A 125,729-nucleotide genomic window follows, 5' to 3' on the forward strand; every position below is an offset into this window, starting at 1 on the left:
ACTCTGTCTCAAAAAAAAAAAAAAAAAAAAAAAAAAAAAAACAAAAAAAAAAAAAAAAAAAAGGCCGGGCGCGGTGGCTCAAGCCTGTAATCCCAGCACTTTGGGAGGCCGAGACGGGAGGATCACGAGGTCAGGAGATCGAGACCATCCTGGCTAGCACGGTGAAACCCCGTCTCTACTAAAAAATACAAAAAAAAAAAACTAGCCGGGCGAGGTGGCGGGCGCCTGTAGTCCCAGCTACTCGGGAGGCTGAGACAGGAGAATGGCGTAAACCTGGGAGGCGGAGCTTGCAGTGAGCTGAGATCCGGCCGCTGCACTCCAGCCTGGGTGACAGAGCAAGACTCCGTCTCAAAAAAAAAAAAAAAAAAGAAAAAGAAAAAAGGGTGAGGGGAATTTTTCTGAGGCACAAGATGGGTATGTGGATGTACATATGAGTAGGAAAGTAAGGGCAAGGGGCTTGGATCTAAAGTTGTTTTGCAAAAGCTTTGAAAATGTAGCTCAAGAGGGATAATATTTAGGCAAAATGAAACGATCTACCAGCAAGTCGTATAGGTTGTACCTCTCAAATATATTTTATATCTGAACACTTTTCACCATCTCCACGGTGAGCACTGCCAGCACCTTACCTAAGTGACTACCTTACAGTCACCATAGTGTCTCCTTAGACTCCTGTGTTAGTCTCCTAACTGGTCTCCCTGCTTTCATTCTTGTCCCTTCCTTTACGGCAAAAAGTCAAACTGTTTTTTCTCTACTCAAACTCAACACAGAACACTTCTGGTCACAATGATGTGTGAATTTTTCCCCACCAACAACCAATTCTCCAATACCAGCTGAGTGTCCTACAATTCAGTTCAATTCTGCTGCTAACTGGAGTTAGCGCAGATCTCCAAGTTCATGGCACAAATCCACAAGACTGCCCCCACTTCAGATGCCAATTGCAAATCATAGGTTGCCACTTTCCCCACAACTTCTGCCCAGCTTGGCTGCAAATCAGAGGCTCCCATGACCCCCTTCTTGGGTTCAATAATTTGTAAGAGCAGCTCATAGAACCCAGGAAAACAGCTTACTTACTATTGCCTATTTACGACAAAGGATATTTTAAGGATAAAATGAGCAGCCAGACGAAGACTTACATGGGCAAAGTTCAGAAGCATCCTGGGTGCAGGAGCTTCTGTCCCTGTGGAGCTGGGGTGGGTTCTCGGCAAGTGGATGGGTTCACCCACCTGGAAACTTGCCCAACCTCCTAGTTCAAAGATTTTTATGGAGGATTCATCATGAAGACATGATGGATTATTAACTCAATCTCCATCCCTTCTCCCTTTCCTAGAGTCTGAAGGGTAGGGCTGAAAGTTGCAAGCATCTAATCATGGCTTAGACCTTCCAGTGACCAGCCCTCATGCAGAGGCCACCAAGAGTCACTTCATTAGAACAAAAGACTGTCCTGTTACCCAGGAAATTCCAAGGGATCCAAGGGATTAGGAACTCTGTGTCAGGAAATTACAAGGGTTTTAGAAGCTCTGTGCCAGGAACTGAAAGCACAAAGAGTGTGTGTGTGTGTGTGTGTGTGTGTGTGTGTGCATGTGTGTGTACATATATTGTTATTTATTCTTTCTTGTAGAGCTGAGGTCTTGCTCTGTGGCTCAGGCTGGACTTCTGTGCTCAAGTGATCCTCCCTCTCAGCCTCATGAGTAGCTGGGACTACGGGCATGTGCCACTATGCCTGGATCAAATATATGTATTTTTATTATGTACACTGCCTCTTCCATTTGCCTCATGGTAGACAGAGTGATCTTTTAAAAATGCACTCAGTTCTTGTGGCTTCTTCTCCTTAAAATAAAACCCTAATTCTTTGCTACATAATCTGGCCCTGCCTCACTCCTGGATCTCATCTCTCACTAGCCCCACTCCTGCCTTTTCCCCACACTGTAGTCCCAAGCTCCTTCCTGCTTTAGGGTCTCTGCGTTCTCCGGTCCTTCCTTTGCCTGGAATACTCTGTCCGTGCATCCCCCCACTACCACTCTCAGCTCTTTGCAAGGCTAGCTTCTTCCACCACTCTGGTCTTGATCCAGATACCACTTTTTCCAATTTCCTGACCACCTTGTTTCCTTTCTCCCCACAACTCTCTCCCCGCCACTATCCATCCCACTGGCAGATTTTGTTTTCTTCATAGCACTCATCACTATCTGAAGTTGTCTTTGTTCATTTGCTTGTTTATGAGTTTGCTTACAGTCTTCTCTATTTGACTAAATGGCCTTGTTTGCCTGATTCATGGCTATACCCATCATCTAGAAAAGTTCCCAGATGCATAGATGCTTCATAAATTAAGAATAAGTAATTTAGGCCGGGTGTAGTGGTTCACACCTGTAATGCCAGCACCTTGGGAAGCCAAGGTGGGTGGATCACCTGAGGTCAGGAGTTCGAGACCAGCCTGGCCGACATGGTGAAACCCCATTTCTACTAAAAACAAAATACAAAAATTAACCAGGTGTGGTGGCACATGCCTGTAATCCTAGCTACTCAGGAGGCTGAGGCACGAGAATCACTTGAACCTGGGAGGTGGAGGTTGCAGTGAGTCGAGACCATACCACTGCACTCCAGCCTGGCCCAAAGCCAGAGTCTGTCTGGAGAAAAAAGAAAAAAAGGCCGGGTGTAGTGGCTCATGCTGTAATCCCAGCACTTTGGGAGGCCAAGGCGGGGGGATCACGAGGTCAAGAGACCGAGACCATCCTGGCTAACACAATGAAACCCTGTCTCTACTAAAAATACAAAACATTAGCTGGGCGTGGTGGCAGGCACCTGTATTCCTAGCTACTCAGGAGGCTGAGGCGGAAGAGTTGCTTGAACCCGGAAGGTGGAGGTTGCAGTGAGCCAAGATTGTGCGACCGCACTCCAGCCTGGGCAACAGGAAGATAATCCGTCTCGGAAAAAACAAAAAAAAAAGAAATAGCAATTTACATTTAATTTCCATCAGTAATAGATTTCAAACAGGTTACTTACATGTCCCAGCGGAAAAGAGATAAAGCAGAAAAAATAATTTTATTTACATGTAATTGAATATTGATGCATTCTTTGGATAGTGCGAATAGAATAGTGATATTTGAACATAATTTTGTGAGGTTAATCTACCCCTAGAAAACCTGAAATTACATATGGCTCAAAATAAATTAGTTTTTCATAGAAAATGTAAAACCCAGGAGCCACTATGGATAGGTTCCTATGTTAAAATACTATGAAAATATAAAATTAAATGTTATGAAAATGTAAACTACAATGTTTCTATAATAAAGGACTTATAGTTAGTAAGGGTAGAGAATACAATGTCAAAATCTAGCTCTCTCTCTATATAGATTTATATGTATATAATCATCAAGTATGTATGTATACAATGATAATATACAATTGTATATATGGCATTGTATACATACACACTTACTAGTTTTTTTTTAAAAAACTTAATGGTACAGAGTGTTTATTTGGAGTCCAGTAATATATTAACAATATGTGAGCATTAGTTGCATTTGCTGATTTGTCTTATTTCTGTATTTAATTCAGCATTTTTATATTTTAAGATTCTTAATGGAGGTTCCTCTGGGATATACTCATTTTCTAGTTCACATATGACTAAATGTGGTCATATTTGCTGATTGTGTGAAGAAGTAAATATTAATTCTGACTGGTTTTGAAATAAGAGCCTTGGGGCATCTCTTCTTCTTCCTTCCATTTTTAGATACCTCTGTTAGAGGCTTTAACACTTGGGTGGAAGTGTTTTTAAAGGAGCTTATGAAGATTTGGAAAAGATTTTATTTTTAATATCCCAGATTGCATCCTCTGCATTGGGTTGGTTTTGTTACATGTGCTCCATCTGTCTCAGAGATATGGAAAACTCAGTAGAGGAAAAATGGAAAGGGCAAAATTGTTTCCCTTGTTTTATAAAATTTCTGAAAATTATTTCATATGTAAGCTCTAGTGCATGGATTCCTTCACTTCCAACGTCCACAGCACTACCCAGGTGCCTGTCAACCTGCCAAACGAGATGCATTGGCTCCAGGCGCTTGTGCCTTCCAAAGCAGGGACAGGGGGTATTGCTTAGTTGTTTCCTGGTCGGAAAGTCCACAGGATAGAAAGCCTTTTACCCAGCCACTACTTTGAAAGAGTTCAGTAAGGCTTCTTATCACTGCAGGTGAATTTAATGAAATGCACATATTGGTTCTTTTGTAACGAATTTCCTCAAAGGAGAATATAATCAATTTACTTGCAGGCTACAGTTGATTTGGGATTTATGATCTCTTTCTTCAATGTTTCAAGCTAAGTACTGGATTTTTTAAAATATGAAAAAAAATTTCTTTCCCTATCCCAGCTATACTTGACAGTGAAAAAAATTGAAATTTTGCTTCTCACTACACATTGCATGTAATTTCAACCTCCTATTATGTTTTTTTTTTAAAGTGACCAGAGAACAAAAAACCACTAATGTTTTTTGTTTCTCTGAAAATCAGCTGGTTGTATCTAATTGGAGCATTTCAATGGATCAGGTGTCTGGGAGATTTAAGTGCTTTTTTCCACCCTACTGTTGTTTACCATTATGTTTATGTATTTATTGAGTGTCTTGTAGCCTTGCAATGTGAACTTCTGGAGACTAAAGATCTTCTATGATGTATGCAGCACTAAATAAGATATATGTATTCTTCAGTATTATCTCAAAAGGGACTTTAATCTGGAGCTATAAAATTCACACTTTTTTGGTATGTGTTGAATTGCAGATGATTCTTTGAAGAGAATCAACATTTAACAAGCCTAACTCACAATCTCCAACTTCATGAACCTATCAAACTGAGGTGATGTTACCATCATGGTTTGTTACTTTTAGGAGGATTGCTATTTTAGAATCTTTTCTTTTCTCTTTTTTCACTCTGTCGCTCAGGCTGGAGTCCCGTGGCACAATCTCAGCTCACTGCAACCTCCACCTCCCAGGTTCAAATAATTCTTCTGCCTCAGCCTCTTGAGTAGCTGGGATTACAGGTGACCACCACCAAGCGCAGCTAATTTTTGTATTTTTTAGTAGAGACAGGGTTTCACCATGTTGACCAGGCTGGTCTCGAACTCCTGACCTCAAGTGATCCACCCGCCTTGGCCTCCCAAAGTGCTGTGATTACAGGCATGAGCCACTATGTCCTGCCTAGAATTACTATAAACAGAGTATTTTCAATCAAAAGCAGATTGTTGGAGAAGGTGACATTTAAAGCTGGCGTTACGGTTTGTAGGTTTTACAAATCATGGCTCCAGCTCATAAATGTACACATTAGTGCCTATTCCACATAATATCAAATGTTCTCATGTCCTGTGACTCATCTTAGAGCTCTACTCACTTGTCATCAATATCTCCTATCCTGTTACAAGACCTGGTCATCACCTATAATTGCTTCTCCTCTGAAATCTTGAACTTTGAAATTCCACTCTGTCCTCAACCCCATACCCTTTCCCTCCCCTACACCTTCATCCTACCAACCTTCAGTATTTATTTATTTTTTTTTGAGACAGAGTCTCGCTGTGTTGCCCAGGCTGGAGTGCAGTGATGTGATCTCAGCTCACTGCAACCTCTGCCTCCTGGGTCCAAGCAATTCTCACGCCTCGGCCTCCCAAGTAGCTGGGATTGCAGGTGCCCGCTACCATGCTCAGCTAAATTTTGTATTTTTAGTAGAGACTGGGTTTCTCCATATTGGTCAGGCTGGTCTCGAACTCCTGATCTCAAGTGATCTATCTGCCTCAGCCTCCCAAAGTGCTGGGATTACAAGTGTGAGCTACTGTGCCCGACCAAGCTTCAGTCTTAACAAAGCATCTGACCTTCAGCCTTCCCATTGAATGACCTCCAGAGCTCTTGGCTTGAAGGACACTTGTTTGATTTGCTGGCACAGCCCACCAACAAATCCTCAATCTTGGATCCACCTACCCACCTGTTTTCCTTGGCTCTTTATATTACTGGAAAAAAAAATCAACTACTTATACAGTCAGGTGCTCATATAGATTTTTAATTTCGAACCTCAACTGAACAGCCAAGATCATCTGAAAGTTTTTGATTATCCTTAGTTGGCTTTCTGTACAACTTGCCTGATCTGAAATACGTGGGACTATGAATCACTGACACTTAGGACTGAGCTAACTACCTTCTTAAAAAATATTTTCTCCCTGGATTTCATGTGAACCAGACTGTTCACATTTTTTGGTGTGTGTTTTCCCCCTCTTATTTTTATTTTCTTTTGCAGTTTTCAGGAAGTAAATAGGTTACTTTCTGGGAGGAGAAGTAAAGCATTTAAGGGAATCACAGCTGGGTGCGGTGGCTCATACTTCTAATCCCAGCACTTTGGGAGGTTGAGGTGGGCGGATGGATTGAGCCCAGGAGTTTGAGACCAGCCTGGGCAACATGGTGAAACCACCCCACCCCCGCGCGCTCTCTCTCTATGTATATATAGCCAGACATGGTGGCGTGCCTCCTTGGGAGGCTGAGGTGGGAGGATCACCAGAGCCCAGGGAGGTAGAGGCTGCAGTGAGCCCTGATGGTACCACTGGACTCCAGTCTGGGTGACAGAGTGAGACCCTGTCTCAAAGAAGGAGGAGGAGGAGGAGGAGGAGGAGGAGAAGGAGGACGAAGAGGAGCGAGGAAGAGAGAATCACAAAAGATTTACTACATACCTATGATGTGCCAAGCACTGTTCAGGTGCTAGTGATTCAGCAGTGAGCAAAACAAACAGCTCTGTCCTCATAGTCTATATTTTAGTAACAAGGGATAGATAATGGGCAAATCAATAAGATGTGTGCTATGTTAGAAGGTGATAGGTAAGACTGTAGAGTCCTGGAATGGTGGTGGAGGCTGTGGGGCTGCTGTGGAAAGTGTATGAGATGCTAGCTTAAGCCAGGCTGCCTGGGTTCAAATTCCAGGTCCAACACTTACTACATGTGTGACCCTGGACAAGTCAGCTGGCCTTCTCTATCTATAAAATGATGATTATCCTAACACCAACATCTTAGGGTTGTTATAAGGATTAAATAACTTAATAACATACAAAGCATTTCTCTTGGTAGGTGCTATGTAACTGTCAGCTACCTTATTTTAAGCCGTGATTTCACCGTGGCCAACACATCCATAACTGGTGTCCTAGAGGCAGAGGTGGACTCACTGTGAAGGTAGAGCCCCTCACGTGCCAGGCCCCTTCCAGGTCTCTGACAGGGGCCCTCACACTGTGTTCATGTGGTGCTTTAGTCAAGTTTGCAAAAGTAAGATATTTTAACCACAAATTGTTAAGATGCCATCTGTTCCTTATGTTAGTGGCATTGAGGTGGCCATGGGCGTTTGGGGATCCAGCTAAGAGGAAGTTGAGTTGGAGACACTTAGTTTGGGTTTAGTGTGGGAATGTCCATGTGGTTTGTTCACTTCCCTGCCGATTTCGGCTACAGCTGGTCATGCTGGTGTTGAAACAGCCCCCAGGACTCCCGTGTCCACTGTGCCGCAAGGCAGGACATGGTGATGGTAATGTGTCCCACAGAGCCTCGCAGCAGAGGCATGTGGGTAGACAGGAAAACCAGGCTCAAAATGTAAAGAGCAAGAAGTTAGTCTTTGGAAAACTCTGATAATTCTCTGGTATACAAAATTGTAAGTGGGCTGGGCATGGTGGCTCACTCCTATAATCCCAGTATTTTGGGAGGCCAAGACAGGTGGATTGCTTGAGGTCAGGAATTCAAGACCAGCCTGAGCAACATAGCAAGATCCTGTCTCTACAAAAACATTAAAAATTAGCCAGGCATGGTGGCCTGCACCTACAGTTTTAGCTACTCAGGGACTGCTTGAGCCCGAGAGTTTGAGGATGCAGCGAGCCATTATTGTGCCACTGCATTATAGGCTAGGTGACAGAGTGAGACGCTATAGCTAAAAAAAAAATTGAAAACAAAAAATAATCAATAGGAGGATTTGGCTCTCAGGTCACAGTCAAAGCAGAAGGTCTTTCCCTCTCAGGAACATATTAGAGAAAGCAGAATTATGACTATAAATGCATGATTATGGGATAAATGTTTGTGCTCTTCCCCCAACCCCCGCTTCGTATGTTGAAGCCCGAACCCCCAGTGCGATGGTGTTTGGAGACAAGGCCTTTGGGAGGTGACTCTGTTTAGATGAGGCCATGAGCGATGGGTCCTCATGTGGAAAGAAATCAGGGAGCCTACTCTCTCTCTCCCTTCCATGTGAAGATATAAGCAAGAAGGTGTCTGTCTACAAGCCAGGAATGGGGCCCTCACCAGAACTCCACCCTGATCTTGAACTTTCAAGTCTTTAAAATTGTGGGAAATAAACATCTGTTGCTTAAGCCACCCAGTGTATGGTATTTTGCTGTAGCAGCCTAAGCTAAGACACACATACATTCTTTCTTCCTTTTCTTTTTCCGTTCTTTCTTTCTTTTTTTTTTTTTTTTTTGAGATGGAGTCATGCTCTTGTTGCCCAGGCTAGAGTGCAGTGGCATGATCTGAGCTCACTACAACCTTCTCCGCCTCCCGGGTTCAAGTAATTTTCCTGCCTCAGCCTCATGAGTAGCTGGGATTAGAGGTGCCCGCCACCACGCCCAGCTATTTTTTTGTAGTTTTGGTAGAGACCAGGTTTCACCATGTTGGCCAGGCTGGTCTCGAACTCCTGATCTCAAGTGATCTGCCTGTCTCGGCCTCCCAAAGTGCTGGGATTATAGGTGTGAGCCACCACGCCTGGCCCATTTTTTCTTTCTTAATGGGAATCATGTGAAATAGAATTATAGCATTTCTACAAGCAGCAAGAAGGTCTGTGTGTGAAGTTGCAAGCTGGGACTACAGGTATGTGCTACTATGCCTGGTTAATTTTTAAATTTTTTTGTAGAGGCATCATCTTGCTGTGTTGCCCAGGCTAGTCCTGAGTTCTTGGGCTCAAACAATCTCCTGCCTTGGCCTCCCAAAATGCTGGGATTACAGGTGTGAGCCACCACACCTAGTAGTGATGAACATAAATGATACCTGAAAATATCTGCAACAACTGAAATGTGAGGTGAAAATATGATGTGAAAAATATGTGATTTCTATTGAAGACAAAGTCATAGATATTGCTAACATTACTATAGTCATTTCTTAACATTAGTAATTGAAGAAGATGATAAACTTTAGTAGGAAGGAAATGAAAATAAAGATACAATGCTTTTCCTACACAAGTGTACAGACCCCTGAGCTCTGGCCAGGTGAAGAACACCTGTTTTAAAGTGATCGCTGGCAATCACCTCCCCTTTTCCATTCCTCCTGCCACTGACCTAATTAGAGTCCCATCTCCATGTGGACTCACCACAGCCACCCAAACTGAGTCCTCCCCTTTCTCCTAAGCCTGCTGTTATTCCACTGTTCCCTGTATACCCAAGAGGAGCTGCCGCCACCCACTCATCTACACCAGAAACTGAGCATCAGGCTTCCCTCTTCACATCCTGTTTGGATGGAACCCTGACTCCTCAATGGAGCTCAGGTTTGCCACCCTCTCCACCCACCTCCAGTGCCTGCCTTCTTCGTTATGACTACACCAGCCTCCACACTGCTATCCTTGCCCGGCCTCACCAATCCTTCTTGCAAAGGTACAGACCTATCTAGAACCCAGATTGGATCAGGTTGCATGGCTGTTTTCATCCTCCTGGCTGTCTTCGGGATGAAATTCAGGCTCCTCAGTGTGGCATGGCTTTCCGTCCACCTTTCCAACCCAGCTCCTGCAACTCCGTGTTCCAGCCATCCCTCCTTTCTTAAGTTATCCAAACTGCAGGATGATGGAGGGGTTAAAAGTGGGGGCTCGAGAGCCAGCGTGCCTCAGTTCAAATCCCAGCTCCATCAGTCACTTGATGGCCTTGGTAACGTCCCTCGGCTCCTCTGTGCCTCGGGGACCTCAGCTTCAGCATGGGAGTTATGAGAGCACTGGCCACGCAGGGCTGTGGGGATTCAGTGACATACCACATGAGAACCGTGCAGGGCAGGGCCGTGATGTATAGAAAAGCTCAGCACAGGGGCCTTGCTATGAGTTCCTGTTTCCCTGGAGAAATAGCCTTTTCCTGGTCTCTGCTCACCTAATGAGTCCTTTAAGATGCAGGCATCTCCCCATCCTGAGAACCTTCTCTGACCTGGGCTGGGCTGCTCTGGACTTCATTGCTCACCTGCCCAACTCACTACAGACTCGTCACTTACCTGTGTCCCGAGTTGAACACGTCATCCTCCAGGCAGGGAATGTGGCACCATCATTCATAACCCAGATGCCGCCTAGAGCCAGAAATTTACTTCTCACGGTTTTGGAGATTGGGAAGTCCAAGATCAAGGTTCTGGCAGATGTGCCTGATGAGGGCCCGCTTTCTCATAGATGGAGCTTCTCTCTGTGTCCTCACGGGATGGAAGGGGCCAACGAGCTTCCTCCTGCCTCTTTTATAAGGGCACTAACCCCATTCATGAGGGACCTGATCACCTTCTAATACCATCACCTCTGGGGTTAGGCTTTCAGCATGTGAATTTTGGGGAGATACAAACACTCAGACTATAGCAGAGGCTGAATGGAAAGAAAGAATACAAATCAAAGGACAAAAGTGCTAACAAAAATAAAGAACAACTAGTTCTCTTCCCCTCTCTGGACAATTTGGTTTTCAGAGTATTGTAAATACGTGGACTTATCTTACTGTTTCTCTGAGTGGTCCTGTCTGTAGTGAGTCCTTTCCTGGCCAATTCTTGGGCCTGATAGCATTAGCCTTCTGAAAAAGAGAGGAAAAAAAGTCATGGGGGAGGGGGGATGGGCAGAGGAAGGAAACTCTCAGCTTGCTCCTCAAAAGTAGGTCTTCAGGGACACTATAGCTGCTTCAAACTCTTTTAGCTAAAGGGACCACAGCAGTGGGAGCAAGGACTTATATATATATATATATATACACACACACACACACACACACACACACATACACACACACATACACACACACACACACACACATATATATATTATTTTATCTTATTTTTTGAGACAGAGTCTCACTCTGTTGCCCAGGCTGGAGTGCAGTGGCACGATCTCAGCTCACTGCAACCTCCGTCTCCTGGGTTCAAGCAATTCTCCTGCTTCAGCCTCCCCAGGAACTGGGACTACAGGCGTGTGCCACCATGCGCAGCTAATTTTTTGTATTTTTAGTAGAAATGGAGTTTCACAGTGTTAGCCAGGATGGTCTTGATCTCCTGACCTCCTGATCCACCCGCCTTGGCCTCCCAAAGTGCTGGGATTACAGGTCTGAGCCACCGTGCCCAGCCCAACTTAAGTATATTTTTAAGAACAGAGAAAACCCACTTGCTGTGTCGAGTCCTGGCTGAGGCATGTCCAACATAGCAATGGTCCTGACTTCAGTTAGAGCTGTTCTTTTTCCTTTATTTTTTACATTACAAAATAATTCATTTCTAGCCTGGCATGGTGGCTTACACCTGTAGTCCCAGCTACTGGGGAGGCCAAGGCAGGAGGATCAGTTGAGCCCAGGAATTCTAAGTGACAAAGAGCTATGACTGCACCACTGCACTTCAGCCTGGGCAACAGAGACCCCCATCTTAAAAAAAATAAAAGATACAAAATTAAAGAAATAAATACAATAAATTCATTTCTTGGGAAAAGATTAAACAATACAAAAGGGCCGAAAATAAAAAGCAAAAATGCCTCATTTCCCTGATCCTAGTACCCAGTGATAGTCCCTGTCTCAGTGTGGATTTTAAATACACATATGGAGGGTCAAAGTTACATATCCAGTATGGCATCAGAAACATAAAATTATGCCTAGATTTGTCTAGAGAGTCGAGCTGGATGGAAATGCTACAATAAATGCACATTTCTTTTGTAGTGGAAGAAATAAGCCATCTAGAATATAATACATACAAGTAACTCCTTTGATCAGGAAGGGGCTGAGGTTCAGGAGTGGCTGTGCAGTTTGACTCCTAGCTCTGAGCTTTCTCACTGGCTACTCAACAGGTCAGTGCCAGGTAAAGTGTCCCACACCCAGACAGAGGGGTAACCAACCACCCAATGCAATGGGGCCGCCCCTCCAGGGGGCCCTGGATTGTTTGGTTTTAAAATGCCTAGATTGGAATTGCATGCTGGGATGGGTGGAAGCAAGCTGTCCCAGGGCTGAGCAGGAAGGGCCCAGAAGCCTGCCCGGGAGCTCACCCCTCCCCAGCTCTTCTCTTTAAAGCCACCATCATTCTTCCAACTTGTCAAGCCACACCAAGGCCAAGTGAAGCCCAGCACCTGTAGGCTAGGGCTTTGGAAAGCAGAGGCAACAGCTGTGCGAGGGAAAAGCTCCGGGCGGGAGGGCAGCCCTGGCTGAGTCTAAAAATAAAACCCAGCCTGACAGCCTGACAAAGGGCCTCTTGTCAGGCGCAGCAAGAGGGGCTGTCCTGGCCGCCCTTGTGAGGCTGTTCTGGGGCCACGTGGGGAGTCCCTCCCTTTCTGCCTCTGGGGTGTCATTCTCCAACAGCCTCTTCAGGTGGACCGGCCTGTCCTCAGTGAACAAGCCGCCTCAGCTGGGGTTTAAAGAGGGATCGGCCGCGCCACTGAATTCCAGCCTCAGCGACATAGCGAGACTCCGTCTCAAAAAAAAAAAAAAAAGAAAAAGAAAAAAGAAAAAAAAAAGATGGATCGGCTGAGGTACCTTTGTGTACAGACTGTCCTGTCTGCAGTGAAACTGAAACCGGGTACCCGCCCATCTTGCTCTTCAGAGATGGGCGATCCGCCTGTGCCATACTAGAACAGCAGCTCCAGATAGGCAGGGATGAAACACATCCGTCTTTGGGAAGCACGAAGGAGCGCCGCTCTGTTTCCCCGTTTTACAAAAAGGAGCCCTTAGAACCGATTTGCTCTCACGGTGTTGTCAGCTCCAGGCCAAAGTGGGCTACCCACAAAGGCAGTCCTTTTACCCTCCGCACCGCACAGAGCTCGTTTTCTGAGCCTGTGGGGTGGGAATATCCCGCCTGTGCCCCCCGGGTTTCAACTCGGGCTGGTCAGGAGGAAGTTTCTTAGCTTCAAAATGATCAAATTCCTCAACGGATTGAAAAAAAAAATTGTCAATAGAAAAACCAAAAACATCAGGGAAATTAGAACATGAAGCACTAATGAGGAGCAGGAAACATCTACTAGAAGGAATTCCTCTAGTATTTAATTTTAAAGGTTTTAAAAATGTGTATCTTTTTGGTGTAAATGATTTTAAAGCAGAGCTAGCCGGCATCTCAATCTCTAGATTCAAACTTTCTGGCTCCAAGGTGTCACCATTGTTTGTGCTCCTCATCAGCTCACTGCTGCCCCCGCGTGTCTGATCTAAAAATCACAACACAGAGCTCGTTCTCAATTTTATGCTTTGCAAATAAATGGAGAAAAGTCCCATCTCCCCTCCCCGCCCCCAACCTATTAGCTCCCATGACAACAAACGGTATAGAATGAAAGCAATGTTTTAGCTTGTTAGTAACAGCTGCATAACCCAGGTGAATTTTCAACAAGTCTTTCATTCCAGAAGATATCATTAGATTACTCAATTTTTTTTCTTTCTTTCTTTCTTTTTTTTTTTTTTTTCCAATTCATTGAGCCTTTGGTGAAGGGATAAATTTAATTCTTAGAGGGAGTGGTTATGATTACATTAGTGACGTCTTATTAATGCTATGCTCTTCCTGAGAAACCACATGAGTTACTTATTGACCTGAATTAGAGTTTGTTTTATAACATTAAATAAAAACCCTGTATTTAGGATGAAAGTTTGCTTTCAATCACAAAGAGTCTGTGATGTGAGAGAATTTCTGACACAAGGCTCAAACATTCACCAAAGGGCAGCCTCTTTGTGTTCACCTGGCACCTTTGTCTGTAGTGAGCAGATTGGATCACTGTTTTGATGTGAAACTAGGCTGCCTCTGTGATTTCTACTGAGCACCAATTTTTCCTATTTCTTGCTCATCTATGTAGTTTATCTAAGTCACTTTTTGCTTTATAAAAACTGAGACCACACAGAATATCATGCTGCTCTAGATGGAATTTGGAAAGTGCCTTCCATCCTGGATAGATCGGGGGGCCTGCTCCTTTATGCAGAGATGACACAGTCTCCTCTTCAACATTACCTACATGGAAGAAATGGCCACTTGTTCCCAATACTCACACCAGAATCTTCCTATACTTTAGTGAGACTTCCCAAAGTCATCCACTAAAACCCGAGTGCCATTTATGGATCTTAATGATCTTTCACTGTTCAATCCAGAAATACCTCTGGAAGAGAGGGCTGAGGCTTTATCTCCCACCAAAGCAATCAAACAAGTCTGGTTAAAGTCAGTGCCCACATAGGACCTATGGGGGCAGATTCTCTTAGATCCAACCCCAAGTCTACTCCCAAAGGAAAGCTGTGAAGGGCATGGTCTGAATGGGCAGCCGATATTACTGTAAGAATACCACTTGGTAGAATGTTCATCCTGTCTTGGAATTCTTTCAGTCACCTGTGTGAGGTTCCTGCGAACTAGGTTAAGACCAGCTTTATCACTCTGTGAGGTAAGGCAGAGACTATGGGTCACAGAATGAGATACAGTCCAGTATTTCTTGGCTATTGGCATTGCTCTGACAAAGTGTATTTCTAGTAACATTCCAGGTTCTGCACATCTACAGACATTTAACCCTAAGAGGCAAGGTGCCTGTCAATGTCTGGAAAGGCAGCTGACAACCTTGGCAGCAGAGACTTGAGAATTTCTACATAGGAGGAGTGCTGAGGTGACTGATTGGATGACAGGGCTGGAGAGAGTCCCTTGAGGTTGCATTTGCATTCAAGCACACTCTTTTCAATTGTGTATTTATTACGGGCTGCTCTGAGGGTCGCTATTGGAGCTGCTCATTGGAACTGTCATTGAAGAGAATTCAGTTGGTCATTCTTTCAGTTTTTCAATCAATAGACTCATTCTAAGCATAGAAACATGGTGTGAAGCGTTTATTCAGCCTAGGTTGAAGTCTGTTCAACAGACCAGAGGATCCATGGTTGTGTAACAGTTTTAGAAATCTCAGAGTAGGGAGACGCCTGCAATGCCTGCAAGTTTTCAGGCATGTCAGTTCAGCCTGGAGGGGCCCCCTTCCCTAAGTACTCTCAGGAGGGAAGAAGCAGAGGTCCTGGAGTCCAAGTCTGCCTTAACCTTACGTCTTTGCCTTTGCCACTGACCTCTGCCATGTCCATTCTCCTGACCACCATCCAGTCGGGACCATGCTACTAAATTGCTGTATGTGTGTCTGTAGAGGAGTAGAGGTGAGTGAGGACCTAGTGGGAGTTATTGAAGCTATAGAATAAATATAGCACATCTTGGATTGTTGGTTTTACTCAAAGCTTAGTAACATGTACACTTTTGTTAAAAGAAATGACAATATATCATAGAGTGTGAATTTGTTGGGATTAAATTCAGCTATAAGTAACAGAAAAATCCAAAGTAACAGTGGCTTAAGAAAATGGACATTTCTATTTTTCTCATACTGACAAGTTTGAGAGGGCTGGTGTGGTCATCCACAGGGTCAAAGACACAGCTCCTCTGTCTTATTGTTTTGCATTGAGTAGCTTCCATACTCAAAGATATCTCCTGGGACAAGATAGCTGCCAGAGAAGGAGGCTTTAAATTTGTGTTCCAGACTGCAGGAAGGAGGAAAGGATGTACCTTCAGGGAGACTTCTGAGAAGTCATATATATCACTTCCTTTATGTCACATGGCTACAACTATTTGCAAGAGAGAGTTGGAGAAGTGGCCTTTATTGGAGACAGGTGTTTGCCACCTGAAATTTGATAGTCCTATGGCTGTAAAAGAAGGGAAATGAATGTTGGGGTAATTTAAACAAAGTCTCAGGTGATGCTGATGCAGCTGATCCAAGGACCATACTTTGAGTAGCAAGGGACATGATCTTGCATGATCTGGCTCCTGGCTATATCTGCAACCTTGTCTCCTTTTGCTCCCCCTGTCAGTCCCAATGCTTCAGCCACACCAGCTTTCTTGATGGGTCTTGATTACTTCCAGCTTGTACCCTACCTGGGAGTCCTTGAACTTGCTATTACTTCTGGCTGGAACCCCATTCTTTTTTTCTTTTTCTTTTCTTTTTCTTTTTTTTTTTTTTTGATGGAGTCTAGCTCTTTCTCCCAGGCTGGAGTGCAGTGGCTCAATCTTAGCCCACTGCAACCTCTGTTTCCCGGGTTCAAGCGATTCTCCTGCCTCAGCCTCCTGAGCAGCTGGGATTACAGGCACACCCCACCATGCCCAGCTAATTTTTGTATTTTAGTAGAGACGGGGTTTCATCGTATTGGCCAGAATGGTTTTGATCTCCTGATCTCATGATCCGCCCACCTCGGCCTCCCAAAGTGCTGGGATTATAGGTGCGAGCCACCACATCTGGCTGGAACCCCACTCTTAAGTCTTGCCATTAAGATCTCAGATGAAGTAGTTTCTCTATTATATGATTTGGTTTTGGTAGCACTAATCTGAATTTCTATTATTTATTTATTTGCATCGTTGCTTTTTGTCTCCCCCTCTAAAACATCAGCATAATGAGAGGGGGAAAATTATTTGTCTTGGTCAACTTTGAATCTCCAACACTTAGAAGAGTATTTAGCACATGTGCTCAATATATGTTTGTAGAATAAATGAGCAATAATAAATAGTCTTTCTAATGATAATATTAGTTCCTGAGATCAGGGGCCATGACTTGTCTTTTCCCTTTCCTCTACAAGGCTTCATATGATGGAATATGGACAGCTGGCATTTGATGAATGCTTGCTGAGTGGGGATTGCACAAGAGAAGGACTACCTGTCTAATCTCTAGATGGGTCAGGGGTGGGATGGGGTAGAATCGCACCTTTACACATGACATGATGACTATGCTAAGCACAGAACTTGCCTCTGGGTGGGGGAGGTGAGAACAGGGCAGCAGATCCCAGACCAGGCCAGCTTAGTGCACCTTTCAGCCCTTCCATTTGCCCTGGTTTCTTTCCTGGCATCCCGCAGTTCAGAATTGTATAGGTGCAAACTAGAGAATGCCAGAGTGGCCTATGGAGAATGTATGTGATGGAGTTTCGTGGACTGGCTGCAGTACAGATTGAAGTTTTTCAATTATTTATAAAATATGTATTGAGTACCTGCTTTGTACCACACATTATGCTCCGTGCTGGAGATACACACAGCCCGTATGTGTGAAATTTTGTTCCAAACTTAACAAGCAACACCAAAGACAAAAAGGATTCCTGATTTAGATAGTGCAAGACTATCGAATTGCATGTGAAACACTGTAGCCCTTCTGCTGAAAAATTGTTTAAGTGGTCACCTCGCAAAGCTACCTGACACTCACTTCCGGATTAATGAGCTGATATTTGCTAAGTAACTTGTGATTACCGGGTTGGGAGGACTCCTTTGGGAGTTCCCATCCTCTTTGATACTTAGCAGGCAGGAGAAGGAAGAACATTATCCACCCCCACTCTCACACACTCCTTTGTCTCTTGCTCTGCAAGGAAGGGTATGAGTCTCCTCCTGGTATCAATTTTTAATTGCTTTTGGTAGGCGGTGAAGTAGAACAGGATAACTGCATGGACTCCTAGGTATATTTGTGTATCTATTTGTATTTATTAGTAATTAAACTTCTATATTGGTCTATAAGCCATAATGTTGATGAGTGTCTTTGTAAATGAATGCATGCAAATACGCCCAGGAGCCTGACAAAGAGAGTATCAAATACATTCATTAATAAATAATACCAATACTGTGCATTTGTAGGCTGAAATTTTTTTTAACTTCAAAGAAGAGCTTTCATATCTATGATCTCATCTCACACTACATATGATTATTTTAAAACTCCTCTCTAGGGACAGGTTGTTCCTTGCATGCTAAGCCAGGCCATGTGAAGATAATGAAGTCCCGCCTCGGGCTACCGGACACCATTCGTACCATCAGGCCAGCCTGTCCAAGTCTCCTGGGGTCTTTGCCTGCTTGTTTAAAAACTAAAGGCCAAGATGAAAAAGTACACTAATTTCAAGCTGTGCTGGGAGCACATATACACTCGGACTTGAGCAGGGGAACTGAGGAAATGAAGCTGCTTTCAGGACCATCTTCGGAGATTCTCTAAACGATGAGGAACAGATTAATTCAAACTGATGGCAGGGATTCAGAAAGCCCAGAATTACAGGCCCGTCATCTTTTAGGACTGAAAGCCAGTTCCTGTTTACTTTATCTACAGCTGTGACTTTTTTCCTGTCTTCACAATTTCTTCATGTGCGCTTCTATTAACAGGAAGATATTTTTACATCATCTTGCTGATCTTGTATAATAGCTTCTCCTGTCGAACTTCAATAGGCTAAAAATTGAGTGTCATTATTTATCCTAAGGCTGAAGAACTGCACATCTTGGAAACGCCCTTACTCTGAATTTATTAGAGGGGCATTTAAAAAAATAAGGAGAAGTCAAGAAAATAAATAATCCGTGATTGGGAGCCACTCTCTGCCTCTCTGTCTCCATAATCCTAAACCAGCTGCTGTGTTACCACATCACAAACATTCAGGCTTGTGTCCACTGTAAAGATTGCTTCAGAATTTTCTATCTGGATGTCTGTATATCCAGATATGAGGTGACTGGACACTGTAGGTGGTGGTAAATTCTTCCACCCTGATTACTCATGAAGCAGAAATAATTAGTGCCTACCTAACCTTTGAGTAACTATTTGAATTCTACTATTTTTAAGGGTAAGTGGAAGAACTAGTAACCCAGTTTATAACTACCAGTTGGCATGACCACCTTTGCCTCAAAGACCTGCCCCTTGGGATGCTGTGATAGTTTTAGTTTCTTGCCAAGTACCAGTGCTATTTGATAGTCTCACCTTGCCTGCTCTTTTGTATAAGTGTAGCCCATTCTGTGCATTGCACGCAGTTGGTACTCAATAAATACTGAATGAATGCAGCTTATCACCCATCATTTGGTCTGTTTCAGTCTCAGTTTCCTCTATGTAAAGTGAGATTATTAGCAAATGAAAGCTTATGTGTCTTCTAGCTTTAACATTCTATGGGACTCTCTGGATAGCCATTTTTAATTACCTCCTATCTCCAAGGCTGTTTCTAAGCAACACAATAGTACTTCCCTGGAATCCTTGCCTGACCTCTTCAGCCCACACAGGTGTTTCTCACTGGGCCTTCTTATTATCTGGTGGTACCCCTCAGGTTGTTATTTAGCTTTTCATATATGTAGGTCCTTCCCTTGCAATTAGAGTATAGGCTTCCAAAGCCAGATACTATATAAAATATACAAATAAAGACATATCACCCGAAGGCTTAATCTTAATGTTTTCTAGAGGGAATACTAGGCTTCAGAAAACAGAAGAATCAAGATAAATGTCAAGTTTGTGGTTAGGGAAATTTGGTGTATGATGATTCTGTTCTTCAAGATAGGAAATTCTGCAAGTGGTACAGGTCTGGAGAAAGAAGGAGAGCACAAGACTTTAGTGAAGTGCCACATTCTATACCTTTTTCTGGGAGACTCTCAAAGATCATTAAACAAGAAAAGATTTTGAGATATGAAATCTTGGCCAAATGAACATATTATTACTGTGTTTAGCCCAGAGCTTCCCAAATGATTAAACACAGTGTTGATCTAAAGAAAGAAACTGAGGCAAAATTAATATAGGTGGCGAGTTTATTTGGGCCAAGGTTGAGGAGTGCAGCCTGGGAAACAAAGGAAGTGCAAAGGACGAATAAGGAGAGGGGGCAGTAATAAAAGTTGTTTGCCGGGAATTCTCATTGATTTGTGATTAGCTATACATTGTTGAACTCTAGGGTAGGAGTTACGGTGTCCAGCATGTGGGATTGTTAGGTTAATTTATGGCTACTTGACATCACTCAGTGTAGAGCCCACATAGCAAAAAGAGATTACTTAGCTTAAGGGAGGAGTGAGAGGTGACTGCTGTCACATTTCAATGCCTCACTGGGCCTGATAATTCAAAGGGGCTCACACTTCTCAGATAAAAAGTTTCCTTTATTTCCCAATAGTTTTTAAAATTTTTATTTTTATTTTTTATTGAGACAGAGTCTTGCTCTGACACCCAGGCTGGAGTACAGTGGCATAATCTTGACTCACTGCAACCTCCGCCTCCTGGGTTCTGGCAATTCTCCCACCTCAGCCTCCTGAGTAGCTGGGATTACAGGCATGTGCCACCATGCCTGGCCAATTTTTTTATTTTTAGTAGAGATGGAGTTTTGCCATGTTGACCAGGCTGGTCTTGAACCCCTGACCTCAAGTGATCCGCCTCCTCAGCCTCTGGAAATGCTGGGATTACAGGTGTGAGCCACTGTGCCTGGCCTCTTTCCCAGTGGATTTTGGAAATGCTGGTGTATACAACACAAGAAGAGAAGCAGAGCTAGGAAGGAACCCTGAGAACAGCTAACTTTTGAGGAGTGGCTGGAGGAATTTGGAAAGGAATACCCAGAGTGGTAGGAGGGAGTTGTAACTGCTGGGGTGTAATCCCAGCTCAGTTATTCCATAGACATTAGGAAAACCAAGTCTCATGTCTTACTGTAGAACCGCAAGGACCCTATGAGCCATGTCTAGGAATGTAGAGAGCTCTTTGGAAGAAATAGTGTACCCAATGTACTCAAGCACTTCCAGTTTCGACTGAAAGGGGCCCATGACATTATCACTTTCTCTTCTCAAAGAAACCACTTCTTTAGCTAAAAGGAAACCCATATTAACACTCTCAATTCTAAGCACATGAGAATAATCCAACAGCTTCTCTTGATGCTATAATGAATTGTCTTAAATTAGATCTAATATAGAGGAAGACAATCCAAAACTTTAACAACATAGAAAAATAAATATTCTGAGTGAGTTAGTTACATCATTCTTTCACTATCATCTGGGACTAGACTCAAACTTCCCTTTAATAGTTTATTTCAATCTCAACAATATTAGATTAAAAAAATTCCTACCTGTGCTTGGAAAGCGAGAAAGGGTGAAAAAGGTGTATGATGCTTATGCTGGTGGGATTGTATAATGGGGTAGCCACTTTGGAAAACAATTTGGCAGTTCCTCAAAAAATTAAACATAGAGTTACCTATATGACCTAGCAATTTCACTCCTAGCTGTACAATAAAGAGATATGAAAACATATGTCCACACAAAAACTTGTATGCAAATATTTATAACAGCATTATTTACAATAGACAAAAAGTAGAAACAACCCAAATGTCCATCAACTGATGAGTGGATAAGCACAATGTGGTATATCCATACAAAGGAATATTATTCAGCCACCAAAATGAATGAAGTATCCATTGAGATAGCACATGGATGAACCTTGAAAACATTATACTGAGTTAAAGAAGCCAGACACAAAACGCAACATATTGTTTGATTCATTTATATGAAATGTCCAGAATAGGCAAATATATAGAGCCAGAAAGTACAGTAGTGGTTGCTTAGGGCAGGTGAAGGGAAGAATGGTGAGTGCTAATAGGTATAGGATTTCTTTTGCGGGGGTGGTGATAAAAATGTTCTAAAGTTATTGTAAATAGTAGTGATAGATGCACAACTCTGTGAATATACTAAAATTACTGAGTTGTATACTTTAAAATGGTGAATTTATAGTGTGTGAATTACATGTCTCAATAACGCTTTATTTAAAATAAAAGAAAACATAAGGGCGATGCATACTTTCTTTTCAAGATATCTAGTTCTTCAACACCCAACTGCCTTATTACCAGCAGTTTACATTCACAGCTATGCAGCAGCTGAGAGGTGGTCAGTCTTATTCCCCATTCCCTGTTTTTCCAGAATAATTTTAGGTGGTCAAATTAATCTATCTCCAATCAAGATTTATTTTTCTGCTAGTGCAAATAACATTCAACTGTTGGTTTCTGATGTATTTGTACCATCAGCTTTGTCTTAACATGTATACAACATGACATAGGACATGTTCATTTATACTGTTTATCTGTACATTTCTTAGGTCATTTTTCTAAAATTCAGGTTTGTTGAGGTTATTCAGTTAAATTAACCTGTGAGTTATATGCGTTTTGGTGGATATTTATAGTAACCACCACCACACTTGAGATGTTGACTATTCCCATCACTCTAAAATGTCTCTTCACACCCCTTTGTAGTCAACCTTCTCTCCCCATCTCCAGTCTCTGCCATCCCCTTATCTAATCTGTACCCTTAAGACACTTTTCATTTCCTGTTCTGTGTTCTCATGGTTCATCTGAGATGAATCTCTACCAGCTGGGATCCTGGCTTGTATCCCTACAGTGCCCAATGTGGTACCTAGCACCTAAAAGGTGCTCAGTAAATGAGTGCTGGATAAATGAATGAATATTTTGTTTTTCAGGTTCTATCAAATCATATTGGAGACTTCGTCCTCTGATTTCCAGGATGTGTCATTTGAAAGGGGCTATTTATGTTGGGAAAGGCCTTCTTTTAAAGTCTTATGCAACCTTTCAAAAAATGGGCCATAGTGATTTCCGACTTCAGAGATTTTTGCTGAGCATTTCAAACACATCCTTAGACTTGGGGCTTACAACTTTCTTTGTTCGTCTAGCACGTAGATGGAAATATCCTCTCTCAACCTGAGCAAGTAGATGGAAATAGACCCTGGGACCATGTGCAGCTGTTCTTCTCTCCTCCTACCTCTCCTCCCCATCTTTGATCCCTCCATCTCCACATGGCATGGCCCCAGAGTCGCATTCAGAGCTTCCCTGAACAAGTTCTGTGAGATTCCAGACCAAGCTTATGAAGAACTCCAGGGGTAGAATCGACATCTGCTTGAAGCTTTCTCATCATGCAGGGTGTGGCTCTGTGAAAACCCACCTGTTGCTGGCTCATCAGTCAGGCTTGGATCCTACCGGTCCTTCCTGAGCTAATTCCTCTTCTATCTTGATGTGTGTGAATCAGAAACTGAGCATTCCAGCCAGGTGTGGTGACACAGACCTGTAATCCCAGCACTTCAGGAGGCTGAAGTGGGGGAATTGTTTGAGGCCAGGAGTTTGATAGCCTGGGCAACATAGTGAGATCTCATCTCTATACACACATGTGCCTCCACCCGTGCATGCACACACACACACGCACACACACGTGCGTGCACGCCAGGCATTGTGGTGCATGCTTGTAGTCCCAGCTACTTGGGAGGCTGGAGTGGAAGGATTGTGTGAGCCCAGGAGTTGAAGCAAGTTCAAGTACAGTGAGCTATGATTGCACCACTGTACTCCAGCCTCAGTGACAGGGTAAGACCCTGACAGAAAGAAAGAAAGAAAGAAGGAAAGAAAGAAAGAAAGAAAGAAAGAAAGAAAGAAAGAAAGAAAGAAAGAAAGAAAGAAAGAAAGAAAGAAAGAAAGAAAGGAAGGAAGGAAGGAAGGAAGGAGAGAAAGAAAGAAAGAAAGAGAAAATAAACATTCCCAGAGCAAGTATAAGAGTATAACAGGCAGTGAACAAAATCCCCCTTTGCCCTGACAGTTCCATGAAATGAACTAGTCCTCAAAGAAAACTGCCCTTTCGTGAGAAGCGTAGGTATTTTCCCCCAGACCATCCTACTATCTTCACGCAGATGGGTTTCCATGCACTCTCTGGCGCTGACAGCCCCCTGCTGTGCCCTCTGAACACAGACACTACAAAATCCCATTCCACCTCTTAAGATTTGCACCTTGCCTCCAAGATGAAGCCTTGATGCTGGCATCCGAATGTATCCAAATAAAACCCCATTCTCTTTCTTCCTCCTTTGTTTCCACACGTGCGTGCCGTGGCTTCCCTAGAGCAGCTGTGGTAGACAGTTCCTGCTCCCAGGAGACAGCTGCACATTGTAAACACGCACCAAGATGTAAACCTGTACCAAGGTCAAAGTTTCAAGGTGTGAACTCCTTGGTACAATGGTGAGGTTTTGTTACATGCTGGTACGTAAACAAAATACCAAAAAGGTCTTAATTTTTTGCTACATAGAATAATTGTGTTCATAACCCCACATGGACAGACACATCATTAGTTAAAGGGAGCCAAAGAAATTATTTCTATAGTAAGGGTGACAGGGTGGAGGCTGTGAGGATGTTGGGGGTGGATGGGGAATTGGAGACAGGGAGGCTTCAGAAAAAGAGAAAAAGAAAAAAGTGGGATCTAAGTAGGGGAAAGCTTATAGTCTTCGTGAAAATCAAAAGCTGTGGCTGTCAAACTTTTGTGTTAGTACTATGGTGAAAACATATTTTACTGGGTTGTGCGCGCCTCCCGCCCGCGCGCACACACAGATGTATGATGGAAATCAATCTAAAATAAAATGTTGCATAGCTAGCTATAAGCGTAGGATCGCTCTCTCTCTCTCTCTCTCTCTCTCTCTCTCTGTGTGTGTGTGTGTGTGTGTGTGTGTGTGTGCGTGTGTGTGTGTGTGTGGACGCGAACAGCGGGCGGATCCGGGCGGAGCGCACCCTCGGGCTGCGTCTCCCGCGTCGCACCAGCCGGCCTGACCGCGCGTGGGAGGAGGGCGGGCGCTATGCCGCCGGGGCTGGAAGGTCGCGGGCGGCTGCTCCGGGCTGCAGCTCCCGCGGCGGTGGCGGCGGCTCTGGACACTGCACGGGATGGACGCGCAGGACTGCCAGGCGGCCGCGACGCTCGAGCCGCCCGGGCCCCCAGCCCATGGCTGCGTGGCCGCCTGGTGGGACATGGTCGACCGCAACCTGCGGTGAGTACGCGCCAGGTCCACCTCTGGCCGTGCCCCGACGGCTCGGGCTGCGCGGGAATGGGGCAGGGGGCGAGGGTGCGGCCGAGGCCTAATCCCCTCTGCCGGCCCGGGCCCAAGGCCCGGCACTGTGGCTCCCGGGGGACCTCGGCGGCCACCTGCGAACTCTAGGGCTCTTTGATTGCCCTCAGTATCCTCAGCCTCAGTCCCAGCCTGGACCAGCGACACTCTCAGGTTTGGTATTTCAGGAAGTTATAACTTTTGGAGGCGTCTGAAATACAGATGTCAGGGAGATGGCTGGATTCCTATACCAATCTCTGTTATCTGACCATTTAGCTAACATACAAGATGGATCTGAATGACACTAGTAATAGTGACAATAGTAATATATGTTGTAATCTTGGACGGGGTTCTCTTAGGTCAAGGGCCTATCTGTGTAGGTGGAAAAGGATGAGAAAATCCCTACCTAGTTCCCTGAGTGTGAACTCCCTGGCACGTATTTAAAGAACACACCTCCAGTATGCTAAAGACGTATACAGTGTGTTGAAACCATAACTTGGTATTACCTGTACCAAGTTCTTACGTTGTTTAAATCTGAAATGTATCAGTGGGTGTTTTGGTTTTTGTTTCCGTTTTCTTTCTCTCATGGATCCTCGGTTTAAACAGTAATCTTAAATTACCGGAATCCACCAGCAACATATTGCCAATCTTGTTCGCAATGAAGCCAAGTATTGGCTGGGGATCCTGGACCCAGGATATGTAGGTATTTCATTTAGTTTTGTTGGTGTGGGAAGGTATTGGCATTTTTACTTCCCTCTTTCTATTCCTTTTGTTTAATTTGTGCTGATTATAAAATATCCAAAAATAATATCCAGACACAGGAGACCTCACTTTGGAGTGCCCAGACAGAGTGATGAGGACAAACAGGGATCTTTTCTCTCTCTCTCTCTCTTTTTTTTTTTTTTTTTTTTGAGGGTTTCACTCTGTCGCCCAGGCTGGAGTGCAGTGGCACAATCTTGGCTCATTCCCAGGGCTCAAGCGATCCTCCTAGGTCAGCCTCCCCAGTAGCTGGGACTACAGGTGCCTGCCACCACACCGAGTTAATTTTTGTATTTTTTATAGATATGGGTTTTCACTGCATTGCCCAGGTTGGTCTCAAACTCCTGGAGCTCACAGGTTCCACCTGCCTTGGCACCCCAAAGTGTTGGGATTACAGGTGTGAACCACTGCACCTGGCCTCTTTTCTCTTCTATTCTTTTTTATTCTTGTTGCAGACAACAGAGTGCTGGCAGCTCTGCAGGGGCCCAGTCACCTAGAACCCATGCCTTCCAGCTCTGTGTTGGACCTGAACACCTGGCAGAATGTCCTGATTGCACTTGTCAAACTGCAATTTTTTTTTTTTTTTTTTTTTTTTGAGACGGAGTCTCGCTCTGCCGCCCAGGCTGAAGTGCAGTGGCCAGATCTCAGCTCACTGCAAGCTCCGCCTCCCGGGTTCACGCCATTCTCCTGCCTCAGCCTCCCGAGTAGCTGGGACTACAGGCGCCCGCCATCTCGCCCGGCTAGTTTTTTGTATTTTTTAGTAGAGACGGGGTTTCACCGTGTTCGCCAGGATGGTCTTGATCTCCTGACCTCGTGATCCACCCGTCTCGGCCTCCCAAAGTGCTGGGATTACAGGCTTGAGCCACCGCGCCCGGCCGTCAAACTGCATATTAACAGGACTTCTCTCCCAGAGGTGGGGATTCTGGGAAAGTTGACATCTAATGTTTCTCACTTTGACGATCTCTGTGGAATTGATGGCCGATTATTTAACATTTATTTGGCAGTAAATGGCATTTATTAGGCAGAGAATCAAAGTTGCACTTCACACTCATAGAGAGTAACCCACTTTGTTGATAATGGAGTGGGAGATGGGGAGTTGGGGACTATCTATTACTTGCCTTACTAACTGGTGAAAAAAGTCTCAGAGACACTTCCTGAAAGAATAAAATACTAGCGCATGTCTTCATCTGAGCAGAAGATTATCGGTCTAATGTAAGATGTGCTGAGGCTGAGGCCCACACCCATTTCCACCATCCCAAGTCCTCTTTGATTCTTGGAGCCGGGTTCGTTTAGATGAGCAAACCTTCATGGAGGGCTTGTCATGCCCCTGGCCCTGATCATGGCCCGGGAACTAGTGGGATGTGTTGTGAGACCTAAGAAGAACATTTCGTCATATGATTTTTTCAATGGCCATTTTTTTAATGCCTTGGGAATCTAGTTATTTATATTATAAAAATTTTTATCAAATCCAGTTGCTGCTTAAGGTGGATGGGCCAAGGAGAGTAAGTCTCCACCTTACAACTGGTTTTCTTTAAATTAGAAAAATGGGGCCAGGTGTGGTGGCTCATGCTTGTAATCCCAGAACTTTTGGAGGCCAACGTGGGCGGATCACAAGGTCAGGAGATCGAGACCATCCTGGCTAACACAGGGAAACCCCATCTCTACTAAAAATACAAAAAATTAGCCAGGTGTGGTGGAACACACTTGTAGTCCCAGCTACTCTGGAGGCAGGAGAATTGCTTGAACCTGGGAGGCGGAGGTTGGAGTGAGCCAAGATCATACCACTGCACTCCAGCCTGAGTGACAGAGTGAGATTCCATCTCAAAAAAAAAAAGAAAAAAAAAACAATAATAATAAAAACAAAAGTGGAAAACGTGCTCCAGAAGGAAGCTGGGGGAAACCAAAGGTTTATTTTCCTCCTCATTTCCCCCTATTCCACCCCAAGTCATTACAATCCTAGATAGTGCTCAGGAAATGTCCATGAGTAGGCTGATAAATGTATTCATTCTTTCTACAGGGTTGGTTCTTTACGATCTATTGGACCCTGTTCTAGTCTTGGTCACATAGCAGTAAATAAAACAGACAAAAGTCCTTGCTCTGTGGAGCTTACATTGATTCATTTGCAATTCTAAGTTTAAAAAAAAGAAAATGAAGTCCTTGCTCTTTCCTCCAAAGCTACCAATAAATGTTGCCTCCATTTCCCTGACAAAATAAATGCACTTTCTTTCCATTTTCAACCTATGTGTCAATAAATATTTACTGAGCTCAGCCCTGGGCTGGACAGAGTGAAGTGTAAAAGAAGCATTCTATGCCATGTTGTTCTTGTTGTCTGTGGCCTGATAGAGTGGGGAAGATAGGGCTAATAATGGGAAAGCCATCAGAGAACAATTCAAGGCCAGCCGAGGCCCCGTTATTATTTGTGGGAGGAAAGACAAGAGAGGAGAGGTCACCATACGATGATGTCTCCAGGAGACTTTGACAAGAAAGAGATACTTCCGTGGCCATGAAGGAAGAGGGTATTTGGTTGGGAGGGTGTCTCCTGGTGGTTGGTGACAAACAAATGTCGACTGAATGAATTGGCACATAGGTTGAAGGTACATGTCTTAATATTTGAAATAGTAAATGTAGTTAGATTTGGGCTTCCCAAAGTTGGTTTGAAGAAACCTCTGAGCATGAGTGATTCACCCTGTAGCAGCTCAGACTCCACCAGCTTCCACCAGTAAGAATCATACAGTGAGGTTCTGAGGCCCCTGCGGGATGCTGTGCAGTTACAGCTGCAGCTGATCAAAGGGCAAGCAAAAGAACACCAAAGCACCAAGGTGGCCGTTTGATGTGGCTGGCCGTTAGTGGGGATTGGGCTGAAACTGCATCCTCTGCTCAAATAAGGTCTATTAGCCACTGGTGACTTTTGATCCCCTTCTGATCTAGGGGAAGTCAAATTGACAACCCCTTAGTTAAAAGAAGCTGCTTTGCATTATTGATGCTCGGAGGATCTGGTCACTCTGTTCTCTTCCTGCAGTGCATCTCAGAGAAGTGCCTCGAGCTATTTGAGAGAAGAATTCTGTATGAATTATTCCTTAAAAACAGACACACATTTCCCTCTACTGCCTCTGCTTCCCAAGCAGACTTTCAAAACATAACTTAGCGGGAGACTACCCTGCCTACCTTCAAAAGACAGCTTAGTGGGAGACTAACAGGCAGGGTGGAGGTGAGTGAGGGGAGCTTAGAGGGAAGCCAGCAGGAGCCAGCGGCTGGAAGGAGGCACAGTTCAGCCTCAGGTTCAATTCTGTCCATTTGGGCTTGATCTGTGGCTCAGAGTGGCTTCTCTGGGTTTTGATTTCTTATCTCTAAAATCAGAACAACAATGTCCTCTCCTTCCTGCCGCCTTCATGGCGGGGGTGGTGGGGTGCTATTTTAAGGTATTACGAAACAATCATTTTCATTTCTTTCTTTCTGATTTTATGAGTAGGCAATTGCCTGTGTATGATGTATTTGAAAAATCTATCCTTTACCCTTAGCCCACATACCTTTTCCACTTCTTGCAGAACTGCTGGAAATTCATCAGAGATTCATTATCTTCTCTCTTTGTGTCTCTTCCAAACACATATAAGTGCTCTGATTTTTAATTCATTAACACTTTGGGGGAGTTAAGCTTTTTAGAGGTCTTTCTTTGATGACTTTGTTATCAGAGGGCTCCTGAGAATACAGGAGCAGGAAGGAGGAAAGAAGAAAGGACTGGACCCTGAGAGGGCTAAGGGGCAGAAAGAGATCTTAAAACAAGATTGTCTACCAGCAGAATTTTGCCAGAGGTCAGCCTTGTTCCTGGGGTTCATTTCTGCTTACATGGATGTCACCAGGACTGTGACATCCTGGAGATCCTTACAGGACTATGGGATCAGACAGACTTGGGTATGTGCGGCTCTGCCATTCATTGGCTTGCAACCTTGGAAAGATTAGTTAACTTTCCAGTCTCATTTGCAAAGCAAAGGTAATAATTATCTTCCAAAAATACCTCTGGTCTGGCAGAGAAATCAGGGCAGGGGGAGACAATTTATCAAAAAGTCTTTCTAGCCTCTCGACCTTACCATTTGATTATGTTAAACAGTCTTAACAATGACCTCTCACGACATGGAAAGGGACTTATTTAATGGCTAATGTGGGCAAAAACTGGAAGCAGGAGGTGATGACATTGACCTCCTGTATCCCTCATTTCTCTAAGACCCTCACAAGAGAGGTGGCTTGAGACAGAGGTGTCCTTAGTGACCCCTCATGGACAAATCGTCACTTGTGTGCTGACAGCTCCTGATTGGGTGGTTTGTGTCACAGGGAACAATAGCGTAGGCAAGATGTGCACGCGCCCACCCCACTCCCTGACCAAGCTCCAGCCCTGTGCCTCATGGGTCCCTCTCTTCCAGGGATCTCATCTCAGAAGTGGGGTCTTCTAACACTGGTTCATTTCTCCTAAGATGCAGCCAGAATATAGAGAATCTAAGGATTATTCCCTCACTGCCTGAGACTAATGATAAGAATAGCTAACACATATAGTGCAGAATTGTGATATAATTAAAAACTGTGGCAGCAGTTAAACTGTCTGAATCCTGTTTACTGGTGACTTTGGGGTCCAGCCTCAGCCTTCTATGGGGCTACAGTAAGGGACCAAACCTGGCTGTGGCGCAAACATTTCCCTTCCCCTCCTGTCCCTGCCGTGTCCTGGCTTTTTCAGCTACTGGTTGGGGCCGTGCCTTATTGCTCTTCTTACCTGGTTTCCCCTTAGTCCCAGTCTTGACATGCCCTGTAGATAATTCCATGTCATTGTGTAAAAAGAGTTTGCTTAAATGCCAACTGACCTGGAATTCCCACTGTTAGTCTCTGAAATTTGGGGGCAGATCACCTGAGGTCAGGAGTTCGAGACCAGCCTGGCCAACATGGTGATACCCTGTCTCTACTACCACAATTAGCCAGGCCTGATGGCAGGTGCCTGTAATGCCAGCTACTCGGGAGGCTCAGGCAGGAGAATTGCTTGAACTCGGGAGGCAGAGGTTGCAGTGAGCTGAGATCATGCCATTGCACTCCAGCCTGGGCAACAAGAGCAAAACTCTGTCCAAAAAAAGAAAGAAAAAAAAAAAAAAGAAAGAGAAAGAAAAAGAAAAAAACAAGACAAATGGATTAATTTCGAAAACCTTATGTGTTTCCCAATATCTTGCAGATCTTTTCCACACTCCTGTTCAACGCTCGGACGAAAAATTGCTGCTCTGTATGACAGTTTTACTAGTAAATCCTTAAAAGAACATGTTTTCCCTCCTCTGATAGACATGTTAATTTATTTTAATTTTTGTAAGTATGGACCTTCCATAAATTTGCCTATATATTTTTTTTCCCAAATAAAGACCTCACTATCCTTAAAGTTGTGACGTAGTGAAAAGACATGTCAGCTGTAAAATTGTGGCTAGACTGAAATGGTCTGAAACTTATTTAATATTGACTTTGAAGTCTAGCAGGAATCCCTGCAAACTGTTGGAAGTAAAGAGAGATGCATGGCCTTGTGGGTGAGGGTTCCATTCAAGAGCTGACTTCAAATTAATTCGTTGTTAATATGGATACCTAACTGCTTACTGTATTCTCTGCCTTTCCCCTTCCTCTTCTTATCTGCATCCCTTAAAGATGAGAGAGAGAGAGAATGGTGCTGATGTAAGGAATCTATTTTTCCTGGTTTTTTTTTTTTTTTTTTTTTGCTACTGAGCTATGTGTTAGTCAATTTAACACAGTCCTTCTAGTTCTTACCTGCTTGCCTCCTGGTGTGTGTGAATTCTGGACATTTCTTGCCTGTTGACTGATGACTAGGTTTCACTGAAGTATCAGAATACTTTTTATTTTCTTCTAGGCCTTTTTACCTTCTTAGGGGAATGGTCTCCTCTGCTTTTAGCCAGAGACAAGGATAAGGATTGAATCACTCTGTTTCTGTATTATGAGCTACCACACTGATGCTATTTTAAAATCTAGCTTTTGGGTTTTTGTTTTTTCCCCTCTTCTGCAGGCTAGTCCTAGTTGATAAAGTAAAATACTCTGCTAGGAGTTTAGTGTAGTAGCTTGCAACTTAGAAGCCTGTTAACCTATGTAGGCTAATTCCTTTCTTTGATTGTGATTAAAAGGCATGAAATTTGATTCTTGGAGTTGATAATGATTTTTACTTTCCAGTCAAAGCCCCATTTCTTGTGGATTTAAAGAAACCAGAGTTAAAGATTCCTCACACAGTGAACTTCTACCTGAGAGTTGAACCTGGGGTGATGCTAGGGATCTGGTGAGTGCACGGATGGGACACTGGGTTACTTGATGGGACAGGTTTTCCTGTTAGGACGCAGAGGAGCAGTGCTGTGTTCCCCGCCCATGGAGAGGTCAGTGCTCCTGGAGGTACCTGGAGGCTGTTTTCTATACCTTCCTCTTCTGTTGATTTGCTTGATTTTGCTTTCTAAGAATTTTGCTTTGGAGTATAGACTTTTAAGTGTTGCCTTGGCTCCTGGCCTCACCCACCCCTTCTGCCTTATTCCATACCACCTTTGCCTTCATGCCTTCAAGTCCAGACACACTGCCCTCCCAGGACACACTCTGCCCTCAAGGCTTCCTTCTATTTCTCAGCTCCCTGCCTTCCCTCTTCTTGCCTTGCTGTCTACTCATCTATTGGATCTTACTTCAGTTGGTAATTTTCAGGAAAGCCTTTCCTCACTGCCCATTTTAGGTATGTGCTGCCATGGCCACCCATGCTTGTCCCTTTTGACAATTATTCCCATTGTCATGAAATAAATGTTTGTGTGATGATTTGGTTAATATTTGTCTTCCTTACAAGACTATAACTTCAGCAGGTGATAGACTTTGTTGGTGGGTTTTCATTGCTTAGCACAATGCTTGGCACATAAAGGACATTCAGTAAATATGTCAGATGAGGTCATGAACATTCTATTGTCTTACAATGCTAACCTTAACATTTCTTCCGTTTAGTTGTAATACTCATTCTTGGCTGCCAAGTTTCCAGTGATCTGTCTTCTATTGCATCTCCCTGAGTTCAAACCTTTGATCATAAAATGTTTAGGAACCAACACGTAACTTCTTCCTATTCTGCAGGGTACAGTTCATCCAATAGTGCTGGAATTTAGAAATCTTTTTATTCTTTGCTTTCGCCCCACTGGTCCTTGGTTTGGTGAGTCAGCTATCTCATCAAGATCAGCTCATCCAGCAGGCAGCAGTGCCTGTATTCTGAGTACAGAGGCCCTGGGGATGATGGCAGACTTTCTGCCCTTAAATGATGGAGAGGACAGAAAATTTGTCACCCTTAGCCAGTTCTCCACATCCCATGGTGACATGTCATATGGCAGTGTTCACATTTGCAGCATTTATTGGTTTAACAAAGTGGAGAAAATGGAACTCACGCAGACATTTAAAATCACAAGGTTACTTGGTTTCTGGAGCAAAATGGTTTAGTGTTTTAGTTCTTTTCTCTTACATAAACGGGTTTCTTTTTAAATTATTTCCTACTTGTCTCTTCAGCCAAATTCACGGCAGATGGTAAATATCTATTATCTTTTACTTGTTTCCCTTTTTTAAAAAACAATTTCAATGTACCTAAGAACAGCAGTCTTGGAAAATTAGCAGGTGCAGAAGTCAGAAGAACTAAAACAGTAAGTCATTAAAAGGCGTCTCTGTGCATGGGGACATGGGGTAGGGCAGTAGTGGTTCTCATCATAAGACATTTTGTGGTGTTAGCTTTTTATTTTTACCATGTGCATATATTACTCAGATAAAAAATTAAAATATATGTATATATATCATAAGGAGAGCTTCAGCCTTTGGCAAGGATAGATAATTCCTCTTTCTACATTTGTTTAAACCTCCCTTGCTCTTCAGGCACACAGTCCCCAGCTGCCGGGAGGAGGATGCCAAAGGGAAGGACCGTTGCTGGTACGAAGCAGCCCTTCGCGATGGGAACCCAATCGTTGTTTATCTTCATGGCAGTGCACAACACAGGTCAGTGGCTCTGCTTACGTGTTTTTTTTTCAAGAGATTGAGTGCATTTCAGCCCCACGGGGGAATGAAGAAGGACAGGGCTCTGTTTTTAACTCTGTAGGCATGCCTTCACATATTTCTCTTCCTTTGTTGAAATCTGAGGGTGTTCTGGCAATAAGCTTCGCTTGAAAAGATTATTCTATATATAGAATAATGTGGATCCCTAATTAAGAAGGAGAAAAGAATAACTCTTCCAAAAGTTGGATGTTGATTTGAAAGAAAGTGATGATTCTTTTGCTCCCTAAGAGTGTCTGAAATGATGGATTTAACCCATGAATGATGGGAAAGGGAATAGGCACGCATTATGGGGGAGAGGAAGAGCCATTTCCAGATGAGAGATTTTTCAGAACACTACAGGGGAGAGTCCTTTATTTAACTGTAATGTTACTAGCTGAAAATATGACTCCTTAAGAGAGGTCACATGGAATTCTGACCACAGGTACTGGGGACCGTCTGACTAATTCTAATCTAGAATAGCCATACCTCAGCCCATTCTCTGTAGTCCCAACCTCACTTTGTAATAAAGAACATCTCCCAGGAGTCTGGCTCCCCTTTGATGTGCTGTCAGAGCCCTTCTGGGCCTGTGTAATTATGCTGGGTGATGATCACCTGCTGTGATTGTGCCCCTTCGGCTTGGGGCAGGTGCGATGTGCCTCGGAAACCCACAGATCTCCACATGGGGAGGAGCACCTGCCTGTAACTCCCTTCCTCCTCGTCTTTTTCTGGCAGGTGACTCGCCTTTCTCAAGACTTGCCTTTTCTCAAGAGACTTTCTTGATGTGTACATTTTAGAGCCACATTTACTGAAATTTCCTGTGAAACCCAGAATTCTTTTTTTTTTTTTTTTTTTGAGACAGAGTCTCACTCTGTCACCCAGGCTGGAGTGCAGTGGCGCAATCTTGGCTCATAGCAAGCTCCGCTTCCCGGGTTCACACCATTCTCCTACCTCAGCCTCCTAAGTGGCTGAGACTACGCTGGAGGCGCCTGCCACCATGCTGGGCTAATTTTTTGTATTTTTAGTAGAGATGGGGTTTCACTGTGTTAGCCAGGATGGTCTCGATCTCCTGACCTCGTGATCCGCCCACCTCGGCCTCCCGAAGTGCTGGGATTACAGGTGTGAGTCACTGTGCCAGGCCCGAAACCCAGCATTTTTACATAGTTTAACTTTGTATTGATTTTGTAAACCTGGGCATGATGTTACAACGTATTTATTTAAAGGACCTTGTGGACCACACAGCATGTCTGCCCCTCTGTGTAAATCTATAAGTGCCCTCAATGAGCCCAGATTTCCTGGCTCTGGGATCAGACGCAGCTTGCTTTTGTTCTCTGTCCAAAAGTTCAGCTTTCTATCAGCAGTCCTGAGCTGCAAGTAATGAGTACCAGACAGTACTCTCCTCAAATGGGAGATTACAGGGAACCTGTCGAGGCATCAAAAGCAGTGGCTCTAGACTTGAGATCCGTGGAAGCCCCAGAAGACCCATGAACTCCTCTCCACAATTGTACATAAAATTTGAAGTATGGGTACATTTTTTCCTGGGAAATGAGTTCATAGCCTTAACTAGAAGTTCAAAAGGCTCCATTACATATACATACATATACATACATACATTACATATACATACATATACACACATACATTACATATACATACATATACATATGTTCTATCTTAGAGCCAATGTAATGGCTCAAATGAATGACTTTTAAGAATTCTCTGCCTTTTGATGAGTAGTAGCCAGGGCTTGGCGGGTTAGGGAGGAAGGAATAGGCAGAGCACAGAGGATTTTTAGGGCAGTGGAAATCTTCTGGATGACACTACAATGGTGGATACATGTCGTTATACATTGGTCAAAATCCATAGAATATCCAACACCAAGAGTGAACCCCAATGTAAACTAGGCAATTTGGATGATAATAATGTATCCATGCAGGTTAATTGATTGGAACAAGTGTACCACTGTGGTGCTTCGGATGTTTATAGGGAGAGAAGGTTGTGTGTGAGTGAGGACAGGGGTTATATGGGAACTCTGCATTTTGTGTTCAATTTTGTGGTGAACCTAAAACTGCTTTGAAAATAAATTTTATTAATTTCTAAAAAAAAAAAAAGAAACAGGTCACAAAGACCATCAGGCTTCTTCCGGAAAATACAGGTCCAATCTTATTCTGACAAATGTTACACAGAAATCTCAGTCACAATAAAGATTACAACTACTAACTTCTTATTCACAAACTTAAAATAACATCTACAATACAATTAAATTTAAAAATTCTGGAAAGAACCTTGTACTTCATCATAATAAAATTGAATTTGTGAGCCGGGCATGGTGGCTGATGCCTGTAATCCCAGCACTTTGGGAGGCCGAGGTGGGTGGATTACGAGGTCAGCAGTTCAAGACCAACCTGGCCAAGATGGTGAAACCCCATCTCTACTAAAAATACAGAAATTAGCCGGGCATGGTGGCAGGCACCTGTAATCTCAGCTACTCGGGAGGCTGAGGCAGGAGAATCGCTTGAACCTGGGAGGCAGAGGTTGCAGTGAGCCGAGATCATGCCACTGCACTCCAGCCTGGGTGACAGTGAGACTCTGTCTCAAGAAAATAAAATAAAATAAAATAAATAAAATCGAATTTGTGGTTGCATTAGTATGGCGACATAATAAAAGTCTCTGTCTTTTGAATGATCTTTGACGCTTGCTTATTAATGTGGTTAACATAAAGCAGACCATTTTTGGGGAAAAATAATTTTGGTGCCTACAGGGCTGTGAGCCTCTCCCCTTCACTTCGTCTTGCACTTAAATGGCAGAGTGGACAGGGTATAGGCAAATCTTAGTCTAGTGCAGCCTGACGACGTCATCCCTTGTTCTGAAAGTCACTTTCTGGAAACTATTTTCCTTTAGCTTCTAAGAGTATTCTTAGAAATAAGTTTTACTGTGTAGAAGTGAAAAAAGGTGGATTATCAGCGCTTCATCAAATGCTTGTATTGCGAAGCGCTACAAAGATCTGGCCAGACCTCACCGAGAGGAACGCCGGCCCAGTGGGGAGCCATCGATCATTCACCCTGACACATCTGAGCTGGCTCTGACACCAGAAAGCATTTCCCCTTCTCCTAGTTATTTATTCCTCCAACCTGAAAGAGAAAGGCGTGAGCTCAGATACCAGCAGCAGACAGTGATTGTTATTGAACTTGTCAACATCAATCCTAATTCTTGCTTTTTTAAAAACTTCCTTCACAGGGCAGCTTCTCACAGACTGAAGCTGGTAAAGGTATGTCTGAAGCGGCCTCAAAGCACCTATTTCATAAGTCCTCATGAATGCTGTTCGATAGTCATAAGATTGTCCTCAGGCCCTCCGTGTGGTTGTCTTTTGAGAGGTCTCCAGGGTACTGGTCAGGGTGGGTTGTGGTGTCTGGGGCTCAAAGTCCCACCGGTGGACTTCTGCTCCTACACTGATCAAAACAGAACTGAGCTTCTCTAGGTCCCTAAGTACCTTCGTGAACTTAATAATGTAATTGCCAAATGGAGGCGAAGGCATTTTTATTTGCTTTCTCTGAGGGCTGGGGGATGGGTTGAGAGAGCTTTGTTGTTGTTGCTGTTGTTTTTGAGATTCTGTTGCCCAGGCTGGAGTACAGTGGCGCGATCTCCACTTACTGCAACCTCCGCCTCCCAGGCTCAAGTGATTCTCCTGCCTCAGCCTCCAGAGTAGCTGGGATTACAGGCGCCAACCACCACGCCCGGCTAATTTTGTATTTTTTAGTAGAGACAGGGTTTCACCATGTTGGCCAGGCTGGGCTCGAACTTGTGACCTCAGGTGATCCACCCACCTCGGCCTCCCAAAGTGCTGGGATTATAGGCGTGAGCCACCTCACCCGGCTGACATTTTTATTTGCTTTCTCTGAGGGCTGGGGGATGGGTTGAGAGGGTATTATTAAGGTGCAAAATGGTCACTCCTTTTAAAATAAGCACCTTTTTAGTTTCTAGTGGTTATAGGCTAAAGACAGAGAATGTCTGCTCTTAAAAGTCATTCAAGGCTGGGTGCAGTGGTTCACGCCTGTAATCCCAACACTTTGGGAGGCTGAGACCGGGAGTTGAAGACCAAGGTCTCAACTTCATGAGACCCTGTCTCTACAAAAAAATTTAAAATTCACCGGATGTGGTGGTACTTGCCTGCAATTCCAGCTACTCAGGAGGCTGAGGCGAGAGGATTGCTCGAGACTGGGAGTTTGAGGCTGCAGTAAGCTAGGATTGTGCCACCACACTGCAGCCTGAACGACAGAGTGAGGAGACCCTGACTCAAAAAAAGAAGAAAAAGTCATTGAAACCCTGGCTTCAGCCCATGTAAGGCTTTGTAGAGTAGCATGGTGGCCACACTTGCTCTCCTCACTCCCTGCTGCATGACTCTGGCTTGTTGGGACAGCCCCTGTGTTTCCAGGCATGCAGAAGATGGCAGGCTTTCCACTTAGCCATATCTGCCTCAGAACTGGCTGAGCAAGCTGCCTGTTTATCCTCTTCCACCCTCTGGTTAGGTAATCTCCGCTGCAGGTGACCGGCTGTTGACCACAGGGACTTGGTCTCTCCTCCCACATGCTGGCTCCCATCTCGGAGTTCTTTCCTGGTCAAACAATATTAGTGGGGCCCAGAATCCTGGCAGTACCAGTATCTCCAGTGCTTTCTTCATCCTCCCTCCCCTGTGCAGACAGGAAGCTCCTCTCCTGTCCCCTCCCCTCATCCCCTTGTGGAGCAGCAGGGGGCTGGGTGCAGCGTTAGCCAGGAGGACCATGTTTATTCATTTTTAGTTTTGCTTTCCCCTCTGCACCCTGCCCTTTGCATTCCCCACATGGAACGCGGTAAAGCTGATGCACATGAGAATGTGCATGCTTTTCCCCTCCCACTCAGAGCTGTCTCAATGTTCCCAGAAAGGAGAAGAGCTGTGGGTGTGAAATGCAGACAGGTGATCCTTGTGGTAGTTAGGATGGGTGGGGGAGGAGAACGGCTGGTATGGCAGGACTTTGCCCTCAGGCAGATTGTGGGTAGCAAATGCCACTGTCATCATTCCCCAACAGGACCAAACTTCCTTAGCCCTTCCTTCCCTCCTCTGGAGAGGAGATTTAAAAAAAAATAATAAATTTTCATTATTAAATTTTCATTCATTCATGTATTCATCATGGCAACAGACTAATACAGCTGTTTTCATTTATTTGCATTCCCACCTAGTTTTTATTTCTCTTTATAAAAAGCTTTTGTTACTATGATTATATCTATATGCACTTTTATGTTGTGCTCTTTTACTTCAAACTATTTTGTAGACATTCTTCCGTGTTTTCAGTCATGATAGTTATCCAGTTTAAAGGCTATATCATTCTCAGTTATATTTATAAGCAATTGTTTACTTAACTATTCCACTGCTGTTGTATATAAGATTTTTTTTCTTCCTAACTAGTATTGTTTCAGAAAACTCTAAGCACCTAGCTTTTTCTTCTTTTGCGTCTTTTTCTAGAGATGAATTCTTAGGAGTAGGGTGTGCTGCTGGTATTGTTCTTGGGTTGTGTTGCCTAGTGGTCCTTCAACACGTGCTGCAACACACATGGATATTCCCATTTTCCTGGATGCTTAGCTGCCGTGTGCCTTGGCTAACTTTTTTGGAGGGAATGTAACAGATATGTAAAAGCTACATTTAGCTCCTCATTATTAGTTCAATTTGTGTTTACAAGTTCCTAATGAGGTTTTGCCACCGGATCTAAGATGCAGTAGGAGAAGCACAGTATTTGGACAGAGGAAGACCCAGGAGTGAATCTTGGTTCTAATTCTAGCGAATTGGACGATCTTAAATAAGTTACTTAAACTCCACAAGACACAGTTTATCTGTAAAATGGGGATAATGTCTACTTTACAGTACAGTTGTGAGGATTAAGTAAAGTTTCAAAAGTGTCGGCACAGTAAAATTTTGTCCTTTTTTTATCTCTCTTTTCTTTATCTATCATCGTATTTCTTCTTATTTATTTATTTATTGTTTTTTGAGATGGAGTCTCTGTCGCCCAGGCTGGCATGCAGTGGTGTGATCTTGGTTGCTCACTGCAACCTTAGCCTCCTAGGTTCAAGTGATTCTCCTGCCTCAGCCTCCCTGGTAGCTGGGATTACAGGCCTACACCACCACACCCAACCATCATTGTATTTCATTTCATGACAAATTATGTTTTCATAGTATCACCTTCTTTACCTACTAAAAGCTTGGCAGTGGTCTCATATATTAGAGTGATCTCTTTATTTTTTTTATTGAAATTAACTCTTTTTTCATATTTAATATAAATAGCTTCCACTTTTTGATTGCCTCTACTACAACTCTGTATAGAGTTCTTATTCTCAAGGAATTAAAAAAAAAAGACATTCGTAGACCTAAAGGCGACTATTATTGTTTCTCAGTTTTCAGAACAATATTTACATATGTAAATGTTAAATAACTTGGCCAAGGTCACACAGCAGGTAAGCGGCAGAGCCAGCATGAGACCCTGGGTGTCTGACCCTCCTCAGCCTTCCTGCTCTCCATCTCTCCCACTGAACCTTGGCTTCTCAAGTTGGAAGTCAAACACCAGACTTCAAAAGTACATCTTTCCCCACCTGTTAAACTAGTGTGTATGCTTTGAATGTACAGATACCTAGAGCATCCTAACTTTAGAGAGTTTCTGACAGTGCAACAAACTTTCTTTTTAATCTTCATCTAATATAAAATACTAGCTGTTTCTCTAGGTTCTGCAGTTAAAAAATAAATACTAATGAACAAGTTAAAATTACCTTTGAAAGAGCCCTCCTTGTGATGTGATATGGATGGATATAGGGAGGAGAAGCCTTTTCTGTTTACATCTTCTAATTAAGGTGATAACAGCTCCTTTGTTACCTAGGTGCTGAGTGATGGTGGCTTTCATGTCTTGTCTGTTGACTACAGAGGTATGTGTTAAGAACGGTGTACAAAGATTTTTCAATAAGTGGGGGGCCTCTGATGACCCCTCATTTTGAAGGCAGTGATACTGTGTTTGCCTTTTCTTGCTGCCAGGATTTGGGGACTCTACGGGTAAGCCCACAGAGGAGGGACTGACTACGGATGCCATTCGTGTCTATGAGTGGACCAAGGCAAGAAGTGGCATCACTCCCGTGTGTCTCTGGGGCCACTCTCTGGGTACAGGGTAAGTGAGATCTGCAAATGTGTCCTGAGGCAGGTCCTGGAGGCTTTAGTGTCCTATCAAAGGCAGCAGCCAGTAGTGGAAGGAGCACTGAGCCAGAAGACAGGGACTCTTTGCTGATCACTTTCACACTCTAGAAGTGGCTGAAGATCTTGCCACCTCACCACGCTGTTTGTAAAACAACAGAAGGTCCCTTCAGCTGTATGGTTATCTATTACATTGAAGTCCACGTCTTTCTGAGGGTTTTAAAGAAAAGGATCCTTGGCCAGACGCGGTGGCTCACACCTGTAATTCTAGCACTTTGGGAGGCTGAGGTGGGCCGATCACTTGAGGCCAGGAGTTTGAGACCAGCCTGGCCAACATGGCCAAACCCTGTCTCTACTAAAAGTACCAAGAATTAGCTGGGCTTGATGGTGCATGCCTGTAATCCCAGCTACTCAGGAAGCTGAGGCAGGAGAATCACTTGAGCCCAGCGAGGTGGAGGTTGCAGTGAGCTGAGATTATACTACTTCACTCCAGCCGGGGTGACAGAGTGAGACTGTCTCCTCCCCAAAAAAGAAAGAAGAAAATGACCTTTAATATAGGGCCTGTGGAACCCTTTGACATAGTGTGCAAATTTTGTATCTATATGCATTTTTCTAACCAGAGAGCCCAGAGCTTTTATCAGATGCTCATACCAGAAGTTGCATTTGTACTGTTAAGTTATTGCTTAACATAATGTCCTAATTCTCATTGCTTTACAGAGTTGCAACAAATGCTGCAAAAGTGTTAGAAGAAAAAGGTAATATAAAATGCTTAAGTGGTATAATTTCCTATCTGAAGATGGGAAAGTAAAAACAGTCAAGAGACTATTGTGTACACTTTGAACATACAGACACCAAAAGCATCCCAACTTTAGATGGTTTCTGGCAGTGCAACGGACTTTCTTTTTTATCTCCATTTAATATAAAATAATAGCTGTGTTTTCAGGTTCTGCAGTTAAAAATAAATATGAAGGAACAAGTTAAAATCACCTTTGAAAAGAGTCCTCCTTGGCCAGTGTGGTGGCTCATGCCTGTAATCCCAGAACTTTGGGAGACTGAGGCGGACGGATCACGAGGTCAGGAGATCGAGCCCAGCCTGGCCAAGATGGTGAAACCCTGTCTCTACTAAAAATACAAAAATTTGCTGGGCACAATGGTGGGTGCCTGTTATCCCAGCTACTCGGGAGGTTGAGGCAGGAGAATTGCTTGAACCTAGGAGGCAGAAGTTGCAGTGAGCCGAGATTGCCACTGCATTCTAGCAAGAATCTGTCTCAAAAAAAAAAAAAAAAAAAAAAAAAAAGAGCCCTCCTGGTGATATGATATTAATTTAAATTACAGGATAAAAAATACTGTATCATTAAATGATACACAGAACTGGCTTTCTGCAGTCCTTCTTAGTAATATTTATGTCAAGGTTTCTCAAAGTGATCTAACTGTTTGTATCAGCATCTTCGACCATAGCTGATTTGAAGAATTAGAATCTCTGTGAACAGGGTCAAGTCATTTTTAAAAAATTAAAATTAGAATTTACTCCATATATAGAGATGCTATATAAATGCAAAGATTCATTACCCTAATGCCATACAGTTTAAATATTTACATTACAATTATCTGCTTTTGTGTGTGTGTGTTTTGCTCATCTTTGTATGGCTATTTTTGATTAAGTGCTACACATGGTTTATGGAAAATCATAGAAATGATTTGAGGCTTGAAGTGATATTATCTTCTTCCAGATATAATTTACTCTTCCCCTGAAAAGCAGTTACGGTAGGGACAGATCACCTCAATCTAATTAGAGATTGAGCTGATCTGAAGCTGGTCTTCAGTCTTTATGATGGCAGGTCTATTTCTAGTTCACATTACTCCTAGAGTGTAGTTCTTTGAGATCATAACCAAAAACCTGAGAAATGTACTGAGGTCCTCTTTCTTGTCAGATCCTGAACTCTAATTTCTGTCATTTGGATTTTGTGAGAATGCTGAAAGTTTTGTCTCGTTTCTGATCCTCTCAGCCACAACTATTACTTTCAACTGAGTTGAGGGAAAAGGCAGCTGAAACTCTCTGGACTTCTCTCTTTTGGTATTGGTTCTGCAGTTTCTCACTGACCAGTAACTCTAATATCCATTCAAACATATATGTATACATACCTTAACCAAACATACCTTTTCTAATTGTTCTCAGAGGCAGTGTTGACCAAAACAACCCAGTCAACCTCTGGCACATTCTTAGCAACGGACTGCAGAACACTGTCTTCCTGTAGTACTTTTCTTTCTTTCTTTTCTCTTTCTTTCTTTTCTTTCTTTCCTTCCTTCCCTCCCTCCCTCCCTCTCTTCTTTTCTTTTCTTTTCTTTTCTTCTTTCTTTCTTTTCTTTTCTTTTCCTTTCTTTTCTTTTCTTTTCTTTTCTTTTCTTTTCTTTTCTTTTCTTTCCTTCCTTTTTTTTCTTTCTTCCTTTGACGGAGTCTTGCTCTGTCGCCAGGCTGGAATGCAGTGGCGCAATCTCGGCTCACTGCAACCTCTGCTTCCCAGGTTCAAGCAACTGTCCTGCCTCAGCCTCCTGAGTAGCTGGGACTACAGGTGTGTGCCACCTCGTCCAACTAATTTTTGTATTTTTAGTAGAGATGGGGTTTCATCATGTTGTCCAGGATGGTCTCAATCTCTTGACCTCGTGATCTGCCCGCCTCAGCCTCCCAAAGTGCTGGAATTACAAGCGTTAGCCACCGCGCCGGGCCTTGCTTTCATTAGTTATCCAAGCCACGATGACCTGGTTGTGTTCATAGAAGAAGGTAGTGGTTTTCAATTATCATCATGTGCACAGAAACCTCTTGGGGAGGGGAGGGTGGAGGCATGTTAAAATGCACATTCTCAGCCCTCACCCTGGAGAATCTGACTCATAAATATGAGGTGGGGTCCAGGAATTTGCATTATTAATAACCTTCACAAATAATTTTGGTGCACGTAGCTCATGTACAAGATCTTGAAGACCCCTTATCTAGGAAAGATGGTATTTGAATAGGGGAGGTGCTGATTCCTTTCTTTCTTTCTTTCTTTAATTTTCAAGGATGCCCAGTTGATGCTATTGTCTTGGAAGCTCCATTTACCAACATGTGGGTTGCAAGTATCAATTATCCTTTGTTAAAGGTGAGACTCTGGTTCATCTTTACAAGGGATCAAAGCAGGCTATTTTGATACAGTGTAGGCTATTTCTACATGTCTATGTTTATTAACAGTCTTCCTTTTCTTAAGTAGTTTCATATGTTTTTAAATCATTCTAATCTGAGACAGTTTATTAACCATTTACCACAGAAGGGAACCCATGGCTTTCGGGTTTGATATTTCTTTTATTTTCTTCTAACGATATCTCTTTTATAATTTTGTAGTAGATAGACTTGCCTTAAGTTTATTCTTTATTTTTATTTTCTTCTTAAAAGTGAAAGCAAACATTTCATGCATCATTTTTGAGCCCTTTGAATGTCACTTATATATCTTTCATAACTTTATCGTAAGAAACTTTCTAGAGAATTTAAGGAAGCTGCCAAATACTTTTACACAGTATCCCAGATAAATAAGACAAACTTTCTAAGAAAATAAGTACAAAGGCTGGGCATGGTGGCTCCCGCCTGTAATCCCAGCAATTTGGGAGGTTGAGATGGGCAGATCACAAGGTCAAGAGATCGAGATCATCCTGGCCAACATGGTGAAACCCCATCTCTACTAAAAATACAAGAATTAGCTGGGCATGGTGGTGCGTGCCTGTAGTCCCAGCTGCTCGAGAGGCTGAGGCAGAAGAATCACTTGAACCTGGGAGGCGGAGGTTGCAGTGAGCCCAGATGGTGCCATTGCACTCCAGCCTGGCCACAGAGCGAGACTCCATCTTAAAAAAAAAAAAAAAAAGTACAAAGAATTGGGCCACAAGACACAAGATGCAGTTTAAAAATATCTATTGTTGGCTGGGCGAGGTGGCTCACGCCTGTAATCCCAGCACTTTGGGAGGCTGAGGCGGGCAGATCATGAGGTCAAGAGATTGAGACCATCCTGGACAACATGGTGAAACCCTGTCTCTACTAAAAATACAAAAATTAGCTGGGCGTGGTGGCACACACCTGTAGTCCCAGCTACTCAGGAGGCTGAGGCAGGAGAGTCACTTGAACCCGGGAGGTGGAGGTTGCAGTGAGCCAGGATCACACCACTACACTCCAGCCTGGTGACAGAGTGAGATTTTGTTTCAAAGAAAAAAAAAATCTATTTTGTAGACTACCCTAACTTTATAATCTTATTCTATACCTAATGCTCAATTGTTTATAGTTGTACATCCATATAAATGTTAGCAAATGAGGGGGGTGGAGAGAGAGAGAGAAAGTCTTAGAAGGATACATGGCCTCAATTTAAAAATTATTCTACATTGTTGTTTCATACTGTAAGGCATCTTGGAGTATGTTACTCTAACAACTTTAGGAATTTTTTTGTACAATAAACCATCATAGATAGAATTCCATCGTAGAGAGAATTTCTGAAACTTACTTAACTATTTTCAGGGAAAAGTAGCTCACCACTTCCTAGGACAGTGAGTTCAAATAATCACATACTCTTGAAAATGGCTTTAATATCTAAGTTTAACTAAATATAGGAATCCCCTCTACAATGCAAAATACTGAATGCTGAGTAATTTAAGATATAATAAATAAGATATTTTCAATTGGTTCTAGAAACCGAACATTCATTTTAATACAATATAACCATTATTTGCATATCTATCATATTACTCTAAGTCACTACTAATGAATTCATTAAATTGTAGGTGTGTAACATAAGTCAAATGCAATCTTTTTATTTAGTTTGTTTTTAAAAATGTGTTAATGTTGAAATTTAGCAAAATAAGCAAAATATATGATTTAATGAGCAATTATAAACTGAACACCCATGTAACTATCACCTATGTCAAGAAATGAGCATCACCCACACTCTAGAAGTCCTCTGTATTTTACTTCCTAATCCAGTAAGCCTTATTTTAGATGTAATCCTTAGTCCTTAGATGGAATTCTTAGATGAATTTTATGGTAATCATATCTATGCATTTATTTATAGTGTTACCACCTGTATATGCTGAGCAATATTGTTTTGTCTGTGAACTTCATATAAAAGTAAAATTATATAGGATATATTTTATTTTTTTACCCAACATTATATTTGTGGGATTTTATTCATAATGTGTATAGTATAGCTGTAGGTTGGTCATTTTCATTGCTATATACTATTCCATTGTTTGTACTTACCAAAATTTATTGATCTATTGTGTTGTTTATTATATTTGTATTACTTTCAATTTGGGGAAATTAACAATATTGTTGTTATGAATGTTCTTGAACCTGTATTCTGTAAACATGTACAAGAATTTCACCGGGGTATACCCTAGGAGTGGAATTGTGGGGTAATAAGATATCCATATGGGAGCTTTAATAATTATAGTGCAAGTTTTCCTAAATGACTTTACCACTTTACTCTCTCACCAATCCTGTATGAGAGCTCCAGTTGCTTCAAATCCTTGCCCTCATATTGATATATCAATATGGCTTTAATTTGCATTTCCCTAATAACCAGTGAGGTTGGGCAACTTTTAATATGTTTATTAGCCATTTGGATATCATCTCTTGTGAGGTACTTCCATTTTTCAGGTGGATTGTATTTCTTTTTATTTGTTGAATTTCTTCATAGATGCTAGATATGAGTCATTAGAAAATTATTTGTATTGTAAATATATTCTATTATTTTGTTTTGTCTTTTCACTTTCTTAATGATATGTCACGATAAAGAGTTTTTTTTTTTTTTTTTTTTTAGACGGAGTCTCGCTCTGTTACCCAGGCTGGAGTGCAGTGGTGCAATCTCAGCTCACTGTAAGCTCCGCCTCCCGGGTTATGCCATTCTCCTGCCTCAGTCTCCAGAGTAGCTGGGATTACAGGCGCCCGCCACCTCGCCTGGCTAGTTTTTTGTATTTTTTTAGTAGAGACGGGGTTTAACCTTGTTAGCCAGGATGGTCTCAATCTCCTGACCTCCTGGTCCGCCCGCCTCAGTCTCCCAAAGTGCTGGGATTACAGGCGTGAGCCACCGCGCCTGGCCGATAAAGAGATGTTTCTAAATTTAATGTGGACCAATTTACCAATATTTTTCTTTATGGTAACTTTTGTGTCATTTATAATAAAACTCTGCTTACCCAAAGATTATGAAGATACTCTTCTATGTTGTCTTCTGGAAACTCTATTTTATCTTTTACCTGTAAAGCTATAATCCACAGGTTTAGATTTTTGCATGGAGGCAGGGGTTCTTATGAATGTCTAATTGGTCTAGAGCCATTTATTAAATGAACCTTCCCCACCACTATGCAATGCTAATGTTTGCATATATCAGTGTCTATATACAGAGAGAGAGAGGTCTGGTGGTAGGTTCTCATTTCTCTCCTTTGTCTGTCAATCTTAATCTACTATAGTCTTTTAATTACTATAGCTTTATAATATATCTTGATATCCGGTTGTATAAGTTCCTCAGCTTGGTCTTCTTATTCAAGATTGTCTTGGCTATTCTTAACCCTTTCGGTTTCTGTATACATTTTGAAATACACTTATGTTCTACAGAAAACTTGCTGGGACTTTGGGATTGCATTGGATCTATTTGGGGGACTTGAGATCAATTTGGTGGACTTGGTATCTTTCTAATATTGAGTCTTCAAATTCACGAGTATTGTATTTTATTTATTATTTATTTATTTAATTGTACATTTATTTCTCATTTAGTTTTGTTTAGTTTCAGTTTTAGGTCACATTCTCCTAGAAGCAAAGCCTGAGACAGAGATTTGGCGTGTTTGATTTATTGAGGAAATGTTCTTCAGGAAAAAAATCCCAAAGGGAATGAGGGTAGTAGCACTGGAAAGGGGAAGAGCAGAACAAGGACGTGACCTCAAGCAAAGTCTAGCTTTGGCCTGATTCAGGCGGGGTGCTAAGCTTTGAGGTAAAGGGCCTGCTGTTTCTGCCATCCCCTAGGGTAGGCAGTGGAGAAGGGGCGGGAGGATGGCGTAACCTTTTAGGAGTGATGGCTTCTGTTATCTAAGAATAAGGAGAAGCAGCCAACACTCACAGCAGAAGTTTATTAATTTTGTCAGTCTTTTCAAAGAACCAACTTTGACTTTGTTCATCTTCTGTGTTATGTGATTTCTATATTTTTAATTTCTGGTTTTACCTGTATTATTCCCTTTCTCATATGTTCTTTGGATTTAATTTGTTATTATTTAAAAATTTCTTCAGATAGTACTTAAAACCATCTAATAATTTATTTTTACTATTTTTTTTTTTTTTCTTTGAGACGGAGTCTCGCTCTGTCGCCCAGGCTGGAGTGCAGTGGCCAGATCTCAGCTCACTGCAAGCTCCGACTCCCGGGTTCACGCCATTCTCCTCCCTCAGCCTCCCGAGTAGCTGGGACTACAGGCGCCCGCTACCACGCCCGGCTAATATTTTGTATTTTTTAGTAGAGACGGGGTTTCACCGTGTTAGCCAGGATGGTCTTGATCTCCTGACCTCGTGATCCGCCCATCTCAGCCTCCCAAAGTGCTGGGATTACAGGCTTGAGCCACCGCGCCCGGCCTATTTTTACTATTTTTTTCTAATTTATGCACTAAGGCATACTTCACCTAAACCACACTTCAGCTGCATCCAAATTTTGAAGTGTGTTCTAATTATCATTTAGTTCCAAATACTTTATAATATTATTGTGATTTCCTCCTTGACTATATGGATTATTTAGAAGTATGATTTATAACTTCTATGCATTTGGGCATTTGATTATGTTTTTTAGTGATTTTTACCTTAATTATCTCAAGATCCAAGAATATTCTGTGAATGATTTTAGTCTTTTGAAATTTGTTGAGACTCGCTTTATGTACTAACGTATGGCCAATTTTGGCAAATTTTCCATAGGCCTGAAAAGAATGTGTTCTGCTGTTTTTCTTGCAGTATTCTATGTATGTCGATTAAATCGGGATTATTAATCATGTTCAAATTTTGTCTATTGTTACTGATTTTTTGGACTGCTTGTTTTTTCAGTTACTCAAAGAGGATTATTAAAATACCTCATCTTGATTGTGGAATTGTTTATTCCTATTTTAGTACTGTCAATTTTTGTTTTAGTTTTTTTGAGGTTATGTTGTTAGGTACATATGCCTAATAATATTATGATTTAGTTTAGTTTTTTTTTTTTTTTTGAAACGGAGTTTCACTCTTGTCGCCCAGACTGGAGTGCAGGGACGTGATCTCAGCTCACAGCAACCTCTGTCTCCTGAGTTCAAGCTAGTCTCCTGTCCCAGCCTCCCAAGTAGCTGAGATTATAGGCATGTGCCACCACACCTGGTTAATTTTTTGTATTTTTAGTAGAGACAGGATTTCACCATGTTGGTCAGGCTAGTCTTAAACTCTTGACTCAGGTAATACACCTGCCTCAGCTTCCCAAAGTGCTGGGATTACAGGCAATAACCACCATGCCCAACCTATGATTTAGTTTTCATATCTTCCAGGTGGATTCTCATTTTCATCATAAAATGTTCACCCTTTTTGTGATCAATATTGCTTCTTGACTTAAAGTCGACTTTGTCGAGATATATTTGTATATCTTTGTTTTGATTAGTGTTTGCATGATATATGTTTTTCTATTACTTGATCTCAACTTTTCTAAATTCCTGCATTTAATATATATCTCTTGTAAGTGCCATATAGTAGGGTTTTGATTTCTGACATAATAAACTTTATTAATTGTAGTATTTAGTCTATTTATATTTTATGTAACCATTATATATTGAGGTTCAAATATACTTTCTTATTATGTTCTTTTTTGTATCATCTGTTCTGTGTTCTTTTGCCTCTAGTTTCTTGCTTTACTTTGACTTGGCAGCTCTGTCTCAAAGAGAAATATGGTGTCAGGCTCACTTCTCTGATCACTCCTTCTCTCTAGGATCTAAATGTCTCCAGATCTCACTGCCTTGGTAGCTCTCTGACACCTTCAAGAAGAGTTTTAAAAAAATATTTTGTCCAATTATTCTAGTTGTCTTTAGTGAAAGGTTTAGTCTGTAACAATTCTTCTATTACTAGAAGAGGTAAATTTCCCCATTCTTTCAAGTTTGAGATTTAATTTAAAATGTCATAAACTTTAGTTTAATAGGTACTGTAAGGTCTAGAAGTTTAATAGGTACTCTAACGTCTAGAAGTATAACAGTCCTGTGTATTTCACAGTCTTAAAGAATGATGGCTCTAGTGTCAGACTTGCCAGGTTTGATTTCCAGGATTGTCGTTTAATAGCTGTGTAAACTTACTTTTAATGCTTTGACTACCTCATCCGTAAAATGGGGTAATTATAGTCTATTCAAGATTGCTGTGATAATTAGGTGAATTAATATATGAAACACATCTACAGTTGTGCCTGGCAGAGAGTGAGCCCTCAGTGGATGTCAGCTTTTTTTTTGTTTTTTTTTTAATGCTCAGTAGAATGCCGTAACTGATCATTAGTGAATAAGAAGGTGTAAATGGAGTGAGACATACAGATGTAGTAAAAGGCATGTGTTCTCAACCTCAAGAGGCTTTCTGTTTAGTTGGGGAGACAGGACACAAATAGGAGGTATAAAGTAACAGCAGGGATTTCTATGGGTCTCTTTGGAATCAGTTTTGTTACTCAGAATCGAAAGGCAGTATGATATTGTGGAAAAGAGCGTGGGCTGTGGAGCCACTCAGACTTGGGTTCAAATCTGTCCTTGGCCACATACCCTTTATAACCTTGGTAAGTTGTTTCTCCCTCTCTATGTTTTCCTATTTTTTTTACTAAGGGGTTGACGACGCCTACTGCACAGGGTCATTGTGAAGATTGAATTAAGGAAGATAATGTATGTGAAGTTCCCAGCTGCTAGTAAGCACTAGACAAATACTTGTTCCTTTCCGTCCCCTTTCTGTTACAAATTAGGCTAAGGTGTTATGTATGGCAGGAAAAGGCAGGGAGAATTGAAGATAGGGAGAATTACAGAAGAGAGAGGCTTTGCTCACAGGTGTGGCCAGTGAAGACTTCACAGCGTATTGGACCTAAGCTGCTTTCTTGAAGGTGAGGGAAAGCAGTTAGGAAACAGCGCAAGGAGCAGGTGCATGTGAACGCAGACCCTTGGCAGGAATGGGGCAGTTCTATGTCGTAAATGGCCTGAGAGTTAATAGAGGACTTCCACACAAGCCTTTCACACTCGTTATTCTTTTAAATCCTCACGGCAACTCTGTGAGTTTGTCATCACTGCTTCCACTTAGAGATGAGACAAATGGAGACTTAGAGGCTTGCCTAATTGTCACGTCTTATAAGAAGAAGAAATGAGACTCAAACCTACATCTTCTAATTACAAGCAGATAGACTGGAAGTGAGCAGGGTTTGGAATGAAAGACTGTGACCAGATGTGGATGGGCTTGCAGGTTAGCTGGGAGTTGTTGTTTTCAGTAGATAGTGTGACATGCCCAAAGCTTTGTAACAGAAGATTTAATATAACTGGTAATTTAAGGATGTTTATCTGGTGGTATTACAGATGAGAGAGGAAGGTAGGAAGACTAATTAGGAGAGCCCATTGCCATGGTCTAGGCTGGAGGGGAAGGTATGACCTGTGAGTCTCAAAGGGCACTCCAGGGTGGGAGGGAATGAGGAATAATGAGAGTAGATTGACCTGGGTTTGCTTTCTTCCTACTCTTTCAGAATTTAAGATGAATTGCTGAAGGACTTCTCTTATTGAATTATCCTCAGGGGATTCTTAGTTCAGGGGGTGAGAGTACCAGAAGACAAAAGAGAAAACAAAACAAGAAATCTTGCCCTTGGCATGGAAGAGGAGGGAGAAGAAAGAGAAGGAAAGGCAGCATCAGGAAGTCCAGAGCACACCTGAATGCAGTTCAGTTGCTGTCAGACCAGGCCAAAAAGTTCAGGCCAGACAAATCCCACAGAACCAAGGAGATTCCGGCTGGGTGCGGTGGCTCATGCCTGTAATCCCAGCACTTTGGGAGGCCGAGGCGGATGGATCACCTGAGGTCAGGAGTTCAAGACCAGCCTGGCCAACATGGCAAGACCCTGTCTGTACTAAAAATACAAAAATTAGCTGGGCGTGGTGGCAGGTGCCTGTAATCCCAGCTACTTGGGAGACTGAGGCAGGAGAGTCGCTTGAACCCCGGAGGCGAAGGTTGTGGTAAGCCGAGATCGTGCCATTGCACTCTGGCCTGGGCAACAAGAGCGAAACTCCGTCTCAAAAGAACAAAACAAAACTATACAAAACACCAAGGAGATTTCTGGGGAATAGCAGGCCTAAGTCAAAACTATGAAGCAGAAATTTGTATTTAGTGGTACTGGCTCACCTATTTTATACCCATTTCCTTACCACAGTCCCTAAAATGACATGAATTACTTCCTAAAATCAGAAAAATTGTATTTAAGTTTATTCTATTTAGAAAGTCTCTATTCAATTATTACAGTTCATAGTAGGAGACTATTAACAAATGACATTATAGCCATGGGGCAAGTTTTAATTTCTTTTTCTTTTTAAAAAATTGTGAAGCAGAAGTTTGTATTTATTGGGTTCAACCTCCCTATTCTGTGTGTATTTCCTTCCCTTGGCCATGTCCCATTTACTACCCACTCTACCCCTCCTCTCTCAGGCACAACATGAAAATGTATAATACTTTGCTTATTTTTCCCCTTTGCAAATTTATTGCAAATGTAATCCCAGCACTTTGGGAGGCCGAGGCAGGCAGATCATTTGAGGTCAGGAGTTTGAGACCAGCCTAGCCAATATGGCGAAACACCGTCTCTACTAAAAATATAAAAATTACCTGGGCATGGTGGTGCATACCTGTAGTCCCAGCTACTTGGGTGGCTGAGGCAGGAGAATTGCTTGAACCCAGGAGGCAGAGGTTGCAGGGAGCCAAGATTGCGCCACTGCACTCCAGCCTTGGCAACAGAGTGAGACTCTATCTAAAAAAAAAAAAAAAAGATTTAAAATCTGGGCCAGGCATGGTGGCTCATGTCTGTAATCCCAGCACTTTGGATGGTCAAGACCAGAAGATGATTTTGAGCCCAGGAGTTCAAGATTAGTCTAGGCAACATGGCAAAACCCCTTCTCTACAAAAAATTAGTCAGGTGTGGTGGCACATCCCTGTAGTCCCAGCTACTATGGAGGCTGAGGTGGGAGGATTGCTTGAACCTAGGAGTTCAAGGGCTGCAGTGAGCCATGATTGTGCCACTGCACCCACTCCAGTCTAGGCAGCAGAGTGAGACCCTGTCTCAAAATAAAGAAACAAATAAAATAAATAATACCTGAAGTTCAATCATTCTAACATGACAATGACAGATAATAACAAAGTGTACACCAGGGATATTTGCATAATAGACTCATTTTGTCTTTAGCAAATATTTATCAAGTATCTATTATGTACCAGGAACTTTTCTAGTTTCTGAGAATACCACAGGGAATAAGAGAGTTGTGGTCCATTTGCCTATGAAGTTCATATTGTTGGTGGAGAAATAGATAGAAGATAAATACATTTAAAAGAACCCAATAGTGAGAAGTGCTGTGACAGCATCAAAATAATGTGATGGAGAATGACTGGGTGGTGGGGGCAAGGTTTGATAGCTGGTTATGGAAAACAGCTCTAAAGAAATAGCATCTGAGCTGAGACCTGCCTGAGATGAAGCCAGCTGATAGGAAAATCTAGAGATCTCAGGCTGGGGTAAAAGTAAAGACAAGGGCCTTGAAGTGGGATCAGGCCTGACATGTTCCAGAAGCAGAAGCCAGGAGGTGGACAGGAAGGGCCTTGGTGATAGATGAGGCTGGAGAGGGAGGCAGGCAGCTGCTGGATTCTGCAAGGCTTTGGAGGCCAAGGTGATATGTTCAGGTTTAATCCAATTGCCTTTGGAGGGTGTTAAGCAAAAGAGGACTATGATCTGATTTGCATGTTAAAATAGTCATTCTAGTTTTCCTGTGGGAACTGGATTGTGGTAGGGTGATTGCAGCTTAGTATAAGCAAAAGATGAAGGGTGGCTTAGGCTAAGTAATAGTGGGGATGGGGAGAAATGAATGGGTTTGGGATACAGTTTTGGAGGCAGGATTCAAAGTTTGTGAGAAAGGTGCAATATTGCTCAGGGTTTCTATCCTTTACTCCTTATTTCCAGATGAAATGGATATTTCTGGGGCATATAAACTAACTTACATGTTGACTATGTGAGTCAAAACATTGTGAAAGTGGTTTTAGCTAGCATTCTAGTTCTTGGATTTTGCTATTAAACAACAAATTTAGTATGTCCAGAATAAGCGTTGTTGTATCTGGAATCCTGCAGTCATTGTTAAAACCTAGAATGTCTTTTAAGGCATTGGCAATTTTAAATCATATTTAAAAGTTTATAATGTTCAAATTCTTTCAAATCAATTTGCCATGTATTGTGTATTTTCATCAGAATTTTTGACTAATCAGAATATTCTGTCCACCAACTAAACCAGTTACGTTCACAGTAGAAACAATTTTTAGGTTTTGCATACCATTGCTTCTATATAGAAAAGTAAGAGTTAGTGATGCCATTTGTAGGAAGTGAAAACAAAATGTTGACGGTGATGATCTATGATGGCAGGATTATGTGTTTCTTCTACGTTCCTTTCTTTTTTTCCAAATTCCCGACGTGCATTACTTTTTGAATAGTAGAATTTTTTTGTTAAGTTTATCATATATAGAGAGTCACTACTCTCTGTGTTACCCTGGTTCATAGCGAAAGACTATATAACAAATGGCATAGCTATGGGGCAAATATTATTTTTTTTTCTTTTTTAAAAATAGATTTACCGGAACGTTCCAGGATTTTTACGTACATTTATGGATGCCATGAGAAAAGACAAAATAGTCTTTCCTAACGATGAAAAGTAAGTTAATGATGAAAAGATGTGCATTATTACTGTATCTAAAGGATTCTAGGGGAAGCTATCATGTGACTTACTGGATGGTGACATGAGACATCCTGAATATCATTCTTATTCTTAGAATGTTGTTCTGTGCTTCTTAGATGGGCACTAAGATTTGGGTAAAGTATCTATGAATTTTTAGTTTTTGCTATTTTCCTCATGTCTAGTTCAATGATTTCACCAATTCAGTACTATCTCTGAATTCATACAGGAAGTTGTATATCTATGGCCTATCAAGACCTTTTAAAGGGCTGAGAGTATTAGCGTATGCCTATAATTCCAGCACTCTGGGAGGCTGAGGTGAGAGGATAGCTTGAGCCCAGAAGTTTGAAACCAGCCTGGGCAACATAGGGAGACACCATCTCTACCAAAAAGTTAAAAATTAGCCAGGTGTGGGGGCACATGCCTGTCATCCCAACTACATGTGGGGCTGAAGCAGTAGGATCACTTGAACCTGGGAGGTTGAGGTTGCAGTCAGCTGTGTTGTGCCACTGCACTCCAGCCTGTGTGACACAGTGACATCCTGTAAACAAACCAACATACAACTCCCCCCAAAACAAAACAAAATGAAACAAAACAAAACCAAACAAAACCTTTTAAAGGTCCTCTAGGATCTAGCCTAACATTTCTTGAGGCATCTCTGACTTCTAGGCCCTTTTCCCTATATAACGAAAACTCATCTACCATCTACCTTACTAACGTGACAGCAAATCCAATGACTAGAATTTATCAAGTTAGCCTGTCACAGTTAGAGAATTTAAGAAAGGTTCCAAATAGACAGTTGTTGTCAATACTTTTTTCTATGTCAACATACTTGAGAAAATCCAACATTCTCAGGGGTGTCAGTGAGTCGCTGTGGCAGAGATGGATGGGTATCAGGATTTTGGGGGGACAGGGAAGCATTGTTTGAGCAAGTAAGTGGAGCGGGAGACAAGATATTCTTCATGCCATAGCCCTTTTGAATTAGCAAACTAGGGGGTTGACCAGGAAGCTAATCAGACCTGTTAACTGCGTGTCCATCCTCTACATTTATGGAGAAAAGTAAACAAGTTGCTACAAAGAGGTCTCTGAATCTGTCATAATTTTTGTTTTATTGAGGTTTTGAGTTTCGTTTTCTTTTTTAGTCTTTTAATAAAATATTTCAGATGTTACAAAATAAGGTGGAGTAAAGAAGAATATAAGGTTCTTCTTACACTGTACAAAATCAATCTTTCAGTGTTTTTTTTTTTAAGTATTTCAAAAAATCACGCAGAAGTAAATTAATTAAACAGCCAATTAAATTGCATGAGTAAATGGGAGCGAGGGAAACTTACATGGAGAAAAAAAGCTACTATGTGAAATTTTAAATGTATGATATTGTTATTCTTTGGAAGGAAGGAAAGATATTTCTTGTAATTTAGACAGACCTTGTGTTTTGCTAAAGCTTTAACTTAGAAGAGGAGAAATCTCGATGTATAATTCTTTAACTGAATGCTTTTCTTCTACTTGTCTCTAGTGTTAAATTCCTTTCTTCTCCTCTTCTCATCTTACATGGAGAGGATGACAGGACAGTGCCTTTGGAATATGGGAAAAAGGTAAACTAAGAGCTCAATGCTGACTGAAATATACTATACTTATTTCGTCATTTTTTTCATTCAGCCAAATTTTGATTAGAGCTGAAAGGAGAGTCTCTGACATTACAGGAGATTCTCTACCCCACTAAATAGCCTCCATAGGTTTATACAATGGGCATCAGTGTCCTTGGCTCCTTAGCTCGAAGGAGTGTTTGTGGCAGAGCCTGGCTCCTCATCTGGGTTGTGTGGAGCTGCAGGTGTAGGGTATCCCAGGCTGCTATGGGAACCTCCGTGTTGTCTATTGCAATGGCTCTAAAATGGAAGATGCAGACTTCTTCCTTTTAAACAAACTTCTACTAGAGTGGGTCCATAGGAATTGCTTGTCATTTTGCAGTGGGGTTCAAGCAGGGAAGGATGAGGTTTTATCAGTAGTCTATATTAGCTGAGCAGCATTCAGATCTTTAGCTGTAGAGACAGCCAGTTGGGGATACGGAGAGTTCTTGCATCTCTGACTTAATGGAACAAACTCCCCAAGTTGGCTGTTTCTGTACACTTTTAGGAAAATTGGACTAGAAAATCTACAGCTTTGAATGGCAAGCTTTTGAGTCTCTGTCTTTCTGTCCCTGGCAGCTCTATGAAATTGCACACAATGCATACAGGAACAAAGAGAGGGTCAAGATGGTTATCTTTCCTCCTGGCTTCCAACACAACCTGCTTTGTAAAAGCCCCACACTGTTAATAACTGTGAGGTAAGAGTTGCTTTGCTAAATGTGAGTATGTTGCCCTTCAAGGCAATTAGGGCTGCTCTAGTTTACTTAGGCCACAACACGAAAATGTATAATATTTTGCTTATTTAGGTAGGGAAAGTGTGTGAGCTGATCTGGGTCCTTTTTCTACAGAGATTTCCTGAGCAAGCAGTGGTCATGAGTCTGGGAGGAGTGGAAATCTTCAATGAAGACTTGGTCCAAACACCACCTGTGATGTGTATTGTTTTAAGTAAAATTGTACTGGGCTGGTCGGATGAGCTGAAGCCATTGACTTCTCTACAAATCACTTGCCATTTTAACAACAGAAATCACGAATGTTAGGCAGTATGGAATGTTCTTGTTTATCATAATCTACTTTGTAAAACATGCTGAAATCTCACTGTGGAGAACCAAAATTTGGTAAAATCTAGATCCTATCTAAAAATATGTAGTTATCAAACATCCTATGGATATTTGTGAATAAGGTAGTTGCTATGGTCCGAATGTCTGGGCTTGCCCCCCAAATTATGTTAAAACCTAATCACCAATGTGATGGTTAATAGGAGGTGGGGCTGAGCTCTCATGAATGAGATTAGTGCCCTTATAAATTATGACCAAAAGAGCTCTTCACGCCTCCTACTGTTTGAAGATACAGTGAGAAGGCTTCATCTGTGAACCACAACGTAGCCCTCATCAGACACTGAATTGGCCAGTGCCTTGCTCTTGGATTTTCCAGCCCCCAGAACTGTGAGAAATAAATTTCTATTGTTTATAAGCTACCCAGTTTATGCCATTTTGTTGTAGCAGCCCACAGGGACTAAGACATTGGTCTTTGGTTTGGACTCAGATAGCAGTGTAAGAAAGTTACTTCTATGTAGTTACGTTTTTTGTATTTTAGTTTAGTTCATTTAAATGGCATTTGAAAGTTCTAAGGAGTTTAATAATTTTATGGCTAGTTTTGGGGTAAATCCTAGCAGTAGCAAAGCATCACTAGATTTGCTATAAAATAAGTTTTGGCACTCATGTAGCCTTGGAAATTGATACTTTATTTTTAAGCTCTATTACATATAATTTCCCTCCCCATTCCCAGAGATACTCAACTATTATAGATTATTAGCTAACAAAACAAAAACCAGTGAATGTTGTAAAAATGTTCAAGTTCAGTAAGAAGCTATGTTTTCCAGAGACATTTTAGAATTCAATTTCCATTGACTTTGTTAGATTCATTGGATAGAGAAATCTTTAGATCTGAAGGTTCCACGTTCCAGATGTTCTGGGCATATTCTTTAATTGTTCGATCACTGGAGAATTTCCCAGAGGCAGCTATATTTTTGAGTACCATCGTGTTCCAGGCCTTCGGATTCTGTAAACAACATATGCATGTACAGCTCAGAGTCCCAGTGCCAAGCGAGCTTTATAACAAACATCAGCCAAGCACATCTAAACACATTTCATGAGGAAAAATGACAGGAATAAATTATAGTAAATTATAAATATTCTTGTTTGTTGAGAGGTAGAATAGAATGCACTTTTCTCATATTTAGAGTATTTTTCTCTTAGGAGTGAAAAAAAAGTATTTTTTGCTCTAAGAGAAACCGTGGATATACATTGCCTAGTTGGCAATTCCTGCTATGGTTACAATGTTTTGGCATGTAAGCCGTATTCCCCATGCTTTCTTATGAATGAAGATACTTCCCTTCAAACTATAGGGAAAGAATTCATTGTTTGCTAAATGCCATGTTCAAGAGACTTACCCTGTGGCTCACAGAGTTTGAAAAACACTACTCTAAAATGTTAGCTACAATGCAGGCAAACAATTCAATGAGAGGCTTCATTGACCTACTTAGCTTTTCTTGTTCTTTCGGAAGGTATGCACCCTAGTAGGCTTACAATGAGTCCCAAACACTCCACTGGGGCTTCAAAACAGGGTCAATTGAGGCTTTATCCTTATAAAAATATATCAACATCTCATAAATTTTATATAAAAGTATATTATAAGAAGGAATTTATTTTATAGCCTCTTAATTTTGTAAAGAACTCTAAAAGTGTATGGGAAGTGAACAGAACATTATTCAAAATTGTTATCAATGCATTATAGATGCTTATGAGAAATACTAAAACTACCATCATTCCTTAAGGTACAGCAAAACAGCATCTGAGATTTGTTTATTCAGAGTTTGGAAACTTCCTATAATAAGAGGAGGATAAAAGCTTTCTCTCTTCATTTTCTTTAACTATTTAAATGGATAATGAATAGACTTCCCAGCCATACGGGTCATGTTTACTAAGTCTCAACAATACAATAATTGTTAAGAGTAAAAAGCTGCAATTTGCACTAATGAACAAGAAAGACTGAATCAAATGCTGGGCTTCTAGATGAGCATCCTTTGGATTTGGGCCATAATTTTAACAGAGGAGACATTCACATTTGTCCTTGCCCTTGTTCACATTTTTCTTTCCTCCGCTGTTTTATTGCTGTATTTTGAGGTGGCCATTCTCTTCCCTGTGTCTTTGCATTGTTGGGGCCTGTATGTGGCTTTTCTCTCCAATGTACGGGAGGCAGGTAGTGAACCCCTGAGTTTAGCTCTAGCACTGCCCTGCTTTTTTGTAGCCATTAACTTGAACTTATTCTGGTCTATATGCCATTGGGGGACTGGCTATTATTCTATTAGAAGATAAGGGCCGTAAAGCAACACAGGCCTTGAATGATCCTTTAAAAACCCCAATGGGACATTTAGGATGACTGTAGGAACCACCCTGTTATCTGCCTTGGGAAAGGAATAGAAAGAAATGTTAGTGAAACCCACCCTGGAGTCTTGGCACAGAGCTAGCGCCCTCCTGTATCCATTCCTCTGGGGTATCTGAAATTCACTAAAAGTCTCTCCTATCAGAGATGATCAACCTTTTTACGTATTTACAAAACATAGCTAGAGAGGTGTTTGATAAAGCATATAACTTTGCATGTGGAGGCTTATTCACATGGCTGTACCCATCCCTTTTTACTTTCCTCAGTATAGTATTGTCTTCCTTATTTTTCTCCTTTCTTTTTTTAAAAATTCAAATATGAACCCCTTTCTCTTTCTACTCATTTATATTTTGTTGATGCAGCCCCCTCCATGAGAAATCTAGAAGAGGTACTTATTTTACAACTTTCAAAGAATAGGGGTCAGTCCTTACCTTAATAAACCATGGTTTAGCCTTAGAATCATCATGGCAGGTTTTTCAAATATGGATGGTGACCCCACCCACTACTGGGAAAGAATCTCTCAGTGCGGGGGCTGGCATCTGTACTATGATGAAGCTACCTTGGTGATTCTGATGTGTACCTCTGGTTAAGAACCTCGATGTTCAAACAGGCTCCTTGAGTGAGGGGAGGGAGGGAGAGACCTCGACTTTGCTCATGCTATGTTCTCAGTGCCAGCACAGTGCCTGGCATAAAAAAGACGCCTAATGCCCCTCTGAGGACTGATTTCCTTAGCTTCCAGGACATGCCTGCTACAGAGTGGGTGCTCAATAAATATTGAATTATTTGTGACTTTTAAAAAACTTGGATATTAAAAAATTTACAACTGGCTGGGCATGGTGGCTCACGCCTGTAATCCCAGCACTTTGGGAGGCAGAGATGGGTGAATCACCTGAGGTCAGGAGTTCTAGACCAGCCCAGCCAACAAGGTGAAACCCCATCTCCACTAAAAATACAAAAATTAGCTGTGTGTGGTGGCATGTGCCTGTAATCCCAGCTACTTGGGAGGCTGAGAGGTGAAGGTTGCAGTGAGTCAAGATCACGCCACTGCACTCCCGTCTGGGTGACAGAGCGAGATCTGTCTCAAAAAAAAAAAAAAAAAAAAAAAAAAATTACAATTGCTGCTGAAATGTCAAATCTTAACCTTGGCCTGAACTTGGGAAAAGTCAAGGTTTGTTGTTGTTGTTGTTGTTTTATTATATTTTATTTTATTGTTGTTGTTGTTTGATTGCTTAATGGGGACCTGCTATTTAGATTTAATTTAAAAACACACATTTTAATGAATCATAGTAAATTGGTTTTCTTTATAAATCTTGGCAATTTACTCACCATGTACAGCTGACTCACTTTATCTTGACACTTGACATAGGCTTCATAGTCTGCAAAGACTTTAAACCTTTTATATTGTGATTGGAAGGGAAAAAAAAACAGTCAAAAGCTTCATTAACAGATATTCGCTAAGATTCCATGTAAAATCATCTTTTGCTTGATATCAGCCATGGCTGGTTTACCAAATTCATATTTCTGTTTGTAAGAATTTTAACCAGCCCTCAACCTTCTTATGGTTCTTCTCACATGTGAGAATGTCATCACTTGGATGCATTTGCAAGTTGGGAATATCAGTGGAAGGAGAAAAACAGAACCGGATTTGTGTGTGTCATTCTTAAACCTTACTGGCATCGTCGGTGGGGAATATCTAACTTTTTTCCCAAGCCTAGATTACCTGAGCAGATCATGCTAATCTATGCTAATCTACATGAGTGTGTTTAAGTTGGTTTAAGATTGGTTTAAGATTTTCTTGTTGGTTTTAGAGTTGGTTGGTTTAAGATTTTCTTGTCCCCCTTTCATGATCCAAATAGCACCATCTTCTTATGGGAACTCACCTGTCATGATAAAATAGCATGTTGATGATATCTTTGAAGAGATCAGGCTGCTTGGGAGAAAAAAAGCCATTGTCAATTTGATCGATGACCAGCTTCAGCTCTGGAAGTGCCTCATAATATTCTTTTGCCTCATACCTGTGGGGTAGGGGTGGGTGGGTGATAAGAAAAAGGCTCTGTTATTGTGTATGATTAACAACACACTAGACACTGCGTTCACTGTGAAAAAATGCATTCAGAAATACTAGCATTCAAATAAGTCATTATAGATTTCACCATGAGTATATATAACTTTTAACTAGATCTGTAAGTTTTTCTCTTTGTAAATTTGATTCCTTATAACCAAAGACACTAAGAACAATAGATAATGAAAACTCTAGTCAAAGAGCAACAGTCTAATGTGGTAGAATACAGCAAGGTCCATTTCAAAGCAGACTTTATGGCTCTAAATGAACATTGTATTAAGTGGATCAGTTGCTTTTCGGATCCACAGATTCTCAAAAGTTATTGCTACTGAGTGAAACTGACTTCCAAGGGTCAGGAATTATATTCAACATCCTCCAAATGTTGATTCTTTGGGCAGTACTCTTTATTTTGTGCTTGAACTCAGGTTAATAAACCCATCCAGATATTAAATGAAAATAAATGTTTCCAAGTACTTCCGTACACCCATATCCATTCTCTATCACATTTTAGTCCATTTCTTTGATATCTTAAAGGAGCACTAGATCGTGATTTAAATTATAGGTCACCCTTCCAACTAGAAACTAGTTCATCTTTTGATCAAAGTGAAAATCATACATATGGAGGAAAGAATAGCTCTTTGAGGCCAGCTCTGCAATGGCCAATAACAAATAGCAACTCCTCCGTGTGTCTGTCCTTTTACTTGCTGGGTTTAATAATATGATTCTGTGGCCAGAAGGCTCTCCTGCCTCATCGTGGGAGATGTTCTGCTGCCACCTCGTATGTGATCCAACCTCAATGGGATACCTGTGTGGGCAGGAAGCCCTCTGAGGTCACATACCTTCTTGGGCCGGGGGAGGTGACCAGCAAAGAGAAGCTATTCTCTCACCCTTTCTTGTCCAAAGCAGCCACATCATCTACCCTCATGCCAAAGATGAACAGGTTCTCTTCCCCGGCTTCCTCTGCCATTTCCACGTTGGCCCCATCCATGGTCCCGATGGTTAGGGCCCCATTTAGCATGAACTTCATATTGCCTGTCCCCGAGGCTTCGGTGCCTGCAGTGGAAATCTGCTCTGACAGATCTGTGGCTGGAATGACTGCAAGAAAGGCAAGTTAATATTAGTAATTTTGTCTCTCTAGATCCGCTTATATTGTATTGAAGCATTTATTAAGTTGGGCTGTTTTGATAATTAAAGTAATACATGCACATCAAGATAAACATTCAAATGGTCTAGAAGGCAGATCACACTCTTTCCCTTTGACTCGGGCAACCACTTTTGTCCATTTTATATGTTGATATTTCTTTCTCAAGCTATAAACTTTGAAGAGTATCTACTGACTGCTACAAACATTGATACTACATTCCTCTTCTTTTATTCCTTCCAATTTTTGTTATGGTTTTATTTCTTCTACTTTATAAAATACATCGAAATTTTTCTTTTTTTCTTTCTTTTTTTTTTTTGGTACAGGGTCTCACTCTGTCACCCAGGCTGGAGTGCAGTGGTGTGATTATAGCTCACTGCAGCCTTGACCTCCTAGGCTCAAGCAATCTTCCTGCCCTAGCCTCCCGAGTAGTTGCAACTACAGGCAAGCGCCACCATGTCCAGCTAATTTTTAAAATTTTTTGTAGGTATGGGGTCTCCCTATGTTGCCCAGACTGAACGTCTCTTTCTTGATTCAGAGTGTCTCTCCAGGACTCCTCTTTGGCAACTTGAGGAGATTGGATTGTCTGCATTCCTTCTACTTCTCACTTCCTTCCTTCCACTTTCACTGCGGGGAAATAAGCCACACATAATTGAGGTATGCCTGGGGCTAGACATCAAGCCTCTGACCTTTCAGACTGATTTGAGCTGCCTGAAGCACTTCCTTTGACTACAAAGGTCAGGACCACTTTTCTGCTTTACTCTGAGAGCTTATTTGTGGATTAGATGTATCTTCTTTTGCATCCCTAGGAACCTGGCTCTTTTCTCTTCACGCAGACAGTTCTTAAACAGTAACATCAGAGGACCTAAAAACACCATGAAAAGAAAAAGCTCCCTTTCTACCTTTTCAGTTTGGGAAGTGGGTGAATACACAGTTGGGCATTTGCATGTGGATGGTGCTCTGTGAGCTTGTGACCCAAATAACCAAAGGTCCCAGTGGAAGAGAAAGGGACACTGGCTTCTTGCCCATCTGGCTGTCCCCATGTGGGAGCATCATGCTTGATGCTGGAGTGCCCATGTGAGGCACATCTAAGCCTTGTGCTTTGGCAGCCTGACGTCTGCTCTCATTTATTATTGCTACAAGAGCAAGTGACAGCCCTTCTTCTCACAGGGTGACCAAAGGAATATCTGAGGACTGGGGAATTGGTGTTCTCTTGCAAAACTGGGGCTGGGAACTGAAGACCTTTCCCCTATTTTATAGAGTGGGTTCTGAATGACGTGGAAACCTCAGGGCTGCCTCCCCCAGCACCTAGCTCTCACTGGCTTGGAAGAAAATGTACTTGCAAGTATAATCCTGTGATATTGACTCCAGGACATCAATTTCATTGTGACTTGGGTCACTTTAAAACCTCTTACCTTAGGCCCTTATTCTGCACAAGAGTGACACCTTCTATCCTAAGTTACTAGTTCCTGGAGGTTGGCTTCCCCATCTTTGATACCATGTAATCTCTAGAGTTTGCCCTGGCCCCTGCATGTTTTGCAATGAGGGTAGTACCTTTTTCAGCAAGAGATACTCTGTAGTTCTCTAAGAAGATGACTTTCAACTTGCTTCCAACCATGGGGTCATTGTTCACCACATCTGCCACTGAAGTGATCAGCTTTATGATCATTTTGGCCATGTGATATCCTGGGGCAGCCTTGGGGAAGAAGGTCAAACGCGTTGACAGAAGGCAGCCATGATGAAGTAGAAGAATGGCAAGAGATTAGAGCCCTCAAGTCCCCACTGAATAGAATCAACTTACTTTACCACCAATGATAACTGTCCTTGGCACGAATAACTTCTTAGGGTCTTTCTTAATGCCTGAAAAAGATGGAGAAGTGGATGGAATGGAAGACAGCTGATGGTCAGGGCAGTGAGACCTACGCTGAGGCTGCTGCTTCCACCTGCAAGAGGGCTTGTTGGCTACAGGACTGACTCACGGTTGTACATCGTGATCACGTGCAGACAGTTCAAGAGCTGTCGCTTGTACTCATGTATCCTCTTCACCTGGACGTCAAACATGGAGGATGGGTTGATCTTCACTTTGTACTCCTTCTCCAGGAACTGAGAAAACTTCAGCTTATTCTCCTGTTGAGACAGTGCATGGTGCCAGAGAGCTCTTTTGGTTTAGAAGCATTGGGTCGTCCGGTGTTTCTTTTTTTTTGAGATGGAGTCTCACTCTTATGCCCAGGCTGGAGTACAGTGGCATGATCTCAGATCACCGCAGCCTCTACCTCCCACATTCAAGCGACTATCCTGTCAGGGATTACAGGTATACGCCCCAACTGCCTGGCTAATTTTTGTACTTTTAGTAGAGATGGGGTTTCACCATGTTGGCCAGAGTGGTCTTGAACGCTTGACCTCAGGTGATTTACCCTCCTTGGCCTCCCAAGTGCTAGGGTTACAGGGATGAGCCACTGAATCTGGCTGGGTAGTCTGTTTTTAAAAACTACAGGATAGGCCGGACATGGTGGCTCATGGCTGTAATTTCAGCACTTTAAGAGGCTGAGGCGGGCGGATCATTTGAGGTCAGGAGTTCGAGACCAGCCTAGCCAACATAGTGAAACCCTGTCTCTACTAAAAATACAAAAATTAGCCAGGCGTGGTGGTGGGCGCCTGTCATCCCAGCTGCTCAGGAGGCTGAGGCAGGAGAATGGCTTGAACCCGGGAGGCGGAGGTTGCAGTGAGCCGAGATCGTACCACTGCACTCCAGCCTGGGTGACAGAGTAAGACTCTGTCTCAAAAAATAAACAAACAAAAACTACAGGATAAACTCTCCAAGTGAGCACCTGGGAGGGGACCCACACCTGGAAGGCTCACCTGCTTCACTTTGGCGAGTTCCCGGAGGAAGATATCATCACCCAGGAAGCTGTGGAGCTTCGTCAGCTGGCTCAGGTCTTTCACATAGTCTTCTCCAATTTTCTTTCAATTCAAAGGAAAAGGTGACTTCAATTTGGGGATGGTAATCAAGTCCACATGGGCAGTTTCTGTCAGTATTTCTCTCCGTCACCTACCACAGTGTGGTTCACGTATCACACAGAACATGGGATAGTTTGACTCAAAGAAGAGGCTATAAAGTCTATGTGGGAAGAACACTTTTGATAGTATCTTAAATGTAGTCTCAGTGGTTTTTAAAAATTATTTTTATTTTTATTTAATTTTTTTGGAGACAGGATCTCAGCGTGTCACCCAGACTGGAGTGCAATGTCATGATAATAGCTCACTGCAGCCTTGACCTCCTGGGCTCAAGCAATCCTCTTGCCTCAGCTTCCGAGTAGCTAGGATTACAGGTGCATGCCACCACAACTGGCTAATTTTTTTATTTTTGTAGAGATGGGTGGTGGTGGGAGGGGGGTCTCATGTTGCCCAGGCTAGTTTCAAACTCCTGGCCTCAGGTGAGTCTCCTGCCTAGGCCTCCCAAAGCACTGGGATTACATGCATGAGCCATCACATCCGGCCAGCTTCACTGGTATTAAAGTGTTAAAAACAGGAAATCTACTTAAAAGAGTGACCAGGAACCCCAGTTCTGTTAGTTATTTATATGAGCTTTATTATCCTCTGTTACTAGAGAAAACCATCTTCTTTGGGGGTGTCCTATGAATACTGTTAGCTGCAACTAGCTACATAATTTGCAGTACCTTTTGTTCCAAAATTAAGAATTTCAAGATGATGGCTGGGTGTGATGGCTCATGCCTGTATTCCCAGCACTTTGGGAGGCCAAGGAAGAGCGGATCACCTGAGGTCGGGAGTTCGAGACCAGTCTGGCCAACATGGTAAAACCCCGTCTCTACTAAAAATACAAAAATTAGCTGGGCTTGGTGATGTGTGCCTGTAATCCCAGCTACTTGGGAGGCTGAGGCAGGAGAATCGCTTGAACCCGGGAGGTGGAGGTTGCCGTGAGCAGAGATTGCACCACTGTACTCCAGCCTGGGCAACAGAGTGAAACTCTGTCTCAATAATAATATTAATAATAATAATAAATAAATAAATAATAACTTTGGCTGGGCGTAGTGGCTCACGCCTGTAATCCCAGCACTTTGGGAGGCTGAGGTGGGCGGACCACGAGGTCAAGAGATCCACACCATCCTGGCTAACATGGTGAAACCTCGTCTCTACTAAAAATACAAAAAATTAGCCGGGCGTGGCGGCGGGCGCCTGTAGTCCCAGCTACTTGGGAGGCTGAGGCAGGAGAATGGTGTGAACCCAGGAGGCGAAGCTTGCAGTGAGCCGAGATGGCGCCACTGCACTCCAGCCTGGGTAATAATAATAATTTCAAGATGACTACAGCAGATAATTAAACCCAGCATGGAGCCCTGTATGACTGCACAAGCCACATGCTGAAGAAGCCATCCCTGCTGCAGACTGGATTTACAAGTTACAAGTATAGTCATATGCCTCTTGCATTCGAGTCAGGCCTCCTTTCCCCTCAGCACTTCCCAGTTACCTCTGCTATGAGCTCTGCAAGTCCTGGGTTGCAGAGTAGGAGCCAGCGCCTCGGAGTGATCCCATTGGTTTTATTCTGAAACTTGTCAGGTTCCAGTTCACTGAAGTCCTTGAATCTGGAGACAGAGTAGACACATCACTGAATTTGGCTGAAACGGCAAAGGGTCCTGCACACTGGATAAAGTTTGGAATTATATTCAAGAAGCCAAGTGCAGGCTTAGAAAGGTTAAATAAAGGTGAAGGGACAGGCTGACAGTAGCTATGGCTGTCATTTAAATAGAAATTCATTTGCAACTCAAAAGAATTACCAGAAAAATTCCAAATCTAGTCACCTCCATCTGACTTCTTTACACTGACATATATACCACACTTTCAGTAGAATAGTTTTTTGGTATTTTTTTGGTTTTGTTTGTTTATTTGTTTTGGCTCCTATGTCTAGAATTAAGATGACTCTGAGAGGAAAGCATTTTTTTCTTTCCTTTTCTTTTTTTTTTAGAGAAGAGTTTTTTTTTTTTTTTGTATAGAAGAAAATACTTTTAAACATTTGAACAAAGCCTTTCCTCGTCCCTAAGTGCAACCCTGCATTTAGTAGCATCATTCCATTAATAGATCAGTGTCAGACCCACTGTCAGAGTAATGGAGGCTCACACTTTAGTCTTCACGATGTCTGAGTGGATTTTAGCCACGCCATTCACAGTGTGGGAACCCACAATGCAGAGATGGGCCATGTTGATCCTTTTGCTTCCTTCCTCTTCTATCAGAGACATCCTTCTCAGACGATCCACATCTTTAGGAAACAAGGCCACAATTTTCTAGCCAAAGGAAGAGAAAGCCCTTGCTGGTCACTCAGGTTTAAAGCAACATTGGGATAACGTTGTTCACGTCTTAAGCAACATCTTTGGTGTACTCAATATAAATTTCACTTCCACGGGGAGGGGGTGAGTTAGTTCTGTGGAGGTGCCATCTCTCCATTTCAGCACTTTCAAAAAGCTGCCTTTGCCGGAGCCCCCCTGGGACTCAAGTACTTTTGCTGTATCAATGATCGAAAGATGTTTGGTAAGGCGGAACACTGTAGCCATCTGTAACACCTTAAGACCTTACGCTCATGAAAAGAAAAAAAATCTCTCAAAATGACTTACATCTAAATGCTTCTGATTTATCTCATAAATGATTTCCAAATGTCGAGGGAGCAGCTTCTCCACCAGGTCCACGGGCCAGCGCTCCAGGGCTTCTGGGAGCACTGTGTGGTTGGTGTAGGCGAAGGTCTTCTGGGTGAGCTCCCAAGCCTGGGGGAAAGGAAGGAGTCAGCTGCTTGCCCTGAAGGTGGGCACCCCACTGCACAGGCCAAACCCTTCTTCAACCCTGCCCTGCCTGCAACAGGACAATTCCAAGTGTGCATAGTCAGACACACTCAATTCCACTAATTCCCGAATAGTCCAGATAATGGAAACATGTTCTGGGTGTGAGGGGGAAGTCATTTGTAAAGCTACCTGATGAAACTTAAGACAGCATTCCAATCAATCTATCTACTATCCTTACATGTCTTTCATTTATTAAATACACAAAAACTGAGGGATAAAACCATAAGCAGTGCTCTCAGCAAGTACAAAGTATGTAAAATGCTGACTTCTAAAACATTGGGGACACTCAATTAGCTGTCTTCTGAGGTTAGAGAACTTAATTTTTAATCTTTTTCCACACAAAAATGGTAAACAATATAAGCCTTAATACAGCTACTGATTTGTGTCCCATTAGGAATGTAGTCATTTATTTTATAGTCTTACTCCCTGTAAAACTCTAAGGATGGAGAAATGTCAGCATCAGGGAAAATATACCTTTAACTGTTGAAAGTTAGCAACAATAACTTACTTTGAAAAACTAAAAAGGGAGTTTTTGGCAGTCTTTCACCTGCAGCCATTCTGGTTAATTAAAGGAAAAAGAAGCCAAACTATCCAGACCTTGGACCAGGGCAGTTTTTCAATATCCACAAAAATCCTCATCAGCTCAGGGATGGCGAGTGCAGGGTGAGTGTCATTCAGCTGGATGGCCACCTGGGTGGGGAAAGACATCAACATGAAGGCAACGGATGGCTCAGGGTCTGGCTTCCTTGTCCTAACACATCTAGAGAAAGCACTGGATGATATGCCCACCTTCTATGAAATGCTTGATGCACACTATTCCTGCTCAACGTTTTTAGCACTGAGAGAGAGGAATTAATCTGATAGGAAATCCCAGTCAGTCCCTCAGTGGACCCCACTTGCATCCACAGACTAAATACTTGCCTGATCCGGGAAGGCATCAAACACAGTTCCTGCACCACGGGTGGAGCCAAACTTGGAAGCTTTGAAACGGCGGATGATATCTTGCAAGGTTGCAGCCACCACAAAGTATTCCTGCTTCAATCTTAGCTCCTTCCCTTCAAAAAACTTCAAGCCAGAGAGATAGAATGAAAGTGGTTCATATTATAGGTGTGGCCAAAATGTGACTGGTGTCTTGTGCCCTGGGAACTTTAGGACTAAGGCCCACTGGACAACTGCTGAGGGGTGGTGGTTTGAACGCCAAACTGTGAGCCTTTGCTCTTTCCTGAGACCCCATGAAAATGGCACTAAAAGGATTCTCTAAAGGCATACAGATCAAAGATAAAGAGGTTGGGATAAAGACAATAGCAACAACCTTTTAGAGGCTGAAAACCAGATGCATGAATGGTAAGTGATTCAGAAGACCTAAGACAGCCAAATCCTGACCTGGTAGTGGGGAAAAGCCAAAAAGCAACTCAGTGTGTACATTGGAGCCCCTCAAGGCTCAGGAATTGGTAGTACCAAGTACTTTCGGAAGTAGGGAAGAAGATGAAGGAAAAGGTTAATGACAGCCTAAGGACACTTGGCCTCCAACCTTATCTCCAGTTCCTGCAGCTGAACACAACCAGCACCATGTCCATGACCGCCTTCCTCACTGCAGTCACATTCCTGGCAGGCAATGTATCAGGAAGCACTGGCAGCCGTGGACCGTGTGGAGAACCACGACTGGCTGAGAATGCCCTACATGACTGTGAGACAGGATTGCAGCCAGGCCATGGTGTGCAGGGTGGAGGCCTTAGAGGCCATGATGGTGGCCACCTTCCAAGTTCCTCCCACATAAATTTGCTGTCGGTCAGCAAAACCGTGTAAATGTCACCAATAAACGGTCCTAACCCTGAGCCATCACCCTTCAATTTTTATAGATCATGGAGCTGCCCTGACTTTACCTGGTCGCAGAATTAAAAACTGTAGCTTCTATTAAAAATGTAAGCCTTCACTAATATCCAAAATCTACAAGGAATTCAAACAAATCAGCAAGAAAAAAAAATAATCCCATGGAAAAGTGGCAAAGGACATGAATAGACAATTCTCAAAAGAAGATATACAAACAGCCAAGAAGCATATGAAAAAATGCTCAATATCACTAATTATCAGGGAGATGCAAATTAAAACCACAATGAGATACCACCTTACTCCTGCAAGAACGGCCATAATTAAAAAGTCAAAAAACAATAGGTGTTGGTGTGGATGTGGTGAAAAGGGAACACTTTCTACACTGCTGGGGGGAATGTAAATTAGTACAGCTACTATGTTAAACAGTATGGAGATTCCTCAAAGAACTAAAAGTAGAACTACCATTTGATCCAGCAATCCCACTACTGGACATCTAGCCAAAGGAAAAGAAGTCATTATATGAAAAAGACACACGCACGCACACACGTTTATGGCAGCACAATTCGCAATTACAAAGATATGGAATCAGTCTAGGTGCCCATCAACCAATGAGTGGATAAAGAATATGTGAGATATATATATATACACACACACACATATACACACACACACACACACACACACATATATACCATGGAATACTACTCAGCCACAAAAAGGAACAAAATAATGTCTTTTGCAGCAACTTCGATGAAGCTGGAAGCTACTATTCTAAGTGAAGTAACTTAGGAATGGAAACCCGAATATTGCATGTTCTCACTTGTAAGTGGGAGCTTAAGCTATGAGGATGCAAAGGTAAGAGAATGATGTAATGGACTTTGGGGACTTGAGGGATAAAAGGCAATTTATTGGGTGTATACTGCTCAGGTAACAGGTGTGTAAAATCTCAGAAATTACCACTAAAGAACTTATCCATGTAACCAAAACTACATGTACCCCTAAAACTATTAAAATTAAAATTTTTTAAATGATGAGCACCCCACCCCCGAAATGTAAGCCTTGGACCAAAGTCTTATTAAAACAAATGAATATGAGCATAGAGGTCTGCATATAGAATATCTGGGGCTCTAAACTCCCTAATACTTAAAAGTATAATCACTGACCTAGGCCAGTGATTCTATGTCACTGACCTATGTCAGAGTTTCCTGTTTTTCAGTCTGATAGGAATATATCAGTGATTTCCTTGATCACAGATAATACAAAACAAATATATATGTGTATATATAATAAAAATATTATATTAAAATATATTAAACATATATATTAATATATTTATATTTATATTTTTGAGACAGGGTCTGGCTCTGTTGCCCAAGTTAGAGTGCAGCGACGTGATGTTGGCTCACTGCAACCTCTGCCTCCCAGTCTCCAGCAATCCTCTTACTTCAGCTTCCTGAGTAGCTGGGACTACAGGCCATGCACCACCAGGCCTGGCTATTTTTTTTTTTTTTTTGAGATGGAGTCTCACTCTGTCGCCCAGGCTGGAGTGCAGTGGCGTGATCTGATTCCAGCTCACAGCAGCCTCTGCCTCTCGGGTTCAAGCGATTCTCCTGCCTCAGCCTCCCAAGTAGCTGGGATTACAGGCATGCGCTACCATGCCTGGCTAATTTTTGTACTTTTTGTAGAGACAGGGTTTCACCATATTGCCCAGACTGGCCTCGAACTCCTGAGTTCAAGCAATCTGCCCATGTCAGCCTCCTAAAGTGTTGGGATTACAGGCATGAGCCACTGCACCAGGCCATAAAGCATATTTTGAATGAAGGCTGCAATAAGTTACAAACTATGATTTGAGGTCTTTGCTTAAGTATGAGATACTTGATGGAGGCTTTATTGCAACATTAGTTAGTGTACCTCCTGTCAAGAATAATTGCCTAAACTTAAATGGAAATATGAGTCTTTTTCAGTTAAACACATTCCTAGAATTAGCATTTTCCTCTGGGATTTAGCTATTAAAAGGGGATATTTAAATGAACTAAAAAGTATTTATCAGAAAAAAAGACTAAGTTAATAGAATAACCAAAGTGAACATATTGAGAGGAAATGTATATAACTGGGCATAGTATGGGCTAAATTAGGGAAAATTCATCAGAAAACCAAGCAAGCAAAGAAATTAAAATTATTAATTCCAGGATAAGTTAAACATTTTAAGAAAAGGAAAAGTAATCATTATATGAGGACACACATATGCACAGATCAGCTGTCTGTAGCATTACATAGTCATAATAATGTAAATGCTGATTAAGGAGTTAGTGGAAATTATGATGTAAGCATGTTGAGAGAATTGGGGATGGGAAGTATGTGTTCATGTGGTGAGGGTGGGAGTACATGTGAGGATGTGAGCTAGATTCTCCATCTTCAATGGTGAGGAGTCAACAAACAATTGTAAAAATGAAAAAAAATCAACAAGTAGCAATAACTGCATGTTATTCAGAAATATGGAAGTAAGTACCCAGAAAATCAATTATGTGTATATACAACTTTGATAAAAATTAAAAGTCTGGATTAAAAATTAAAAGTCATTAATAGAAAACTGTCTGGATTGATAGTACAGGTTGAGCATCTCTAATCTGGAAATCCAAAATCTGAAACTTTTTGAGTACTCATGTGACACAGCCAAGTGGAAAATTCTACCCCTGACCTCATGTGACAGGTCATAATCAACACAGAGTCAAAACTTTGTTTCATGCACAAAATTGCTAAAAATATTGTACAAAATTGCTTCAGGCTGTGTGTATAATGTGTTTATGAAACATAAATGGATTTTGTATTTATCCTTGGGTCCCATCCTCAAGATATCTCATTATATATGCAAATATTCCAAAATCTGAAAACATCTGAATTCTGAAACACTACTGGTCCCAAGCATTTTGGATAAGGCATACTCAACCTGTACCAACGGAAATTTATAGGTGGTAGAATTAGGAACCAGCTTTTATTTTATTCTTGGTACTTTTTATGTTACTTGTATATTTTTTCTAATGACATGTATCATTCTAAAAGTTATGAAGTCATTATTCTAAAACATAATAAATAGCACTATGGAATCCATCTCTAATAAACTGTAACATTTATTGAGCCAGGAAAGTTTTAAGGTCCTAGAAATAAAATGATTAATTACACACAGTCCTTGACTTGAAGAAGTTCAAATTAGTAGGCAGAGGAGGGGTATAAACAAGGCTCTAAATACAATGTGATGATTTTTTTTTTTTAAAAAAAAATTAAGTTAAGCTAAATATACAGTATTTTGAGAACCTGGGTGATCAGGTAATTCTTAACCTAAGCCCTAAAAGATGAGTAGGAATGTGTCAGAATTGACACACAGGGTCAGAATATTCCCTGCAAGCAACGGATGCCGTGCAAGGCATGGAGGTGGGAAGGAACAGGGTCAATAGTCCTGCACAGCTGGGGCCTATTGTTGGGGCAAAGTCATGGAAGATGCATCAGGGGACTGGTAACCACATCAATGAAGAACTTAGGTAACATGACTAAGATTCTGTCCTTCTCTTATAGGTGATCCAAAGTCTTTCAAGAGTTTTAAGCAGGGAACAGATATCTCAAAGCTGCAGAGTGAAGAAAGGTGCAGGCTTCCTGGAAGAGAAACTAATGTTTGGACTAGGGCTATGGCCAAGTTGAGAAGAATGAATTTGTTATTGTAATTACAGTACAAAAGGATTTATCAGCTCACTCTTAAAAACAAACAAACAAAAACATGATCCTGAGAGCTCCCTTTTACCCAACAAATCTAGTCAACTTTTTGCCCCATGCTAACTTCGTATATATTGTCAGTTACTGCAGATGATTATTTCACAGTAAAATTAGCTTTGGTCCTTACTGAAGACAGGAAGATGAATTTCAAGCCCCTGCAGCCTGGGTTTAGGTTGGCAGTATGGTCCCAGACTTGGAAGAATTCTTACTTTGACCCTGACATAGAATAACTTTTTGCTTTTGGGTTAGAGATTTCTCTGAAATGTATTGAAGCCACAATGTTTTCCACAAAGGAATAATAATATATACCATTAGGTTCCTAAAAATGCTCCAGCAAAATCCATGTAATCATCTTCCCTTCTGAGGGATTATGATTTAACAGCAGGTGGACATCTGGTATTAAGGACTATTCATGTCCTAGTCCCCCCAAGATCCTTGTTTTCTGCCATCTTTGTAAAGCAGAGTGCTAATTTTATTGCTTCTGAGAAAACTTTGAAAAAATCATTAGAGCTTCATGAAAAGGATTTTACCCATAGAGAAGTTTAGAGTTGCATATATTTAAAAGAACTAAGAATCAATAGCAGTTACCTGAGATCCAGTTCCAAGTGGTGTGTGTATGTGTGTGTGTGTGTGTGTGTGTGTTGAGACGGAGTTTCACTCTGTCACCCAGGCTGGAGTGCAGTGGTGCAGTCTTGGCTCACTGCAACCTCTGTCTCCTAGGCTCAAGCGATTTTCCTGCATGTTGGCCAGGCTGGTCTTGAACTTCTGACCTCAAATGATCTGCCCGCCTCAGCCTCCCAAAGTGCTGGGATTACAGGCATGAGCCATTGCACCTGGCCCCAAGTGTTTTTTCTTAACCAAGCTATATTTATAATAAAATTAGAATAATTGAATTGACGATAAGAAAAAGATACAAAAGAAAAAGATACAAGTCAGTGGCAGGAGAAACAGGCGTTTGTTCATGGGACTACCCCAGGGTATCTGACTCCATCTAGCATCAGGGTAGAGGACCAGAAAGGGCCTAGTCAGTGAGAGAAGAGGCGAAGCAGGAAATCTTCAGTGTCTTCTGACTTTGCAGATAAACTTTCTATCTGGAAAGGAAGTAGTGCTTCACCAGTGATTTACTTCATCTCTTGTATCCAGGTTTTGTTTTAAAATACATCTCTAGAACTTCCCCGTTAGTGATGGGGTCACTAATCAAGGGCAAAATATAAATTCTGATTTCATGAACTATACAGATTTGTTTTCCTTACTTGGTTGGGAGGGGAAATCTAGACAATTCAGGAAGAAATATGGAGCTTCTTCTGCACATGGAAAAACATTGATATTAAATGTGTTTTATAGGTTACTGAACAGGCTCTTGTGAAATAAACTGCTCCTGTTGCCACTAAGAAAGCAACCTTGATCACTCACATTGTCATTGGGATAGAGGACCCGGGAGATGTTCTCGGCCAAGTTTCGGTCCAGCACAGCCTGAATGTAGTCTCCAACATTAACTAGGGGAAAGTTAGAGAAACAATAAATAGAGAAACCAGCCATTGTTGTTGGAAACCTCTTGATCTCACTGGCTCTGTGCTGTGTGTCATGTGGGATTCCTAAAATTCCTAAAAATCCCAAAGGATTTCAACACACCATCATGCTGGACTTCACATGAGATTTGCTTGAAAAATGCCCTCCCTACTTCCTCCATACAACACCTGCTTAGTCACTGAAGTTCAGATCAGAAACTCAAGGCTTTTTTGTTTGTTTGTTTCAAGCTCAATTTGGTTCTAACTAGCAATCAAAAAGATTAAGCACACGCATAAAGAAACCAAGACCTGTGCTGTACTCACAGTCTCTGAGGTTGAAGTCATTCGGTGCCCGAGCAGACCAGAGGCGCATGGTGTTGACAGTGTTGTTCATGTAGCCGGGCACCGGGGTGTCATATGGCAGAGCCAGGACCACCTGTAGGATTAAACAGAAACAGCTGCTCATTGTTTCCCAAGTGTGATGACATAGGTTGAACATGGGGCTGAGAGACTGCAATGGAATTCTATTCCTGGCTCCATCACCAACTCAAATTGTGTGAGGCCTAAATGGAGAAGAGGGTCCCAGGGCTGCAAAGGGTATTAGAGGAACATGTGGTTCCTCCCCCACCTGGTACAATCTAGTGACTGGAACTATCCACACTGATGGTCCTTTATAATGTTTCTATGTTGACTCTCTATGTGTCCTTGCCCTGATATAAATGCAGTGGAATGGAATGATATGGTATTGGTATTCAAAAAAGTTTATCTTTCATGTTTCATATCAAGCCATTGCTCTAATAATAATAAAATATGATATGAAAACAAAGTGACAATGTGAATCTGTACCCACCAAAAAATAGCACTTAGAATACATTTTGCATAGGTTTTTCAGTGATCTGATTTCAAATATGATGAAAATCAATGGAATAGGAAATTTATGAAGCTATAACATCTCATATAATATTTAAAATGCTGTGCTAGATTTTTAAAGTTGCATAAGGAGTTATTTTAGTGATTCCTATAGTGATCTGCCAAATCAACTGATAATTAGCTGAGTTGAGTCTAAGAGGTAAGTTTTGGAAAATCTAGCTTGATCTTTGTGACAGTCACTGAAATAGAGAAGAGGAAGATGAAGTATGTTTCACAGTGCATCGAAAATTCATGTGAGAAACGATTCATTTTTATTCCCTGCCTCATCAGAGTCAAGCTCGAAGGAAGGAGAATGACAGAATAATTGAACTGGAGGATGCTGGATCTTATTTAGTGCAACCCACTTATTTTGGACATGAGGGAGCTGAAGCTGAGAGAGAAGTGACTTGCCCAAGGTCATAGTCACGGCAGCATTGAAACCTAAACACGCATCTCTTTAATTTGGTCTGCCAAATTGTGAATGAATGAAGCATTCTAGTCCATATCAATCACATATATTCAGTCATGCTTTCATGATCACCGTGACCTCAAAGTAATAAATTACCCCCATTTAAATATCTTTCATTAAGAGACAAAAGTCTCTGGACTTTTAAAGGAAGTTGTAATCAATCAGGGAAAGTCATTTGCAGGCTGGGATTGAGTCTCGGTTCAAACAAGAGTTTGACCCTTCTGACCCTTGAAGCATAATTAAGGCAGCCCAGGAAGTGCACAGCTTAGATCTTCTTTCAGAGAACCTCAAAGAGAACTTGCTCCTTCAGAGCTCACACCAAGGCTGTGCTCTCTGGGACGCTCCATGTGGCTGGGACACTAGGGCCGGGACTTCTCTAATGGGCAATCTGTAGTCTCAGGCTCCATCAGCCTGGCCACTTGCTCAGAGTGGCACTGTGGTCTGAGGCTCTCCATGAGAATCCTCCTTCTTTGCGCTTCACTTTTCACAGGTGGCACACCTGTGTCACAGTCTGAAGACTTCCTCGTCCTGCTCCCTCTCCTCTTTACCTTTCATAGGCATCCCCCCAGTATGTCACTTGCACTTCTTCTCTCTGGTGTCTGTTTCCTCGAGGACCTAAACTGACACATGACTGTGTCATTTGACTTTATTGGAAGCCATCCCATGCATGCACAGAGCACATGTGGCCTCATGCTCTGAGCTCACTGGGTACCAGTTTGGGGTTAATTCATGTGATTACTTCAATCTATGAAGCTAAGTTGCATGACTTGGGCCAGCTCACTTATATTACCTCTGCCTCCTAACCTTAACTCTGTGGGCCCAGAAACACACACTCTCTCTAATTGAATTTCTTGATACATTATGAAAATATCTAGAGGTGCTTTGTAAATACAGGTTAGCTCAGCAGTGGGACCCAGAGTGTAAATAAAATGCTTCCAGGATTGATTGTGTAAACTGCATACTTTTATTTTTATTTTATTTTATTTTATTTTTTTGAGATGGAGTCTCGTTTTGTCGCCCAGGCTGGAGTGCAGTGACATGATCTTGGCTCACTGCAACCTCCGCCTCCCGGGTTCAAACAATTCTCCTGCCTCAGCCTCCCAAGTAGCTGGGACTACAGGCATAGGCCACCACGCCCGGCTAATTTTGTATTTTTAGTAGAATTGGGGTTTCACCATGTCGGCCAGGATGGTCTTGAACTCCTGACCTCAGGTGACCTGCCTGCCTCGGCCTCCCAAAGTGCTGGGATTACAGGTGTGATCCACTGTACCCAGCCAGGAATGACATTTAAAATTATTCAATTTTGCTATCAATACCTTAATATAAAACCAAAGAGGTAAGCATGCTGGTTACTATAGAACTGACAGTTTTCTGGTGGAAAAAAAAAAAAAAAAAAACCTGAAAAGCAAAAAACAAACAAACAAACAAACAAACCGATAATTTTCTGACAAAGTTGATTGCAAAATGACCCTTGTAAAAGTCACTCCTCTCTTGGCCTCAGCTCCCTTGTCTCCAAAATGAGTGGGTTGCACTAAGAGAAGTAACAGATTTATTTACAAAAATATATTCTATTACTCAATACACGACATGCCCTATACTCAATATCACACTGTATGCTACATAGTCAATGTATTATCTGTTGAACTAAATACTATACAAAATGCTGGCTATGCGAGCACTCTGAATACCTGAGTGTCAATCCACTTGGTCCCAGTATTGGTGTGTTCTACTTTTCCATAGAAGTGCACAGGCAGCATGAATTCTGGGCGGGACTTCTCCCAAGGGTTTCCATATCTGAGCCAATCATCTGCTTCTTCTACCTGCAAAAGGATACAGTATTGCTTAGAATTTATTTGTGAGGAAATGTGAACCTAGCCCTTCAATTATATTAAGTTTAAAACATCTTTAACTGAAACAACTTATGAATACTGAGTACTCTTTTATAATTGTTTTACAGCCTACAATTAACAATAATAATACTTGCTAATACAGCTCTAAATATTTTATATGTATGACTGCATTTAATCCTCACATTATATCAACCATATAGGAAGGAACTATGATTCCTCTTTTAAAGATGAGGAATTGTAACTGCTCAAGGTCAAATAGTAAACGGTACAGATAAGATCTCAAGGTCAAACAGTAAATGACAGAGATAAGATCTGCCCTTAGGTCTCTGTGTTCCACAGCCTGTGTCTTAACATCTGTGAATCCAATTGTCCAGCTTCAGCTAAAGACAGAGGCCTTCTGGGGATGTTTACCATTGGATACCTGGGCCTGTCGAGTCCTACACAATGGGTTCAGTCAAGATTCTTGTGGCTCGAATATACAGAATCAGTTAGAAAATGCTACTTACAGAACACTCTTTTAATCAAGCTTATTGATACAGGTACAGAACATTATTGCATTACGTAGTCTTTGCTTATCTTAATCCTTATGCAATTTTGATTTGATAATGAACTATAGATTATAGTTTATTTTGAAAATAACATATTCTAAGAAGTAATGAACTTATTTTATTGACAATTTCAATATTTTCCTAGGTATTTATGTCAATGTATAACAAAATATTTCTTATATACAATTTTAAACTATGGTTTCTATTTAGGATATCCTGGATATCAAATACATTTTCATTTGCAACAAACAAACAAACACATCAAAATAAGAACACCACCACCACCAAACACATTGGAGGGGGATGTATTTTTAATGTAAATTATTAACCTTTAAAATATTACACATACAGTTGTGGATTGCTTAATGACAGGGATACATTCTGAAAAATGTGTTGTTAGGCAATGTTGTCATTGTGCAAACATCACAGAGTGCACTTATACAAACACAGATGGTGTTGCCTACTACACACCTGAGCTATATGGTATGGCCTCCTGCTCCTAGACTACAAACCTGTACAGCACGTTACTGTACTGAATACTGTAGGCAATGGTAACATGATGGTAAGTGTTTGTGTATCTAAACACATCCAAACATAGAAATGGTACAGTAAAAATTCAGTATAAGACATAAGAAATGGTACACCTATAGGAGGCAGCTCCATTACCATCGTATGGGACCACCAATGCATATGTGCTCTATTGTTGACTGAAATGTCGTTATGTGGTGCATGACTATACGTTAAAAAATGGAATTGTGTTCTGGCCAGAAGGGGGTAAAAAAAAAGCAGCTTTGTCAATGAGATCATCTCCAAGATGGTTATTTTACCTATTTGATTCCTCATATCCACCTCTTAGAAAACTCAGCTGTAGTTTTAAAAGATATTGCTTAAGAATTAAACACAATGTTGGACATCTCATGATCACCTAAACATGAGTGTAATGCCTGTTTCAGGAACAGTGTGAAGAGACAAAAATAAACACTAAAGATTATTGTCAACAGCTAGACAAATGAATACACGTTCACTTATTCAAACTTTGATAATGACTTTTTATCAAGAAAGCTGGTAAGCTTCCCACTAATATTAACTACCAGCATCATGATGAATGGAAATGGGACTCATAGCAACAACATCTTTAGTTAGGAGAGCTAGGAGCTAGAGAGCCACTGGAGGAAGGAGGAGGTATCAGATGCAAGATGAAGCCTAGGGAAGGCTGGAGAGAGACCTGAGCTCATCAGAAAGTCACATCTTCTTAAAATTTTAATAAAGAAACAATTGAGGTTTGCCAATTGACAAGAAGCTTGTTAAAGAGTCCATTAACTTGGCCAGGTGTGGTGGCAACTCCTGTAATCGCAGCACTTTGGGAGGCCAAGGTGGGCGCATCATGAGGTCAGGAGTTTGAGACCAGCCTGGCCAACATGGTGAAACCCTGTCTCTACTAAAAATACAAAAATTAGCTGGACATGGTGGCAGGCACCTGTAATCCTAGCTACTCAGGAGGCTGAGGCAGGAGAATCACTTGAACCCGGGAGGCAGAGGTTGCAGTGAGCAGAGATTGTGCCACCGCACTCCAGCCTGGGCTACAGAGCGAGATTCCATCTCAAAAAAAAAAAAAAAAAAAAGTCCATTAGCACAAGCTTCATAACTAGAAACGCTATAATAAGTAAAATGATAACATCAACAAAGGATCAAAACACCCTGACTTACAAAATACTTTATGCTGCACTTAGGCAAGGGCCAATTTTGGGTTTTAAAATACTGAGCAATGTGAACACTGCTTCCTGTAACAGGAAAGAACCATAGGCCTGTGTGCCTTGTTTCAGCACGCAGGGCTGTTGTAAAACCCATCTGAAAGCATTATATGAAATAGGAGGACGATGAGGCAGAAACAGTTTTCCTCTGAAAACTCATGACCATGGGAGAACTGATGACATTTTTTTTTTTTTGCTGAGAAATGCAGCAGGATCATATACTGTCCTGCCCCCAAGAAGCCTGAAGTGCTCAGATAAGAGAGGATGGGCTCTGAACTTCCTCCTGTGGGTTCACTCCTTGACTCCTGTGGAAGTCAGAGGTTGCATTTACTCTTTTTATTTTTATTTTTATTTTTTTGAGACACAGTTTCGCTCTGTCACCCAGGCTGGAGTCCAGTGCCACAATCTTGGCTCGTTGCAACCTCTGCCTCCCAGATTCAAGTGATTCTCCTGCCTCATCCTCCCAAGTAGCTGGGATTACAGCTAATTTTTGTATTTTTAGTAGAGATAGGGTTTCACCATGTTGGACAGGCTGATCTTGAACTCCTGACCTCAAGTGATTCGCCTGCCTCGGCCTCCCAAAGTGCTGGGATTACAGGCGTGAGACACTGCGCCCGGCCACATGACATTCTTAATGCCATCAAATGTTGGTTGAATTTTTTTCCTGCCAAATAATGATTGGTTTTAGCTTTATGGGGCTAACAACTTGGAGACTTTATTTGCTTGCTGTTCTTTATTGTGAATCTCTCACTGATTCAGTAAAGAATTGGTGAATAATTATATCAATTTTATAAGATTTGTATTTAAGGTAGATTGAGAAACAAATGTTTCATAACAATAAGTTGATCTGAGAGATCTGAGGAGAAGGAGAGAACTATCCCTTGCTGCCTCCACTAAATCCACAGAAGCTGCCATATGGTGATAAACCTTCTCTCTACCTTGCTTTCTTCCAATGAATTGACAAATTGATCTGTAAATTTAGGTCTCCACGTAGCCAGTGATCCCCAAAATGCACTAACATGCTAATCATATGAAGGGGTAGGGGTGGGGGGCCAAGATGGGAGAACTTTCATCTACATCCAAGTGAGCTGTCAGAGCTGTTTCATCCCAGAGGCTGCACAGGGCTGAAGAAAGCAAGTGCGGATCTGTGGAGTAAAAGAGCCAACCTGGGTGCAGGTGGCAGATGGACTAGGCATTTTTTTAGAGGAATGACTCAATGGAGCCTGTCCCAGCCAGCAGGGATGGAGAGGTCAGCCCAGGAGACTCTGTTGACCGAATTCTAAGAAATGCTCTTCACCTGTGGGATATAGAGTCCACAAAGAACCAGTGAACAGACATCAGGAAAGCCCATGAACTTGGCTTTCTGATGTTATAAATAACTGATAAGTGTTTCTGTGGCACACCAAGAAGTCCACAATGATAATTAGAAGCTTTGCTGAGTAACGTGAATCGTGCATGACTGGCTATCACGAACTAGGTGTGGGTTCTAAGAGGCAAGAGAAGGGCTGCAGAAGCCACCTGGATCCAGCTCCGAGATACATACTGTGAGCGCCTTTCCACCTAGGGCTTTGGTGTGATTGTGAAACTTCTGTGAGGTTGTTGCAATCGTCTTTCTCCCCACTTCCTCCTCAGGGCCAGCAATTTTCATAGAGGACTATTACTGCACTCCCCATGAGAGTAGATGGTAAATATAGAATTTTAGCAATACAATTATTTTCCTCAGGGGGTTCATGATGAACACTCTATGACTGCAAATCTTCCTTGAAGAGACTCAAAAATTAAAAGCCCATCAACCTTTAAAAATCTTCCCAGCATGTGGAATTTTCATTAGTCTTCTTCAAATCTGCCTTTGTAAGAACAGTGTTACGTATGAGTGGGGACATGACTGTACTCTGAAGAGGCCTGCTGCTTTCTTGACAGATGCTTTTTGTTTTTTATGGAAATAATTTCTTTTTTATGGTATGATATATTTTATGTTTGACAGTTAAAATCCCATTCCAATAAACAATGGAGGTGCTAAGTAAAATCACATACTCTCCTGATTCAATTTCAAGTCATAATGAAAGAAGAAATGATGGTTGATAAGATTAGCTTTGGATTTTATTTTATGTTATTTTATTTGTTTATTTTTTTGAGACAGGGTTTCACTCACTCGCCCAGACAGGAGTGCAGTGGCACTATCTTAGCTCACTGCAACCTCCGCCTCCCAGGCTCAAGCGATTCTCCTGCCTCAGCCCCCAAGTAGCTGGGATTACAGGCGTGCGCCACTATCTCCTGGCTAATTTTTGTATTTTTAGTAGAGACGGGAGTTTCACCATGTTGACCAGGCTGGTCTTGAACTCCTGACTTCAAATGATCCACCCACCTCGGCCTCCCAAAATGTTGGGATTACAGGCGTGAGCCACTGCACCTGGCCAGCTTTGCAATATTTTGAATGAGCAAAACCTATTTGGTCTTTCTTTATTTTTCTTTTTAAAGAACACTGGAATACACGCTTTCTTGGTCTGATAGGAGAGAAAGAGATAGTTTCCTGGAATAAAGATCATTTAAAAAGAGCAAAGGTAGGTGTGATAATAATGGTCCTTCATAAAATGTAAGGGGAAAATATACCTGAGACAAAAAAATATTGAGATTTCTTTCCTGAGCTTCTTTTAAATCTTCCATCTGACAGTAGTTAAGAGATAAGAAATGAGATCCTTGGAGATTCTGGAGTATAGTGAGTAGCACACAGTATCCTTTTCAAAGGCTAAAATTAGATACCATGTGTTGTTTGGTTAGGTTGTGTCAAAGTTTTGGTTGTCCTGGAAATGCCTGCTAAACTAGGCTCTCAGCATGGAACTCTAGGTTATTCCATTGGGGAGAGGAACAACTTATTTCATTTTTATAACTTTTAATGATTACAAAATACACATTACTTATGGAATATAAAACATGTAGAAGAGTAAATAGAGGATAGTACATATATTTCTTACAGAAAATGAGATATGTAGAAGAGTACATAGAAGACAGTAGAAGTTGCCCGTCTTCCAGGGATAACTTCTGTTGAAGCTTTGATGTATTTTTTTCTAGCACTTTTCCTTTATCTTTCTGGCCTCTTCTGGATAGCTGAGGTTATATCACCCTTATAACTCTATATCCTCTACTTATAGCTAACACAAATGATTTCCTATTTTGTTAAAATTAATCAAAACTATAATATGAATGGCTTCACTAATATTTTATTATAGAATACCACAATTTATTAAAGTGTCCTCCTTTTCTTAGGCAAAATTAGCATTTTATTGTGTGCTTACTAATATTAGCATTTTATTGTGTGCCAGATATTTTACATGTTTTTATAATAATTCTGTAGAGTTTGTATCTCCATTTTGTCATTGAGAAAACTGAGGTTCAGGGAAGTTTGGTAACCTAATTGAGGCAGCATACCTTATAAAAGTAATCAGGTCTCCTAAGTTGACATTAGGTCTCAAATGACAAATTGGGACCCAGGCTTCTCTTCTATAAGATGCTGCCTCTCAGCTTTTATTTGTTTGCGGGTAGCTAAAGATAAACAGCAATGGTCCTTAGCAAAATGTGGAAGTCTGTCTTCTACTCTATCCCCAATATTCTCCTGAGCCTTTTTCCTTGGCACATTCTCTCATCAAACCAAATGTTTTAGTTCTTCCCTTCCTTGGCTCACAAAGAATCCAAATACTGAGGAAGGGAAAGAGGGCAGTGGTGACACTAAACTCATTCTCATTGGGCCATCTTCCTTTCTCCTGGCATCAGCCTAGGTCTCTGCATCCAGTCCCTGAGTGTTCTCTTGTTGGACTCATCTCATAAGTGTGGGAAAGGCTCAGAGAGCTCAGGGTTTTTGGAAACTGAAGATATATATTTCTGTCAATGGTGTATATATGAGACAAAAATAGAGCGAGAGAAAGCCTAAATCACACTTAGTATCAGCAAAAACTGTCCACACTAGGGCAATTGTAGACTCAAACAATTACTAGAGATTAAAAAAAAAAAAGTACCTAACAATCTGGTTTTGTTATATAAAGTAAAAGTAGTGTCATTTGGATAGATTTGTACAAATTTCTATGGAGCAATGTAATTATACATCTTAAATGCGTGCCAGATTTATTTGCTGTAACAGTTAACAACACTGTCTGATTTCATCTTATAAAAAAATCAGGACACTTGGCTTGTATCTTGTAACCTTGGCATGTTAAGGAAGGCAAGACTCTGAGTGTAGAAGAGAATACTGAATGTGGTCCTGCGAATCTGGGGATATGGACATGTATTTGCCAGCAGTGTGATCTGAGGTAACTTTACTTCCTCAGAGACTCAGTGTTGTCACCTACAAAATGGCATCGTGCTTCCTACCATCAAGGGTTCTTGGCTGAGATCATGAGTCAAAGATGTGCCCTCCATAAGTTCACACATTTTAGTGGTCCACATTCAGGCAGTCAGTGATAAATATTTTCAGAGCACCCTGTGAGTCAGCCACTGCACTCGGTGCCATGGATCTGGTGATGAGTGATACTGGAAGGTTCTCTGTTCTTGGGAAACTTACATCCTGAAGTGGGAAGATGGATAGATAGAACTCACTGATACCAACCAAATGCCAGAGAAATTAGTACAGCTCTATGTTAAAGGTCCATATATTATAAATCATCCAGAACACCATGAAAGAGAAGTACCTTAATAACAAAATTTAAAAAGATAGCTCACACACCTGCCATCCATCTCGGATCTTCTGATTGAAAATCCCGTATTCATACCGAATGCCATATCCATAGGCTGCAAGTCCCAGAGTTGCCATGGAATCCAAGAAGCAGGCTACATTCAACAGAGCACAGGCAAAAGATAGAGTCACTAAGCTGAGTCAAAATTTCCAGTCTTTCCCTAAAACACATGGTAGCCACAAAACATTGCTATATGAAGAACCACATTTGTATTCTAAAGCACAGATACTACTGCACAATGGGTATTGATTTTTTTTAAAAATAACTCATTTCTAATTATAAAATTAATACCATACAAAAGTTAGAAAATGTAAAAAATGTATAAAGAAGAAAATGTCATCTATAACCTCACCATCTAGAAATAACCACTGTGTACATTTTGTTTGAGAACAGATAAGGAAGCCAGCCTGCACGAGATAATGTCGATTATTGTCCCCACACTGCCTTTTCTAAGGGAAGCTCTCTCTATCCTCCCCTAAGACTCACTCAATTGGAAAAGACAGTCCCAGGAGAGTATAACTTACATATGTCCCATTCCCTTCCAGCACCTGACTGACAAGATATTCTGTGGCCAGCTCTGTTTCTTCCGGGCTCATGGAATTCTACTGTTGTTCAGATATTAGGTGATCATATGCTTCAGGGAGGCTGAACCAGGAAGTGAATCTTGCTCGACTGTTCTAATCTACTAAGCCAATCATAGCAGTTGTATTTCCTTCTCCATGAGCATACAACGACATTCAATCAGATGAGAGGTGCTAGAAAGTCTGTTGGGTATAGAATTCTGGGACATATTTTCCCTGCTGCCATTATCTTTTTTCCATGAGGGGAAAGACAAAAGGACCAGAGATGTGGAGTCCTGCTGTACTCCTGCTGCTCAATAAACCAGTCTTGGCATGGCCTAACCTCTGGAGTTCTTGTTATGTGATAACACGTGTCCTTGTTGACTGAACCATTTTTGCTGGATTTTCTGTTATTTGATGACAGGGCATCTGATCCAGAACAGTGAACCAACAGGCTGGGTAAGGATCTCTCTTGTGGTTGGGTGAGAACTAAGGCGTTACACTAATCAGATTGTCCCTCCCAGGAATTTAAGCTGAGAAATACACAGAGAATGAGGAAGTGTACAGTAGGAATTAAAACTGACAAGAATATTGAAAGCTGTAGATCAAACAGAAAGGGACTGAATGAGGTTGGTGGTACAGCCCTTAAAACAGAGATCCACAAACACAAATGGTCTAGGCTTTCAAGTTTTTCTAACATCGCCAGTCCCTATGCTCACATACGGCCTGGCTCTGCTCCCATTCCTGTTCTCTTTGAGCTGTGGCTCTTCAGCTTTTCCTGAGTCGTGATCAGATTATCCTTAGAGGGGGTCCCAATTTAGATGAGATCATCTAATGAGAATTCTCAGCTTCATCAGCCTCTTCACTCTGACTTTATCAGTCAACTTAAGGAGCGATGTCATGAATGTCGGGCACAGAGTTAACCTAGCCAACGAAGACTGAGGGCTCGGGCTTCACATAAAAGGTAGGCAGGCTGGTTCTTATTCTTAGATGTGCATTCCATCAGTGCTGCTGGCCTTCCTGCAGCCCCATAGAAAGCCTACTGAATTGTCAGATAATTAACTTCACAGGAAGGTGGCAAGTATCCCACAGGCATTGTTTTATTTTGTTTTGTTCATTATTAATGGCAATGTTAAAGCACACTATGACTAATGTACTAAGGATGAAAAAAAATGAAACAGATGCAAATGGATTTCTAGTAATTTGAGTGTATGCAAAATCAGAAGATTTTTGAACAATTTCTAAAAGAGAGGAGATAATTATTTTTCATAGAATACAATCTGATACATGTGTGGTAGTACATTTTTATTATTAAATTTAAATTTCACAGATAATACATTAATGCATCTTCCTTAAAAATATTAAGTTACAGACAAAAAAATTTATTATGCCAGCATCCCCTTTGATCCCTATCCCAGTTCTGCACTCCTCCCTACAGGAGGTCATAGGGAACAGTTTAGTATTTAGAATTCCAGACCTTTTATTCTACATATTCACATTATATACCTATGTGCACACACACATATACACACCCATGCACACACATATATGTCTGGAATATATATCTTCCAGATCTTTTTCCTACATATTTACACACACACACACACACACACATATTCACAGAAAATATTTAATTTTTAAAAAACATAAATGGTATCACACTGTATGGCTTTAATGCAATTTGATTTCTCTTTTAATTTGGATATCTATCTAGGAAAGTACATCTAGGTCACTTTTGTTCTTTGACAATCGGTGTCGTACTTTTATAAACTATACTGTAACAATTATTTTCCCCACATGTCTTCTTACGTGTGTTCTTCTTTAGGGTAGATATCAAGTGGAATTACTAGGTTATAGAGATGGGTATTTTCTAAATTAATGGAGCTGGTATTATATTTTTAGTGCTTTCCTATATATTTGCTGAAAAATTATTCCCTGAAAAAAGCAAAGAACTCAAATTGTATCTATACACAAAAAGGACATTAATTAAAAACCATACCAATAATATTAGTGTATCATTGCCCACTAGTCAATCAAGCAGTCAAGTGCACAAGGCAAGACAATGATTGACCAACTGGGGTCATGCCTCTGACCTGGAGTCTACTACTGAAAAAATAAAATAAAATAAAACAACGGCAACTTAACTCAGGTCATGCCACACAAGGATGTGAGTTGAGAATCTTTGAACAAATAACAGTGAAGTAAAGGCGCTACTTTTGACCTAGATGTACTTTCCTGGATAGATCTCCAAATTAAAAAAGAAATCACATTGTATTAAAGCCATACAGTGTGATTATTTTTCTTAAAAATTAAATGTTTTCTGTGAATATATATGTGTGTGTGTGTGTGTGTGTGTGTGTAAATATGTAGAAAAAAGGTCTGGAAGATATATATTCCAGACGTTTATGCGTGTGTGTGTGTTTGTGTGTGTGCGTATATATGTGTGTGTGTGTGTATATATGTGTGTGTGTACAAATGTATATAATGTGCATGAATATGTAGGAAAAAAGGTCTCGAATTCTAAATACTAAACTGTTCCCTATGACCCCCTATAGGGAGGAGTGCAGAACTGGGTTAGTGATCAAAGTGGACACTAGCATAATAAATTTTTTAGTCTGTCAACATTTAACATACCCTTAAGTGCATAGGAAGGATCTGGTTAACTGAGTTTTAAGCAGTGTCTCTTTTGTTCAAGTTCCCGTCTCTACTATTTGTGTAGAATTGATCAAACCAAAGTGCAAACTCAAGAACAAATACATCTACAACCAGGTCATACCTTGCACTTCCTCTAGGAAGCCTGTCTGGTTCTTCCAGGCATGGTCATGCATGGCATCTTAGATGTCTTCAATCGGCCAGACAATATAACACACTCACAATGTCACTTACCAGCAAGTCTCCCAAGACCACCATTGCCAAGTCCAGCATCTTCTTCAATTTCTTCTAACTCTTCTATATCTAGTCCAAGCTGGTAATGAAGGGAAAACAGTATCGGAAGCAGATACAAATTCCGGCCATTCAGAGGGACAGCCATTTCCTACAGCTCTGGGTAGAGGTTTTCAGGTTTAGCTGTGTACCTAAACTAGCATCAGCTCCCTTGAAGGTTGTTCTGGTATCAGATACTGACTGCAGAGGCAAACTGTATGAGACGGTGCAGCTGCAGCATGGAGGAGAGTGTAGGCTCTAAAAGTCCATTATTGACTCTGTTACTTCCTATATGACCCGGGCAAGCTACTAACTCTATGCCTCAATTTTCCTATTTAAAAAAAGTGGAGGCTAACAGTACCTACCTCATTGATGATTGCTGTGAATTAAATAACATTATACAAACAAAGCATTTGGAACTATTCTTGGGCAGATATCCCTCAATAAATGTTAGCTATTATCATTGAAAACATTTTTTTTCTGTGTGTGTACAGTAGGGTTAAAACCTCAGAAACAGTCCAGTACCAAGCTGATATTAGTTGGACTGAGGGGTTTTGAAAATGACCAAAAGGCCTGAGGTCAGACGTTCCTGAATGGACTAAAGTTCATCTTTTCATGACCACAGCATATTTACTCAGTAGGGTCAAAAGTTGTTAACTCAAAACCAGCTATTGAGTCACTGCCCCGGAGACCTGGGGCCTGACAGCAGGCAGGGAAACCGCAGTCCTGCAATCCAGCTGGATGGGGTAAAATCCTTTACTTTTCCCTGGGGTAGATAACAGGCTGTGGGAAGTCAAGCAGCATCTGTGAATTTGGACACGGATGGGACTGATTGCCAGCCAGCTCCCTGCCCCAAAGTGCTGGGGATCACACAGCAGAGTCCACAGCGCCACTGTGCACTCGGGACAGGGCTCTGCAGCCCTGGAGATCACACTGCATTGCTCATTTTACAATGAAAGAATTGTTGGTCAGGCAAATGACTTGTTCTATGCTTACTAGATGCAAATCTAGCCCAGGCATGGCTAAAGGTGGTCTGTTGTGAAACAACTGGGTTCTTATCTGAAAGTTAGGCAACCCATGAAACCGGCTATTTTTTTAAATGGAAAAATAATTTGCACATTTAAAAACATATGTGGAATACGTACCAATGCTTGAAGTTGTGCCCCAGTTTCCATGGAGCCACCTATTTGGATCCCTACCTTTATACCAAAAGTTACTTTCTCACACAGGTCTTGACAACTGTATCTTACGAGTTCAACCATGGTTATGCTTCTGTTCAGTGTTAAAGGGGCTTTCAAATTTGCTCTCTGCAGATTAGAGCTTACTAGGTTCCTCATGTAAGCCAACTGCTGGTGCTAACACTCAGCATTTTTAAATTCTAAAATGTAAGTCTACCGTGTGATACAGGCCGGCACGGTGGCTCACGCTTGTAATTCCAGCATTTTGGGAGGCCAAGGCAGGTGGATCACCTGAGGTCAGGAGTTCGAGACCAGCTTGGCCAAAATGGCGAAACCCCATCTTTACTAAAAATACAAAAATGAGCTGGGCATGGTGGTGCATGCCTGTAATCCCAGCTACTCAGGAGGCTGAGGCTGGGAGGTGGAGGTTGCAGGAAGCCGAGATTGTGCCACTGTACTCCAGCCTGCGTAACAGAATGAGACTCCGTCTCAAAAAAAAAAAAAAAGTATGATACAAATTTTGAGCAAGTAGACATGGATCACGTCACCCCGCCTGGCTATAGGCTACTCCAAGGGAGGGATGTTATTTTCAGCTGATATTAGGGGAAGGAGAGGGAAGGGACATGGAGAGGACCTGCAGGGGTTCTTTCCCAGGAAATACTCCACCTAACCACATACGTGTGGGTTAGGTATGACCTGGTTGTAGATGTGTTTGTTCTTGAGCGAAGGACACATAAGGGGACAATCCTATGGCAAAGGAAAGGAACAGTTTGAACAGTCTCTCATTTAGAATTTGTCTTTGCAAATACACATTTCTCCTTTCAACTACAGTAAAAAGGTTAAGGACTACCTGTTTTGGGTGTGACGGCGCCTGAAGCTCAGGAAAGAAAAAGTTAAATATATTCATGAAAACAACTTAGTACATTAGGGTTAATACTTCAAGCTCCTCCTTTAAGGAGGAAGTGTATTTTACCTCTCATTAAGCGACAGAGAAAGTATGACAACAGAATTTTTAAAGCTGATCATTTTCACAAATTGCCTTGATACATGGATAACAAAGTTTGATCATTTCTTAAAAATGAGATAGAAGCCCAAAGTAAAGCTTGTGATTCTGATAGCAGAAGACTCAAGTACTTTTAAAAGGCTTGTTCAGACATTAATTTCTGAAATGTAATTTGTGGGCAATGCTGTCAAAGACTTTGATTGGAAAAGAAAATTCTCATGAGTCATAATGAGTTCTCTAACTTCTTTTTCTGGTTGTTCCTCTTAAATGAGAGATGACCAGTGATGTATATTTTTAAAAGTTTGTAATAGCCACATCTATAGAGGTGATTTTTCACTCTTATTTCACTTTATTTTTCTGTTTAATGTCCCCAAGTTTCCTGAAGTGCACATGAAATTTAAAGAGACAGGATGAGAGAAATCTAGGAACAATGTACCTGGTAAATGGCTTCATCACAGGCATTTTGCAGACCGAGGTTGATCATGGTGTTCTGTAATGTTCGGCCCATGTAAAATTCCAGAGAGAGGTAATAAACCCTCTGAAATAAAGAAAAGAAAGATAATGTTTCTTCTAAGAGATCAACCTTACTTAACATAAAAACACAAGGTCATGTGTTAGGTCACCAATAATAAACAAATAGGCAGGACTATGTCACCACAGGTTCAAATGAGACTCCTGTCAGAGGTGTTTGAGCCAAAGCGACTCCATTTTGAATAGGAGCTGGGTAAAATAAGGCTGAGACCTACTGGGCTGCATTCTCAGAAGGTCTGACATTCTAAGTCACAGGATGAAATAGGAGGTCCGCACAAGATACAGGTCACAAAAACCTTGCTGATAAAAGGTTTTCTTTGCCTCCTTTTTAATGATTCCAAATTAGCATGGACTTAAGATATTTAAAAATATTTCAAAATCTTTTCTTTTCTTTTTTAAAGACAAAGTCTTGCTCTGTCACCAGGCTAAAGTGCAATGGTCCAATATCAGTTCACTGCAACGTCCACCTCCTGGGTTCAAGCGATTCTCCTGCCTCAGCCTCTGGAGGAGCTGGGACTGCAGGCGTGCGCCACCATGCCCGGCTAATTTTTGTATTTTTAGTAGAGATGGAATTTCTACTAAGGCCAGGATGGTCTCCATCTTTGACCTCGTGATCTGCCCGCCTTGGCCTCCCAAAGTGCTGGGATTACAGGCGTGAGCCACAGCACTCGGCCTCAAAGTCTTTCTTAAAGACTTCTTTCTTGGTAAAGAAGACAGCCAAAACCCACCAAAACCAAGATGGCAACGATAGTGACCTCTGATTATCCTCACTACTCATTATACACTAATTATAATGCATTAGCATGCTTAAAAAAACACTCCTACCAGTGCCATGACAGTTTACAAATGCCAAGGCAACGTCAGGAAGTTACCCCACACAATCTAAAAGGGGGAGAAACCCTCAGTTCCGGGAATTGCCCACCCTTTTCCCAGAAAATTTATGACTAATCCACCCCTTGTTTAGCATATAAACAATAAATAACCATAAAAATAGCCAATCAGCAGCCCTCAGGGCTACCCTGCCTAAGGAAGAAGCATTCTTTATTCCTTTACTTAATTTTTTTTTTTTTTTTGAGACAGGGTTTCACTCTTGTCACCCAGGCTGGAGTGCAATGGCACTATCTCAGCTCACCGCAACCTCTGCCTCCCGGGTTCAAGTGATTCTCCTGCCTCAGCCTCCCAAATAGCCAGGATTACAGGCATGCGCCACCACGCCCGGCTAATTTTTTATATTTTTAGTAGAGATGGGGGTTTCTCCCTGTTGGTCAGGCTGGTCTCGAACTCGTTACCTGAGGTGATCCGCCCACCTCGGCCTCCCTAAGTGCTGGGATTACAGGCGTGAGCCACTGTGCCTGGCCCCTTTACTTTCTTAATAAACTTGCTTTCAGTTTACTCTATGGATTTGCCTCAAATTCTTGTGTGAGATACAAGAACCCTCTCTTGGGGTCTGGGATGGTGACTCCTTTCCGGTAACACTCCTATAAAGATATATGAAGGTCTAAATAAAAGTGTTACTGACACCAGGTTTTGACAAAGCACTATTTTTGGCAAAGTAATTCAGTATCTTTTACCCTCAGGGAGAGAAAAAGCAAACTCATCTAACTAACTAGATTCAACGTTTTGTGTTTTCCCCCTCCTGTTCATGAGCCTCATGAATAAAGCATAGGTTTTGGACAAACAGAAGTCAGACTGCCATAGCTCACCATTCATTAATAAAATATTTATTGGGCACCTCAGTGGGTTCTGGTAAGGTGGGTTGGCCATGACTACCTCAAGTCATCCAAGAAACACAAAGATTAACTCCCACACACCCCATGGCTAGAATATATTCCTCCTTGACTGATTACTGCAAGAAATTTTACTATTTATTTATTTATTTATTTATTTATTTATTTAGACAGAGTCTCCCTCTGTCGCCCAGGCTGGAGTGCAGTGGCATGATCTTGGCTCACTGCAACCTCTCTCTCCCAGGTTCAAGCAATTCTCCCTGCCTCAGCCTCCTGAGTAGCTGGGACTACAGGCAGCTGCCACCATGTCCAGCTAATTTTTGTATTTTTAGTAGAAATGGGATTTTGTCATGCTGGCCAGGCTGGTCTTGAACTCCCGACCTCAGGTGATCTGCCTGCCTCGGCCTCCCAAAGTGCTGGGATTACAGGCGAAAGTCAAGCGCCCGGCCTACAATTAATTTTAGAATCAAATTTTTCTATAAGATCTATTTACTGGCAAATTCCTTATGTACAAGAAGATACCTAAGGTTTACTGGTGTTTGTTCTTATTGAAATTGGAAATTTCTCTATTGACTTAGACATTATTTGCTTTTGACATGGTAAAAGTCAGGCAAATACCATCAGATTTGAAGGTGAGAGGTACAACGGTCAGACCTGCTGAAAACTTTCTTTATATACAATCACAGTTTACTAATTAAAAAAATAAAATAGAACCAGTGAGTAACTTCATCGTCTCCTTTTACAATATCTTACTCTCCATATCATTTATCCTCTGCTTCTCTACTAGACACAAAACAAAACGGCAAAAATCTGTAAATGCACCAATATAGTTACCTCAAATTTTAGGGATTGCCCCATTTCTGTAAGATAAGAAGTAAAAAAAGAAAAAAACAGAATTTGACCCATTAAAAAAAATTGTGAACAGAATTCAGTATAATAAAGGCCTATTATCCTATTTAACACACTAGTTACACATAAATATTTAAAACAAAATATTATTTGAAAATGTCAACTTGGAAATTTCATTCTTTCCCATTTTCCTTTTATGAACAATTGAATTCTAAATTTCACAACAAATAGTCAACATCCATGTCCTAACGGGCCATCTAACACTGCTTTCCAGAACACATCATCTTCATTTTCATCCAAGTTGTTTGAATGTCTATAATGCTGTTACTAGAACCCTCACCAGCTATTAGATGCCTTCAAATGATTGGATGAAAGTATATTTCTGGGGCAGACATAGGCAATGGCTGGTGCTCTAGTACATGATGACTGCTGTCACAGGAAATAGTATTTTAAGCCACAAATACCCATTTGCATAATATTACCCAGTTTAAAAAAATCCTTCCCTGTGTGTATTTTCATTATCTCTATAACCATGATGTTTTGCCTTTTTCTTTTAAATAATCTATAAAAAGCTTGTTTATATAGTATATGTTCCACACTTGCAACTGTGAGGTCATACCCCCAGGAATAAGGACTACATCTGTATTAAGTTTCTTTGCCTCCCTTTTAATGATTCCACATTAGTACCAAGTTAAGTCTTCTTAAAAATACTTCAAAGTCTTTCTTGAGAAATATGTGGTTGCTCAAAATAAGGCAAATGAGAAAATACTTCCTTGCATGACAGGCTTTATAAGGACAGGAATGTACGGTGATTCCCTGTTTTCTCATAAATAAATTTTTGGAGGTAATCTCTCCTTATATTTGGGAATACATAAGACCTTAAAAAATAGATCTTTGCCATCCTCTTAATTAACGGTCTCTAAACATTTGTTACATATGCCTAATAGTAAAATATATGAGCATCTCCAATATACTTTATAAATTACAAGCATGTACTATGATTACTAGTATTTTATGTAAAAGTGGGTATTTTCAAAAGCCTTGTAAAATAAAATAAAGAAGATATAACAAATATTTTTAAAATATGTTTTATTTTTATCCCCAGCATTAGTCAGAGGGCCTGGGTACTTCTGGGAAGACCTCTGGAACACCGGTCAATAAACTTGAGACTTGCAGGTCAGGCAAGAGTTGACATAGAAATGTGGTAGGAAAGACACTGCAAGTGAGTTGGGGGCCCCGCAGTGGGGATTGGTTTGTTGCGAGAGCAAGGTGGGTATAGAGGGTAATGGAAGATAACAAGGGAAGAACAGGCCCACCTGGACGGAGAAGGGCTTTTGAATACTTGCTTAAGGACTATGGCAGGCAAGAGGAGCCAATGAGAACTGAGCAGGGGGCAAGATGTGTTGCTTCAGGAAGCTTAAGCAAACTACAACGCACAAAATGAGATGGGATGGTATACTCCAATGCCTTCAGGAACTAGGCAGAGAAAATAAATGTGTAACTGAGGTCACATAAAGCAAAGAAGAGTACCAGGCTAAGAAAAGGAGTGTGCAAGTCCTGCCCATAGGTGCTAAAAATTAAACTCCTGAAAAACGTCTTGGCCAACAAAATATGTCTGCTATCCTTATTCAGCCTCAGGCTGCCAGTTTTACCTCTTCTAGAAAGGAAAATAACCACGTAGAAGTCTGCTACAACAAATGGGTAGCTAGAGCCTCACCAAGGCAGGAAGAGAGAACGGAGGAGAGCAGGTCATTCAGGGGAACCTACAGAAATCAACAGAAATTGGCAAACAGTTGAACGCCAAAAAGTGAGACTAAAGTTTGTGTCTGGATTGTCAAGATGGCAATGGCATTAAAATAAAAAACACAGAGGCCAGGCGTGGTGGCTCACACCTGTAATCCCAGCACTTTGGGAGGTCGAGGTGGCCAGATCACGAGGTCAGGAATTCTAGACCAGCCTGGCCAACATGCTGGAATCCTGTCTCTACTAAAAATACAAAAATTAGCTGGGCCTGGTGGCGCACACCTGTAATCCCAGCTACTCGGGAGGCTGAGGCCGGAGAATCGCTCGAATCCGAGAGGCGGAGGTTGCAGTGAGCTGAGATTGCACCATTGCACTCCAGCCTCGGTGACAGAGAGAGACTCCACCTGAAAACAAAACAAAACAAAACACAGAAGATGGGGCAGGATTGGGAGAAATAATGGTTTGAGTTTTTAACATGCTGAGTTTGAGGAAATAGGAAGATATCTAAGTAGGTTCACTAAACACTTAGAAATGTACGCATAGAGTTTGAAAAGGAATTCAAACTTGGGATCCATATTTGGGATTCATCTGCACAGTTATTAGAGAGCAAGGGGGGTGGGAAAGGAGCACACACCTACTGGCTCTAATTTATGAGGGGAGGAACCATCCTGTTTAGACAGACGACTGTGATGGAGTAGATATTTGATGAACACATGTGGAATGAAACATGTTCATTGTTGTATCCCCAGTGTATCACTATCAGAATACCTGGTTTATACACATCAGAATTCCTGGCTTATATCTGCACTCACGTAGAAAAGGAGAGCCCAGTGAAGAAACTAGCCAGAGAACCAGGAAAACCATAAAGCACAGCATAAGCCAGTGAAGGAAAAACATACAAGACTCTCTGGTGCTCTACGATGCTAAATGCTACAGAGGCGTGAGTGTGTGTTTCTAATATATGCTCAGTGTCCCACCCTTCCCCTTAAAATTGTTAAAAATAATTTTTAATGAGAGGCGCAGTATAGTGTACTTAGTAGCATTCCCTTTGTGTAATTTTTTTTTTTTTTTTTTGAGATGGAATCTCGCTCTGTCGCCAGGGCTGGAGTGCAGTGGCCGGATCTCAGCTCACTGCAAGCTCCGCCTGCCGGGTTTATGCCATTCTCCTGCCTCAGCCTCCGGAGTAGCTGGGACTACAGGCGCCCGCCACCGCGCCTGGCTAGTTTTTTGTATATTTTAGTAGAGACGGGGTTTCACCGTGTTAGCCAGGATGGTCTCAATCTCCTGACCTCGTGATCCGCCCGTCTCGGCCTCCCAAAGTGCTGGGATTACAGGCTTGAGCCACCGCGCCCGGCCTGTGTAAATAAATTTTTAAAAGACAGTGGCCGGGTGCGATGGCTCACACCTGTAATCCCAGCACTTTGGGAGGCCAAGGCTGGAGGATCACTTGAAGCCAGGAGTTTGAGAGCAGCTTGGCCAACATGGTAAAACCTCCTCTCTACTAAAAATACAAACTTAGCCAGGTGTAGTGGCAGGGGCCTGTAATCCCATCTACTCAAGAGGCTGAGGCAGGAGAATCGCTTCAACCCTGGAGGCTAAGGATGCAGTGAGCCAAGATGGCGTCACTGCACTCCAGCCTGGGCGACAGAGCGAGACTCTGTCTCAAACAAGACAAAACAAAACAAAACAACAAAACAGTAAATATATGTATACATAAAGTGTTTTCTAAGGTGCATTTAAATTTTTAAGGATACATTTTAGCAGTTGCTACCTTGGTGGAGGCCTAGGTCTTTGGGGTGAAGAAGAGTTACTTTCCATTTGAAAGCTGTTACAGCTGCGATTTCTTACTATGAGAATTTACATTCATTTCCTTTCTTAAAAATTCTTACGGGGTTTCTTGGGCATTGGGATTATAGTCCATTTTTTTCACACCTTTACATATTTAAAAAGTTCTAATAAACGTTTATATATATTTCTCACTGCCCCTGGGATGTATCCCAATATTTTATTCTTTCCAATATGTCTCCACCTGGCTTCTCCAGTTTCCTCTCCCAATACAGACTCACACCCGCCCTCACTCCAGCCTGCACACAATCCCTTTCCCTGCCATGTCCTCCCCAGTCCTTCCCAACTGCCTCTCGCCCTCTTCGCAAACTGTCAGGCAGAGAGTTTGTCCCTCTGTAGGTCCAAAATCACCCTAGGGAGGTCTCTGCTCCCGTCCCCACGCCGTGGATGGAAGTGGTCCCTGACCAGCCTTCCTCAGCAGCTCTGGGGGCAGGCCTCGGGGGTGGAGGGGCTAAGGGTCGGGGGAGTGTGTGTCTTCGGGGAGTACGAGTCCAGGGCACTGCCTGGCCCTGGGCCTTCTTTGCGCAGTACTCACGGAAGTGCGGGAGCTGGGAACCCGACTCACGAGAATGGGTGGGCGGAGCTCTGCGCTTGGAGCGGGACCCTGCCCCTCCTCTGCCCCACACTTCAGCAGCCACTCCGAGAGGCCTGAAACTTACGACCTTTTCCCAGTTCGGTATTTGTCTCCCCTCCCTAAACACCAAGCTCCAGCAAGGCAGGATTTTTGTCCCTTTTGTTTAGGGCTGAGTGTGCAGGGCAGAGAACAGTGTCCCGCACACAGGACAAGAGGCGCCCGTCACCTCTTGATTAAATGCTGAGAGTCAAACTTCCAAAAGTTTGTGAAGGGACAGGCAAGAGGGGCCTGGGCTTCTGCCCACCTGGCGGTTTCTAGGGGCGGACCGCACAGTGTTTGGGCGGGGCGCTGGCGGTGGCACCTCGGGGACATGAGTGCGGCGTCGGTGGGGAGGCCGAATCTGTCCCCCAGGCTGCCCGCCCACAGCCTAGACACGTCTCCTCTGGACTTTCGGGCAAGGACCGGGTGCAAGGGACCGCTCTGAGGGGTCCTCCACCTCGTCGCTCCCGGCCGCGACCGCAGACTCCGAGTCCGGGCTGGATCCCGGCCCCCCCCCCCCCCCCCCGGGGCCTTGGGGCACTTGTCGTAGTAGTGCTGCTGCGTGCGGATCCAGCGTCCCACCAGGTGGTCGCGCACCGTGTGCGCCAGCGCGAAGTAGTAGTCGCGGGGGGTGGCCACGTTGCGGTCCTTGACCAGCGTGAAGTGCAGGTGCCGGTTGAAGCCCTTCTTCAGCTCTGCCACGTTCTCCACGCCCACGATGCCGCGGATGCTGATCTGCCGCCGCTTCTCCTGGTCAGTCAGGGGCTTCGCCATGGCTGGGGCGGCGGGCAGCGCAGAAAGCTGAATGTGCGGCCGGAGGCGCGGGGCTGCTGGGCAGGGGTGGAGTCGGCCCTGCAGCGCCTGCCGCTTTCAAGGCGCACGAAAGTTTGGGGCCCGCCCCCTCGGGCGGTGCTGCACTCCCTTGGCGTCCTGGCTCCTGACCCAGGCCGGAGGGCAGAGGAAGTGCCCGGCCCCTCCTGGGACTTTGGGGCCGCGGGTGGGCTCGAGGGTGGGAGCCGAGGTGCAAGCGCCGGCGAGACCCCTGCCGGCCCGGGACCTGGGTTCGGGGGCTCCCTTCCGGATCTCCAAAATCTGCGGAGGCAGCGTTTGTCCCGCCTCTCCCTTCTAGAGTGTGGAGACACAGGAAGACGTCTGTGTAGGGAAGCACGTCGTTGGCAGACTGCTGTTTTGCAGATGTTTATTTGTTATGCCATTATGACTGTTAGGATTTCTCACCTGGAGTGGCTTCCGCCATAAGCACCGGGATCTGGAAGGACGGCACGTTTGACTTCTGTTGTCCCAACCTCCCTTGCCAGCCCTTGGCACCGCCCCAGCTTGGATCCTCAGGGCGCCTCTGTTGTTTTCATTCATTTTTTTGAGGACTCCAGGGTTCAGGTTTCTTGACTCCTGGACCCAAGTTCACGTTGCGAGTAGGCACCCTGTCGCTCATCCTTAGAGGTAGGTTAGTAAGAATCAGAGCAGGTGAGGTGAAGCTCTAGGCTCATTATGCGGCAGGGGCTTTTACCTTAGGCTTCTTCTAATTATCTTTTAACCGCAGTGGAGGGTGTGGGGGGGAAAACAGAAGGGTATGTGTGTGGAAAATGAAGGGATTACTCACTGGACTAGTTGCCTTGTTTACAAAAAACAACCCAGTCTGTGTTACTGTGCTGTACAGGCTGATCTTTGCACCTCCAGTTTGGGTGGTATTTGTTTGAATATGCATGTTTATGTATGTTTAAACCTTGGCAAAGGCAAACACTTGGCATTTTAGGATGTCAGAGGTTTTTTCTTCCTCATTAAGTAGTATTAATATGTTATTTTAGAAAGAGTCCATTGCCAGAATTAAGTTTTCTTTTTTCTTTTCCTTTTCTTTCTTTTCTTTCTTTCTTTCTTTCTTTTTTTTTTTTTTTTTTTTTTTGAGATGGAGTCTCGCTCGCTCTCCCAGTCTGGAGTGCTGTGGCGCAATCTCGGCTCACTGCAAGCTCCGCCTCCCGGGTTCACGCCATTCTCCTGCCTCAGCCTCTCCCCAGGCGCCCGCCCCCTCGCCCAGCTAATTTTTTGTATTTTTAGTACAAACGGGGTTTCACCGTGTTAGCCAGGATGGTCTCGATCTCCTGACCTCGTGATCCGCCCGTCTCGGTCTCCCAAAGTGCTGGGATTACAGGCGTGAGCCACCGTGCCCGGCCAAGTTTTCTAGAAAAATCTTAGTATACCGATATTAATATGTTTTGCTTTTTATATTGAACCAAAGTTGATTATTTTGAATTCATACATGGTGATGGGGAGGGGGTGATGGATTAATTGATTCAGACCAAATGTGACCCTCACCATACAAGTGAAAGTTCAAATCTCATAGGTCTGACAAAATTTCCTGAATCCTTGTCTTCCCAGATTCTGAAGTTTGGACTTGTGCCTTTGGGGCAGAGACTGAATTGGGCCTTATGCAACTCTTGCAATACCGATGACCTGCAAAGGAAAGTATTTATAGAAGAGATGAGCATGAGAGTTTGGATCTGGATGGGGCCAGAAATACCCTGAATTAAGAGTGGGAAGGTGGGCCCATCAAAATCATTGATCTTAAAAATAAGTAAGGCCTGTGGGGTAAAATTTGAAATAAAGCAGAAAGATAAGTTTCTTTGATAATTATATAACTTTAAAAAGTGTTTATCAGCTTTGAATACCCCCAAGATGGTCACAGCATTAAGCCAGTTATGGATCATTTGCACATAGGTGTGAAATTAGTCACTCAGCTTTAACAGCTGGATTAAAATAATAGGGTAGCGCCTGGGATGAGGGAATGCCAGGTCTGTGTAGGTCTTCCTCCCAAAAAGGTCTCTGAGCAGGAGAAGGCATCATAATGTCTGGGCACTAGGGAGTGAATAATTAGGGGGCACAAGAAGGGATGAAAGACACCAAAAGCAAGCTCACTCGGTTTCTTAGTTTTGCTTAAGACAGTTTCAAATAGATGGCTCCCAGCTCTGCTGCCTACTTTCCTGTACTAAATTCTTGTTGGAAACTCAGGGTAATGAAGAACTAATGAACACATTATTTTCTTGATTCGCTATCCAGTTAATGAGCCTGCACCCCCAACTTGAACATTTCTCTAAGCAGAAAAATCATGAACTGTAGAATGCTCAATATATAGAATATGGGGAAGAACCATACATCTCCATGTTAAAAAGACCATGATGGAACCAGGTGATTTAGGGTGCTCCATAGACCCGGTATTAAATGACAATAAATTACATTGCAAGGCCGGGCGCAGTGGCTCACGCCTGTAATCCCAGCACTTTGGGAGGCCCAGAGGGGCGGATCACGAGGTCAGGAGATTGAGACCATCCTGGCGAATACGGTGAAACCCCGTCTCTACTAAAAATACAAAAAAATTAGCCGAGCGAGGTGGCAGGCCCCTGTAGTCCCAGCTACTCAGGAGGCTGAGGCAGGAGGATGGCGTGAACCCGGGAGGTGGAGCTTGCAGTGAGCCGAGATCGCGCCACCGCACCCCAGCCTGGGCGTCTGAGCAAGACTCTGTCTCAAAATAAATAAATAAATAAATAAATAAATAAATAAATAAATAAATAAATTACATTGCAAGACAGTTATTCCCCTTTCACTTTTCTTTAACTCTTTCTGGAAAGTCTTTTGTGTCAACATGTTAGCATTTTTTAATCTATATTTTTAACAGAATGCAGGTCCAGATTCTAAACGTTCTTAAAGTTTTAGCATCTAACTAGAATTTAATACAATTATCTTCCATCTATGGTAAATGATACTTTTTCAGTTGACATCCTGATACAAATTTTGTTTCATCTGCTTGTTCTGTGCTAGTCTAGGACACTGAGGCCTTGAGAGGGTAAGTTACTTGACTAAGAAAATTACTATCTTTACAAACCTTTCCTTTAGCCTCTCTTGACCAGAAAGAACCAGAAACTCTGGATCCCTGAAAACGTATCAGATTTCAGTGGCTCACATGTTTATAGCAGCCTTACTCACAATGGCCTATATTATTCCTGCTTCTCATCCACTGCTTCCCCATGGCTGCTGTAACGAAGTGGCATTTGTAGATAGCTGAACAAACTGTCCAGAACTCACAGACAAGTGTAAGTTTCCCACTGTTGGAAATACAAAAGAACATGAGAAAGTAGTGTGTTAGTTTGGGACTTCAGAGAAGCAGAGGCTAAGGCAGGATTAAACATGTTAGAGTTTTTATTGGGGTAAATGCTTGTGGGAGGGAAAAATAGAGAGTGCTAGCCAGAGACAGCATCAGACTGTGATGCAAGTGTGACCCAGAGTGAAGGGGAGAGAGATGGAAGGGTAGAAGGGCATATCTCAGACAGCCCTGTAGTCCCAGGAAGATCCAGCAGCGCCACTGGGCAGTTCTGGAGCACATCTGCTGTCAGGAGACCACGGTACTCTGCTCAGTCACTGGTGGGAGCATTCCCCAGGAGGCATGGCCTTTGCAGGGCTATCTGGAGCCCCGGGTCGGTTATGCTTCCTGAAGCTTGGGGCGTCTGTGAGGTCTTTTCTAGTGACCACCACAGAAAGAGATGAGATAAACAAATATAGGTTAATATCCACTGTGTTTCAAAGCAGGGCCTATTGTGGTGGCATACCACTTTCAGATTCATCAAAGTGGCTACTAGCATTTTCCAAGGGCTCAGGCAAAGCTCATAATGTGCATTACCTCATTTAATCTTCTTGTCAGCTCTGTGGGACAAGTTCTGTTTTTCTTTCCATTTCACAGATGAGGAAATCGAGGCTTAGAGAAGGTGAGTAGCTTGCTCAAGATCACCTCAGTAAGTGATGGAAGAGGTTTTCAAGTCCCTTAATGTTGTTTCTCCTCCCCTGAAACAGGATTTGTGATCTGTTAAGTAAACCTCTGCCTCCCAGGTTCAAGTGATTCTCCTGCCCCAACCTCTCGATTAGCTGGGATTACAGGCATGTGCCACCATGTCTGGCTAATTTTTTGTATTTTTAGTAGAGATGGGGTTTCACCATGTTGGTCAGGCTGGTCTGAAACTCCTGACCTCAGGTAATTCACCCGCCTCAGCCTCCCAAAGTACTGGGATTATAGGCGTGAGCCACCGTGCCTGGCCTGTTTTGTACTGTTTATTGGTTTTTGACCTTCTAATCATTCTGCAATCCAGGGAAATGCCAGAGGTCCACAGTGGCCCCATGGAGAGGTCACTTACACTCTGGAGAGGGGTGGTGTAAAAAATGGGCTGAACTTTACGCTCAGCGAGGGAATTTGAGTACACTGCACTCAGCATATTTAATGTATGAATCTGTTAACCAAGGTTGTTATCTAGGCTCCACTGTTTCAAATATTTAGAAAGATGACTGAGAACCCAGATTTATTTTACTTTTGAATTCCCTTAGTGTCTGCAGAAAATGCAGCTGACTGCATTGCCATCTCTATAACTGGCTATGACAGTGACCATTTACTCATTACCTGAGTATATTTGGCTTGTCTCAAAACAAGTGGATGTTCCTGACACTTTCAGGTGCTGTCATATTTGATCTGCTCATTGATATAGTAGTTTGAATTCTTAGGCATAGTCCAGTGGGAGTTCCTGAACAGATGGAAATACTTCCAGCCTATCTTCTTCTTCTCCCTCAAATCACTGACAGCCTTCATATGCCTATTGTAGAATATGCTGAGATTGGAGAATCACTTACTGCCTTGATTTCAACTTCTGCAAAGTAAGGACAAAGCTCTCTGTCCTTCTCACTCTGTAAAATGGCTAAGCTCGGCTGGGTGCAGTGGCACATGCCTGTAATCCCAGCACTTTGGGAGGCCAAAGCAGGCGAATCATGAGGTCAGGAGTTCGAGACCAGCCTGGCCAACATGGTGAAACCCCATCTCTACTAAAAATACAAAAAATTCACTGGGCATAGTGGTGGGTGCCTGTAATCCCAGCTACTCGGGAGGCTGGAGAATCGCTTGAACCCTGGAGGCAGAGGTTGCAGTGAGCCGAGATCGCACCACTGTACTCCAGCCCAGGCGATAGAGTAAGACTCTGTCTCAAAAAAAAAAAAAAAAAAAAAAAAGATGGTTAAGCTCAAAAAGATATGAGTGGAGAAGGTGGAGAAGTGCCAGGAAATGGAAAAAGCATTATTAAGATGGAAACTTCTAGGTTGGGATGATGTTTTGACATATTAACCAGTGTTTTGATTTTCTCCTGATGGTTTACTTTTTCACTATCTCCGTCCCACTTGAGGTGCTTATAATCTCTGAGGAAGATGTGAGCCTTCCTGGTTTTGAACTCCAAGTTAACATTCAGGAGACACATTAAGAAGTAATGGGAAGATGACACAGAGACGTGGGGAGTAGAGACGTCACTGGTCTTGGAGTCAGGATCCTGGAGCTGGCTTCCTCGATCCGGTAGCAGAAATCCCAGGCAGGCTGAGTATCCGAGAAGTGCGCAGGACTTTGCTCTGCTTCCTGAGAAGAGCCCAACGAGGAAGTGACTGCCTGGAGGGTCACTGCCTGTAGTCAGGTCTTGGACAAGGTGCACAAAGGCTCCTCATCCCCAGGGAGGCGCAGGGCAGCTATTGGCCAAATCCCCAGAGCTGAAGACTGATTCAGAGAACACCCAAGGGAGAGGTATCAAGGCTAGAGGCTTCCCTCCACCAGCTCCTGCCACCAGGGCCTTAGCACAGGGAACCCCTGTTGAGGGGTCCTCGGTTGAATAGACTGGTTGACTGAATTTGAGATCAAATTTCTTCCCTGGAGGAATGAGACCCTACATTAGAAGTTAAACTGAAACTGATACAGGCCAGGGCGAGGTGGCTCACAGCTATAGTCCCAGCACTTTGGGAGGCTGAGGCCGGAGGATTGCTTGAGGCCAGGAGTTTGAGACCACCCTCGGCAACATGGCAAAACCCCAACTCTACTAAAAATACAAAAATTAGCCAGGTGTTGTGGTGCACGCCTGTAGTCCTAGCTATTTGGGAAGCTGAGGCATGAGAATCACTTGAATCTGGGAGGCAGAGATTGTAGTGAGCTGAGATGGTGCCACTGCAGTCACTCTAGCTTGGTAACAGAACAAGACTCTGCCTCAAAACAAAACAAAACAAAACAAAAAAGAAGTTAAACTAATACAAAAAATATAAAGCTGCATTCCTTGCACATCTGAGCTTATACACTGTTTGTATTTGCTTTGCCCACTGGAGTTATTACTAATGCAATAAGACATGTTCCAGAAAAAGCTTTCACCCTTTTTTTTTTTTTTTTTTTTTTTTTTTTTTGAGATGGAGTTTTGCTGTTGTCACCCAGGCTGTAGTGCAATGGCACGATCTCCGCTCACTACAACCTCTGCCTCCCGGGTTCAAGTGATTCTTCTGCCTCAGCCTCCTGAGTAGCTGGGATTACAGGCACATGCCATCACACCCAGCTAATTTTTGTATTTTTAGTAGAGATGGGGTTTCACCATGTTGGCCAGGCTGGTCTTGAAGTCCTGACCTCAGATTATCCACCAACTCAGCCTCCCAAAGTGCTGGGATTACAGGTGTGAGCCACCGTGCCTGGCCAAGCTTTCACCTCTGTATGGGAACAAATGAGGAGAGTGATTCTGCACAATTTTGCAAAGCGATATGAACAAATCCTGACCAAGGAAAGGAAGTGCAAAGTGTGCTAAGCACAGGATTTCAGCAGATAACCGTGATATGATGTGCACAACGGACAGCCTCTTTGCTGCCTTGTCTCAGGGCCTTTGTCATGCAAACCCTCCACTGAGCCCACATTTTGACTTGCCCTTTGTACATGATTGATTAATTGCAGGCGTTAAGTATATAAAACATATAGACTTCTATAAAAATATTATTGATTTTTAGAGTTTTGTTCCCTTTTGGGGGTAAACCTAAGGAATCACAGACCCCAAGTTCTCAGATGCCAAATACTTTAACTTCTCTAAGCTGTTTATCCATTGTTAAAGTTCTAACTAGTAAGGTGCTTAGATAGTGAAAGATAACATGTGTTAGCTTAAAATATACAAAAATACAGGAAGAAAATAACTTCCCTTTCACTTAGTATTTCCTAGGATGGATGCTGGGAGTCTGATGATATACTGAAGGCTGATCTCATATACAAATGAGGGCTTTTCTTTTTGCAGTTCTTGTTGTATTAAATAGATTATAGTTCATTGAGCATAGCTTTGCATAGCATAACCTACCTCTGTTTTTCAAATTCAATGTTTCTAATTTATTGATTTATTAGGAAAATATTTGTTAAGTACCTACTATGAGTCCAGCATTGTGCTGGACACTTACAGTGAACTAAATTGACTGTAGAATAACAAAACACCTTATCTTCCCAGGATCCTATCTTCTGAGAACCACCCTCTTCTCTTTATCTTCCTGCTTCTGGTCTTACCTTTAAGTACAAGCCCATATACTTACTGTTGGAATGGCTGTTTTACACCCTGACCCAGTTTTTACAACCATGACTATAGGACTCCTGTGGCGTCATGAAAGAAGAACTGGGTATTAGCCAACTTGGAATATCAACAATGCGATCACTGAATGGGTACTTACTGTATACAAGGTACTGTGCTCGCTGCTAATGGTATAAAAAATTCAGTTCATGGCATCTGCCTTACCGAGAACCTTTAAACTAGCTCAAGGCACCATATTCGCATGAAGTTACAAGGCAGACTATGCTAAAGAAAAAACAAGTAGCCCAGATCTTAGATGGTAGCTGAGGTCACAGGAAGAAAAGAATGTCTTGCATTTGTCTAGAAGCCAAATGATAACAGCCATTTCTCTATCTTCCTAGAAGTTCCTTCCTTCTCCACCTTATTGAATGATAGTTTCTCAGTCATGGAGTCATCATACGTTTTCAGCTTAAGATGAAAATATAAAGTTTCTCCCCACTCAGAATTTTCATTTTGTGTTTTTTAGGGAGTCGATGTGTGAACTGCAGAGACAGACTGATACCAGCAGGTGGAGGAATTCACCATTTGAACACATCACAGGCTAGTGAATGGTTCAGCAGGATGTGACTGCAATTTTAATCACTGCTTCATTTCCCTTTCTTTGTTCCAGATATTTATGCAGCAAAACCCTGTGAGAAGATGAGCCATAATCTGAAGAAGATAAATAAAAATGGATTATTTTTATCACTCTAGACAGAACATAAAGAGATGGCATTTTCTCCGTTTTAAAATCTCAGATGTACATACATTGAAATCTAAAGAAAAAATTATTCTGATAAATTGGAGAAATTTAAGAATTATAAAGAAGTATGGAGTTTCAACATTCTTAGATTTAAAGAACACTCGGCCGGGCGCGGTGGCTCAAACTTGTAATCCCAGCACTTTGGGAGGCCCAGACGGGGGGATCACGAGGTCAGGAGATCGAGACCATCCTGGCTAACACGGTGAAACCCCGTCTCTACTAAAAAATACAAAAAACTAGCCGGGCGAGGTGGCGGGCGCCTGTAGTCCCAGCTACTCGGGAGGCTGAGGCAGGAGAATGGCGTGAACCCGGGAGGCGGAGCTTGCAGTGAGCTGAGATCCGGCCACTGCACTCCAGCCTGGGCGACAGAGCGAGACTCCATCTCAAAACAAACAAACAAAAAAAGAACACTCAAAGTTTGATGTGCTAGAGACTTGGGCCTCCCAGTGAACCACGAGCTTACAGGATTAGGGTCATGAAGTAGAGGGAGCTGCGCTGGCGTCCAGCAGAGGGTTTCAGGCCTGTCTGGGCACATCTGTGAACTGGTAAGACAGGCCTGGGTGAACTCTATGTGCGTAGGGGAGGTGGAGCCATCTGGGAAAGACATCAGGTCACACCCACTGCTGGGATTTAGATGTATGCGGGCATGTTTAGCAAGCTGTGAGGGCTGAGGAGCTTCCTGGGTGAGAACTCACCCTAAGGGCAGGAGTCTGCTGATTCACTTCTCCCAGGAAGAAGCCTTAGTTGTCAGAAGGGAGGAGTAAGTCTGACTATGGCACGGTAGCAGTTTCTGGATTCTGTTCCCTGGTCCGGCTACCTAGAAGCCTGTATACCCTGTGGATGTACAGGGCTGTCAGCAAACCCTGAATTTTCTCACCAAGCTTTATAGAAAATACTCAGACTCAGAAACAGTGTCATACCTTCTAACTGGAAGAAGTGAGTCATTCTTTTGTATCTTAGAGGAGGATCTGGATGAACTGTGATGACCAGTGGGGCAAGGCGTAGTCAGCAGGACTGGGAGCAGCACATAGAGACACCTCCTGGAGACTCCCAGAAATACAGGACATTATATGCCAGGTTGGCCCCTCAGCCCTGAGTAGCTGGGACTACAGGCGCCCGCCACCACGCCCGGCTAATTTTTTGTATTTTTGGTAGAGACGGGGTTTCACCGTGTTAGCCAAGATGGTCTCGATCTCCTGACCTCGTGATCTGCCTGTCTCGACCTCCCAAAGCACAATTTGGTGAGGTTTGGTGAGACAAATGGGAGTGAGAACTGCTGGCATTTGCGTTGGAGTTAGTGGAATGCCCTCTGATTCAAAAGCTCAGGGGAACTGGAGAAGTATGCATCTGTCTTTCACACATATGCACCACACACACACATCTCACATCTCATATATGTGTGCATATGTGTGTGTGTTGTGTGTGTGTGTTGTGTCTGTGTGTGTGTGTGTATATATATGTATGTCAGGTTATCAGAGTTGTCAGATATTTATTAAAAGAACTTTAATAAATGATGTCTTTTTATGTGTAAGCTGTTTGTAAACCCTCTTTTTTGGAGAGGGTAAGTTTTTCTATCAGTAAAACATACTTATTAAAATGTGTGGAAATCTTAAGTTTGCGTCGCAGTGAATTTCTCCAAATGGATGACTCATGTTCCGCAGCTAGACTGAGCTACAGAACATTATGAGCAGCTCAGAAGCCCCTCCTGTGCCCGCTTCCTGTCACTCTCTCTCCTAAGGATAATTGCTACCCTGATTTCCAATATGGCAGATTACTTTTTCCAGTTTTAAACTTTGTATAAATGGAATTATACAGTATGTCTCTATTGGTTTGACTTCATTTACTCAACATTGTATCTGTAAGTTTCATTTATGTTCTTGCCAAATTTCTTATGTTTCCATCATTGTGTAGTATTCCATTGTATGAATGTAGCACAATTTTTTTTTTTTTTTTTTTTTTGAGACGGAGTCTCGCTCTGTTGCCCAGGCTGGAGTGCCCTGGCATGATCTTGGCTCATTGCATTCTCTGCCTCCTGGGTTCAAGTGATTCTCTTGCCTCAGCCTCCTGAGTAGCTGGGACTACAGGGGCCTGCCACCACACCCGGCTAATTTTTTCTATTTTTGGTAGAGACGGGGTTTCACCGTGTTAGCCAAGATGGTCTCAATCTCCTGACCTCGTGATCTGCCTGTCTCGACCTCCCAAAGCACAATTTTATATATCCATTTTGCTGCTGATGGACATTTGGGTTGCACCCAGTTTGGGGTTATTATGAACAAAGCTGCCATAAACATGTTTGTATGTGTTTTTTTTTTTTTTTTGAGACGGAGTCTTGCTCTGTCGCCCAGGCTGGAGTGCAGTGGCCGGATCTCAGCTCACTGAAAGCTCCGCCTCCTGGGTTCACGCCATTCTCCTGCCTCAGCCTCCCAAGTAGCTGGGACTACAGGCGCCCGCCACCTCGCCCAGCTAGTTTTTGTATTTTTTTTTTAGTAGAGACGGGGTTTCACCGTGTTAGCCAGGATGGTCTTGATCTTGTGACCTCGTGATCCGCCCGTCTTGGCCTCCCAAAGTGCTGGGATTACAGGCTTGAGCAACCGCGCCCGGCTGTTTGTATGTGTTTTATTTTGTTTCAAGACAGTCTCATTCTTTTGCCTAGGCTAGAGTACAGTGGTGTGATCTCAGCTCACTGCAGCCTCCACCTCCCAGGTTCAAGCAATTCTCATGCCTCAGATTCCTCAGTAACTGAGATTATAGGCATGCACCACCACACCCAGCTAATTTTTTGTATTTTTAGTGGTGATGGGGTTTTACTGAATTGCCCAGGCTGGTCTTGAACTCCTGGGCTCAAGCAATCCACCCACCTTGGCCTCCCAAAGTGTTGGGATTACAGGCATGAGCTACCGTGCCCGGCCTGTGTATGTTCTTTATTGCATGCATATCCTCATTTCTGTTGGAAATATAACTGCTAGATGTGACATATAAGTTTTAATGCATTTTCTTCTGTATGTGAAAAATGTTGTTTGAGTACAGATGTACTGTTCTTTGGAAGTAAAGTATTTGAAGCAATGAAGAAAGCGAATTTGACTAGAAATCCAGAAAGAAAGAGTTGACATTATTTATAGTAGCTGGGTACTGATACTTTTATTTATGTATTTATGTTATTTATTAATGTCGAATCTTGGTTAGTTATCATAAGTTATAATAAGTGGTAACAAGGCAAACCATTTCATTGCTCGTGCCGGATTTAAAAACTTACAGCGTAGTTTTTTACTGGTATCTAGAATCTTTTTAGAATGCCTCATCCTGCAAACTAATTATTAATATTAACCTCAGGACAATAGGCTTGGAAAGTAATTTTTAATTAAAAAAAATTTCTTCCTATCTGTGCAGATGGTTAAAAGCTGATTGTGGCACTCATAGTTTGTAGCATTTACACTAGAAATCAGGAAAAATCAGTGAATCTTCTAATTTTTTATTTTTAGCTAATAAGTTGGCAAATTTATTGTAAGCATTGACCACTGTGTTTCATGAGCTTAAGCTATGAAGACTGTATGAAAAGGAGCAACACTAAGTCTGAGTCATAAGAAACAAATGCTTTGTGATGTGGGCCTCACTCAGAATGTCTGTGGCTAAAAATATCCCTGCGAGGGTCAAAGTTATCCAGTGGATCTTGGCTCAACCCTGCGGATTGGGCATCTAATCTACAGGAGCATCGTTTAGCAGATTTCTTGGAAACTACTATTTGTTTTATTTATTTTCTAATAATAAAAATAGAATGTGTTTATTCTAGAAAATTTGGAAAGAGTATACAAATAGAAATAAAAATTGTATGTAATAACGTCATCCTTTGTTAATATTTTGGAGTTTTTCAGTTTTAAAAGTGCCTTTCTTTTTTTTTTTCTTAACATAGCTCATTTGTTCAACCCATATGTTTCTGAGAACTTCTTGTGTATAGATGGCAAAACTGAACAGAACCAGAAATTCTGCAATCCTTTATAGGGTCTCCAAGACCATAACTTATACAACAGAATCAAGAACAACTCTAAGGTCAGTGGTGGTGATGGCGCAGCTGCAGAGGGGGATCTCTGGGTGACTGTAACAAAAAAGTGCTAACATAGCAGCCCCGAGACAGCAGACCTTAGAAAGGCCTACTTGCAAGGTTGACCCACGGCCAGCATCTGGGAACTTGGCTTTCAGGAGTCTTCCCACCATTCTGAGATTGATAAGGATGGTTTACTGTGCCTAGACTATTTGTACAAACCATATGGTTTATGCTGAATACCATTGTCCTGCTGGAAGTCTGAAATTTTATATGTGCTAGGCAGAGGGTTTCTATGACCAGTCCCCAATAAAAACCGTAGGCTCTGAATCTAATGAGCTTCTCTAGTAGAGAGCACTTTGCATATGTTGCCACATGTTGTTGCTGGAGGAGTTAAGTGCATCCTGTGCCATTTTACTAGGAGGATCCTGGAAGCTTATGTCTGATTTCCTTTGGGCTTTGCCCCACGTGCTGATTTTGCTTTGTATTGAATTTTGCTTTTGCTGATTTTGCTTTGTATCCTCTCACTGCAAGAAACTGTAACTGTGAATACATTTACTTCTGAGTCCTTTGAGTCCTTCTAGCAAATCATCAAACATGAGGGTGGTCTTGGGGGCCCTTGAAACAATGACCCACTAGGAAATTAAGTTGTCAGATGAGTCATTACCTCTACTTTCATAAAGGCCGATAAAGTAAACTTTTTTAGGATAAAGTTGGGCATACAACTCTTTGAGTAGAAGAAATGTTAAAGGAAATGTGTTGTTTGGGCGTTGGTTTATTCACAATCAACTCTGCCCATATTGGCTTACTCTCCAATCCCCAAATCACTTACTCTCAATCATACAAGCACTTCTCACTTAAGACTGGCACTGGTTTAGGCTGGGTGCAGTGGCTCACGCCTGTAATCCCAGCACTTCGGGAGGCCAAGGCTGGCAGATCATGAGGTCAGGAGTTCAAGACCAGCCTGGCCAACATGAGGAAACCCCGTCTCTACTAAAAATACAAAAATTAGCCGGGTGTGGTGGTGCACACCTGTAGTCCCAGCTACTCAGGAGGCTGAGGCAGAAGAATCGCTCGAACCCAGGAGGCGGAGGTTGCAGTGAGCCGAGATTGCGCCACTGTACTCCAATCTGGGTGACAGAGCGAGATTCCATCTAAAAATAAATAAATAAAATTTAAAAAGACTGACATTGGTCTATATAAATTAAGGAAGCCTTTTCAAAAACTTGGCAGGGAGGGAGGTAATAGAAGAGAATAATCTCACAGAGCAGGAAATGCCTTCAGATTGGATATCAGACATCATTGCAGCAAAAGTCCATTAGACAAACACTGTCCAAGGGAATTCGTTATTGGCTGTTTCTTTCCTTGGATCTTATTCTGCTTCCATGTTTCTGGTGACCATTGTTTTGGAGCAGAATGGCTTTTACCATGTCCTATTGTCTTGAGAACTCCAACTGCAATCTCTGAGCTTGTCAGAAGCAAAAAGGAGTCCCTTAAAATGAAACCAACCAGGCCCGGCGCAGTGGCTCACGCCTGTAATCCCAGCACTTTGGGAGGCATAAGTAAGTGGCTCGCTTGAGCCCAGGAGTTCAAGACTAGCCTGGCCAACATGGTGAAACCCTGTCTCTACTAAATATACAAAAAGATTAGCTTGGTGTGGTGGCGGGTGCCTATAATCCCAGTTACTCAGGAGGTTGAGGTATCCGAATCACTTGTACCCGCGAGGCAGAGGTTGCAATGAGCCGAGATCGCGCCACTGCACTCCAGCCTGGGTGACAGAGCGAGACTCTGTCTCAAAAAAAAAGAAAAAAGAAAGAGAAAAGAATAAAGAAAACAACCAGCCCCCATTCCCAGATGCTGTCTACACAAAGTTGAAATACTGCACAGAACAATTTAGTTCCACATTCTCTCAGTCATCTCTGCTGGGCTGGGCTAGGGTTTTCCTTTTGCATAATCAGAGGTTCCATGAAAACATTTTAACAACAAAATCGGGTGGGGAGAAGAAAATAAGCAGTTTTTCTCTGAAAACACCCTTCTAGTGTCCTCAGTGCAGCAATGGCTGGAGCTTAAAAATTCCCATCCTTCTAGCCATCTTACTCTCAGCTCCCTCTCTTTTGTTCTGCTACACTGAGAAGCATAATTTTTGTTCTCAAGAATGTGAACAAAATGCCCTGAACATGGCTGGCCTTTGAAGATCTCGCATTTCAGCCCTCAGATGCAGCATCACCTCCGCAGCATGGTGTATCCACTGCCTCCAGCTGTGGTGTCACTGAGACGGACGGTCTTCACAGGATATGAAAAGAGAAGGCAGGGTGCCCTCTTAGCTGCAGCAGATATTCTCATAGCTGCCTGGGTATTATTTTGTGCAGGCTTACATTTCTGAGCTGGCTTCTGATACTGGAGTGACCCAAGCTCCCTTTTCTCTCCTTCCCAGGTGACCATGTTTCTCTGTTCCAGAGGGTGCAGCCTGTTTATTTCAACAAATTTCCTTTGCATCTTGGCCACAGTTGTGTTTCGCAGTCCAGCCTCCTTTATGCTGACATTGACCTAAATGCTTTTTAGGCACTAGTAGGGACATAAGTGACTTTATTTTAAATGCTAATCTGCTGACTAACCCCAAGTCTGGGAATACCTCCAAAATGAATAGGTGATATATTACTGTTTATGTAGGAACACTTATTCATTGTAAGTTTCCCTCAAAACAATCCTTGATAATGTTGCAGAAATCATAGACTGTGATGCTCATAGCCACCTACACATTCCTTCTAGAATACAGATACTTTTCCCTCAAGAAACACATCCTGGGTCTGGGCGGTTGCAGTGCAGAGATTTACCTGTCTTGTAGCCAGCTGCCTAGGACCAAGCTTCTGTTTGTATGTTCCCCCCAATAAATCACTTTATTTTATTTTTATTTTTTGAGACAGAGTCTCACTTCATCACCCAGGCTGGAGAGCAGTGGTGCGATCTCAGCTCACTGCCACCTCTGCCTCCTGGGTCCAAGCGATTCTCCTGCTTCAGCCTTCTGAGTAGCTGGGACTACAGGCATGTGCCATCATGCCCAGCTAATTTTTTTATCTTTATAGAGTTGGGTTTCCTCATGTTGGCCAAGCTGGTCTCAAACTCCTGACCTCAAGTGATCCGCCCACCTCGGCCTCCCAAAGTGCTGGGATCACAGGCGTGAGCCACCATAACCAGCCCCAATAAATCACTTCATATCAATAGACTGAATTTGTCTGCCTCATTCTTTGGCGTCTTGGCTCCTTCGGCATTTGGGGTCCACTTTGCATTTATGACCCTTTCATATATGCACTGTCAAATGGTTGACAGGATTTCTAATGCTATTGAAACTTTTAAATTTTAAGACGCTCTTATGGGTTTCTTAGTGGGAAGTTGTAAGAAATTGTATTAGAGATTATTACGTTGATCAGCAATGACCTGAACATTGAAGACTGGGAAATTTAATTGAGGAAACAGAAGAGATTGAGCTGAGGATGGCTCTGGAGGCGTGGGGTGAGCTGTAGTATCGGAAGCTTTCCACACTTCTGATACTGTATTCCTGGTGAGAATTGTTGGGCACAGAAAGTAAAGTGAGGGGGTGCCAGAGAGGTACCAGAGAGGTACTTGGGAGCTTTGCCTGAGGTTGGCCTTGTTCACTGTCCTCCAGGACACTTGGTGGGGACTAAGACCCTACCGAGAAGAGTCTCTTTTATACCATCTTGGTGATCCTCTGGGAGGGCCAGGGCCAGGGCCAGCTTGCAGGGAGACCAGTTCTCTATCAAAATTTCTCCAGGTCCTGGATATAAACCATTTCCATGTATTCCAGAAAATGGGGGAGAAAGGCTGATTTCCCTCTCCTCCAAAGCCACTCTTTGATCCCAGTTGATAACATCTTCTTTAAGCCATACATGCCAGCGTAGTGAGCAGATGGAGCTGAGAAACATTGCTCAGTATTAAGTATTAGAGGTGTGTGCATGGGCGGTTGTGGTTGGTTTGTTCATGTGCACATGGAACAGCTTACAGGGAACAATAGGTGCATGGAGTCATATCGAAGAAGACGTGGTCTCTGCCTCCAGGTAACGCATAGTCACAAAAAGTACTGCTAAACAAAATTTAAAACTTGAAAATCATTCAAATCTATGTTTGAGGATCCACAAAACACACATAAGACTGGAATTTTAGTTTGTTACTCCAAATCCCAAGTGGAACAACTTTGCACGTGAGGACGGAAGGGAGTTGAGTAGCTCGCTGGGGAATGTGTGGATTTGTGCTTCTCTGCGGTGTGGAAAGTATGGTTAAGAGTGAAGGCCCCAGGGCCAGGCATGGTGGCTCACTCCTGTAATCCCAGCACTCTGGGAGGCCGAGGTGGGTGGATCACCTGAGGTCAGGAGTTCGAGACCAGCCTGGCCAGCATGGCGAACCCCTGTCTCTACTAAAAATACACAAATTAGTAGGGCATGGTGGCAGGTGTCTGTGATCCCAGCTACTTGGTAGGCTGAGGCAGGAGAACTGCTTGACCCCGGGAGGCAGAGGTTGCAGTGAGCTGAGATCGTGCCACTGCACTCCAGCCTGGGCGATGGAGTAAGACTCTGTCTCAAAAAAAAAAAAAAAAAAAAAGTGAAGGCCCTAGAACCAACATGTAAGGGTTTAAATCCCAGCTCTGTCAGTTACGAGCTATGTGGCCTTGGGCAAATACAGAAACGTTAATTGCTATAGTTTCCTAATTTTTACAATGGGGGATAATGGTAATCCAACTACATGACACTGTTGTATACATTAAACGAGTTAATAAATATGAAATGCTTCAAATAGTGCCGGACACACTGAGCACTTCCGTAACACTGGCAGTTACTATTATTATCTGCCCTAAGAAGTATTGGTGGGAACTATATTCAAGGACTATAAATCTTTTTAAGTTACTCAAAATCAAAACCCGTTGTAAATAATTTTACCTCTCCACATCCTCACTGTGAACGTAATAGCAACGTATGTTTAATTATATACTGACCATTCTCCATTGCAAGGATAAACTTAACAGCTTAAACAAAAGGAATCTCCGTGAGCTCCTCCTGCACTAGACACAGTATATTTTCTAACTTACTCCTCACAACCACCTTAGCATGCAGATATTATTATCTCCAATTTATGATAGACTAAAACTATTGTTTAACGTTAATTAACTTGTCTAAGCTCACATCTAGTAAGTGATTGGTCTTGGCTGGGAACTGGGTTTTTGTGACCCCAGAGTCCACGAGACAGATTTTCAGGTGAATAAGATTCAAATAATTAAAAAATTTGTAAAACCAGTTGTGTGGATCTTTATGTCAGAAAAAAATTCCCAGCTCAGTTTCTGGTAACTTAGAGGCAATAATTTCCTGTGTTCGTTGCTTGGGAAAGATGTGTCAAGTAAAATTGGCTGTGGTCCCAGTTTCTACTGAGTTGTGGAAGCTATGTTGTTTTTTGAGCTAGATCAGTTGTGAGCGTTTGACATTCTGAGACATAAAGTCAATATAGAAGAGAACCTCCCCTCTCACTGTTTATTCTCTGCTACCATTGTAAATGTCTCCCAGCTTTCTGCCATTTCCAAAACATTTACTTTTGTTAAAAAAAAAGTCCCAGAAATTAAAGGCCCAGACTAAACAGCATTCATTCATTTAAAACATTACATAGATATAACCTGTCACTTTACTTTGCTTAAACCCGATGGCTTCCTACTACACTTGGAATAAGCCCAAATACTTCATCATGGTGCAGGGGACCTTGCTCATTTTGCTGCCAAGCATCCATCCCTACTTTTCTAGATATAGCACTCAAATTGGGTTCAGTGGCTGGAATTCTAAGCGGTGATGTCCTGCCCTCTCTCAGCTAGGAGGCAGACCCAGGACCCAAGCAAAATCAGACACCGTCTTTCTGGAATTAAATCTTGAGCAGTGAGACAATAAAATGAGGACGAGCTGGAGCTTTTGCGCTCCCTTGGCAGTCTCTGATAAGACCCAATGTTCATCAGTTCCCACTACCTTGATCCCCAGAGCTGCCCTGGTTCCCATCTTTCTGAGCTACCCCATGTCTTTCTCACGTATTCTTTCTATGCCTTTAGGTCAGCCACAGTCAGGTTGGGTGTTTTTGTAGCTAAAGATTCCTACCTGGCACACCTGCCTGGCAGGGCCTCCCTGCGGTGGTCCCTCAGTGTCTGTGGGGGCATTGGTTCCAGGACCTCCTGAGATACTGAAATTCACAGATACTCAAGTCCCTGATATAAAATGGTGTAGCATTTGCATATAACCTCAGCAGGCTGGGCTGTCCACCCTCCTTCCTCTCACTGCACCTCACCCTCACTAACTCTTTGACTTACTGGGCTTGTTCCCACCTCAAGGCCTTTACCCTTTTCCTTGGTCCTGGCTTCTTCAACCCAAATATCACCCCTTTAGAGAGGTGATGGCTGACTTTTCCATATCTCTCTATCTCATAGCCTGTTGGATTTCCTGTGTTGTATTTATTAATACTTAAAATGATCTTGATCTTTGTTTACTTATTATTTGCATTTCCCTATTAGAATATCAGCTGTAAGAACATAGGGACCTTGTCTTTTTTATTCACTGGTATTCCTAGTAATAGCATTGTTATAACAGTATTTAGCACTTAATAGGTGCTCATTAAATATTAATTGAATGAATGAGTGTGTTGTCTGTGGTACATTCTATGTGTAGCAATCATATGTCATATAACCTACTGGTTAAGAGCCTGTGTCCGGGAGTCAGACTGTTCGGGTTCAAATCCTGGCTGTCATACTTGTGTACTGTGTGACTTTGGGCAAGTTGCTTAACCTCTTGTGCTTTAGTTTCTTCATTTCTAAAATGGTAATAATAAAAATGCATACGTAAGATGAAGGGTAAGTAAGATGAATCACTAAAAGCCCTTGGTACCTTGCCTGGAAAACAATAAGATTCAATATTTGGCAACTTATTAGAGCACAGTCATCTCTCTGTATCCATGAAGCCTTGGTTTCAGGACCCCCCTGGGATACCAAAATTCACATATAGTTAAGTCTCTGATATAAAATGGTGTAGCATTTGCATATAACATATGCAAATCCTCCTATATACTTTAAATCTCTAGATTACTTATAATACTTAACGCAGTGTAAATGCTTTGTAAATAGTAGTTATGCTGTATTGCTTTTATTTGTATTATTTTTCTTGGTTTTTTATTTCCTTCTCAATATTTTCAACCCAAGCTTGTTTGAATGCACCCATGTGGAACCTGCGGATATAATGAGTGATTGGATTTCTCAATTGTAAGAAGTTCTAGTTAGAGATTGTACGATGCTCCACTGGTTTAATAGTAGCTCTTTTGACAGGGTGCCGTTGCTCAAACCTGTAATCCCAGCACTTTGGGAGGCCGAGGCGGGCAGATCACCTGAGGTCAAGAGTTCAAGACCAGCCTGGCCAACACGGTGAAACCTGGTCTCCTAAAAATAAAAAACTTAGCCTGGCATGGTGGCGCGCACCTGTAGTCCCAGCTACTCAGGAGGCTGAGGCAGGATAATTGCTTGAACCTGGGAGGTGGAGGTTGCAGTAAGCCAAGATCACACCACTACACTTCAGCCTGAGCAACAAGAGCGAAACCCCCTCTCAAAAAAAAAAAAAAAAAAAGTAGCTCTTTTGGAGAAAACCAAAGCCAAGTTCAACATTTAATGTACACCACTTTGAAAAACTCTACTTACAATAGCATGCATTATCTGCCAAAATACATGCCACTTTGCTCTTCAGACTAACAAACACAATTGGGGACCCAAATACCTCTCTGTCAAGCAGGGCCACTGTCAGTTATATGTAATGTAATGATTACCCTTGCACGAGATCTGGACCTTGTTATCATATTTGTGAGGCTGCAGAATAATTTAAAGAATGCAGTGGGATTATGCGTGTTGTTTTTTCTTTTCTTTCTTTCTTTTTTTTTTTTTTGCATTTCTCTTTTGGCTATTTTGTTTGTATTGCTACTGTTAACTGAATTATAAATAATAGGAAGTAAAGAGCTTCTGGGAAGTAGCTGGAAGCTTTTGACAGATTTAGACATCTGAATGATAGTTCTTGACATACCAGTTGGCCCCAAAAACGTTTCCTAGATTTAAAAAATTTGTGATTTGTTGTCAGCATCTTGACAATTTTATTAATTATATTATCCAGTGTATAACTATTATTTCAATTGTATATTATCCAGTGAATGATTATTAATTTTATGCATGTACAATATATTTTTTCATTTCTATACTGCATTATAATGGAATATTTTAAAAGACCTTTTAAGTGATAATTAAGATGTGAATTTAAGTTTATCAGCTATCAAAGGAAATAACTCAACAGAAGTTAACAGAATGATGAAATTGTTAGCTGGTGTAATGCCTCTGTGACATAGCTGAATTTCTACTCTGCCCTAACACTGCTTTAAGAAACAGGATGCCTGCAATAAAAAGTTCCCTTTGTAACCAGAACAGTTGAGACTGGTTAGAACCAAAATAGCTGAGCAAATGACTTCAAAAAGAACTCAGGCTTCATTATAATCTCATTTCCATGCTAAACGACACTCTGACCAGCACCATAACAGTGGACAATTGCTACGACAATGACCAGAAGAAGTTATAAAAGGACAGAAAAGAAGGAAGGAACTCCAGTTCTGGGAAGTTCACTGGCCATTTCCAGAAAAGACCTGAATCTTCCTCTTTTCATTTTTCTTTTTCTTTCTTTCTTTTTTTTTTTTTGAGACAGAGTATTGCTGTGTTGCCCAGGCTGGAGTGCAGTGGCTCCATCTCGGCTCACTGCAACCTCCTCCTCCCGGCTTCAAGTGATTCTTCTGCCCCAGCCCCCAGAGTAGCTGGGATTACAGGTGCGCGCCACCATGCCCGGCTAATTTTTGTATTTTTAGTAAAGATGGGGCTTCACCGTATTGGCCAGGCTGGTCTGGAACTCCTGACCTCGTGATCCATCTGCCTCGGCCTCCCAAAGTGCTGGGATTACAGGTGTGAGCCACCATGCCCAGTCCCTCTTTTCATTTTTAATGTCCATCCCCTTTGTTAGAGAAACTTTATTTTCACCCCTCACCCCTCACTAGTCATGAAGTTGATTTGTGAGCCGTGCTTCCACTTCTTAATTCAGGGCCATCGAATAGAGTCTGCTCTACTTGACAATTTTATTTTTGTGTATTGGCTTCATGACACTGAACATGGAAAGACTTCACATTTTGGGGCATCGACTTTGTTGGTTATAAGATGATGCCCCCCATCTTATTGTTTTTCCGAAAGTGTAAGCAATAACAACTTTGCTGAGTATACACTACTCGCTCATTCCTTACCTCTGGGCTTTCAGCCCTAGGCACGCATTCGAATCACCTTACAAAATTCCAGATTCTCAGGTTGCATTTTAGACCAATTAAATTAGTAACCTGGCATCAGTATTCTTAAAGTTCCCTAGATGATTTCAGTGTGCAGTGGAGGCTGAGAACCACCACTCTATCCATGGCTGATGAGTTTCTTTTGACATATGTTTTAAGATGTTTCTTGATTTGTGAGATGTTAAGGTGTAAAAAACAAAACAAAACAAAACTAAACTAAAAGCCTGCTGGACCTGGTGGTTCACGCCTTTAATCCCAGCATTTTGGAAGCCTGAGGCAGGAAGATCCCTTGAGATGAGGAGTTCAAGACCAGACTGGGCAACATAGCAAGATTCCATCTCTACAAAATTTTTTAAAATTAGCCAGTAGTGGTGTGTGCCTGTATGTGCCAGGTACGTGCCTGTAGTCCCAGCTACTCAAGAGGCTGAGTCAGGAGGATGCCTTCAGCCCAGAAGTTTGAGGCTGCAGTGAACTGTCATCATGCCACAGTGCCCCAGCCTGAGTGACAAGGCGAGACCCTGTCTCTCAAAAGAAAAACACAAAACACAATGCTTGCATCCGAGAAATAAGAAAATTGTAATTGCTATTATTATTCTAGCTCTACAAGGAGTCAGACCATGAAAAACATCAGATTGGGTCAGGTCAATTTTGTGGGACAACTGATGTTCCTTAGTTGTTCTCCTTTTACAGTGTCTTTGACATTGTTTACTAGGAATGTACCCCAGTTATTATAAAGCTTCCTTTGGTTACTGCCAGACACCCGGCAAGAGCTTAGAAATGAAACTTGATGCCTAAAGGAAAAAAAAAAAAGGTAAAAAAGGGAAACAAAACAAAACAAAAAGCATGGTGTGTGATGCATGTGAATCGCCTGGTCACTGGGTGCGCCTGTGTATCCTGTACTCTTTTGGGTCCCTGATTTCACATCCCAACTCCCCTTGGAGTTTGAGACCAGCCTGACCAACATGGAGACAATCCGCCTCTATCAAAAATACAAAATTAGCTGGGCTTGGTGGCACATGCCTGTAGTCCCAGCTACTCGGGAGGCTGAGGCAGGAGAATCGCTTGAACCCAGGAGGCAGAGGTCGCAGTGAACCCAGATCGTGCCATTGCACTCCACCCTGGGCAACAAGAACAAAACTGTGTCTCAAAAAAAAAAAAAAAAAAAAAAAAGAAAAAGAAAAGAAAAAAGGAAAAGAAAAAGACTCAGTGTTTCATCTGATTCCTCAGGATTCTTTCTTTCCCCATCCCTAAGCAAGGAGGGCAGGTGCTCAGATTCTCTTAATATCAAAGCAAAGTGTTCCCTTAACTAGGATGATAGCTAGCTTAGCCTCAGCATACGTGTTAATTCTTGGCATGCCTTGAAATCTTGAAGATGTAGAATTTGATAGTGGCATGGAGGTTTGGCTGGACCTCAGAAATTTTAAAGACTGAGTGATTTCTTTCCTATAAAGAAATTTGTGGTTTTCTGCTGGTATATCAGGTCTCAGTACAACACTACACCTAGATAAAGTTTGCATATTCTGCAAAGCCTCTTATTTCTGCCAAAATGCCAACGATAAAATCAACCTCTTGAGAAGCTACAATTAACCTTCATCTAGTCATCATTTCAAGCCTGCCCAACCAATAAGCCTGCAGACTTATTTCTTCACATCTGACAGAAACAGTGCCCGCCAGGCAATTAGGAAAATATATTGAGATCACATATGAAAATCAGCATTACAAAAGGAACAATTAGGATCCTCATTTACTGCAGGTGATTTGCTCATTATAAACTAATTAAACTACTAGGTTGAAAATGCAGTTCAGAAACAGAGAGTAGAGTAGTTCATATTTAATATCTCCATCTTTTCTTAAAAATTGTTTGTTAAATGGCAGCCTAACAGTAAATCAATAAAGTCCATAAATCTTTGGTTCTAGAAGTGGGTTTAGATAAGATAAAGATGGGTCCATTTAATTAGGGAAGAAAACAGAAGGCTATGAGGCATGAACAAGAATAATACAGGAGGGTTTAGAATATAAAATATAAGTTAGAGAGGAGCTTTAGAAAATGGAGAAGCTTATTGCATCTGGACAGGTTTAGGGAAATAGGAGCAGACTATTATGGGTAATTTGAGGGAGGCTGGAAGTAGAGAACTCATTAGACTCCCAGTCTCACATGGCCCCACAGTGACCGCATTACAACACAGCCCTGGCAAAGGATGGCATCCTGCCTGATGGGGCCTGAGACAACGCTCCTGCACTGTCCATACACTTTGCTTCCCACTGAGTGATACTTGAATGTTGTCATGGAATTTTTCTTTTTGTATTAAGATATAATTTACATGTCATGTAATTCACCTTCTTAAAGTATGTATTTCAGTGGTTTTTAGTAGATTCACAAGATTATGCAACCACCACCACTATCTAATTCTGTACTGGAAATTTGATAAAATGTTGATCCTTTTTCTTTTTTCCCAGTGGCCCACACATCTGTTTCTATAGTTTCTCTTCACACAGCTATGGTAGGGTGAAGAAGTAACAAACTGAAAGGCCTAGACTGAGGTTTCTGTACATCTATTTAGTTGCTTTTTTTGTTCACTCATATTTAGTACTCCAAATTCTGTGTTTATCCAAAAGGTTGGTTCTTCAGATAAACACAACATTTAGGTAGCCTCAGTTGTATGTGATGTATTATGCCAGATCCAAGCTTCCCTAAACACCAGCCTTAGTGGAAATGGCCAGCACATATTTTGAGAAATACATACAGGTGTCTTTAGTGTGTTCATATAAATAATAAGGTAGTGTGACCAGAGAATTTGTTTATTATAGTTCCCTTGATTCATAGTCAGAAATCTGGATTCAATAGCAAGCCCTCCTTTCTTCTCAGTGAGTTGAGTAGATAGGCAGAAGATTAATGCCCACAGTAGAGGGAGGAATAAAGGGACCTCATTTCTAGACAATAAAATGATTTCTTGCAAATCACTTAATCACTCCTATAAGGAAATATGGGGAATCAGAAGTTCCATTAACTTTAGTACCACGAGAAGAGTAAAACATAAGTAATGTGTTCCATTAGGTAGTAAACAGAAGAGCAGAAAACCAGAAGAGAGAGAGAGATGAGACCAACAGAGGAAGAAGAAAAAAGTATCATGGTAGAGTGGAAATGATGGTGCCAGTGGCCCACCTGGAGCCACTGCTGCAAAGGCTCTGGCTGCAGGGGGCAAGGTGAGCCTGGGGCTGTGTGCTTGTCGGAGCCAGTAGGGGCCGGGAACAGGCGAGAGCCCTGCTCCCTACTGAGTTGGCAGGGCAAAAGCCCCAAGCTACCAGGCGCAGCTACAGCAGCCCAGCCATAACTCTGAACCTGGGCATCCCTGTGCTCTTGGGGGCCTGGGAAACTCCCCTCTCCCCATGGGCTTAGAAGTACCTGCTCCTGCTCCCTGGCCTCTCCTTGCTCCTGGTGCCCACTCCGGGCTGGAGCAAAGTTGTGGTCAAGCCCGGGTGCTGTCGGAACCGCCCCCAGGTGTGCATGTGCTTGGGATAGCACTGTCACACCAGCCTTCTGACGCCTCAGCCCCCTCTGGACTTTGGGTGCTGATGAGCATGGGAGGAAGGCTGAGGTGGAGCTGAAGACAGCTCAGTGCAGGCCTGCAGGCACCCCTCAGCACAAACATCCTGGGTACTGTGGAAGGCATGTTGATGGCGGCAGGAGACAGTCATGCTCCTGGACAGAAAAGGGCAGGTCCCCGGTGAAACTGCTACCTTCAAGCAAGGGATGGCCTGAAGCCTGGGGGCCAGGCTGCCAGTTCTGGGGCAAGTCTGTGGCCCAGAGTAAGAACTGATGATGCTTTTTCCAGGCCCATCCATTGCTGCCTATGGATCAATCAGTACACACTTCCTTCCTTCTGAGCCCATAAAAACCCTGGGCTCAGCCAGACGTTGACACTACCAGCAGAAAGGAGTTACCGACTCT

At 42.3% G+C, this 125,729-nt stretch overlaps 2 protein-coding genes across 7 annotated transcripts; one reads left to right on the forward strand and one right to left on the reverse strand.

Annotated features, from left to right (window-relative positions):
- Positions 1–10,490: 10,490 nt before the first annotated feature.
- On the reverse strand, positions 10,491–100,265 carry PYGL (glycogen phosphorylase L). Of its 4 annotated transcripts, none has more exons than XM_025391850.1 (20): positions 99,715–100,265; positions 92,312–92,413; positions 89,659–89,737; positions 86,203–86,306; positions 79,028–79,159; positions 76,286–76,397; positions 75,867–75,949; positions 69,780–69,923; positions 69,456–69,548; positions 68,637–68,783; positions 68,146–68,309; positions 67,499–67,613; positions 65,875–65,976; positions 64,995–65,142; positions 64,817–64,875; positions 64,570–64,711; positions 62,762–62,969; positions 61,693–61,827; positions 61,139–61,205; positions 10,491–10,769 (listed from the first exon to the last, which is right to left on the reverse strand). In XM_025391850.1, the coding sequence occupies exons 1-20, from the start codon at positions 99,955–99,957 to the stop codon at positions 10,689–10,691; spliced, it is 2,460 nt and encodes an 819-aa protein (XP_025247635.1). In that variant the 5' UTR covers positions 99,958–100,265; the 3' UTR covers positions 10,491–10,688. The 4 variants fall into 4 exon arrangements, with proteins under 4 accessions (XP_025247635.1, XP_025247634.1, XP_025247636.1 ...); XM_025391849.1 differs by lacking the exon at positions 10,491–10,769 and adding an exon at positions 58,095–58,429 and having other exon boundaries at positions 99,715–100,072; XM_025391851.1 differs by lacking the exons at positions 10,491–10,769; positions 92,312–92,413 and adding an exon at positions 58,095–58,429 and having other exon boundaries at positions 99,715–100,072.
- Positions 24,610–57,845, forward strand: ABHD12B (abhydrolase domain containing 12B). Of its 3 annotated transcripts, XM_025391853.1 has the most exons (13): positions 24,610–24,721; positions 30,744–30,871; positions 31,733–31,835; positions 33,434–33,553; positions 36,824–36,854; positions 40,483–40,528; positions 40,635–40,764; positions 41,505–41,542; positions 43,842–43,921; positions 54,646–54,728; positions 56,263–56,341; positions 56,951–57,069; positions 57,220–57,845. In XM_025391853.1, exons 1-13 carry the CDS (start codon positions 24,618–24,620, stop codon positions 57,245–57,247), a joined length of 1,089 nt encoding a protein of 362 aa, XP_025247638.1. In that variant the 5' UTR covers positions 24,610–24,617; the 3' UTR covers positions 57,248–57,845. The 3 variants fall into 3 exon arrangements, with proteins under 3 accessions (XP_025247638.1, XP_025247639.1, XP_025247641.1); XM_025391854.1 differs by lacking the exon at positions 30,744–30,871; XM_025391856.1 differs by lacking the exons at positions 30,744–30,871; positions 31,733–31,835.
- Positions 100,266–125,729: the final 25,464 nt, after the last annotated feature.

The sequence above is a fragment of the Theropithecus gelada genome, chromosome 7b, assembly GCF_003255815.1.
Source record: "Theropithecus gelada isolate Dixy chromosome 7b, Tgel_1.0, whole genome shotgun sequence".
NCBI lineage: Eukaryota > Metazoa > Chordata > Mammalia > Primates > Cercopithecidae > Theropithecus > Theropithecus gelada.

Excerpts from the sequence above, each read along its gene's own strand:
- ABHD12B (XM_025391853.1), top strand. The coding sequence starts at position 24,618 with ATGGACGCGCAGGACTGCCAGGCGGCCGCGACGCTCGAGCCGCCCGGG. Across the intron at positions 43,922-54,645 it reads TCAATTATCCTTTGTTAAAG|ATTTACCGGAACGTTCCAGG; the intron begins GTGAGACTCTGG and ends TTTTAAAAATAG. Across the intron at positions 56,342-56,950 it reads CTTTGGAATATGGGAAAAAG|CTCTATGAAATTGCACACAA; the intron begins GTAAACTAAGAG and ends TGTCCCTGGCAG.
- PYGL (XM_025391849.1), bottom strand. The coding sequence starts at position 99,957 with ATGGCGAAGCCCCTGACTGACCAGGAGAAGCGGCGGCAGATCAGCATC. Across the intron at positions 86,307-89,658 it reads TGGTCTTGGGAGACTTGCTG|CCTGCTTCTTGGATTCCATG; the intron begins GTAAGTGACATT and ends TGTTGAATGTAG. Across the intron at positions 79,160-86,202 it reads AGATCCGAGATGGATGGCAG|GTAGAAGAAGCAGATGATTG; the intron begins GTGTGTGAGCTA and ends ATCCTTTTGCAG.